The sequence below is a fragment of the Parasteatoda tepidariorum genome, chromosome 6, assembly GCF_982258835.1.
Source record: "Parasteatoda tepidariorum strain Cologne lab strain chromosome 6, Ptep-v5.0, whole genome shotgun sequence".
NCBI lineage: Eukaryota > Metazoa > Arthropoda > Arachnida > Araneae > Theridiidae > Parasteatoda > Parasteatoda tepidariorum.
In genome coordinates, this window is record NC_141760.1 from 54,431,699 (window position 1) to 54,575,877 (window position 144,179).

A 144,179-nucleotide genomic window follows, 5' to 3' on the forward strand; every position below is an offset into this window, starting at 1 on the left:
GGCTCAACATCTTTATCAATAACACTGTTAGAAATGTTTTGTTATTCGTCTCAAGCTATAAAGTCAAAAATCTGAAGGAATGTTTAGTAAGAAAAAAGAGTATGATTTTGCGTTTTAAATCGTTTATTAAATTATTTGCACCTGCAGTGATTAAATTGCATATCTTACATGTGCCTCTCAAAACACGGAAACTGCATCTTAGTACGTGTAATATTTTGTCCTACTAGTTTTTATTAATGAAATATATCTTTGCTGTTATAAACTGTCAATTAAAATGAACAATGATGTGTTAATAAACATTAAAAATATATGGATAAGCTATCTTATTAAATCTACAATACAGTAAGTAAAAATCCAATTTAATATATATAAAAAAATTATTTAATATCTATGTATCGGGAAATTAAGCTTGTTTTTCTCTTGTTTTAATCTAGCCATACAGCGTTATTGTAAGTTCCAAAAATTACAATCATATGTGATGCCTTCAACTAGCAAGCAACATTATTTATAACAGAAGATTTTCGATTGCAACAGCTAAGAATACAAAAGAGGATCAATTTCTTGATTTCAGAGTTGTAAGAAAATGTAGCTGCACCACAACTAATAGCTAATATTCTACAGAATTTCTTAACTTCTTATTTGAAATATTCTTGAGCAGCATGACAAATAAAAAATTTTGTTTTATTCCACTTACGAGTAGTGTCTTATTTTCCACCCCTATTCTTATTATCAGGGGTAATTGTGAGCCCAATTAAAAAATCCTGAAAATTTCCTGAGTAAAATCATTAATGACGCATTTCAAAAAATTAATATCTTTATAAATTTAAATCATTGATATTTTCACAACGTGAAAGTCAACATAAATTATATGCAGCATAATTTAAATTAATAATTATGTATTTAGTTTACTTTTATCTCTAATCACATTTATTATTCTACCAGAAAAAATATTTACAAATGAAAGAGATGCCAAGAATAAATTCTAGTTCTAATATTTTTAAATAAAATATACAAGAATTTTTATACATAAATGTGATCGATGATTTCTGTAAACTTCTGGACTGTGGATTTCCTGATCGCAAATAGCGAAACATCTGGAAACCCGGATTTTTTCCGGAGCACATTCATCTCTATATTATTTTCAATTTAAAAATAGAAAGAGAGAGGGGGGGGTTTACTTTAAATAGTTTGTAAAGAGAGGCTTGAACTAAGCAAAGTAAAATAAACATAAGAGAAATTATGCTATGTTTACAAATATTTCGAATAGTCGAAAATAGTATTTTTTATTATTAAATAAAATGCAACTTGCAATTTATTTAAATCAGTAATTTTGACATGAAACTCAGGTTATATATCTTAATGATTATAATTTAGCTCATCTCATTTGTAATCTTATATAACAATTATAAATTTAATTTTTAACAATCTACATTGAACTTTTAGTTATCTATTATCAACCAACAACCATAAATTCCAAGGTCAGGGCTTTATTGCTAACATCCGCTGTAGCACTTTCGTCATGGTGCAGGGATTAGGTTCGCAAGACCATATGATTAATGGATGGGAGGTATTCTTTGTGTGTTCATTGATAAGATTTGGTTTTGAAATAGTCAAATACTATATAAATATAATACACCATTTCTCACAATATATTTAATAATTCCTTTAAAATGTCCATTATAAATGGCAAAATTTCCTATAATTTAGATAGCTTTAGCAAATTTCTTTTTCTCCATAAATGCTTATAAAAAGTAATTCTTGCATTAAGCTTTCATTTTTATTTAAAAATTCTATCATAAATTTTTTATTTGAAACTTTCTTCATAACCACTTATCATCCCACTAAAAATTAAGCATGCCTAATAATATTGCGATCCAGTTGCAGACAATAGATTCAGACTAAAGGCATTTGATTTATATGTAAGCATAAGTAACTTGAAATGTTAATATTAGACAGTTATATGGGTGATTCTTTGGAAACATGACAATTGGAAGAAGAAAAATTTCAAATTTAAAATCTTCAAAATAATCATTTTTTTTTGTTCATTTATTTAGTTGCATTTATTAATATCTTACAGACCGCAGTGTAGTTTATTGAAATTTGTTTAAAGAAAAATATTTAATTGGTGTAAACAATTAAATCTTCAAATAGAGCAAAATTAGTTGCAAAAATTTAAAAAAAAAGAAAAAAAAAAAGCTTTTCTTAAAGTTTATAAATACAAAAATCAAATAAGAGCTAGGTCGTAGAGAGAATTTGTAATCTGACTTTCCTAACTTTTCAATAAATTCTGCATTCAAAATAATCATGTCTATAAATCGGAATTGTAAAAAAATTAGCCCAACTCCGATTATGATTTAGAGGAATGTTTATAATCATGAGGATAGAAATATTACTTTTATTAATCTTACTACAATCGTTTAAATTATTACTTATTACAAAATTAATTTATAATCTTTAAACGTTTTTGAGCCTATTTTTTTTTTTACTAAAATATTAAAAAGGCACACATAAAGCTATTGAGACTGAGGGACAATCTAGCTATTGATTTCCTGGAAACAGCAAAACGTTATGATTAAATGAAAATAAATAATATTAATTGCGAAAATATAAATCACCTTTGAGATAAAAAAAAAAAAGGGGGTGAGGGAACTTAAATGTTTCTGTTACTTTTATTATTCTTTGTAATTCATTCTATTTTCACTTTCAAGGCGATCTTTCAAAACTATTTCGTATTTTTACAAACTTTAATTCCTGATTTTGATTATTTTAAAATTAATATTGTCTATGGAGCTGTAATTATTTCTAAAAGCATAAATACATTACAAATAACAAAGTTAAACGAATATCTTTTAGATTGATAGGTTCATATCATTGACGCATAATTAAAAATATTTTTTTTTTGTAAAATTATTTACTTTTTAAATAATTACATCCTAATACACTTTTATAATTAAAAATGTATTTATAATTATGATTTCATGTCAATCCATGTTAACATTTCACCAATTTTTATAGCAAATAATACATATTTATAAATTATTTAATTAAATATTTAACAAATAAGGTATCCTTCAGCTCATAAAATTCCTAAGTCAAATTTATTAAGCTAAGTTCTAAAGGTAAAAATTAAATTTAATGTATCATGGTTAGTTTCCTTCAATATTTATTACAGAATCAGCTTGGGTTGACATTTATTTGTTATGCGTGACTGTGCATTAATATTTTTTACAAATGCATGTCTTGAATCTAAGATTAAATGAAAATTTCAATATATTATAGGTCGGTGATTGGCTTTCTGAAAAATTTGGAGTCGAAAATTTCAACTACCAACTCTAGAACTATGGTTCGAAAAATATGAAAAACTGTTTTAAAGATAAACTAAATATATAAAACGATTAATTGTAAAAAAATGTATTAAAAATTCCTACATGGGTTTTTTAAATTTATTTTTGGAGAAAGCATAAATTATTAATAGAATAAACTTTATATTGAGAAGAAAGAAGAGTTAAAATATCTAAAAAATATAATTGATAAAAAAATTGACTTTTTTATACTAAGAAATTTATTTGTAGTATACTCTATTAAGACGGTTAACTGTAATTAGCATTTTTTCCCATTTTTTTTAATTATTAAAATCTTTCGCACACTTATCTCTCACTTCCTTTATGTTAGTCAATAACTATTTTAAAGTTGCTTAAAGTTAAAAAATTAAAAAGTTGAAGAAAACGCATGAAATTTTATCTTACTTGCTGCAGGGTTCCCACGATCTGGAAAATTTTTCAAAGTGGTCGCAAATGTGAGATAAAACTAGATATTTTAAGCAGTTAAAAATATTTAATTTAAAGGAAATATATATTGGTGGAAAAAATAACTCAAGAATCGAATTTACGAGTGAAAGATAAATTTAAGCATTTTTCAGTAGTCTTGAAAAATTTTAGCTATCACTCATTCATTATTTCCAGTTTTTTTTATTTTTTTTAAGAGTTTCATTTAATATAAAATTTAATAATAATCATTTAATAGAAAATTCTTAGTTGTATGGTGGAAATAATAATAATAAAAATAAGGTTGAAAAAATATAAATAATAGAAGAAATAATAATAAAAGAAATAAGGCTTTTCATACCATCAAAATTTGACGTAAATCAGGCACTTATGCACCAGTAATAAAGTCGAACATTCGTTGATCATGAAATATCGATGCATTTCACTCAATGAGATAGATATGAATAACTCTGTATCAATTTGCCCTTTACAACACTATTCTTAATATGCTTGCAATAAATTTTACTTATAAAGTTTTTTTTTCTTCAAAAACCGTACTTTAAATTACTTTCAGATAGAAAAATTTAAATAAGAGAAGTTATTTAAAAAAATATAACACAATGAAAAACTTTTAAAAAAATACCATAAAGCTTCAAATTTAAACTACTGAGTTCCACACAAAATTTTCTCCACCCTCATCCAAAGAATTCGAAATTCCACATTTTTTATTAGATTTTACAGTAATTACAATTCATTTTATGTAACATAAATGCGAGTGAGTACAATGTGGAATATTTTTAACTAAAGAAAATTTTGCAGATACTAGACTTAATAGTTTTTTTTTTCTTTCTAGACTTAATAGTCTTTATAGACTTAAAAAATTTTTTTTTTCATATTTTTTCGTTTTAAAAATTTTCTTATTTGGTTTTTTCAGCAGTCAACTTATACACCTGACATACCAAAAATTACAAGAGCGCAATCAAAAATATAGCGGGTCGACTTACATAACTGGTATATACAATATACAGAATATTATATTTTTACAATTGGGTAAATTATGTTATAAATCTTCATTGTAGTCATTAAACTTATGGTTATAAAAATAACACTTGCTATGATTAATTTAAATCATAAATGTATAGTTTAATATCATAAGCACAGAAGTTTCGAAATAGGCTATCTTACAGAGCGTGTAGATACGTTGATCAAAAAATGACGTTAATCAAGTGTGACAAAATAAAGATTACAAGTGAAGCAGGATGTAATGAATGCTATTCGGGGGTAATTGTGAGCCCAAGTCAAAATTCCAAAAAATGTCGTGAGTTTAAAAAAGAAAACAAAAAAAGAAAAAGCGTAAATTGAAACAAATGTAAACAAGGTTTTTTTTCCTTTTTCTCAACATTTCTGAGTTTACTTTTATATTTAAAATTTTTATTTATATTTAAGAGTTATATTTAAAATTTTACACATACCTATACCATTTACACATACCTATGATGACCATGAGAAGTAATTAAAATTTACAAATATGTTTTTCTGGAGTTTATGATTGTAACAACTATTTACTGATAAAAAATGAATATTTATCATGAATATAAGCTTATAAAGTATCTCTCTGGCTCTCCCTTACAAACAAATGAAAAAAACTGTGTTTTTAAGTTCCACCTTTGAAAATTTGATTTCCGGAAACTTCTGTGATCAATGATTTTTTGAAACGTCTAGACCAGTGATTCTCAACCTTTCTTTTGTGGCCGCACAATTTTAACGATTTCGAAATTTGCCGGCACACAATAAAAAAAAATTAGTTTAAAAGTTGTTTACTTACCTATAATACACTGTGTTAAATAGTTAGTGATAATAATTTTGAATGTGAAATAAAATAATATGTACAACAAAAGCACGTTTATTAAGAGATAATTATTTCTTTCGACTAATTTTGTATTAGTTGGTAACAGTTATTTATTTTTTTGCTAGTTATTAATTGTTAACTTGTTTTCTATAGTTATTAACTGTTAGTTTTTCTACATTGCTATTTTTGTGTGATTTCTTGTTAACTAGTTTTTTTGCTAATTAATTGTTAGCATGTTTTTTTGTTAGTTATCCTTTGCTAATTCACTTTTATAACTATTAATTGCATAGCTTACTTTAATGATTAGCTTTTATTTCCGTTTGAAAATCATATTTAGTTTTCTTTCTTTTGTTAATTAATAATTTTAATGGTCATTAAATTTTCTACTTATTTCAAAATTTTTTGAAATTGCCATAGACAATTTAAATTTAAATGCTTCCTTCTTATTTTAACTTATTTTGAGATTTTCAGAGACAAGACAATCGATGACAAAGATTTTCACGCTGTTAAAACCCGGAAAAATTGTAAAAGTATATATATATAATATTATGTATATATATATATATATATAATATTATGTATATATATATATATATATATATATATATATATATATATATATATATATATATATATATATATATATATATATATATATATATATATATATATATATATATATATATATATATATATATATATATATATATATATATATATATATATATATATATATATATATATATATATATATATATATATATATATATATATATATATATATATATATATATGATATTATACATAATATACACTTTTCTTTAATTTAAACTTTACTCGTAATAAAATAAGCATTTTAATTTTTATTGTATCATTTCTAATATTTGGCGACACATTTTAAAAATTTGGCGGCACACAAAAGTGCCGCGGCACAGTGGTTGAGAATCACTGGTCTAGACCTTCGATCTCCGGAAACTTCCGGAGATCGAAGATCACTCTGTTAGCGAAAAATCCGGATTTTTTCCCGGAGCACAATCAGCCCTGACTATTTAAATATTTTTATCTAAGAAAATCAACTTCTGGAGTCGACTTGCTAAGAAAAGAATTATTTACTGATTTGATAATAATAAAAAACACGGTATTTTGATCTGTTCCGCAAATAACCAAACAATTTGTCGATTCGGGAAAATCTATTCAGCTTCAGTATTTTTCATTTTGGAAAAGCTATGAGTTTTGGAATTATTGGCTACACCTGAAGTTTAAGCACATCATAAATAAATGCTAATAATTAGGCGCTAATAATATGATAATAATTAAATGCTAATAATACGTAGCGGGTCCTAAAACTTGGCTGGGTCCAGTTATTCAAAGCTAAACAGAAAAAAAAAAAAATCTAGGTGTATATATGTATAAACTACAGACGTAACTTATGATGGACGATGGGAGCTACCTAAAGCATTTGCAGCTGTTAATGTTAAACCTTGTCATTTTCAACTACACCTAGAAGATAAGAGGATTCCTAAGTTAAGCCCAGCAACCTTATCAAGTCGACCAAATTCGATTTCGTGAAGAATTTTGTAGTTAAAACTAACGCGTATTCGTGGGAGAAGAGAAAAACCGTCCATTGTTAGCCTGACGGTAAGGGAACTCAACCGGAGAGAAATTGAACACATTGCATCGCTACCAATAGATAATTTTATTCCGTTATGCTTCAGTTTTATGTAAGCACGAATAATAAAATTTCCCGAAAAAAGTTTATTATGTCAGAAATTAATTTTTTTTAATAATATTTTATGGATGTGTCCTTCTTCTCAATCTTAATGTAACTTTCTGTATTATTGATTTCATTATTTGAATTCTTCAAAATAGAAAATTCGAAAGACTTCAATCTTCAAAGAAAGACAACCAGAAAATAAATAACTTATCAAATGCGAAAAACAAGAAGATTTTCACCGACATCAGAATTTTTCAATTGAAATTGTGGGATTGATGAGAAAAATTTAGAGGAATCGTATTTCACCACTCTTAATGACTTTTTATCATATTTCTTTTATATTACATGTATAAAAGTAACAATTTAAAATTTCTTAAACTAAGGAACCTTATTCGAAAGTGAATAATAAAAAAGAAATTTTTTTAATTTTATTTTTCAGTTTCAGTTAATATGTAATTAAGATGTGTTAACGTCCACTGCAGATTGGTAAGCAAATATATAAATCTTCAACGACGATTAAGTGCACTATTTCCATCCTTTTTGTTAAAAACCTTTAAGGTCGTAATCAGCTATATGGAATTAATAAATGAGAAGTCATAGAAGGGGAGAGGCGAATTCGTGAAAGCAGGACTTTAAAACTAATTTTTATGAACCTTATTGACCCTACCCAATATTTATTTCTGAGATCAATTTTTGAACTCAGAAATAAATATTAGGTTGGGTCAATTTTATTGAAGGCAAATGCATATAATTGATTTATTACATGGCAGTTCCTTCCTGGCACCCCCCCCCCCGAGGCTGGCTGAAGTATTAATAAAATATCAGAATCTAGATTTCTGAAAAACCATGAAAAAAAGATTAAATGATTGAACCCATTAACCCTTTTCTGTTGACACTAGATAAAACTTCTTTTTAATAATTAATTAATTCGAAACAGAAGTTAATACCGAGAAATTATTTGAGCAAAAAATATGTTGAAATGTTAATTATTAGGAGTTCAATAATTTTTAAACTATTTAGTGCCTCTGAAAATTAGTTCGTGGATATCAATGCATTAAATGTTTACATAAGGCGTTTTAAATTGTTACATGCGTAAAATTATTACATTTACAAAATCGGAGTTCCGTCGAAAAAAGTTGGATCATACAGGGTTTCATATTCGAAAAAAATTTGGGAATCGCTGTCGTAATACATACTTTTTTACTTGATTGAATGCTCTTATTCTAAAAAAATGTAATTTATTTTGAATTTTATTCACCCTAATTATTAATGGAAGTTACTATTACGAAATAATTTAAGTCATAAAAAATTTAGTTTATAAGGAATATTTTTTCAGTCATGAAAGCATAACTTCAGTATTGCAATGGTAATAAATTTCCTTTCCTCAAAGTCCCATTGAAGGCGGCGTGATAATTTCACGGTCCTTTCTGGAAGATGAACTTTGACCTTGATGAATTTTTTCCCCAGAGCAGCTGTGGGAGGAATGCCTTCTAAGAAAAAGATCATGTGATGCTTTGGCAAGTTTCCCGCCTAACACGCCAAAACTAACGTTTTGATTGGTTCGATAGAAAAGCGCGCACTTCTGTCTTTCAATATGGCTGAGTGGAAAGTTTTGCAAACTGTTTTTTTTGTAAGAGTTTTTATTTGAATTAATAATTTATTAAAATTGTCTAATTTGTAATAAATATAATTTTATTTCTTAATTTCAAACTCCTTTTTTTGTTAATTTAAGATTTGTTAATTAAGATTTGTTAATTTAAGATTATTAAAAAGTTACTGTTTATTTTCCCCCTTCTCTTTCGACTCGATGTTTATTCGTAAATGAAGTAAGTTTTTTTCCCTGTATTTTAAAAATTTTATAGTGTATAATTTAGACGTAATGCATCTTTATTTTTTACTAATTATTGTTTTTTTTTTAAAAAGTAAATATAAATTTAAAGTTAGTATGATTTTGCTTAAAATTTATGTTTAAAAAAAACACCATTTACTTTGCTTAATTTGTTTAAATAAGATCTAAATTGTATAGAGTATTATAATGTTTAAATACTGGAAGAAAAAGTATTATGTATTCAGTTTTAATATAATAATTGTTTTGTTTAGAAATCGATAACCATAAATTGAAGTTTAATTAGAAATTTCTCCGAGAAAGTTTAATTCAATTAGTTATTTAAAGAAAAAAATAGTTTTGTTTCATTGAAAACGTTACCTTAAAAGCATAGTATTTAATATGCAATAAATATAAAAATTATTACGTTTGCCAAACTTTCCATTTCGAATTAACAGTTAAAACTTAACAATTTTAAAATGGATTAGCCTACTTGAATAGAGTTTCCATAAGTAAGTGTTTATTTATGTTTATCTTTGATTTTCTACTTCGTTATCCTTGTTTCTTTAAAACCCAGATTTTTCACTCTTGAACTATGTTTACATTTTGCATGCGATTTTTTTTCTATCTTCTGTACCTGTTATTTCAATTTCCTCCCCGTTCCTGCTATCACGACGGTAACACCGTTCTTTTTTGGTCCTCTGCGCCTTTTCTTCCCCCTTTCCGTCGTGATGTCATGATCGGGTTTCTCTTTTTCCTCCTACCCCTTGGCGACCTATCCAAATAGGTCGCCAAAAAATTGGCGGCACTTGGCCTTGCCGTAGTTATGATAATCATCCCTACAGACTCAGTATTAAGCTATCACTGAAAAATTATATTTTAAACCTCTATTTCTCTTCTTGGAAAATAGATAGCGCCACCTCATATTTTAAGAAAGTGCTATATAATTTTTTTTGCCATTATTTGTTACGCAAATACAAATTATCTCTGTGTAATATATATGTAATAAAATAAACTGATTGTTTTTCATAATCACCACTAAACTTGATCATTGTGATAAATAAATAAATACTTATTAGATTAACTGGTTCAGCACTAGAGTAGGAATCGGCTATACGGTAATTGTTAGGAGATAACGTGTTCTATACATAGAGTTGAATATAGTAACTATTTCAACTCTATGGTTCTATAGCTTTACTATCCTTTTGACTAATTACCAAAAATCGAAATAACTTTTTTAATTTAGCAGCATAATTTGATTGGTAACATTTGGTTTTAGACTTCTACTTTCGATCGGAACTTTATTACTTTGCACAGCTATCAATTAGGGTAAGTATCCCGATAAATACAAAATAATTTTGCTCAAAAATTCTGTTTTAGTTTACTTTTGGTAAATATCGTCATTTTATATTGGTTTGATTAATTTATATCTGTGTGCATGACACGAGAATCTGAAAATTAAAATTTCAAATATTACGTTAGCACGCAAAGAGAAACGGAGTTTGTGATTTGTCTATTTTTGCTGAGTAGGGGGAGGTATAAGTAATGTTAGGATTACTTAGTGAGTAATCCTGCCATATAGTTCTATCATAACTTGTTTGCAGTTTTGGGACAAATATAAAATACAAGCAAATTATGGTAGGATAACTCAAGAAAATAGTCCTACTATAACTTGCTTTCATTTTCAAATTTGAAAACATTTTGTCAGCACTTGAAATTTTATAATTTATCAATTTTTTCTCTGTGAACTTTAAATTTTTAAATACCATTGCAGGTGATACAGAATTTGACAAGAAAAATTTCCTTCTCGGCATAGCGTATTATTAAGGTTCAGCTGAAATAAAATTATTTTCAATGGAAGAACGGAGTTTTTAAAAATTTCATTTTATCTACGTTACTAAAGTTGTGTATTCATATGAAAGGGGGTCCCAGAATAAACTCTTACTCTGAGCGAAAAACGGCTTAGTTTATTCCCTCGCTGTTTCTCATATAAAGTAAAATATTAGACATTTTTTTTTATGAATTTTGTGCACACATTTAATAGCTTCAGAGTTATTTAGATTCTTAAAAAAAGTTTAAAATAATGTAAATGTCTTGTTGTTGTTTTTAATTTACGTTACACTAGAGCTGCACAATGGGCTATTGGCGACGGTCTGGGAAATATCCCGGAGGATGATCCGAAGACATGCCATCACAATTTTGATCCTCTGCGGAGGGGAATGTAAATGTCTATTCAACAATTTCATGCAGACAGCTTAATTTTTGATGTGTCCAAAAAATAAAACATTTGCTTTTAAATTATTTAAAAAAAATTGTTGAATCAATACATATTTTAAAAAAAATTAAAATCCATTATATTAAAAAACAGGAGTTAGAGCATTTTTAATTTCTTAATTAATTTTTAATTTATGCTTTAAAATAGTAAATATTTAATTTTCATTCAAATAAATACCAAAATTCTTTCAGTTAAATTAAGTAAATATACTGCAAAACTAAACAAAGAGAAACTAAGTGTTTAGTATCCAATTTCAGTTCCTTACATGATTTATTGATGCCAGTAGGCCAAAAATTTGAAGATCTAATTTTTATTGAATAGTAAAATTTCAATTTTTAAAAATATTGTTTTATTTTAAACAAATAAGGTGCATGTATATGCATATATAATGCATAAATTTACATATTATAAAATATATATTCGATATTAAACATTATAATTGTGTATAATATGGAAGATGTATTTTATTTTTCATAAACAATAACTTCCATACATATCGTGATCTCCGCTATACTGCAACGTTCTATACCATTATTATCAATATTTTACGTTTCATGGAAGGAAACAATTTAACTTTTAAGGTTAGGATGGTACGAATGGAGAACTATTTAAACACAATTAATGTTTGAACTACTTTCCTATCTCAAAAAGCCTGTGTCTATCACTATAGTAATGATATATCCTGATATAGTTAATTAATGTTTCCACAGATGTCGCCACTGCACTAGGTGAAGTGAAATTCCATCTCTTGGTATGTAAGTAGTACATACATACGTAAGAAGTACCCACCCCAAGCATTAGGTGTTGACATCGTTTGTGGCGTCCTCTATGAAATAATTTATTAAATATAATGGCACTTTACAATTCTTTAATATTCCTCTATTGTCAAAATGGAGAAGACTATCCATTATTAATGAATGAAACAATCCATTATTAATCAACCGCTGGGACGGCTGCGAAATGGTCCCTGCGAAATTTTGTTTCTATTTAATTCATAACTAATTGTAATTTTTTTAAAAACTATAAAGATTAGCCTCTGCATATATTAACCGGTTATTTAAATTCAGTTTTGGAAATTTATTAATCACTCGAAGTAGAGTCAATGAATGAAAGTTTAACCAAAAGGATGAATTTCAAATTTGAGGTATTTTTGACGAGCGACACAAAATATTTTTTATTATGGAATTCAACAGCCTGTTGGCTTATGTATAATATTATAAGAATTTGTCAAACGCTTGTATAAATTTTTACCAATCCTAGAAAATAGACACATTTCCGCAAAAGCCCGTTGTGAACCAGGGCGATCATGGAGGTCAAGACTTTATAATTTCGGGACCAATTACGTGATTGTTAAAAAAAATCTTTGAATTTTTTTCAAAGAATTTCCTGGAACATACTACTTGTTTTGTGTTGTCCAAGAGTTACTGTTCAGGCTGTTACTGTTGGGTCTGTTACCAAAGATAATATTTTTAAAATTACTCAGTAGATGATGTCAGGACTTTTTAAATTTGCTTTCATGGTTCAGTACATGATTTACATGAAGCAAAATTGAGATTAAAAGAAAAAAAAGAAAACACTATTTTCCAAGTTTTTCGAATTTTCAAAATTCGCATATTTTTCTATTTTTAATTTTTTGTTATTTTTTATTTTATACTTTCCGGTCTATTACCTACTTATTAAAATTAATTAGTGCAGCGTAATTAACTACCTGACCAAGTATGTTTGTAACAATGTTTGAACTATGACGTTTTAAACCTAAAGAGTTTACAGGTGGTAGAAAAAAAAATCAATTATTCACAAATCAAAAATTCAGTTATATTATGATATCCTTTCTTATACAACCGAAAACAAGATGGTATCTCTTTTTTTTTTTTAAAGAAGGAACATCCAAAACACATCTGAAAAATATTTGTAAATAAACAGAAAAAAATATGTATCTTCTTATTAGAGTTAAAACCTAATGCCTGAGAAATAGTTTTACTAAATTTAATGATGTAACCTGAAAGGCCTATTTAAACTTTACATTCCATAGTTTTAAGAATCATATTACTTCAAACATTAAAATAAGCAAAAAGTATACATAAGCTTCATAATTTTATGTAATTTAATTTTGTAAATAAAGTTTTTTGACAAGTAATTTTATCAAAAAATTTTAAGTTTTAATAAAAATCATTATTAAGAAACTGAAAAACGTAAAGTAAAGAATGCTTACGATACAAAAAAAAAAAAAAAAGAAAAAGAAAAAAATTCTAAAAATTCCTTATATTAAAATAAACAATTTTAATATTTTTTCTTTTTTGATTCATAATCGGACGTAGAAAACCATTCTATAGAAAACTATCATCAAGAAAAAAACTACTTAAAAGTAAAATTTTTTATTTTATAAAAATTAACACTTACCTGCTTCATAAATCAGAAGAATTCCAAAATGATTTGTTCTTCGATTTTTGTTACCATTTTTTAGTGCTACGAAAATGCGTCTTTGCGATTTGCCAAAAATAGGACAAGATGCAATTTTATTTTTTCTGGAGAGAAATATTTTGCCCATTGTCCACCGAAATCCGATAAACTACTTTGATTTTAAATAAAGTGTTTCGTTTTATGATTTGTCACAAAAATTTTAGGTGTAGATTGGCGGCACTTAAAAACAGCCAAATCTGTAGCTGTTGTGGCGTTAATACATAAGTACCGAATTTTTAGTCATACTTTTCTGAATCATATTACTTGAAACATTAGTATATGCAAGAAGTATACATAAACATATAATGTTATACCATTTATGTTTTCAAAAAAAGTATTTTGACAAAAATTTTTATCAAAAAATTATAAACTATAAAACGGAAAATAAAGAATTCTTAGGATAAAAAACGATTTTAAGAATTCTTTACATTGAAATAAAAACTTTCATATAGTTTCTTTTCTTATATATAAGAAAAGACTTAATCAGACGTAAGAAACCATTCTGTAGAGAACTATCATCAAATAAGAAAAAAAAGTTTTACAAGCTAATTTTTTATTATAAAAATCATAACACTTACCTTCTTTATAAATCCGTAGAGTTCCAAATGAAACGTTCCTCGTTTGAAAGTTTTATTTTCAAATAATATGTGCATAGATTATCCCTTTATTACTTTTAGATAACATACCACACATCAAAATTTTATAATTGTAAGATCTCGATACCGTAAACCGGGGCGAGTCTACCCATCCAGGAGCGAGTCTACCCATTTTAGTTTTATTTAATTTTCACTATTTTAAATTGCAAATAAAAAAAATTTTACAGGCGGAGGACTTAGTTCAGACTCTAAGAAAGATGACGCTGTAGTAGTTGGATCCGTTTTTATTTATTTGGTGTCTTTTTAACCGACCTATTCAAACGTCTTTTGAGAGATTTGTATTGAAAATCAGCAAACTTTTAGTTGGTGCTCCGTAAGTATATTATTATTATTACTATTTTCACTTTGGTTAAGTGATAAACTTATCTAAGACTAAGATTACATTAATTTTATAAGAAAAAAAAACAAAAAGAATGTAAGTTTTGCTGTTGTAAACAAAAAGCCAGAATTCGCGGGGCGAGTCTACCCATTGGTATTTAGTTTTAATAAAGCATAATAATATAATTTAGAACTTTGTTTATATTAAAATTAAGTCATTTTAAATGAATTTGAGTATATTATTTTAATTCTGCATTGATAAATTTATCATTAATAAGAAAATTTAAAGGTTAAATATAAATGTAAATATAAAATATGATTATTTTACCTATTTTTTCAATTTTTATATTACAAAATTAACTTTTTTTATTTAATGCAAGTTAAATAAATTATTATTTATTATTACAGATGGTTCGAAATTATATTCGCAAAACAAATGGATTTAAATGTTACAAAAAAATGCCACCTGAATTTCGATTTTGTTAATAATCTTTAATTATTATTATTTATTAATTATTTAATTGTAAATTTATATTAATTTTAATTTATTTTTATCAACAATAATCAGAAAAAAATGTTATTTTATAATGTTAATGATTATAAAAACGAAACTGTGATCAAAATGTGATACTCGATCAAATACTCAATTTGTGTTATTTTATGAATAAAAAAATGGAATATATAATAAAGTTATGAATTATACTTCATAAATATCCTATATAGTAACTAAAATAACAATTTAATAGTAAAATTTGATTATTTACAATGTTAACATTCATTTTAGTAGAATGGGTAGACTCGCCCCATACGAGAGATTTGTCAGCAGTTCTATAAAAATATACAGTAACAGCGTAACTGTTAATATTTTCTAAAATCGATTTCACAGCTTTAAAGAGGGATAAATAGCGATTCCGAAACACCTGTTAAAAGCCTTTTTTCTTTAATATTTGCAAACGTTTGACCACTTGAAAGTTGGCAAACTGAAAAAATGGGTAGACTCGCCCCGGTTTACGGTATGAATTTGAATATGTAGCTTAAAAACAGAACAGCTGAATTCGAGTTGAAATTATCTATTCTTTCAAAACTAAGAAATACTTACCAAGAAAGCAATAAAAAATTTATTAATCATCAGCACAAATGACACTATTTCAAGTAATTTGGTTGATTCTTTATTGTTGTTTTCCGAATTATATAGATACAGAAATATATACTGTTCTGTAACAAAGAAGAATTCTATAACTATTGCAGTTCTTGACGTTTTGAATTCACATTTCTTTATTGGAATGACGAAAGCAATGTTGACTTCATTTTAATTTGTAATGAATTGAAGACAGAAAAAATTATTTTACCGTAATATACACATCTGTAACAGCAAGTGATCATGAAATTGTAAGTTATTTTGTTGGTAATAGAAGGGTAAAAATTAGTAAGAAATTGTTCTTCAAATGCTTGGCGTGTTCTGCTTCAATGTTTGGCATGTTCTGGTTAGTTTTTTCAAGTTCTTCAGCTGTTCCTTAGGGAAATTTTTATTTTTATTTGCTGCTAAGAAAATGGCGTCCGTCATGGCCGATGATTTTGATGGGACTAAATGAAAACGTGATAAATTAATGTCTGATATTTACAGGCTCCCGATAGAGGGCGTACTCGAGCGTTGCGATCGCGAATTATCTATGATCAAAATGTAAACAACAGAATATTTGTATAATTGGGTATAATATAGCCTACGTCACAGGTTGTGTTGTTCCTACTAAATTTAACCCATGAACGGCATTTTCTGCGAGCCTAACTTCAAGCCACAAATAAACAAACGAAGTGTTCGATCGTTTAAATAGCTGCTCGCCAGATTTTATTGCATTATAAAGAAAAGTTATTGAAACCAAATACAACTAAATAAACAACAACAACTAAAACAAATAACAACAACTACTAATAACAATAACTAAATAAACAACAACTAAATTCCATTCGTTTAGCATTGCGTCATATGTTGTTCCTACTAAATCGAAGTAGTTGTGTTTTTTTCATATTATACCCAATTGACAAAAATGTCAGAAATATTATGAAATTAATTATATGGCTGTGCTACCAAAAAAGTAACTGAATTTAAAATCTTTTTTTATTTTCATTCATTCTGCTTGCTTATTTGAAATAATGTTCTGCGATATCGATTCTGAGATTCGGCGAAAAACTTTTTTTTAATCAGGCTAGTTCTTGCAGAGACATAGCTTTTCTGGAAGATTTAAAAGCCTTCTAATGAAGCCATGGCTCATTGCTTACTTTTTCAAAAGCGGAAGTTCCACTGCAGACAATAATTTGATAGCATTAGGATTTTATGTTTCGATTCAAGCGAAAAGGCAAATAAGATTTTATTTATTTAATTTTGATTTGGTTTTTGTTTTTCTAAATCTGGCAACGTATAAATTCAATTGATAGATTGATTACTCTGTGAGTTTGTTTGCGACAAATTGAAAAATGTCCAACGACAATGGTAAAAAATAAGGAATTTTCTGTAATAAATAAATTTCTCTTACAATTACACAATAAATTTTTCGTAATTACACTAGGTTATTTATAAACTTTTTCTTTTACTCTTTGGAAATATATACAACGTGAACAAAATCGTAACTTAGAAAAATCACATTCGCTAAGTGTATTTTTGAAGTTGCTTAATCATTTGCATTTTTCTCTCTGAGGGGATGATAGTATAAAAAATGGAGATATTTCCGTATCTTGATCTGTCGCGCCAACTGCAATCGCCAAGGTGCCAAATAGATTTTAAACTTGTATTTAAAAAAAAAAAAAAAACATGTAGATGTTTGCTCGGGCGAGGTTAGGAGTTTTACTTTTTGAGTTGATCCCTTCTGGTGATGTTTTTTTTTTTAGTTTTTCGTGGGTCGATGCCCGGAAATTTCCAAGACTTGGCGATTATTCTACCACAGATCAGGATACAGAAATATTCCCTAAAAATTTAGAAAAAAAAAAAACTATCTTGATATATGATTAAAGTGAAATATTTTTAAACTATTGTTGCTAATTTGGGTAATATAAGTAAATTTTATGTGGACTTAACGGGGATATTTCCGTATCGTGATCTGTTGCGCCAACTACAACCGCCAAGGTGCCAAATAGATTTTAAACTTGTAATTTAAAAAAAAAAGAAACATGTAAATGTTTGCCGATGGTGCCTACGAGTTGGTCCCTTTCTGTGATGTTTTTTTTTTGTTAGTTTCTCGCGGCCACTGCCCGGAAGTTTCCAAGACTTAGCGATAATTCTACCACAGATCATGATACAGAAATCTCCCCGACTTATCAGTGCAAAAAGAATTTTGAATGTTTCCCCCGCTCCAAATTTGTCTTTAATTCTAGATTTAAGTAATTTCTCTTGTGTTATTTATTTTTGTTTTATTTTGCTTTTGTAAAATTTTATATTAAGGGTTTTTAATTTTGTACTCAAGCATTGCTCATTGCTTTCTCTCCCCTTGTCTGTAAAAATAAGCTAATCAGAAATCCCTCCCCCATTAGAAGCTAACATATTGTTTGAACCATGTCTTTTCTATAGTAATCACTGGAACAGAATCATTTGGTAACAATCACCTATTATTTTTTCATGTATTTTTTTTATATATATATATAAAATAAAAATCTTGGTCTTGATAAAAATCATTACAATCCTTCAATAATTCCTAATTTTAACATATTTTATGTGCTCAAACAATGACAAATAAGAGAAACTTTTTAAATATTAAAAAATTTAGACAAAAATGGTCAAAACTGATTGTGACTTTTCACATTGATTGCCATTTAGGGGAGAGTCGGGTAGCCCCACCCACTTAAAGAGTATTGCTTATATTTATGTATAATATTGAGTAATAATCAATATTTTAGTATGTTTCTATTGTTTTATCATCTAATTAGATAATGCAAAAAGAATAAACCAAAAAAAGAATAGTTAAACTTAAAAAAATAGAAATTTAAAAAAACATGTTTTTCAGCTCTTTTCAAAATGTGTCGGGTAGCCCCACCCAGTTACAAAAATTATGTTTTTTGGCTGTTTTTTTCAGGTGTAAATGAAAATGACCTATGTATTGACAATAGATAAATCTCATTTATCATTTTTATCACAAATACTTGAGTATATCACAAATATTTTATCATAAATACTTGAAACTTTGAAAATAATCTTTTTTTAGTATAACAATTAATGTCCGAAAAGACTTGAAAAAAATATTATCTACATATTAAATTGACAGTGGGCGGGGGAACCCGACACTCCCCTACAGGATAAGAATAGCCAGCATTGATTTGAAAAGGACAAAATTTGAGCAAATAACATTAAAAGACAAATCTTAAACAAATTAATAAATATTAAAAGACAAAGTTTGTTAACACTTGAAAAATTTCAATGCAAATAGCATTAAAATTTTTCTATAGCATTTTAATGCTATAGCAAATATGATAAAATGATCTGTTACTTATCTTAGGTTAGTTCCCATTTATTGAACTATTCTGAAGCTGCTGATATATCTTATGTACTTAACACTTATTATTTTTGTAGTCTTGTCTACAGTATTTGGAACAAAGTCTGAATGATAAATCTTTCAAAATCACTTCCTATAAATACAAACCAGTTTGACCCTTTCACGATTAGGTTGCTAAGCATAATATGTAAACTGGGCGATTCTGAAATCAGCATGTGACAGCTTTCAGACAGATTAAGTTTGGTCTCTTGTTTAATTAGAGGGTACTTTTATTTCTCTTGGAATTCTTTATTCTCTATTTATTTCTCTTCATAGATGACCAAAAACTGTAGGGGGTCCGTGTACTCGCAATGTACATCAAAAGTAAAGGATTAGCATATATACCACTACAATAATTGTGGTGAGTAAAATATTTGCATATAGTTATTTTATTTTGTATTTTAATAGCTAATGTTAAGCAAATAGCTGTTGGCATCAAGTTTATATAAATAGGTTCATTGAATAAATAAGAATGGGTGGTTGATATTCAATCACTACTTTGGGTGACCTGGCAGTGTTTTCACTACAGCGCGAGAACGCGAGAATCTCGCATATTTTTTTCTTTTCTCGCATTAAAAAATGATTACCGCGAGAAATTCGCGCATTCTATAAACCAATTTCAAAATTCGCGAATTTCTCGCATTTTGAAAAAAATTTCTCATTGCGCCATTTAGAATAAAATCCGTTTCACTTTTCTTCCTGGATCTTTCATTATTTTCAACATCTGCCCCATTATCTAGCTTCCCTGTTTACCAGTATTGTTCAGAACCAGTATTGTTCAGACTCAGAACACCATCCCTCCGAACTTCTTTCAGAACGCATTTCTCTGCAACCACGTGTTTACTGTAGGTAAGGTTTCTTCATGTAAGACGTTCAAATTTTTTGCGCATTAATGCAAGATGGACAAATACCTTGTAAAGGCAATATCTTCTACTCCGAAACGGACAAATGAAAATGAAACAAATGTGGGTAGAAACGATCAAAACGAAACAAATATGCATTTGAGTTACCTAATGAGAATAGCTGATGAAAAAGTAGATATAGAACATTTTCCATATGATGATGCAGCAAAAATATTCAATACTTTAAAGATTAGAAGATATTAAAAATGTATTATAATTGAAGTAATGATTTTTTTCATGTCTCTTTGTGTTTTTGTTTTTTAATTTTTAGAAATCTCACTTAACTTATTGAAATCTCTCCCTGTTTTTGAGAAAGGGTGAGAAATTCTGACTCATTTTTTTTCTGCTATGAAAACACTGCCTGGGGTAATTCCTGATCACTTCTGGGGTAATTACTGATCAACAGTTTTTATAGTTAAGGGGTAATTTAAAAATAATTATACAATGGTAATTAACAAATAAGATATCAAGATCAAACAAATAAACCAGAAAGATATCTTTAAGCAGCTAATAAAACGATTTATTTAAAATCAGGAATAAAGATTAACACTTTAAATTTTCCAAAAATCTTTGCATCATGCCATACATTTTAGGCAAACATCCAACTCATTCTCATGTTCTGCTGGAATATAAGAAAGAGTTCCCACATAACTTTTGCTGGATTTTTTAACTTCATTATGTGAGAGTGTAAAGTTAAGTAAAGTATGTCAGCAACTCTGGCAGCAACTCTCACCCTGAAATTTTCATTTTCAATCATTACAGGAAATTCACTCATTTTGCTTTCTAGAAGCTTAGTATCCTTTTTAGGCTTATAATTTCTCACCATATTTATATTAGGCTAATTTATAAACTTGAAAAACTTTTCTAGCAATGTACACACATAAAATTAAGATGGAAGCGAAGTAAGACAAACCAGAAATGGTGCAAATCGGAACACATTTGTCTTGCATACAGTTAAAAACAAATTTTGTAATTACAGTTCAAATATATTTTATAGTTGTTCCACTGAATAAATATGAACTGTTATTTAAGAAAAGACAATTAGCTATTTATTAGCTATTTTTTATACTATTTATAAGAAGAAATGACAATGATCAGGAATTACCCCAGTGATCAATAATTACCCAATCTGTAGAGGACAACATTTGATATAGTTTCCTATGATCAATCAGGGTTGGGTTTTTGCCGTCAAAAACTGGTTTTTGACATGACAGTGGTAAAAACCGTGTTTTTACTGGTAAAAACTGTCAAAAACCTACTGTTTTCTTTAATTTATGGCATATAGCGGACAATATATTATTTTCACTTAATTGCCTTTATAAATGAATGTTGTAAATGATTGCTATTGATTGTGCAACTATATACATGTATTCTTATCGAAGGATACAGAAATATTGTAACATACTTATTGAAAATAGTGATACTTAACTTTTATCATTATAGCTTGATTTGCAAAGGATTCAGAATTTTGCACTTCTTAATTGTTAGAAATAAACAAACAAACAAAAATACTTAGAACTATTAATAAATTCAAGAACTAAAAAAAGAATTTAAAATTTGGCATTTCTTAAATATTAGAAATAAGCTAAACAAAACTTGTAACTACTAACAAACTCTAAGTCAGGAATGACTTGACATTCTTCAGTTATGTAATATGCCAAACAAAATTATGCTTGGAAATGTTGAAAATTTTGTTCAGTATCCTAATATTTTACTTCAAATAGTATGATTTGATATAATCATCTTGGGAAAATGCAAAAATCTGTTCTTAAATACCTTTTAACAACTTTTTTTATAATTTTATTGCTTAAAAATGAATTAATTTTAAATCATAAGCAGTTCAACTCAAATTAAAATACAGTTTCATCAAAACTATGGGTTTTTGACATGACAGTAAAAACCGTCATGTGTCAAAAACTTGCCAACCCTGATAATGTTTACAGTAGATGTGAAACAATTAGACAAAAGCTTACACTATTTTTATATCAAAGAAAGTAACTCAAAATATTTATTATTAAGAGAAGAAATGTGCACATTTTGAAACCCATCTTTGAAATGGAAAATTCAGAAAGCAGTTTAAAATATACTTATTTTTATAGATTAAACAAAAAACTATTATTAAGTAAATGTAGTTATACTTTAGTAAGGTGTATAAGCATTCTTGTTCATTTATAAAAAAAATGTTTTTTTGAATAAAACTTAGGTGATCATTATTTACCCCAGAAACAGAATGATTGTGAATTACCCTGGGTCACCCTACTTATTCATTTACGCAGTTCTTCACTTGCTGGCTTGTTCATGTCATCTGCTTCGTGTATTGCATCCACCATCCACACACAAACAGTGGGTGCAAAACCGAAACATTCAGTTAGTCCCTTTAAAAGAAAAAAACATTGTTTGCAGCTAGTTGTATTCAAATTAGTGGATTTGATTATAAGGAGCATATACTGAAGAATTCTGAATGTTATTACAAAATTTTACTTTAAAATTGTATGTATCTACATACTAAAGTGTTTTGAAAGGCATAAACTTATTTTAACAGTCAATAAATAGCTATAGGTAAAACAGCATCATAAAATATAAAGACATTTAAATTTATACAAGAATAAATCAATGCTAATAAAAAAGTATAATGCTATTTATTTCCTTCTGAAGAAATCAGTAATTAAAAACTTGACAAATATTTAATAGATCATTTTTCTGCTTCCTGCTCTTTCATATTCTAAATGGTGTGCTAACGAAGTGTGTCAAAGAGAGGTAAAAAAAAAAACTTTTGCACTAAATAACACCTTACAAGAGTTAATTAATTTTTAAACTACCCACTTACACCAGTTTGGAACAGTAATTAGATAGGAAGATCCTATTAAAGTGGCCACTATTTATATCTTAAATTATCTCTCTCATCAACTGAATCTGATCTCTTCTTAACTGAGAAAGAATTTCAATTTAGCTGGAAACAGATTTCTTTAAAAAAAAAGAAAATTAATTTTTTTCCTCGGTATCCTACCTGGTAACCATAATAAAACAGGGAAAATTAGCATTTATTTTGTAAAAAAATAATTAAGTTTTACTTAATTTTATTCGTAAAAGCAAATTATTAAGTTATCCTCTGTGCGGTTGAGACTGTGATGTAATTTCAGTTCTATAAACAGGAACTTACCTCAATGTCGAAACAGGTTTTGTGCTATGTATCAATAGTATGTCTACTTTTTTTTGCTGTTATTCATGCTTTATTTCCATTGCTAGCTTTATATTTTGCTAAGAAAAGTGGGTTAAGAGAACCCATTAAAATTTTGAATGTCGGTGAGAGACTTAAATAAAGCACAAATAATGGCACAAAGACTAGTTTCAGTTCAATAAGCAAGAATTTACCTCATTGTTGAAATTTTGTGTTCTGTATTCCGTATGTCTGCTTTTTTTGTTATTTGTTTTTCATTTCTATTGTTTGCTTTATTTATTTTTTCATAAAAAAGAGTACGGTTAAGAGAATTAATTAAAGTTGTAAATAAAGGTAAACAACTTAAAGTAAAGGCTCAAAACTAAACTTACAGTAGTTGGGGTACACAAAATTCTGAGTTTCAACAATGAGGTAGTTTCTGTAATTTTGTGATATTATTTGTTTTTTGTTTATAATATTTAGCTTTAAGCACACCTTTGATGAATTCTTCGAACGTTACTTTCTTTTAACAATTAATAATAAAAAATAAATAAAATTTCTAACAATAAATAAATAATATTTTTTCCTATAAAGAAAGTATAGCCATATTGTTTTGCTGATTAGATTTTATTGTTCTTTCTACCCTCATTTCTAATTCATTAATAATATTTTTTTCTCTTCTAGAAACAGTTGTTTAGATTGGTTATCGACACAAACAGAAGATCAGTTTATGCGGATGTATAGATGTGCATCTTTGCAAGTGTTCTTTCTTTTCTTGTTTATTTTTAATAAATTGGTTAATTGCCAAAAATTAAATAGAATTTTTAAAAAGTATGTTTAAAAGAGATTTTTTTTACAAATTTAAGATTAATTTATTTTGTTATTTTATAAAATTATTTTAAGTATATTTTTATGAAAATTTTACAATTTTCTTCTAACATTAGTATTTCTTAATAAAATCATTCAATTTATTATTGTCATTTTAAGTTCTGTTTAATAATACTGTAACACGTACGTAAAACTACTGAAAATAGAACTCATAAATTTTAAAAAGACTCAATTAGATAAATTTTTTCTGATAAAGTAACAAGCTATAAATAACAATAAACAAAAATGACATAAAAATTATAAATAAAAATAAAAGTTTAAAATTGTGCTAATTGCTATATTCCTCGGCTTTAAATTACTATTTAAAATATTTCCAATGATAGTATTATACTGTGATATTATATTATAGTAAAATATAATTTTGTAGCATACTTTTTAAATCTTGAAGAATTTATTGAAAAATATTCCTAATTTTATCAACTTCTTATAATACAAAACACTTTCCCTCTTAACTTATTTTGAGCATGTTAAGAAAACTTAAACGGTTTTGTAGTTTTCTTGTAAATGCTGGAAACATAAACATCATATACTGTGGTATTTGGTTAACGTTTGACTTTCTTTAAAAAGCTGTACTGTGGTCATATACTGTGGTATTTGACCAAAAACTATCGGTGGTCTGTGTACTCGCACTGTACATCATAAGTAGAGTATTAGCATATATATCACTACGATAATTGTAGTGAGTAAGATATTTGCATACAGTTATTTTATTTCGTATTTTAATAACTAATGTTAAACTAATAGCTGTTGGCATCAAGTTTATGTTAATAGGTTCAAATAAGAATGGGTGGTTGATATTCATTCACTACTTACTTATTCACTTACACAATTCTTCACTTGCTGGCTTGTTCGTGTCATCTGCTTTATGTAATGCATCCACCATCCACGCACAAATAATGGGTGCAAAATCAAAACATTCAGTTAATCCCGTTAAAAGAAAAACCAATGTTTCCAGCTAATTGTATTCAAATATGTGGATTTGATTATAAGGAGAGTACACTGAAGAATTTTAAATGTTATTACAAAATTTTACTTTGAAATGGTATGTATTTACATACTAAAGCATTTTGAAAGACAAAAACTTATTTTAATAGTCAATAAATAGTTATAGGTAAAGCAACATCATAAAATATAAAGACATTTAAATTTATATAAAAATAAATCAATGCTGATAAGAAGTATAATGCTATTTATTTCATTTTGAAGAAATCAGTAAAACTACCCTCTTACACCAGTTTGGAGCAGAAATTAGATAGGAAGATCCTATTCAAGCAGCCACTACTTATACGTTAACTTATCTCTCTCATCAGCTGAATCTTAACTGAGAAAGAATTTCAATTTAGCTGGAGACATGTTTCGTTAAAAAAGAGAAAAGTTCATTTTTTCCCTCATTGTCCAATCTAGTAACCATAAATAATTGCTTAAACAGGAAAAATTAGCATTTATTTTGTAAAAAAATAATTAAGTTTTACTTAATTTTATTTGCAAAAGCAGATTATTCAATTATTTTATGTGCAGTTGAGACTGCAATGTAATTTCAGTGCTATAAACATGAACCTACCTCAACGTCGAAAGAGAATTCTGTGCTTTATACCAATAGTATGTCTACTTTTTTTCTTGATGTTATTTATACTGTATTTTCATTTCTAGTTTTGTTTTTTGATGAAAAAGAAAAAGTAGGGTTAAGAGAACCAATTAAAGTTGTGAATATCAGTTACAGACTTAAATGAAAGTCAAATAATGGCACAAAGACTAGTTTCAGTTCAATAGGCAAGAGTTTACTTCATTATTGCAATTTTGTGTTTTGTATCTAGTATGTCTGCGTTTTTGTTGTTATTTGTTCTTAATTTCTATTGTTTTCTTTATTTTCTCGTAAAAAAAGTAGGGTTAAGATAATCCATCCAATAAAGGTAAACAACTTAAATAAAGGTTCAGAAATAAAATAAACATACAAACATTTGGGGTACACAGAATTCTGAATTTCAACAATGAGGTAGTTTCTCTAATTTTGTAATATTATTTATGTTTTGTTTATAATATTTAGTCATAAGCACAACTTTAATGAATCTTTTGAACACTACTTTCTTTTATAAATTAATAATAAAATTTCTAATAATAATGAATAAATAATATTTTTCCCTATAAAGCAGACATAGCCATCAATTCTAATTCATTAATAATATTTTTTTTCTTTTAGAAACAGTTGTTTTAATTGGTTACCAAGACAAACAGAAGGTCAGTTTATATCGATGTATAGACTTGCATATTTGCAAGTGTCTTTCTTTTCTTATTTATTTTTAATAAATTGGATAATCACTGAAAATCAAATAAAATTTGTTATTTCCATGTTGATTTTTATGCATCTCTGTTCACCTACTAATAATAAAAATTTGTGTTAAATTTAAAAAATATATATATTTGAAAGTAATTTCAAAACACATTAAGATTAATTTATTTTGTTATTTTATAAAATTATTTTATGTATGTTTTTATGAAAATTTATGATTGTCTTCTTTCTAACATTAGTATTCTTCATTTTAAAATCATTCAATTTATTATTATCATTTTAAACTCTGTTTAATAACACTTACATAAAACTACTGAAAATAGAACTCATAAATTTTAAAAAGACCCAAGTAGATTAGTCTTTTCTGATCCCCGTCCCAAAATCATGGCGAAAAAGCAACATTGTCGCAGAATGTTGCCGAACGTAACTTAACGTTACCGAACTTCCTTTCGGAAGTAAAATAATATTTTAGTTTTCTTTTCTGTAGAAATTTTAGAAAAATTTTCTATTCTCATTTGAGAATAAAGAATAAGGAAGTAAAAAATATGGTTTTCTTTTCTGCAGACATTTTTGTTCTATTTTTTTATGCAGTTATTACTACTGTTTCACATAGCTTTTAAAATCCAATACTTTAAATACTATAATAAGTGAAAACAGGAATTTAGCTACCCCTTTTTGAAGAATACGATTCAGATGATTTTGCAGTCAATAATTTTTTTTTTTGGTAGTTACGGATTACACGGTTTTTTGCTACTGTTTTGGTTCTGCTATTGATTACATGTTTTTTATTTATTTATTATTTTTTTTAATGTTTTGACGATTTACAAAATGCAAAAAAAGGAAATAATTAGTGTGTTTTCCCCCTACAAAATGCAAGAATATCTCCCATTATATTAGAATAAAAAAATATTACATATTAAATTGAAAAATTATTTTATCTAACTGGAATAGATTTTTTTTTTGGATGATGCTTTTGTTACCTTAAATTAGTAACACGTGTATATTGGTTATTTTTAAAAGTAACTTCCAGAAAGATGTTAAAATTAGAGAGGTGTGTGACAGAAAGCCCGAAAATATTCTGCATCAGCATTTCTGAAAAGTAAGAAGTTTTTAATAACAATGAACAAAAATGACATAAAAATTATAAATCAAAATAAAAGTTTGAAATTGGGTTAATTACTATATTCCTCGGCTTTAAATTATTATTTCAAATATTTCCGATGATAGTTTAGTACTGTGATATATTATAGTAAAATATAATTTTGTAGCATACTTTTTGAATCTTGAAGAATTTATTGAAGAACATTCCTAATTTCATCAACTTCTTACAATCCAAAATACTTTCCCTCTTTATTTCTTTTGAGCATAGTAAAAAAACTTACCTGGTTTTGTAGTTTTCTTATAATACTAGAAACATTAAAACCATATACTCTCATTTTGAATTCAAATTATATATAATAATATAGTAAATAATATTTTAATAATATAGTAAATAATATTTTAATAATATTATAAATAATAAAGTAAATAATATTTTAAGAATAACTGAAAAGCTGTATAAAGTGATTATTTAAATTATTTATATTTTGGCTACATTTTATTGTTTTAAAACTGTCTACAAGTTGGTTTGCCATCTAAATTAAATTTTTATTAACAACCTGGAAAATTCTGTAAGTATTAAACATTTAATATTATTTACTGAAGCAAAATCAATTACTTTTATTATTTAAGAAAGATAAATTCGATCGATGAACCTGCAAAATTTAAGCAAGCAAGTACATTATATATATATTCTTGATTAGAAAATGTATAGTTTTGTTATTTTTCAACGAGACAAAATTTATGTAAACAATCTCAAAAATTTTCCAAACAAAAAATATCTATATTGTTTTTTTTAGAGAAAAATTTTAATAATCTGGAAAATATAGTAAACTATGAAATTCGCAACATTCTTTTGGAAAAGAATTGTTCTTTTAAAATAAAACAATGCAAAAATAGTAAAAATAAGAATTGCGATCACTTAATAATTCAATAAAAATACAATAAGAAAGTGAAGACAATAAAGTACTATTTAAACAATTTATTAAATATTGATATTGCAAATTATTAATTATACATTCATCAAAATTTAAGTTCAAATGTTTCGTAAACATTACCATTCAACGTAAACATTACTACATTTCGTATACAAATAAATTCATTCATCACTTAACATATCCAAATGTATACAGATATACATGTTGTAAAAATTAAAGTACTATATACATTATTAAAAAAAAGAAAAAAAACTTGAGCTGTGCAATATTCATCGCTCAAGAAAAAAAAGATGTCGTTACTAAAGAAGGATGTAATTAGTAAAAACATCTTTTTATTTCAAATTTGATAATTTATGATTATAAAGCATTATTTCTAAGTCTATTTTTAAAATTTTTACTGTCTTGTAAAATTAAATGATTGTATTAATAAAGTTACTACGAAGGAATAAAGTAAAAACTATAAATACAATTAAATCAATTTATGAAACATATTAATGAAACATGTACTAATTTATCACAGCAGTAAAAACTTTTTTAGAAATTATAATAACAATAATGTTATAACAGAAACTGTATCACAAAACAATGCTGAAGTGTTTCAGTAAAATATATAAAAACTACATCATTATAGAATAACTCGTACAAATATCAAAATATATACACTACATATAGATACATAATAAATGGAATATACATGAATTAAAAGAAAGGGAAAAAAACTCGGACAGTGAAATATACACTGCCCGAGAAAAATAAGATGTCATTACTAAAGAAGAATTTATTTAATTAAAACATCTTTTTATTTCAAATTTGTTAATTTATGATTATAAAGTGTTCTTTCAAAATAATGAACATGTTTAACATACATAAAATTTTTATGCAATATTAAGTCCCTCAAAATAATGGAGCTCTACATCAAAAGAACTTATGGGCGTAGATGATGGATCCTGTTGAGGTGGAACACTAGGACTACTGTTTGTTTGATCTATTTCTTGGTTTATGGTGGGACTTGGAGAAATAATGTGCTGATTTGGTGAAATTGAAGAAGGGGGTGTCAGCATTACACTGTTGTAAGTTTGAGAACTATAGCCCAAAGGCATGTTGTAAGAGCTTGAAACTGCAAGCATCTCTGATTTCGTTGCATAAGGCAGGTTAAGTCCAGAAGAAATCGATGGAGGTGTGTGGATGGGTCCTGCGGGCATATGTAAGTTATTCTGGTAGTGCTGATTGCTAGCACTAGACGACCCATTGGATTTTTCGTTGCGATTGTACAAATCAGAATTAATAATACCCTGGTTAACTGGCTGGGAATGCATCCGATGGTAAAGAGCTGCTGATCCAGGTACTTGACTGTGCTGAAAATTCAGCGCTGCTGGAGAAGAGGCAGGATAGCCGGTTGCAGCGTAAGGAAAATGCGTGGGATAAGATGCATTAACTAGAGTTGCACTATTATTATCTATGTGCACACCCACTTGAGGTGCCTTTAAACTTCTATGGTTAAAGGCTGGATAGTAAGGCACTCCATAAGGCATCACCGGTTCTAATGTCGTAGCTGCCGGTTTAGGTTCTTGTCGGGTACGATACTTGTAATCGGGATGCAATCGTAGGTGCTCTTGGCGTAAGCGTTTGGCTTCGTCGATGAATGGACCCTTTTCGTTTTCATCCATTTGTTTCCATTCCGCACCTAGTCTTTTGCTGATTTCGGAATTGTGCAGTTGAGGATTCTCACGAGCTATTCGTCTTCTCTGAACTCGCGACCAAATCATAAAAGCGTTCATCGGGCGACGAATCCTTTCTTGTTGCTTCTTTTTTACGGATGGAACTGGAACACTGTGATTATTAGCCTCATTCATATGATGCCCCATCATGTTGTTCATATGAGAAATCATTCCTCCATTTTGTACGATTTGCGGAGCTTGCATCATTTCAAAAAATAATAAAGTCTATAAAAAGTTCCTGAATAATCCACAAAACTATTACAGGAATGTGAAAAAAACTATCGCTGATCTTCGAAAACTAAAACTGCCGTGTTATATCCAAAAAATAACTAAAGAATACGTAAGCAAAAGAGAAATAAAGATTGAAGAAAAGCGTCCGTTCTGTGTGAAGTCGAAGTCACAACTAATAATAATTACACAAGTGACTTTTATCAAGCAGGGGGGGGGGGGAGTTTCTGCTGACCAATCATTAAAGGGGACAGAACATAGCCTTCTTTCACATACCCCTAGCAGCGAATAATTGAATGATAAAATTTTTAAAAAGAACGATACCTTATTTGCAGCATGTGACAGTTGCGGTTAGAAATAAGGTTTTCACAAAATTTAACAGTGCTTCTCTCTCTCCCTTTTTTTTTTTTTTTTCTTTCTTCAAAATTTTGTCAGATTAACCTAGAAAGAGTTAAAGTGCGGAAGCTTATTAGTTTATTTTTGATAAACTCCTCTCCTTATATAAAAAAAACCCATTTTCTCCGTTATTTATTATTATTAAACATAAGTGGCGGCGAAAAAACCGCCTATCTGACTAAGGTGAGAAAGCATAAAACTTCCTGTTTCGTCTATATATTTTTGAATAAAAATTTATATATTTAAATAAAAATTATGTTAGATTTATCTTAAAAACGCATTGTTTATATCTGGAGCGTTTCTGAAAATTTTTCTTTTCTAAAATTAAGATAAAAGAAAAAAAACAAAAACAATTTTATACAAAAAATTTTAGATGTTTCGGGAGAAAAAAACGTATTTTTTCTGAACTTTCAACGGCATTTTTGAATAAAAAATATGTTCCATTTACTTTCTAAATGCATCATTTAATTCTAGAGAGTTTTTCTTTTCTAAAGTTTAAAAAAAAGAAAGAAAAAAAAGCACGTAATCATTTTTTGCAAAGAATTTCAAAAATGTTTCGGTAAAATAAAAATAAATTTTTTTTTAAAAAAAATTAATTTTTTTATTTAAATTTTTTAATAAAAAATACATTTATTTACCTTCAAAGCGCATTATATAAATCTTGAGCAATTTTAAAAATTTTTCTTTTCTGAAAGGAAAAAAAAATTTTTTTTTTGCAAAGAATTTTACTTATTTTGAAGAGAAAAAAAACTTGAAATAAAAAAATTACAAATTTTTAACAAACTTTTTAAATGAAAAATATCTCCTTCAAAACACATTATTTAAATCTAGAGTGCTTCTGAAAATGTTTTTTTTTTTTTTTAAATTAAAAAAAGCATAAACACATTTTTCAAAAAATTTCAGTTATTTTATAAAAAATTAAAAACGTATTTTTTTAGAATTTTCGTCGAAATTCTTGATTAATATATGTGTTTCTTTTTTAAATGCATTATTTAAATCTGGAGTGTTTCTGAGAATTCTCTCTCTTTTTTTTTTTTTTTTAGTTAAAAAGCATAATCACTTTTTGCAAAGAATATCAGATTTTCCTTCATCTCTCATTTTCGCTCTTGACCTTGAACTCTTAAGGGAAAAAAAAAGCTGTGAAATTTTGTGCGCAATTATGAAATTGGTTTATCCGATGATGAACATTTGATTTAGCTTGGAGGAACAAATGAAAATTTGAGGTGACTAAAACATGCTCTTAACATGGAAGTTTGTAAGTTTTCATGTTTGTCAACATGTTTTTCCATCGAAAATGATAAATAAATCTAAGTTTTGAAATTGAAGCCCTTGTAACATTATTGTAGATTTCGAATTTCTTCAATCAAAATAAACAAACGAAAGAATTAATAAAAATATAAATATAGAAATTTACTATTTAAAGCTTATTGAAAAAATTTTTTATTGAAAAATTACTAAATACTAGAGGCTTATTTAAAAGAGACACAAATTTTTTTTTTCAAATTTGGAGATTTTTTTTTAAATTTCAGAAAAGAAAAATTCTCAAAAACACTCCAGAATTAAATAATACGTTTAGAAAGTAAATGGAACATATTTTTTATTCAAAACTGCTGTTAAAAGTTCTGAAAAAAATTTAGAAAAATACGTTTTTTTTTCTTTCTCTGAAACATCTAAAATTCTTCGTAAGAAAAAAAAATTTTTTTTTTCTCAGATGTGTACAGAAGATGAAGCTTGACTGTTGAAAATATTAAAGTAGTGTGGACTAAAATTCGATCCTATCCGGATAACAGTTTAGAATTTTTGAAAATATTATAGGACTCATAAAATCTAAATCAAAAATTAAAGAACAATTTTGAATGACCTTAGAAAAAGAAAAATCAAGATTATGATTAGAGTCCCAACAATGTTGGGCAATAGATGAGCGTTTAAATTCTTGTTTTTTGACATGTTTCTTGACACGGTACTTTAAGGCACGCTTAGTTTGGCCAATATATGAAAGGCCGCATTGGCAATTAATTTGGTATATACCCCAACTACTTTGACTGTCAACGGGCTGTTTGAGGTTAGAAAATTTTATCTTATTAATGGGACTGAAAAAATAAGTCGGTAAGTTGCTATTATCCTAAAGAAGTTTGATTTTAATATTTTTGCATTGAATATTGAACCGCAGCAGTACTCCCAGACAGAGAAAACATAAATTCCACCATGCGCAGTAGGTTGCTGTATTTCTAGATTACATGTTCATTTTAGACGTGAGGCGCTAGACTCTTGTAAGATAACAAAAATTGAGAATGTATCACGAACATTAACGGGAAAAATGGCCGTCCGCGCGGACGTCGGATTCGAGGAATTTGTTGACCACGGGTAATTTTTGACCGCCGAGGACGGGCGGTTTTTCGACCCCTGCAATTAACCAAAATTTTAACCAATTTCATTATAAATATACTTTTTATTTTATTGTTTTGAATTGATAATTAGAAATAAAAAAATATATGTGAAAATATTTTGTTGCTCATTTATGTTTTTAAGATATATAACTTCTACTCTACAAGTATCATCTAATTAAAAATTTTATTGAAAGAACCAAAAAGTAACATTGAATATTTAAAAAAAAAAAAACTATTTGTCTAAAAGTTAAATAGCCATTACTGAACAAGGAAAATTGTTTTTACATATTTTTGATATTTTTACAGTTATTTAATAAATAAAGAGTTAATAAATTTTCAAAACTCCGTTGTATAGTTGCATATAAGATTGTGTACCTGATAAAGCCCAAGTCGAATTTATTTCAAGAGATATAATAAGATGTATGTACACTACCCTACAATAGTGGAAGAAACACAGTTCTTGACATATTTTTAAATTTCTTAAGAAATATTTAGAGGACTATTTTGTAACTGTAGAGGTGTTTAGTTCAAATAATTTTTCAGACCTAGCAATAAGGTTTAAAGCTTTATAAGTTTTGAGGGACCGACAATAAATTACGAAAGAAAACGAGCAATTAACACTTTACCATATATGGCAACGTTACTTTTAAAAAGTAACGAGTAAAAGTACAAGTATTTTTAAAAAAATGTAGCGAGTAAAAAGTTCTTATTTTAAAAAGTACAAGTTCTAAACAAAAAAAGTAACGATTTAAAAGTGCATTTCTAGGAAATCGAAAATTCAAAGTAACCTAAAATTTTATTGAATAATATTCTTATGTTCTTTAATGTTTTTGTAAAATTGTTGTTATTTATTTAATTATTTTTAATTTTGAAAGTTATGGACATTAATTTATTTCTAAATTCGGAAGAATATTATAATATAATCGTATAATATAATTTTAAAATCAAATATAATTTTAATATCAAATTTTTTATGGATTTTCACGAAAAAGAAATTTTATCTATTGATTTTAATTTTTTTTTTATTTGTTTAAATTACCATTGATTTAAAATTGTATTACTCTATAGAAACGCGTTTTGAAAGCACAAACATAAACAAAGCAAACACAAGGATTCAGATAGCTTTGTGATCTTTGAGCTAGTAAAAAATAATTGAATGTGCAGTATAAGTTATATTATATTATAATAAAATTTGTAATTTTTTTATTTCAAGTTTTTTTTCTCTTCAAAATAAGTAAAATTCTTTGCAAAAAAAACATTTTTTTTTCCTTTTAGAAAAGAAAAATTTTTAAAATTGCTCAAGATTTATATAATGCGCTTTGAAGGTAAATAAATGTATTTTTTATTAAAAAATTTAAATAAAAAAATTATTTTTTTTTAAAAAAAAATTTATTTTTATTTTACCGAAACATTTTTGAAATTCTTTGCAAAAAATGATTACGTGCTTTAAATGATTACGTGCTTACGTAACATTTGAAGGACGAAAAAAAAAATCGCTAGAAATCATGAATAAGCGATTTAAGTTATATATTTTTTTTAATGCTACTCATACATGGGAAGTATTTAATTTTTTCTCCATAATTTTGTTGTGAATTGTATTCTGTAACTATTGAAAAATATGAATTTGTATATCTTGAAATCAATATATTTGTATATCAGTGCGCTACCAACCATGTCAGCGAAAAATAAACAAGCTACAATCCCCCTGTTAAGTGCTTACACAATACTTAAACACCCCATAATTAATATTCTAGTTGTTTTAGTTTTATTTACGTCGCACTAGAGCTGCACATTGGGCTAATGGCGACGGTCTGGGAAACATCCCATAGGATGATCCGAAGACATACCATTACAATTTTGATCCTCTGCGGAGAGGATGGCACCCCCGCTTCGGTAGCCCGACAACCTGCGCGCGAAGTCGAGCACTTTACGGTAGAACAGTTTAACGAGGACCAATACCGCACACCCTCGATCCTTTCGTAGACTGATCCAAGTGGCCACCCACCCGCACACTGACCGCAGCCAGTGATGCTTGACTTCGGTGTTCTACTGGGAACCGTGTCTTAACGATCAGTCCACTGCGGGGCATTAGTATTCTAACTAAGTACATTTAAATAGTTCTTTTTTCTTCCAAACAAATTATTTTTTTAATACTATTATTATTTCTCCTTAAACAAATAGCTGCGAATTAGGTTTAAAAAAGACTAAGACTACAGCAATTTAGGAGTTGTTGACATTTTAAAATCTAAACAATTGCAATAATTACTATTTTTAAAAAGAAGTGTAAGTCTGTAGAGAATTTTAATAAAAAAAAACTTAAAACCCAACAAATTTACAATTAATTCTATCTTCAATAGAATTAATTTACAATAAATTCCATTGGTCATGCACAATAAATATGTAAAAAAATATAATACATTTCGTAAAATTAATACAAATTCGTATATCATTGACACCATAGTTACATTAATACGTAATTTCGTAATATTGACTTCATTTTCAAACTCGTGATTTTTCTCAATTGTACTGAATGGTGTACGGCTATGTTTACTGCGTTGATAAACAGCAAATCCCTTGAACTATTTGCAATACATATTAATCACATTTATAATCACACCATATACTCCTGCAAAATGACTAAGTTCAGAAAAAAATTTAAAACTTTCCACTTTTGCCCCTCTCGGAATTTTGGCAGAAAAAAATAAAAAAAATTTTCTCACTACAGTTAATATCGCACAAAACGTTTAGACCAATAGAATGTAAGAAACTGTTGTAAAATATTGCTGTTAAAACTATCAGTTTCAATATGGCTCTAAATGTTATATTTCGTTCCTTCGTGATAAAGCTAATCATTGGAAAAATTAATGAAAGCACAAACGTTCTATGAAAATTATTCTATGGATGAAACAACTAAAGTAAATAAAATCAAATCCGCAAAAAAAAAAAAATTATACCAGAACCGGAAATAAAAAACTCCGTATAAAACTATACCGGAAATTTTAAAACCTGATGGATCCATACTGAAAATTTACTTTAAGCTTTCAAGCATGCTGGAAATCAGTATGAAATCGGACTGGCAATTTTAATACTTGTTTTCAAACACACTGGTGATTTCGATGCAAGTTTTCATACATAGAGGAAATTTTGAAACTAGTTACAAAACTTAAATCTAGAGTATAAACAAAATACTAGCCTAAGTGCATATTCTTCCGGCAATCGAACAGGTTTTGGTTTCTTCCATTTTGCTTTCCTGTTCACTAATTCGTTGACAAGTTTATATAATGGTTTTGTTTCTGTCTTAGCAAAATATTGATTTTCGATCCACTATATGTATCAATCCTTTCGATATGGAATGTGTGCTTACAATAATGAAATAATAAGAAAAATGTAAATAGAATAAGTGGAATAATTTAACACTTTTAATTATATTAGTTTATTACAAGATTTATTTAAGTTTTTTGGGGTATTATCATTGTCTTTATGTTAATATTCCATTAAAAAAATTAAATGTGAAAATAATTACACACTTTTAAAATTATTCGTGTTCACAGGTTTGATTCTGATACCATTACAAGTATTTACTTTGTTAGGATTTTTCTCAACTGATTACATTTTTAATAGTTTCTCTCTTTGGTAGGGGGTGCATCAATAAATTTATTAAGGGATTTAAAAAAAATTTTGAAATAAATATTTCTTTTTTTTTTTTTTTTTTTTTTAAATAGATGCACCTTTAAATATTTATTTTTTTCATAATTTTTAGTTTAAATTATCGAAAAAGCTTGGACGTTTAGCAATTGTTTTTTTTTTTTTTTTTTTTTTGAAAAAAAATTTTTTGTGCAATATAGCATGTTTATTTTTTTTTTCTTCCATAAACTATAAATTTTTCTCTAATTTTGATAATGGGTGAGAACTACTTTTTAAAATACACATGTAAAATAGTATATGATGGTGATTTAACAGTCGTTGTCAACAGTTTAACAGTCAAATTCAACTATTACATAACGGTACACATTTTGTTAAATATTTACGTTGTTAAATACGAGCCTTTTCAAAACTCTATGTACCTTTTTGTGCGAGGAAGCACCTTGCCCTTTTTTATTCCAAGGGAGAACTTTGTAGTAGGCCTAGTAATGGAGTATTTAACAAAAATTTTTAGTTTAAAAGAAACTAAATAAATGAAAAAAAAATTGAAGAAAAAAAATTTTTTCAGAGATGTAAGCAGTTTTATTAATATCTATGTAAACTTTTCATTTCTATTGTATATGTATTAGATGCCTAAATAATATCATATAAAACATATGTATTAGATGCCTAAATAATAATTTAGCTAATTGTTAATTAATTGAATTAAATAAAAAATAATTAGATTTGGGGATTTTTATTACCCTTGTAACTAGATCAATGACCTCCAGTAAACCTCAATAGACTGAAGGGAAGGCAGCAATTTATATGCTGCTGGATGCATATCAATTGCTGCCCTCAATTGTTGATTCATTGATTACCCTCTGCTGGAAAATATCGGGCAATCACTCACCCTGCGCTTTTTAGATGACGAGTGCTGGGTTGAATACTGCTGGCCAGTATTCACTTCAGTACAGTTGTAAGTGACTTAGAGCCGGCACTGACCAGTCGCTTTAGCAGCTGGTGTGCACCAGTTTTGTGGTGCTGGACCTACAGATTTGTTTTTGCTGGAATCCAATGCAATTTACAGTCAGCCACAAAAGTCTAAATACACCCGCTAATATTCGCAGATCAAGCACTTTACTCATATTTGTGAATATACAACTTTATTTTCGTTAACATCTTGGATAATAACTCGTATCTAACAAAAAAAATTATGAACAAATTCGTTAAAATATGACAAAAATTAACAACATATTAAATTATATAGTCCCAAAAGTCTACATACAGAGACAGAACAATGCAAACTTTCAGAATTAAATGCCAAAAAATGTAACATTTATACTTTGTAGGACCTCCCTTAGAAGTAACAACTGCCTGAATTCGGTTTGGCATCGACATAACCAGATTTTTTGTCGTCTCAGGTGTAATTTGAGACCAGGCAAGCTCTATTGCCTTCTTTAGGGTTTCCTTTGCTTGTTACCGATTGCTCCCAAACTCTCCTATCAACTTCTTCCCAGAGGTGCTCGATGAGATTAAAGTCTGGGGACTGTGGCGGCGAATGGAGCTGTTTAAGCGTTTTATAGAGTAGCCATGCCTTAACAATCTTAGCTGTATGTTTTGGGTCGTTGTCTTGCTGGAAGACAAAGTTGTTCCCAAGTCCCAATTTTCGCCTCCCCAGTCTCAATTTCCAACCGTCAGAAATGAGATTCTTGCTTGTAATCTCTCCGTATGAGAATATTGGATTTGATCCCTTTAGGAGATTTCCTTTTTTTTTGGATGATGTTAGAGTGTACATTCTATATCACTAATTATGCTTAATAAAATCTAAATTTCACTAAACAATTTGTATATTCTTTCCTGGAGATTGTTAATTGTTTAATCCATTCATTAATGGCCAAAAATGAAGAATCATGAAGTTATTTTCCATTATACGAATATTGGTGGCTACTGATGGCGAAAAACCTCCGCCATAGCGCCAGTAGGGGGTTAAGGGGGGGGGCAATTGCACCCCTGTCGGGCATGGTCAGCAACAAAATATTTTAAATTTATTATTTTTTTATCATTTTCTTAGTTGTAAAAAGATTGTTGATTGATTCAGAAAAACAATTAAACTGTTCGCATTCAATATCTTAAAATATATATTAATCAACATGACAGATTCTCATTGACTTTATGTACAGTGCATGAAATGGACATTTATGTACAGTGCATGAAATGGAAAAAGGGAACACCTTGATTACTTTTGATTTAATCATATTTTCACGCACATAGAGTCAATACTATATTTTAAGTTACGAAAATGAACAGAAAAGCTCATTCTGTTCTGGATAAACATACAAGTTTGTCTAGAGTTATAGATTTTTAATTTTCAAAATGCGGAAACAGCCGCAATCTGGAAGATATGGTCGGAAGTTATGGCAAAGAGGGAGTTGGAAAGTTTGGGTCCTTTAATTTCAACTTCACTCTTCAATTATAGCCCATTATCTCAAGAACTTTTTGAGTGTATTGAAAAAAATTTGCATAAAATTACAAAAAACATTTTATACTCAAATTTTTAAGCAAAAATAATTTTAAATAATTATTTGTTATTTTTTATTAGTTTATTAAATAATAGTAAAATATATTGAATTGTATGTTCTACATATTTTTATATCCGTTTAATTTCAAAATACAAACTTTCAGGGCAATCGATCAATTAGTTTCTGAGTTATCAAATTTTAAAAAAGTTAGTTTGCTTAAAATTTTATTTATCTTGAATTATTCAACCAATTTCATTCAAATTTTGTATTTCACAATTTAAAATTACCTTCCATAAAATTATATAAAAATTTGTATATCTTGCTATTTTATTTTATTTTATCCGTCGTTGAACAACCGCCCCAATTTTCGGGTTTACGACTACTAATGTTCAACTCCGTAGCCTTGTAATTTTGAACCAATCCAGAAGGCAAGGAAACTCCTGGATAAGTACCCCCAGAGGTATTGATTTGTTATGGGAACATGGAGGACTTTGCGACTCGACAGATTTAACGTGCATCAGTCGCCATTTACTTCACGGGGATTTCAAAAATCGGGATTCAGAATTTTTCCACTGCATATTATAAATATAAAAAATATTAAATATTTTATAACTATTTAAAACTATATTTTTTGCATGGCATTACCTTTGGAAAAACGAATTTTTGCAATTGTATGAAAGTTTTTTCGATTCAATCAAAAAGCAAAACGTTCTTGAGATATGACGAGATTGAGATATTATCATTGAGCTATTATTTCGAAGCTATTACTGTGCAATTACTATGAAATTAACAAAAGAGGACAAAATGAAGTTTTTTTACATCTGATATTAATATTGAAAGTGAGCATCATTTCACCTTATTTTCCTCTTTCAATCCTTAAAATTATCAAAGCATATAAATATGGATAATCACCAGCTAAATTGCTGATAATAGCAAAATAATTTTTCTTTTTTATACAGAAACTATATAAAAAATAAAAATTCTTTTACTATTATTAGCAATATTGACATATACTTCAAATGAATGTACAGTGCGCAAAAAAATAAATGAACCCACCGGAATAAATTTTAATCTTAAGTTCGGATCTTCATGTTCTAGGACTCATAAGAATGAGTCCTAGAAATGGTTCGAGAGGGTGACATCAAATATACTAATTAATTAGTCCGAACGATATTTTAAGTTCGGAAATTAGATATAAAAACGTTATCCGATTAAACATACCCTTTTTCGACGGATTCGGATTTCTGACCCCCAAAATAAAGTAGTTTCAATCTACAAATATTGTTTTAATAGTTTTTTCAGGAACGCGCTTGAAAGTTAGGACCCTTTAAAGCTAAGTTTAGTTTTTGCGTATTTCACTGTATCCCAATTTTTTTTTAAGCGAATTGAAAAAGTTTTGCATACAATTCCAATCAGATCAATCAATTGCTATTCGTTTTTCTAAAGATAATTTCATACAAAATGAAACTTTTAGTAAACATTTATTATTACTTTATTTAAGGGAAGTCGAGAAACTTAAGAAATGTAAGGTGTACAATTTTTTCATCATTTGCAATTTTAAATGTCAAAATACAAAATTTAAGCAAAATCGGTCAAATAAGTTCTGAGAAATAAAAAAAAAAAATCTTATTTTTCGAAATTTGTTTTTTTTTTAAGCGAATTGAAAAAGTTTTGCATACAATTCCAATCAGATCAATCAATTCCTATTCGTTTTTCTAAAGATAATTTCATGCGAAATGAAACTTTTAGTAAACATTTAACTTTATTATAAAACTTTATTTAAGTAATAATAAATGTTTACTAAACATTTCTAGTCATTTCACTGTCACTGTCGACATTTCACTGTCGAGAAATGTAAGGTGTAAAATTTTTTCATCATTTGCAATTTTAAATGTCAAAATACAAAATTTAAACAAAATCGGTCAAATAAGTTCTGAGAAATAAAAAAGAAATCTTATTTTTCGAAATTTGGTCCCCAACTTCTTAATTTTTAGTGTCCATTATTTGTGGCTTAAAATTCGTAACTATGAAAGCAAAAGCGAATTTAAATCGTAGAGGAAACAATGTTTCGCGTTGACATAAGGTAAACAATAATCAATTAACTGAGTGAAAGATTATTCGTTGCAGGCGTATGTCAAGATGTAAAAAGCTTTTGCAGGGCGAAACAGAAATATTGGTAGAAAGTGTGCTTTCCGCTTTCCAGAGAATCGATAACATAGCAGAGAAACAGCAGCCATGTGTGGGAATTTTTTTTAAAAATGTAAGTTAGTTAAGAGGGGACCCCACCCTGAGATGGTAAAATATTTCTTGAATTTTTTTTTTTTAAGTAATAGAGACAATGCAGAGACTCCTTGTTCTTTTCATGTTATTTAGCTACAATTTAAGTCTATTTTAAAAAAAATTTCTTTTACAAAATAATAAAAAATAAGTTGGTGGCAGCTCCATGTGTGGCTGGTCATCAAAAAGTAGCACCTCGCTGCCCTCATGGACTTAGAAGTCCTGAAACATAGGAAAACGATTTTGTTTAGATTTTCTGAAACATAAAGACATTATCTAAAAAGTAGCATAGCGGTTTTTTGATATTCGCAAAATTACCAACATGGCGGCAACTTAAAAAAAAAGTTAAGTTTTTAATTAAAAAAATATTCATTAAAATACTAATATAAAATCGAAATATAAAAATATCAAAAAAATTCTATGCTACTTTCTAAAGAATATATTTTTACATAATTTAAAATAAAGAACAGCTTATTTCGTTGTATAGATAATGAGAAAAACGTTAGGCCAGGTCAAAAAACAGCGTTTTGAGAAAAACGCTTTCAAAGTTTTGACTTATGTTCAATCTAGTAAATTATTAAATTAGTAATGACTAACCTTTATTCTCTGCAATTCCAGGTCCATATACCTTCTCCGTCAACAGAATGGATGAGACACAAAAAGAATGTCACCCCTCTTAATCCGGCAGAACGGACCTTTCTACCTGCTTAGCGACGACTCTCTATTTTCCGGTATACAGGGATGAGATTCTTCCGCGGATTCGCGGATTTCCGCTTTTTTTTCAGATTTTTCCATTTTTCCCGCTAATTTCCGCTGAAAATTTTTTGCCCAAGTTAAAATGTTTTATGAGGAATTTAATTTTCCGCGGAGGGAAATTGTTGAAGTCCCTTTTCCTCCCTCTGAAGTTTCTCTAAAAATCATTTCCTTGGGATAAAACTGGTTGACCTTTATACAGGGATGAGATTTTTTTTGGCTCTCGAATTTCAGCCTTTTTATCAAAAACTCCGATTCTCTAAAAGTTTCGTTTTTTTTAAATAAGTATCCCGTTTTTTTTAAATTCAGTCATTGAAGTAAAATAATTATATTTATTTACGATTTTCAAAGATAAACAGAAAATTCAATCTACGCCCTACCTGCTAACCCTTCCGCATTTTTACTTATTTTAGCTATTTTCTCCGATTTCACGCACAGAAAATAAGATTTTCCGTATTTTTTATCCGTCGGCTGGATAGCTCGTATTTTCGTAATTCAGATCTCGATTTTTATTCACGCGATTTTAATATCAATCATCGATTTTCGTATTTACCTGATTTAAAAGTTGCACATTGCGATTCTTATTTACGCTATTTAAATATCGTATATTATGATTCTTATTTACGACATTTAAAAATCCAATATCGTGTTTTGTATTTATGCATTTTTAAAATCTCGATTTTATTATCAAATCTCGATTTTCGTATTTACCTGATTTAAAAGTTGAACGTTGCGATTCTTATTCAGGTGATTTAAATATTGTACAGTGCGATTCTTACTTACGAGATTTAAAAAATCAATATCGCGATTTGTATTTACGAGCTTTTAAAGCCCTATGTAGCAATTCGTATTCACGTGAGCTTAAAATCCAATATCGTGATTCGTTTTTGTGGTTGTAATATCGCGCGATTTAAAAATTATGCATCGTGATCAAAAAATTAAAAAATCATGATTTGTATTTTCGCATTTTTTAAATTCGATGTAGAGTTTCATATTTACGTGATTTAAAAGTCTCATATCGGGATTTATATTCACATGGTTTACAAGTTTAAAAATCGCACTTTTTGTCAAATTTTTGTTTACATATATATATATTTTTTTTTTTTCTTTTTTTTTCTTTCTTTTTTTTTGTTTTTTGGATTTCCTCTTTTTTACTTTCTGACTACTCTCATCCCTGGGTATAACTTCCAAACGAAGTTAGGTACCGAGAAATCGTTTTAGACAAACATTAGGAAGGGTACAAAGATTCGAAAAATGCAATAAAATTTGTTTCGAATTTTTTGAAATTGAAAAATAATTACAAATTTAAGCTATATTGTTTGAATCTTATATTTTAAGCCGATGGACTTACTCTTTTTCTCAAATGGAGAAATTAGCATTTTGCCGGACATAGATGTTCACTTTAAAAGCATCTTTGAAAAGAAAAAGGAATCGCGAGGAGAAATTTTAAAAGTTCCTTTGTATTTATTTACAATATATATCAACATCGAGTCCCCTGATTAAAATAGCCTTTTTTTTGTCCGTAAAATTATACTATGTGACAATTAAAAAAGTTTCGAATTTTACAATTTTATGGGCATAACCATTTCGAAGTTCGTTCAAAACGGGGCATGATATCTTTAGATAGAATATGTGGATGCAAAAAATGTACTAAAACTTTATTTTCAAAACATTTAAGTGATTCAAAAGCCAATCGATGCATATAAAAATAACATTTTATATCAAAATGTTCTTAAAATGTGCATGAAATTAAAAATTTTTATTAACGAATAATTTTTGCATTATGAGACTAAGAAGCGTATAAAAGTTTTGTTTTTGTTACTGCTACAACTATTTTTCTTCATTACAGAAGTAATTTTTACGCTTACAATGTACGGTAAATTGCACCACACAGTACAAAATACATCGATAACAGAAAGAAGAAAAAATTAGATTTAAATTTACATTAATAGGAATCTGCAAATTATGGTATCAATATTAGTGATTTTAGATTCTTAGAAACACACTTGAAAAAAATGATGTGAGAAAAAAATGCAAAGCATAAAATTCGTTTTAATTTAAATATTTTGAATTAATTTGCTTGAGCCCCCCTGTCGGGGGAGACTTGACCCCTTGTCGGGCAGAGGTTGAGATTGCCTAAGGTTGAGATATTTCCTAAAAAGTTCCCGTTGTGCTTTCCACCACCTCAGCTTAAAATAATAAGCCTTTAAATAAATGCTTATATCTTCTTGAAATTATATTTCAATGCGTTTATAAAGAGATATACCAATAACTTGGTATATGGGTGATTCTCACGAAACATTACAATTCACTGTCCCTTGCACCAAGATCTAATACTATAATAATAAAGTAACTTTTTTTAAAAAAATAATAAATAGCATTGCTGATAGCATTTTAAAATGTCTTCGCACTAGCATTGACTGTTTTGTATAGTTAAAAAATTTAATTGAATATCAAAATATCATTTTCCTGGCGTGTCCCAAACAATGTTTCCAATAATAACTAGCTTCAAAACTTCCCATCAATTTTTCAATATCTAATTTTTTTAATCTCAACCGGTGTAAGCATCTCTAGAATACACGCAGAGGGTATTATTTACAAAAACTTCGTTTAAATTAATTTTTTCTGTCAATAATTTGTTTGTCCCAAGAAAATCTGTCATTATCCTGGCTACTTTTATTTAGTGGTTTATAACTGAAGTAGATAGAGCCAGCCAGTAATCAATATCTTATGTTAATAGATTGATTAGATACCCTCCTATATGAACATGTCTTGTTGCATGAATAAAGAACCAATTTTTCTGGGTCAAAATCTATTTCAAAAAATTTTTCAAGGTGAGTAGGTTTTTGTGTTGTCATTTTCCTGGCTTCTTGAAATCATTAATAACATAAACTACATAGATTTATCTGAGTAATTTTGAGAAATCTAGTTGTTTTTTGCAGAATATAAACGTCTTAGGCAAAAATATTAAATTAAAATAAAGTTATATGCTATAAAATGGCGAATTTGTCATTATCCAAGCTGTCATTTTCCTGGCTTATGAATGCCAGGACATTGAAGTGTTATCAGAATTTTTTTTAAACTGCTAATACTGTAAGGAGGGAAAGCAAATATTAACCTATTATCAAGTTTATGAATGATTGTAATATGCTTGGATGTAATCAAAGTTATTTATTTATTTAATGATTAATTATTATAAAAAATTTTATTCTGTACATATCAGCAATAAAAAATTTTTTGATTCTTTCTACCGTGGACAAAAAGAATTAATTTAAGCAACTTATGGTCCATCTAACATAAAGGCTTAAGTTAAGTTACTCACTATTGACTTAAAATGACTGTTTTTTGAACTTCTAAGCTATAATGTCATTTTACTGGTATACAAGATTTGGTGAATTTCTATTTTATTTTTTTTCTCGAACAAATATCAATAAACTACACTGCTGTATGTAAGATAGTATTAATTGTAACTAAAGAAGTATAAAAAAAAATTTTTTGATTATTTTGAAGACTTTAAATTTGAAGAAATTTTTGGTCCGAATTGTCATGTTTCGTGAGAATCACCCATATATAGCTTTAATTCTCACAAAAGGCGAAATTAGAAATTAATTTTAAATTCTTCATAAATATAATTGTGTTGACAGGAGCGTGTGTAGGACCGACCACGAGAAAGCATGTACGAACTTACTTCCTAGAATATAATTCAGAAAAAGAAAGAAAGAAAATAAGGCTGCATTTAAAAGACGGATACAATTAAAAACTATCACAAGAAATAGAAATTATACGTTTCAAATTTTTTTTTTTACAATATTTGAAGTGTCCATTTCTTGCTAGCTATATTTTTCACCAAAGAAAACCTTTTATTTATGCTGCATTTTTTTAATGAAATTTTTATTCAGATGCACAGTAGACGGATCATGGGTTAAAGTCCCTTTGCCGTCAGGCTAACCGTGGGGTATTTCGTAGTTTTTCCTCCCCAGGCAACACAAATGAGATTTAGTTCCATCAAAAAAGTCTTCCTCGAAGGCAAATTTCTTCCGATACTTGATCCAAGAGTTCCCTTGTCTACTGGGTTGAGTTCAAAATTACAAGACTATGGAGTTCATCATTGGTAGTCGTAAACTCAAACTTGGGCCAGATATTCAACGATGGTTATAAAATGAAATAACCCTACAAGACTCGTCTGGCAGGACTTATCATTATCAGTTGGCAGTTCGTGGTTATTTGGAGCTGAATATACTTATGGAACTGTTTAGCTGTTAATTTCTAGTATTATTGCTAAATTTCTCATAAATTTTTCACATTCTGATTTATTAACATTTTACTTAATTTATGAACATTTCAACAACAAGTTATGAAGCAAAATATCAAATGTTCAACTTCATTTAAGAATTTTGTAATGTGTTAACTTGGGAATTTAAAATCCCGGTGGATTTTATATTCATACGATCAACAACTTATAAATTTTATTAAAAATATTATTGAGTTATTTTATGTGCATAGTTTGCTTTCTTCACTACGGTAGACTATAATTTTCTTCTGTTTATTTTTTTTGCAGATATGTCCAGAAGATAAGGCTTGACAGTTAATCTTGACATTTAAAAAAATTAAAATTGTGTGAAATGAAATTCCATCAGATCCTGATACATTTGAATACAAAATACATAATTACAAGAAAAAAAATATTGCCATTGCGAATAATAATAACAAATTTAAATTTATTTCATTATAAATGTAGTTCACTTTTTAATGTTTTTAATTAATCTTTAAAAATAAAAATATGCGAAAGTATTTGGTCATTCCTTATATTTTTTTATGATATAATTTCTGCCCTTAAAGTATCATCAATTATGTACGAAATCCCGACACTACTTTTAAGTCCCAAATTAAAAATTCCATTGAAATAATTAGAAAATAATATTGAAAGTTTAAAAAAAAAATTGTCAAACTGTATAATAACTATAACTTTATAAAGAAAAAAAAATTTACGAATTTTTGATATTTTTTCAATGATTTGTAAATAAAGCGTTTAATAAATTTTATATACAGGTATGTTGTACAGGTACGTACTAGAAATATAGGAACGTGTAACCACAAGTGTTTTGGGCTGACACTGACCAAGGACACACCATATTGTCTCCAATTTCTACATAACCACCATAAGAATAATTTTTCATCGAAGTATGCACTTTTTTCAATGAGATATTTGCAAAAAATTTGTAACTTACTGTTTGAAGCATACTAGTTTAAAGCATACTAGTTTAGAATCTAGTTTAAAAATAGAACCATACAATAAAACCATACACAATAGAACAATTTATTCCAGTTTTTTTTTCTAGGAGTAAATTCTTATGTTTGATTGCAACTTTTAACAGAAATTACAATTTAAAAGCAAATTTTAAACTACATATTCAGATATATGCTTGTAGTAATTCTAGCATTTCTTTAAAAAGTTCTTCGAAGCAAAATTTTTTAGTCATTTAATCGTATATATTAATACTATTAGGAGATATTTTTCCACTTTAAATTAAGCAATTTAACTATGTTTCACATGCAAAAATTACACAATTAAACATTAAATATATAAATCTAAATATAATTTTCCTAACAAAAGTTTCGTAAATTTTAAAATCACTCATACGCTTAAGAATGAGCTTCAGTTAAAAAACAATATAATCCAAAATAATTTAACCTTAAAATAGAATAAAAAATTAAAATACGACGATAAATAAACAAAAGTAAAACTTAGATATTAAAGAAATACGGTTTTTTAAAATAAAAGTGTTGTTTTTTTTATCATTCCCTCTTTTTAAATGTAAATAAATACATCCATATAGTATCAATATTAAAGATGTTCATAAAATAAATATTTACAGTTTGATTATTAGTACAGAATCAGTTAGGAAGTTTATTCTAATTCTACAAAAGTTCAGAAAATATATTTTAAGGATGCATAATGTTACAAATTTCATAAATTTAAAAAAATAATACTTTTCTTTAAATATTCTAAAATTCTTTTATGTATAATTTAAGCACAATTTGATTTGTGTACTTTTAACATTAATATTTCCTAGTTTTTAATAGCAATACAGTTGTCCCCACTTAATTGCATATCAGATAATCGAATAACCGGCCTGTGTAGGGGTTAGGGAACTGCCCTTGCATCAGAAAGGTTCTGGGTTCAAATCTCGGTAAAGGCATGGATGATCTTTCCTTCTCTGTACTATCTGTCCTCACTGTGGGAGCAACGTTGGCCCACCTAATATGGTGTCCCTGAAAGAGAGGCCTACAAATCTGCCCTGTAAATGCCTGAATTGAGGGATGTTAACACAGGTGGGCATTGGAAAAAAAAATAATCGAATAACCTGTTTATATGAATAAAATTTAATGGAAATGAATTATTGTTAAGAAATCAATTTTAAATTTCATCGTTTAAAGAATTATTTATTGTTGGCAGTTCTCGCTTTAATTGCATTAAAAAAGTGGAGGGAAAAAAAAAAAAAAAAAAAATTTTAAGAAATGTTTCACCAACCGGAATGAATTTCACTTTTTCATTTAAAAAAATAATAAAACAAACTTTTCAATAGATATTTCCTGCCCAGTTGCAGATCCAAACAGGTCTGGAGGTATTTTAAACATTCATCAGTTCTTGTTAACAGTTATGTTACAATAATTATAATACAATAATATTGTTACAATAATTAAAGGAGTTTTTGCCCTTAGACACACTTCACTCACGCCATTCCGAAAATGTTCAGTTGAATGGCAAAACTGCGTCCAATTACGGATTTCTTTCGAAGAGATAAAATAGTGTTATTATATGTATTTGTTATACATTTTATTTACATGGATTAATATTTGTATAAATTTAAAAAGCATTTATGCTTTATTATATTGACACTAACAGTTCTACGTATAGCTGCTTATTGATCATTAAAATGAGTTTATTTCTTTAGAACATTATGCTATATATTGCATATTATTTCATGGAGATAGACAGGACATATATGTACTGCATTTGAAACAGGGTTAATATTTGTATAAATTTGAATCGCATGTATGTTTTATTACACTGACACTAATTCTAAGTATAATTGCTTATTGATCATTAAAATGAGTTTATTCCATAAGAACATTATGTTCTATACTGCATACGGTCTTATGGAGATGGACAGAACATACACTTCATTTAAAACGGGAAAGCCCTGCTATCATTGCACTTGATGGTAAAGGTATGGAAGAAGGCAAGGGAATCGATCAGGACAGGAAGGGAAAAGGTAGGTAAGGTGTTGTTATTCATTAAGATATTCCTTGATCATCTACTATCAGCATCTTCTACTATATTGGAAGATTTATACTGTAATAATTATGTAATAATGAAATATAATTTTGTAGCTATTGGAAAATTTATTGTAAATAAATTGAAAAATATTTCCTAATAAAAGCAATACTTGCATTGCAAAATACATCCCTTTAAAATCATGATTTCTTGGATGGAAAAAAATCACCTTACCTAGTTTTTAACATTCAAATACTGTGAACATAAACACCGTACACATTCATTTATAAATCCATTTCTATAATTTCAATTTTTCTTTGCTAAAATCGCAAAAGACGGATAACTAAGTCGGAGCTGAGGAATTATTAATTAGTTTACGTTTTACTTTGTGTGTTGTGATTAAAAGTGATATTTAAATTTATCTATCCTAGTTTTAGCTATTAATTTCTTTCTATGAATCTTGTACTGCATATGCCTTTACTGTTTGTTACCTATAGTAAATTTAAAAAACTGTTAACGAAAGTTTCGTAAATGAATAACGAATACCAGGAAACCAGACCATTCGTAGAATACCGTTTCCTGGTATTCTACGAATACCAGGAAACGGTGATTTTTTTTAAAACTTGGTAGAAAAAAAAATATAAAAATAAAATTTTTTAATTTTTTTTACTATATTGTAAAGTTAAATGATTGTACTTATAAAGTTACTATAAGGGAATAAAGTAAAAACTATTAAATACAATTAAATCAATTTATTAAACATATTAATGAAACATGTACAAATTGATCGCAGCGGTTAAAATTTATAAAAATGTGTGTAAAATTTTTTAAGAAATTAAAATAATGTTTTCACAAAAACTGTATCACAAAACAATGCTGAAGTGTTTCAGTAAAATATATACAAACTGCATCATTATAGAATAACTCGTACAGATATTAAAATATATACACTACATACAGATACATGATTAAATATGATATATGTGAATTAAAAGAAAGAAAAAAAAACTTGGGCAGTAAAATATTTCACTGCTGAAGAATTTTTATGGTATATGAAGCTCTTCGAAATAATGGAACTCTACATCAAAAGAACTTATGGGCATAGATGATGGATCCTGTTGAGGTGGAGCACTAGGACTACTGTTTTGTTTATCCATTTCTTGATTAATGCTGGGACCTGGAGAAATAATATTGTGCTCATTTGGTGAATTTGAAGAAGGAGGTGTCAGCATTGCACTATTGTAAGTTTGAGAACTATAGCCCAAAGGCTCGCTGTAAGAGCTTGAAATGGCAGACATATCTAAATTGTTTACATGAGGTAAATTAAGCGCAGAAGTAACAGATGGAACTAAATTATTCTGATGATGTTGATCACTTGGATTGTACGAATCGTGTTTAAGTATGCTCTGTTTAACTGACTGGGAATGCATCCGATGGTAAAGAGCCGCTGATCCAGGCACTTGATTGTGCTGAAATTCCACCGATGCTGGAGAAGAGGCAGGATAGCCATTTGCAGCATACGAAGGAAAATGCATGGGATGAGATGCATTAACTAGAGCTGCACGATTTTCAGTAGCATAAATTCAAATTTGAGGTGCCATGAAAGTTCTTTGGTTAAAGGCAGCGTAGTAAGGCACTCCATTAGGCATGGCCGGTTCTGCTATCGCTGCTGCCGGCTTAGGTTTTCGTCGGGGACGATACTTGTAATCCGGATGCAGTCGTATATGTTCTTGGCGCAAGTGTTCAGCTTCATTGATGAATGTACGCTTCTCGTTTTCATCCATTTGTTTCCATTCCGCACCTAGTCTTTTGCTGATTTCGGAATTGTGCAGTTGAGGATTCTCACGAGCTATCCGTCTTCTCTGAACTCGCGACCAAATCATAAAAGCGTTCATCGGGCGACGAATTCTTTCTATTTGCTTCTCTTTAACAGATAGGACTGTACCACTATGATCATTAGTCTCGTTGATTTGAAGGCCTTCCGTATTGTACAAATGAGGAAAATTCATTTCAAAATTCCTAATGTCTATTTTAAAGAGAAAAAACTAAAAAAAAATCTCTTTTTTTTTCCCCCAATGCAGTTGGGTTTTATTTTATTCTTGAAAACCGATATTCAGACCGTCTGCCGTCGGAGAAATAACAAATGCAACTAGTGTAAATTAGGGGGCGGGGATTCTGCTGACCAATCATAAAGAGGGATATACCCAGAACCTGTCTTACCTTCACACTTCTAAGAAAAGATTCCGGATTTGCTCGGAAAGTCTCCCGCCGACGAGAGGGTGGGGTTAGAAAACAGCTTATCAGAAACGTGATGGTAGTTAGTTCTCTCTTCTCTTTTTGTCCCTTCAAATCAATGTAGAAAGAGTTAAAAATGCTTTGGCATAATATTGACTTTTCATAAATCCCTTAGACAAAAGAGCCTATTTTCTTCATTACTTTTTAGTGCTTAATTATTTGTCGCTAATTAATTTTAAAGATTCTACTGCAGCGTACAAAAATTCTACTACATCATTTCGTTAAAATATTTGCATTAAATTAGTATTAAAATATATAAAATCCGCAAGAAACAAAACAAAGATGAAAGCCGTTATGACATTTATTTAAAGAGTGATATAATTAGTTGTTTATTTAAACAAAAAGTATTAAAGGAAAAGTTCTACTACAGCGAATCTTAGTGCGTTGCAAGTCGTTGGTTATTTATAGTATTATAGTGAAATATTTGAATTAATTTAGTATTAATATATTTGAAATTCCTAAGAAACATAAGATAACGAAACTAGGGTGAAATCCGATATAACATATTTATTAATCGGGTAATATAATTATTTTTTTGCTTAAACAAAAAGAAAAATTAAACAAATAGGAAAAGTTCTATTGCAGCCAATTTTATTGCGTTTCAAGTCATTGGTTATTTATAGTATTGTAGTAAAATATTTGGATTAAATTTCAATTAAATTACTTGACTTCCCCAATATACGTTTGATAATAGAACTAGGGAGAAAGTCGGCATAAAATATTTATTATTGGTAAGTTCTAATACCGCCGATTTTAGTACATTTCACGTCATTGGTTACTTATAGTATTGTAATAAAATATTTGGATTAAATTTACATTAAAGTATTTGAATTCCCAAATATACATTTGATTACGGAACTAGGGTGGAAATCTGTGTTGTATATTTATTAATCAGTTAATGTAGTATATTTATCTGTAGTATATTTATTAATATAATTAATTGTTTATTTAAACATCAAAAAGGATTAAAGGTGCCTCGCGTTTCGAGATATTTCTTTTAAAAGTTAATCACTTCAGATTTTAGCAAGAACATTAATATTTAATTATTAAATAATCTTTTTATCGTTATGCGTTTGATTTAGATTGTTTTAGTATTTTTACTTAACAATTACTTAAGTAAATGAATTGTTTTGGAACACTATTATTTTTATTTGAATTGAAAAAAATATATTATTGACGCAACAGTCTAGTGTTAGAGTTCACCAGAACATTTCTTTATGGAGTTATTTTTGTCGACAGACCTTTCCAGTTCACTACTCTTATTACCTTTTTAAGTCAGGTAGTTTTGCGCATTCTCAAACTCTTCTACAAATTGCTTTATTTTTTAATATTGTATGCGCTTGGCTAGTTTTATCTAAGCTGCAAATTTGCTCTCGAAATATCATTTTGTTTATAATTAACATCGATCCTTGTAAAGTTCCGTGTTTGTTGTTATTCCTCTTTGATTCCGACAACAAAACATCGTTTGAACATTTTTTGTTTTGTTTTTAGGAATCCATTTTTAAAGGAGTTTTCCCTCAAGAAATATTTAAACTTACTGCAGATAAATGCTTTTTATAATTTTAAGGTGATGCAGATGCAAAACAATTTATTTAAATTTCAAAATAGAATTTTATTTGTAAAGAATTCTGCAATAATATGTTATTGAAATGCATCATCAAGTTTAGAACTGAATCACAATTGACTACTTACTTGATTCAGAACTCTGTTGTTTTATACTTCTCTACGAGTATCGGTGGTTTAGATTAGACCAGCGGTTCCCAAATGGCGTTATATATATATGTATATATATAATTTTTTTTTTGAGTGCTCCTCACACTATTGTATTAATATATTTTGCTTTAGCTATATTGACACAATATCAGAAAGCACTCTTTTTTGCGAATATAATCGTGTGGGTTGATGAAAGATTATATCTTTTATTTTGCGGATTTTTAAAAAATTTTTATCCTTTTTTTTCCAGTTGTTTGTTATGTTTATTATTTTTCTCCCCCCCCCCTTTTTTTTTCATGTGTCTGTAATTTTCCTTTGTTTTATCTTCATTTTGAACTTATATATATATATATATATATATATATATATATATATATATATATATATATATATATTATTTTTAAAAAAAATTTTATTTTAATAATTTTCTTCTTCTTTTCATCAATCTTTATTATTTTTCATGATTTCTCTATATTTTTAACTTAACCTACCATACATTTCAACCATGCTTTTATTACTTTTTATTTATATTTGAGCGTTTAATTACTTTGTTTTTCATCCTCCAGAAATTTCTTTTTTATTGTATTACTTATTCCGTTTTCGATTAATTTAATATTTCTTTTTTCTACGTTGATTATAGAGTTAATTATCACTAGAGCCGCATGCTGCTATATTGCGCGAAGCGATTACAAATTTAATTAATGCAGAAGGATTAATTTAAAGTTTACGGAAAGGAGCTGTCCTCGCTTCAGGTTATTTAACAGACTCACTTTTCAGAAGCTCTATAATTGTTCAAAACATCAATAATTACACTTATTGTATAGCGATTTCTTCTTCTTCTAAAGCTCCACTGCCCTTTGTGGACCCTGGCTTGTTCCAAAATTTTATTCCTTGCAGTCCTCTGTTTTGACTTCTCCCTCCACCTACAGATCTAATCTTATACAAATAATACTTTTTCTGCAAATAATAATTTTTTAGAAAATAACTACTTTCTCTGTTTTGTAAACTTGAAATTGTTTTATTAACTTTGAGATAGGAAAAATCTACGCAAAGAATAAAAGATGTAAAAAGAAATGTAGGAAATTTTTTATTAAGTTAAGTAGATAGTTTTTAGCTGTTACGTGATTAAAAATAAAATAAATAAATAAAAAACAGGAAAATTTGAAGCTTATATTACATTTTTACAACTTTATTTTATGAAAAATTGAAATCAAAAGAGAGAGTGAGAAAGATAAACATTTCTCCCTTTTATTATTATTTTTTTTATTTAAATGTATTTGTTAATTGCGGTCAGAAAACATAGTACACGAAGCATATAATTGCCTCACACTAAATTCATGGACACTAATTTTGTAATATTCCGAGCACAAATTTACTTTAAGAATAATGACAAAGTATTATTTATATGTGCTATTTCTTAAAATTATTTAATTTTTAGAAAAATATGCCTCTTAACATCTCTCAATTTATCACGGGATTTTCATTTATTTTTTGTTACTTTTTTTTTCCAATTGGAAATGATAATACAGAGGGAAAAAAAACTATATTCACTCAACATATTCAATTAAAATAATGAATAGTAAATAACTGTTTGAAATTCTTAAGTAATATTAATAGTTAAATTATGCAAACAAAACAAAAAACTATGTGTGCACTATATTTCGGGATACAGTAATGTACGCGATATAATACGTGAAAATGTAAAAGAAAAGCAATATGACATTGAAACAGGAAACAACAATTCTTAGAATCTCTACTTGACCCCCCAAGACTTGCCGTGACTTTCGCAAGCCATCTATATCTTGTCTAAAATAAGAACTCCTACAGACATTCGTCTGGACCTTTGGCGGTAACTATGGTAACGAGGTATGACTATTATAAGTAGGGGTGCTGGGTCACAGTTTTGGAATGGTTTCGGCTCGGGTTGGCAAGAGAAAGTGAAACTTTTTCTTCAGTCTATTGTATTAGTCCTAGAGTGAAGCTACCCTCCCTAAAATGCGCCATTCTTGTTCCCACAGCACCAGGTGGTCTTAGACTTTGTGGCGGGAGGATTTCTTAGCTCAGACAGACTGTAATTGATGCTGGGTTGTTGGCGGAAGATCATAGCCTTTATATTCCTTCACCACCCCCATGTCATTTTCGACAAGTAATTCAGACAGTTTGAACTCCTGCTGTAGTAATTGAAACAGGAAATGATCAGGCGGGCATTTTAAGAGATCAACAGAATAATTCACGAGTTCAAACTGATAACGTTTAACTCTTGTGAGGTCCCACACCTCACGTTCGTGAGACCCAACAGGGGCAGGTAGTTTTCACATATTCTTCGATTTAGCTCGATGCAAAATAAAACTGTCAAAGAAATAAGGTAAATGTGAAAAATCCAAGGGCGGGCAAAGTGTATTATTCAAAAATTGGCATTTTACACTTTAGGACATTGATTCTGAACCACTGTGCCGCGGCACTTTTGTGTGCCGCCAAATATTAGAAGTAATACAATAAAAATTACAATGCTTTTTTTTATATTAGTAAAGTTTTAACTAAAGAAAAGTACTTTTATATATATATTATAATTTTTCCACCCTTTAACCGCGTGAACATCTTTGTCGGCGATTGTCTTGTCTCTGACAATCTTAAAATAAGAAGGAAGAGTTTAAATTGTTTTTGACAATTTTAAAAAATGTAGAAATAAGTAGAAAACTTCATGATTATTAAAATTATTAATTAACAAAAGAAAGAAAGCTAAAAATTAACTTTTAAGCGGAAATAAAAGCTATTCATTAAAGTAAGCTATGCAATTTATAGTTCTAAAAACAAATTAACGAAGGATAACTAACAAAAAATAAGCTAACAATTAATAATTAGCAAATAAAACTAGTTAGCAAGAAATCACAAAAAAATAATAATTATTGTAAAAAACTAACAGTTAATAACTATAGAAAACAAGCTAACATAAAATAACTAGCAAAAAAAACTATTTCTAACTAATAAAAAATGAGTCGAGGGAAATTATTAATCCCTTGATAAACGTGCTTTTGTAATACATATTATTTTATTTCACATTCAAAATTATTATCACAAACTATTTAACACAGTGTATTCTCGGTAAGTAAACAACTTTTAAACTTATTTTTCTCATTGTATGCTGTCAAATCTCGAAATCGTTAAAAGTGTGCCGCCGCAAAAAAAAGGTTGAGAATCACTGCTTTAGGACATAGTATGAACACGAAAATTACATTTTTTTTCTTTTGTTTTGATGTGTGTGTTGCTTCTGATAGACGCCGCTTACAAATGATATTATTCCTTTTGCCATCCTAAGTGGTCACATAAATTTATTGTATATAATATTATATTAAAAACTTTATATATTATTAAAAACTATTTTTTTTCTCACATTGAAAGTTGAAATTTTTTTTTAAAAAATAGAAAGGGAATTTTGGACTATATCATTTAACCTGTTTGTAATTATTTTTATATCTTTATCTAAATAAATAAAATATAGAGTTGAATCACATTACAACGCGTTAAAAAACTGAATCTAAATAAATTTAAAAAAAAAAGAATCCAGTCCTTTTTTTATTTCTATTATGCTGTAGAAATTAGTAATACAATGGTGACTACAGTTATTACTTTATTTTTAGTTTTATATTAAAACGTATGGTATCCATCCGCCATTTTTTTATATGGGATTTAAAAGAAGAATGTGAATTGTTATCATATATTACAGAAATTTATAAAATAGATTTAATAAGAAAGAAATGTAAAATGGGCTTTTACATTACTATTTATTTCGTTACAGATAAAATTAAACTAAATAAGTATAATTTTTTAAACTCGTGTTATTTTGAACACCAGTACCTACTTCCTCGGAATGAAAATACCCCTTTTATAAAAGTCTTTTTTTTTTTAATTAAATTTTAACAAAGCTTTTTTTTTTAAAAAAAAAAAGAGAGAAAGAGAAAGCTTGAAATATAAGTGTATTTTACGGAATCAATAAGGAAGATAGAAATTTGATTTTAAAAAAATGCAAAGAAACTAAATTTTTTATGGTACTAAAGTACCTGTTATACCACAATATCAGTAGCACTTATAACCACAAACAATTAAGCATCATTTGTGCCAATAATACGCCGCGCCATGCAATGTAATGTAATATCACCACAAAAACAATTCCTGCATTCATATGGCGCAAGGTGGTTTGATTCGATCAATAAAACTTGACTTTCCAATAAATTTGTGAACAACAAATCTTAGGTGGCGCGCCACCCTTGCACCTTGTCAGCAAAGGGAAAGATAAGGACTGATAGATTTATGAAAAATTGGAATGGAGGAAACCTTATTTTTCAATTTGTTTTTGTGGAATATGACATTTCTTCGTGGGGTATTTGGTTTCATAGAGGAACGGCAGAGGTTGTCTGCACCTCTTTCTCCACCGACCCTATGGGAGGTGGTCACTATGTAGGTAACGAATTATTTGGCAGATTACATATCATAGTTAGATGACCCGTGACTGTAGAGAGTGGGACAAGCCTTGAGGGGTCAAGTAGTGATTAGGTTGTTTTTAGTTTCACGTGCTCTGCTTTTCTCGTATACTTTTCCAAAGAAAAAAAAGAACATCTATATCGCAAATGGTCCTTTATTTATGGATTAACTCTGCTCAGAAGAATAAATAAGTTACGTACAGAAAATATTTTGAGTTTAATGACGAAAGAAAATATACGCTTTATATTTTTGACATTAAATCTATTTTGAAAGAAAAAGGCAAATAAAAAATAACATATTTCTTTTGGTATAGAGTGACATTTTAAACATTTATTTTTATAAATATTAAACTACGATCTTAATTTTCAAATTTAATATGGTAATAAAATTACGAATTATGATTGATTACGAAGATTATTATCTTTGTCTACATAAAAAAATATTTTTAAGAATAATATATATTAAAGAGAAGAATCCTTTTTGTCTTCAATTCTTCTTACTCTAAAGTTATATGTCATGTTTTAAATCCGAACTACTAACGTTTCTACTCTTAAAATATCTGTAATAGTTTTGTGACTATGCGATAGATATTTTTTTATTTATCACACATGGGCTGTAATGCAAATCCCAGTTTTCACAAAAATTAGCTCAGGCGTTATGAAAAAAAGATGAAAAAGTACTCTCGGTTTCCGTAAAATGTCATAAAAATACGACTTTTTCAAAATTGGATTTCTCAGGAACTATTTGACCGATTTCGCTCAAATTTTCTACTTTGCCACGTGAAACTTCCACTTTGCAATGTAAAAATTGCATACCTCACAATTCAAAATTTTTCCGACTATAATTAGATGAAATAATAAAAAGTATTGCATATTTACTAAAAGTTATATTTTGCATGAAACTATATTTAAATAAACGAATTTCATAACTGATTGCATTATTATTATATTTTTTTTAATTCGTTTAAAAAGTTTTGGAGCTATGGAGAAATAAGCAGAAAGTAAAATTAACATTAAGGGATCCAAATTTGGGATCACTCTCCTGACCAAACTATTGGGTCCATATGTTCCAGATTGCGGCGTATTTTTAGGGTCAGAAAATTGAATCCGTCGAAAAAAAAGTATGTTTTGTATTCAGAGAAAATACGTTTTTGTATCTGATTTCATAACTTAAAATATGCACTAACTAATTAGCATATTTGAGGTCATCCTTTCCAAACATTAACATTGAGTCCTAAAGCGTGAAAATCGAATCATTAGATCAAAAGTAATTGAAGGTGGTCCGCTCACTTGCTTACTTACTTATTTATTTATTTTTTGCGTACTGTACATGGAATATTCCTATGATCAAAATAGAACGAACCGCAATGGCTCAGGGTTCTCCTTCCAATGGGTTCGAATCCCAGCGAAAGCTAGTCGATACGAATTCCACATCCGGCTTGTGGAATTCGTATCTACCGTCAATGTTATGTGTCAATTTACATAAACTGAATACAACATCAATAAATATGATTTGGATAAAATGTTAATCCAACTCGTGAAAATTATTTACGAATAATACATTTCACTCGGATAGGCTGAAATAAATAAGATTAAAATTTATACAATGTACACAAGGATGAAGACAGGTGAGTACTGTATGATGTTGAACTTGGAGACCGGTTAATTTTATTTATTTATTTAAGTGTTGGTTCTATTACAGCTGATGTGATATTTCACTACTTTGGTAATAAGATTAATGCTTCTTATTTTAAGAAGTAGTCGTTCATCGGCATTTATGGAATTGTCCAGTGATACTTGACTTGCAGAAAACGTCTCACATGATTTAGGATTTTTATTTTTGTAGAATATTGGTCTTTCAAAAATTTATCTTTCAAGCAAACACGGCTATGAAGAAAGATATAAGCAAAGGTACTTAATTTGATGGTTAAAATGTGACAAATTTCGTTAACAATGATGTTAAAATGCAAGCAACACTTGTCATTTATCTTCAATAAAAACATAAACAAATCGCGAAAGAATACAAAGAAAATTAAGATTAGACTTAAAATTCTCAAAAAATTAGCATCAACTATATTTATGTTATAAAAATTCAAAATAAAGAATAATATTTTTAAAAACCTCGTTTTTGTAGTGGAGAATAATAATTTTAAAAAAAATTGAAAAACGTGGGGGCCATGAAATACATAACAGTAATGTTATAGTGTGTGTATGTGTGCTCTTGAGAATATGTGTATGGTATATCTGTAATTGTATCTGAATGTGGATGTGGAATATGTTTGTGTATATGCATATGTATATGTGGCTGTGCATGTGTATGAGTAAGAAAATGTGTATATATACTGTTATGTATTTCATGCACCCCACGTTTTTCGTTTTTCAATTTTTTTTTAAATTATTATTCTCCACTACAAAAAACGTGGTTTTTAAAAATATATTTTTTTATTTAGATTATTTTTCTTAGTCAAGAGTAGTCAAGACTACTACAAGACCACTACTAAAATAATAGAACTTTCATTTTAAATTAGGGATACAAAAATCTTTATAGAAAAACAATTCGCGATCGCAACGAACTATAGGGGGCGTTGTTGTATGAGACGCATACCTGCGATTTCTATATGAACCGTCATTCAGTTACTCTGGAGACGTCGTTAATGTAGCGTATAGCATTGCAACGTTCCTTCTTTAATGTGGCTTATTAAATTTAAAAAAGAAAAATGCTTGATATTCTTTCTTGTACAACCGAAAACAAAATGGTATCTCTTTTTATTAGAGAAGGAATATCCAAAACACATCGGAAAAATATTTGTACATTAACAGAAAAAAATATGTATATTCTTATAAGAGTTAAAACCTAATGCCCGAGAAATAGTATTACTAAATTTAATGATATAACATGAAAGGCCCATTTAAACTTTACATTCTATAGTTTTAAGAATCATATTACTTCAAAAATTAAAATGAACAAAAAGTATACATAAGCCTCATAATTTTATGAAATTTAATTTTGTAAACAAAGTTTTTTGACAACAATTTTTATCAAAAAATTTCAAGTTTCAATAAAAATCATTATTTAGAAACTAAGAAACGTACAATAAAGAATGCTGACGAAACAAAAACAAAAAAACAATTCTTTTTTGTCGCCATTTTTAGTGCTACGAAAATTCGTCTTTGGGATTTGCCAAAAACAAAACAAGATGCAATTTTATTTTTTCAGGAGGGAAATATTTTACCGAAAAAACGAAAATGTACCAATTCCCACAACATGAAACTTTATCTTGGTAAACGTACGTTTTGAAAATGTTATTTCATTTGGAATCTTATTTATCAGAGTTCATATGGCGATATGATTGTTTTGAATCTATGCTAAACTCTATATCGGCTCATTTTCCACCGAAATCCGATTGACTATTTTGATTTTAAATAAAGTGTTTTATTTTATGAATTGTCGCAAAAATTTTAAGTGTAGATTGGCGGCACTTAAAAACCGCCAAATGCGTTAATACGCAAGTACCGAATTTTTATTCCATACTTTTCTGAATCATATTACTTCAAACATTGGAATATACAAGAAGTATACATAAACACATAATGTTATACCATTTAATTTTTCAAAAAAAGTATTTTGAGAACAATTTTTATCAAAAAATTATAAACTAAAAAACGGAAAATAAAGAATTCTTAGGATAAAAAAAACGATTTTAAGAATTCTTTACATTGAAATAAAAACTTTCATATTGTTTCTTTTTTTATTATTCTTATAGTTCTTAATTAGACGTAAAAAACCATTCTGTAGAGAACCATCATCAAATGAAAAAAAAATATTTACAAGCAAATTTTTTATTGTAAAAATCATTGTACTTACCTGATTTATAATTCCCGGAGAATTCCAAAATGATAAGTTCCTTGTTTGAAAACTTTATTCTCAAATAATAGATACATAGTTTATCCCTTCATTACTTTTAGATAACATACTACACAGCAAAATTTTATAATTGATATGAATTTGAATATGTAGCTAAAAACAGAATAGCTGGATTCTAGTTGAACTTATTCTTTCAAAACTAAAAAAAACTTACCAAGAAAACGATTAAAATTAATTAAGAATCAGCACAAATGGCACTATTTCAAGTAACTTGGATAATTTTTTATTGTTGTTTTCCGAATTATATGGATACAGAAATATATACTATTCTATAACGAAGAAGAATACGCTATAACTATTACAATTCTGTATGTTCTGAATTCATATTTATTCACTGGAATGACGAAAGCAATGTTGACTTCACTTTAATTCGTAATGAATTGAAGACAGAAGAAATGCATTTTACCTTAATACACACATCTGTAACAGTATCCGAAATCGGAAGTCATCAGTTGCAAGTTTGTTGATAATAGAAATTAAAAATAATTGAGGAATTTTTCTTCAAATGTTTGGCGTGTTCTGTTCCTGAAAGATTTACTAATATTCTGGAGATTTTTTTCAAGTTCTTCGGCCTTTTCCTTAGGGAAATTTTGTTTCTTATTTGCTGCTAAAAATGGCGTCTGATTCTGTCAATGACTTTGATGGAACTAAATGAAAACGTGATAAATTAATGTCTGATATTTACAGGCTCCCGCTAGACGGCGTACTCGAGCGTTGCGATCGCGAATACCTTTACGACTTTCATTAGTTTTATGCTGATGACAACCAAAACAATCTGAAAATGAATGAGGAAAAACTGGATCCTACCACGTGATTTTTCAGCCAATAAAAATACTCCGACAATAAAAATCTTTTCACCTGACATGTAATACTAATTTGAAATGTCCCGCAGTGGACTGATCGTTAAGACACGGTTCCCAACAGATCACCGAAATCAAGCATCACTGGCTACTGTCAGTGTGCGGGTGGGTGACCACTTGGATCAGCCTGCGTAGGGACCGAGGGTGTGCGGTATGGGTCCTCGTTAAACTGTGCTACCGTAAAGTGCTCGACTTCGCGCGCAGGTCGTCGGGCTACCGAAGCGGGGGTGCCATCCCTTCCGCAGAGGATCAAAATTGTGATGGCATGTCTTCGGATCATCCTCCGGGATGTTTCCCAGACCGTCGCCAATAGCCCATTGTGCAGCTCTAGTGCGACGTAAAGTAGCAACAACAACAACAACAACTAATTTGAAATAACGAAATCGACAACAAAAGACAATCTCGAAAATATATTTTTTTTAATTTTAATTTTATTTTACTTTGTATGTCTTTTTTCTCTTCATTTTCATGCATTGTCATCCAATTCTGAACTATGTGCCAAATTTGAAGTTTGTAGCTAGTCGGGAAGTTAGTTTAAAATCGATTACAAAATTCCACCCGGACAGACATACACGAAGGCAAGTTTATATAAACGTGGTAAAATAAAATAGTTTAAATACATGGTCATTTTTTGTGGCAAACGAAAGTAAACTATATCGATATTCATTCCGTTGACACAAATATGGTTATTATTTTATTTGAATTTTATGAAAGAAAAGAAAATTCCCGATTGGATTAAAATTGTCGAGCTATTGTATGGCAGTTTAAAGCTTGGTGCTTGCTTCTACCTGATGATGCTTAAATATTTCAGATTTGTTGGAATAAATAATTACAGTTGAGTTCGATTTTAAAAATATTTTCAAATTGGATTTTAATGTAAGAGTGGTATATAAACAGACATACTGAAGTATGAGGATAGAAAACTACAAGAAAACAAGTTTGTAAGTAAGAAGTCACTTTTTGAAAAAAAAGTAAATTTGGTTTTAGGGCTATTCATTAAACGAAGACCTTTTTTTTTTAATAAGAAATTTGCCTTTTTTTAAAAATTATATAATTATAACGTTATGACGGAAAATAATTACTATAAAACTATTTTCTGTGAAATAAATCCTATGCGCTAAATTCTCATTTATTGCTGTAATTTTTGTACAAATTTTCAAATGTACATGGGAAGAAAAAGTAAGTTACAGCTGTTATCCAATAGTATTAATCATATTTTTTTGAAGGAAATAAAGATGCATATTATCAAATTTGAAGAATACAGCAGCGGGGAAAAAATTGCATTTGTTTAATAACAAAAAATTAGTAAACCTTGATTTTTTTTTTTTTTTTTTTTTTTGAATGAGTTTCAAATTTAATTATTTCAAAGATAGAAATACAACTAATGAAATTTAATACACCAAACACATCATATCAATAAATATTTTTATGCATATATTATTACGTTTTCATTTTTACTAGGACGTATGTTTTTCGCTATTTTTTTTTCTGTTATTGTCAAGGGTTCTAAAGACATCTATAAAACATAAATCGTTCAAGTTGAGGAAACCCTTCCTGTTGAGAAATTTTTAAGCTACGCTAGTTTCTTAACTTGAAGAAACGGTTTTTCACAAATTCGACTTTTTGAAAATGTACAATTATTCAATTTAAGATTAATCGTATGTTTTATTGATGGATTAAAGTTGCAAGTTCTTAAAATAAAATAAAAATGAAACATGTTATAAAAAAAATATTGTCCAACTAAATTATTTGTTTATTGATTTGGCCAACGGTGAACATGTGCCCCATTTTACATATTTTATCCAAAAATATTTTATTTACGAAACTTTTTATGTGTCTTTATGAATGTAATTTAAGCATATTTCAATGAATATAATACCACATTTTATAAAATTTGTATGCTTGTCCTAAAACCGGTTAATTTAACTATTATCTAACTTTAATATCTTCTAACAAACCATAATATTGCACAAATGTAATTTGAAAGCGTCCCATTTCTTGATCAATTTTAATTACAACTGCAATTTAAATTAAAACTCTTTTGACTTTTTTTTTCGGATAGCAATATTGTATTTATTATAAGTCCTGAGAGGCATATGGCTCATTGGTTTCTCCGGGCTCCCTCTATTCTGAACATTTCTCCCCTCATTAGAATTGTCAACAACTATGCTAATTAATTAGTGCTAATCAGATACAAAGACGACTTTTTTTTGACAAATTTGGATTTTAAACTATCAAAATAAGGGGGCTAACTAATCAATAAAAAAATTATCCAAATACGATCAGGAGAGAGGTTGAGTTTTATGTCCTCATTGGCTTTTTTAGATCATATCTATAAACTAATTAAGCTGCGAAAAATAATTCCTAGCACCCATGTTTGAAACTCTTTTTCTCAAAGATATATTTATGCCTAAAAAAAAGTTATTATTTATTATTTTTTGTTATATTATCTAATGATAGTAAAAAAGAATTATTCTCGTATATACGATTTTATATCATTTTACACAATGTAGTTTTTAATTACAAGATTTTGGACGAGATTGGTCGATTAATTCACTGAAATTGAAAATTTAAGAAATATATTTTTTGGGGGAATTTAAAAACTTAGTACAATTAGTTTTAAGGATTTGAGTAAAATTGATTTAATTGAGAGTGGCCTAAGCTTTAGACCCTTGTACTGACTAACTACTGAGACCATATTTTCCAGATTGAAGCTACTATCGATATCTTGATTGTTTAAAACCCGAATCCGTCATAAAAAAGGTAAGATTATTCAATGAACGTACGTCTCTGTGTCAGATTTCGTAACTTAATTAAAACGTTAGAGCTAATTACTTAGCATAATAATTTAAACCATTAAAAATGGATTTTAGCACATTAAAATCCGATCATTAAAACAAAAGCTATTGAAGGTGACTTTTTTTTTCTTATTATTTATTGCACAGCAAAGGAAACATAATGTCAGACTAGAGGTGCCAGAAATATAAATCCCTCTAAGTTATGTTAAATGAGAGAATAATTTAATGCAACAACATCCAAGCTGTGCTCTTTCAATTTAATGAGATTCACAAGGTTATCATATTTCAGTTATGAAGTTTCTATCCTTTTATAAGCCATAGATGTCGCCACCAATTTGTTTTTCAAATACTATGTATGTTTCGTCAAGATTTTTTCTGCGCTTTATTTCAATTATATTTATTTTTATATCTCCAATCACTAAATATATTTATGATATATATTCAGTTAAAAATTTAGGTTTTTATAAAAACGATAGTTGTCGCCAGCGTAATGCTTTGATACGAGCATTTTTTTTCCCGATTTCCTTTATTCACTTTCAATAACATTAACTTCAGAAAAAAAAAATCGTTATTTCTTAAATTATCTTCCAAAATTAACGTACTTTAAAATTTACTATTTTTTTCGTAATTAGATTGCAATGTGTAACTATGCAATCTTACGCACTCCGTATTAAGCTATCACTGAAAAATTATTATTGTATATAACATTTATTTATTGCCCATCTGTAATATTAGTGATTTACGTCAGATTTTGATCAGCTTCGTTGCCGTACGGAAAAAAGAAATTTTAACAAAACGTAAAATTTATATTTTCAACGTTTATTTCTTTTCTTGGAAAGTAGATAGCGCCATCACATATTTTAAGAAAGTACTGTATAATTTTTCTTTCATTATTTGTTACGCAAATACAAATTATCTCTGTGTAATATATCTCTAATAAAATAAACTGATTGTTATTCATAATCATAATCACATAATCACCACTAAGCTTGATCATTGTGATAAATAAATAAATACTTATTAGATTACCTGGTTCAGCACTAGAGTAGAAATTGGCTATGCGGTAATTGTTAGGAGATGACGTGTTATTTAGCTTTACTATCCTTTTGACTAATTACCAAGAACCGAAAAAAAAAATTTTTTTTAAATTTATCACCGTAATGTCATCGGTAACATTTGGTTTTAGACTTCTACTTTCGATTGGAACTTTATTACTTTGCACAGCTGTCAATTAGGTCTCGATAAATACAAAATAATTTTGCTCAAAAATTCTGTTTTAGTTTTTCCTCAAAATCCTGTTGTTATTAACAATCGAGTTCTGTTTAACCCTTAATTGTACAAAAGCATTTTTTAGTGACATCCAAATTAGCTTTCATCAATTTAAACTGTAGTTAGATTTAATTTTAAAAATTGAGAAATATTTAGTATTACTTCATCAAAATCCCAAACCGTATAACATTATTGCTTTAAAGTTTCGATAAAAAAATCTAAATTTATTTCTTAAAAATTATCAAGGGCTATTTCACCTAATTTAATAAAGCCATCCTTTTATTTTCCCGTTTTTTAAAAAAATGTATTGTAAAAGTGTAGTGATCAATCATCATCAAAAGTACATCAAGCACAAAAAATATCAAGAAAATGCTAATAAAATTTTTTACCTAAACCAAGATATTTAGCAAGCCTCTTAATAAATTGAAATACTAAGAATATATTTCTAATAATGCATATATTTGAAAATACATGATGCAAAACAGTTGAAATAATTATACTGATGGATTTTATTGTTCTTTTAAACATCTTTTGGTAAATATCGTCATTTTATATTGTCTTGATTAATTTATATCTGTGTGTGTGTGCAGCGAGAATCTGGAAATCGAAATTTCAACTAACTAGACAGCATGCAAATTTCCACAGAAGGGTCATTCAAATATTATGTTTGCACATAAAGAGAAAAAGATTTGCGATTTGCTTATTTTTGCTGAGTAGAGGGAAGCATAAGTAATGCTTACGTAAAACACTAAAATGCCGATATTAATATTATTATTATTTTTTTAACAAAAAAAAAATCACTGATTTATTTTGAAATATAAGTTAAAATTATTCAAAGAAAATGCTCGAAAATTTTCTTCCTAGAAATTCAAATTTTTGAAAAATTAATTTGAATATTAATTTTGTTTTAAAGTCAAATTTTTCATTTGAATTTAGTGCTAAAATTTTTAAAATCAGATTACAGTTAAAGTTGAAGAGCGTGAGTCGTTGCGACTTGGTTACGTAAGCATGGAAGGGATTTCATAATATTTGAACGCTCCTAAGCTCTGTATTTGATGGCACTGCAAATTTCAATCATTTTTTGAACACGATGAACAATTTTTTTCGTTATATTACGACGAATGGTAACTTATCTTTTGGAGTTCTCTTGTCTTCTGGATTGGGTTCAAAATTACAAGGCTATGGAGTTGATAATTGGTAGTCGTAAACTCAAAATTGGGTCGATTGTTCAACGACGGTTGTAAAATAAACCTTAACTCCGGTTGTATAGTAAACCATGCAGTTATAGTTCTACCATAACTTTTTTGGAGTTTTCAAATAAATATCAAAATGCAAGCAAATTATGGACACCGAGAGGAAGTATAGTTCTGCCATAACTTTCTGCAGTTTTCAAGCAAATATCAAAATGCAAGCAAATTATTATAGTAGGATAACGCAGGAGTACTCAGAGGGGAAATAGTTCTAGTATAACTTGCTTGCATTTTCAAATTTAAAAACATTTTTCCAGCATTTGAAATTTCCTGATTTACCAATTTTCTCTCTATAAACTTTAAATTTTTAAATGCCATTGCAGGACAAACAGAATTTGGCAAGAAACATTTCTTCCGAATAGCGTCTTACTAAGGTTTAGCTGAAATAGAATTATTTTCCATAGAATAAACGAAGTTTTGAAAAATTTTATTTTATCTATGTTATTGAAGCGGCGTATTTATATGAAAGGGTGAACCACAAAGAACTCTTCCTCTGAGTGAAAAACGGTTTAGTTTATTTCACGGCTTTTTCTCGTATAAAGTACATTCTCATGCATTTTTTTTTCTTTTTTTATTTATGAATGTTGCGCACATACTTAATACTTTGAGTTTATTTAGATTTTTATTAAAAGTTTAAAATAATACAAAGGTCTATTCAAAGATTTCATGTAGACTGCTTAATTTTTAATATTTACAAAAAAGAAGAGAAAAAAAACATTTGCTTTTCAAATTATCTAAAAAGAATTGTTGATAAAATCCTTTTTTTTTTAAATTAAAATTCATTATGTTAAAAAACAAGAGTTATCCCATTTTTAATTTCTTTAAAATAATAAATATTTAATTTTAAATTTCATTCAAATAAATACCAATATCGCTTTATTTTAATGAAGCAAAGATACTGCAAAACTGAACAAAGAGAAACTAAGTATTTACTATCTAATTTCAGTTCCTTACTTGATCTACTGATGCCACTATACCAAAAATTTAAAGACATAACTTTATTGAACATTAAAATTTCAATTTTTAAACATTTTGTTTGCATTGATTTTAAGCAAAATAAAGAGCATGTAAAAGAATTATATAGAAGATGTGTTTTTTTATTTCCCTAATTCTTATAAACAATAACTTCTATACATATTTTCATCTCCTTCAAACTGCAACGATCGATGCCATTACTTTCAATATTTTACATTTCATGGAGAAAAAAAATTAAGTTTAGGATGATATGAATGAAGAACTATTTAAACATCGATAAATCTGTAAACATCTTTCCTATCTCACAAAGCCTGTGTCTATCACTATAGTAAGTGATATACTCTTATTAATTAACTAATGTTTCCACAGATGTCGCCACTAAGTAAAATTCATTTCTTGGCTTACAAGTCTCTAGCTTAATCTATTTCTGACTACGAAATCAAGCATTAAGTATTGACATCATTAGTGGCACCCTCTATGAAATAATTTATTAAATATAATGACACTTTACCTAAGTCTTTAATATTCATCTACTGTCAAAATGAAGAAGACTATAATAACTATCAATTTATATCCATTACTGAGAAAGCTGAGCAAATGGTCACAGTAACATTTTAGTTTTTATTAAATTTATTGCTAAAGGCAATTTTTTTAAAAACTCTAAAAGATTAGCCTTTGCATATAAATATTTTTAACAGGTTATTAATATTCAGTTTTGGAAATCTATTAATCTCTAGAAAAAGAGTTAACGATTGAAAGATAAATCAAAAGGACAAGTTTCAAATTTGAAGCATTTTTGATCAGCGACACAAAATATTTTATTATGGAATTTAATAGCCAGTAGGCTTATGTATAACATTATAAGAATTTGTCAAACGCATGTATATACATTTTTAACAAGGAGCAATCCTAAAATATCAAAAGCATTTCTGCAACAGCCCGTTGTAGCACAGGGTGGTCATGGAGGTCAAGACTCCTTAATTTCGGGATCAATGACGTAATTGTTAAAAGATATCTTTGAATTTCTTTTAATTTCCTGGTACATACTAATTGTTTTGTGTTGTCCAAGAGAAGTGTCCGGGATGTTACTGTTGGATCTGTTTCTAACGATAATATTTTTAAAATTGCGCAGTAGATGATACCGAAACTTTTTAAATTTGCTTTCACTGTTCAGTAAGTGAGAATACTCGTTTTAAAAAACCAAAATTGGTATAAAAGATTACTTTTTAAGCTTAGCTGATTTTCAAAAGATGCGTATTCTTTTATACTTTCCGGTCTCTTACCTATTATTAAAATTAATTAGTGAAGCTTTATTGACTACTTGACAAATAAGTCTGTAACAATGCTTGAGCTATGACGTCTTAGACCTGAGGAGTTTACAAGTGGTAGTATAAAAAATCATTTATATAAAATTGTACTGTTGTTACCTGTACTTAATGGTGACCATATATGGCAGTACTTTTACTTTCGTTACTTGTACCGCCGGTACAAGTAAAAAGTACGTACTTTTACTTGTACTTCGTTACCTTTTAAATTTAGTACTTTTACTTGTACTTCGTTACCTTTTAAATTTAGTACTTTTACTTGTACTTTCGTTACTTTTTTAGGGATAAAGTACAAGTATTTGTAACGGAAATGTCGAATGAAATCGTTACTTTTTTCTAAAACTCGGTAAGCTTTCTAAAAAAAAAGAGATTAAAAAAAGAAAAAAAAAATCTTAGGTTTTTTTAATTTACAAAATTAATGTGACATATATATGCATTCGCAGCTAACTTCGTGTTTAAATACCTTTATCTTTTAAAATTGTCATGCCTGAAGGGAAAAAGACGGCTCTTTTGGAGAAGAGCTTCATAGTTACATTATTAAAACAACAGTTTGTAAACCTTAAACAAAGCTCTTTTAGATGGCATGCGCGAAAGGTTTCGCGATGTGAAATCGCAGGAAGATTTATTATATGCTGCAGGTCTGGTACCTTGAATCAAATTTAATTGGTTGGAAGAAAAAGCTAGGGAGGAGGCTACAAAAAAACTGGAAAGAATTGTCCAAGCTGAACACCCTGCTATAACTATAACGTAACAGAAAAAAACCCAGGGATTTTAAATTTTCTAAAGTTGAAAACATCATGCCAATCACCAGCGACAGAAGAATTTATGGCATACATGAGCTCAAATGTCGAAACCGAAAGCATATCAATTTCGAATCGATATCCAATCGTAAAAAAATTATATGTGAAATATAATACTGCAGTATCTTCTAGCGCTCCCGTGGAGCGCTTATTCAGCGTTGCTAAGCACGTTCTGAGAAATTCTCGCAGCAGACTCAGTGACACCACTTTCGAAATGCAATTAGTTTGCAAAATGAATAAAAATATTAATTAGCAAGTTATTTTCATTCATTTTCGAGTTTTATGCATTTATTTAATAAATTTTAAATAAAAAAATTTCGGATTTTGTTATTACGTTTTTCAATTTTCTGTTTGAACTCACTAATAATACATTTTTTACTAAATACACTTTTACCTAGTACATTTTTTATTAAAATTATGTTCATGCCCGACCTTGTTAAATAACGCCCAGTCAAATCTCTAAGAACTTCAGAACTATTTGTGCTATTGAAAACTATTATAATTACTATTTTAACTCTTGAAAACTCAAAGGTATTAATTTAGCCGCTGATACTAAAATTCGTTTACAAATTTTAATTAATCTGTTAGGCAGAAATGTTCGGAAAATGATTTTCTCGCATGACTTTAACATTAGCCATTGTTACAAAAAAAACTGTAGACTGTTCTGTTTCAACTTATACTGCACATTCAATTATTTTTTACTAGCTCAAAGATCACAAAGCTATCTGAAACCTTGTGTTTGCTTTGTTTATGTTTGTGCTTTCAAAACGCGTTTCTATAGAGTAATGCAATTTTAAATCAATGGTAATTTAAACAAATAAAAAAAAATTAAAATTAAAATCAATAGATAAAATTTCTTTTTCGTGAAAATCCATAAAAAATTTGATATTAAAATTATATTTGATTTTAAAATTATATTATACGATTATATTATAAAATTATATTATAATATTCTTCCGAATTTAGAAATAAATTAATGTCCATAACTTTCAAAATTAAAAATAATTAAATAAATAATAACAATTTTACAAAAACATTAAAGAACATAAGAATATTATTCAATAAAATTTTAGGTTACTTTGAATTTTCGATTTCCTAGAAATGCACTTTTAAATTGTTACTTTTTTTGTTTAGAACTTGTACTTTTACTTGTACTTTTTACTCCATTGGAGAACCGCTGTCCTAGATTATTGAAATTGTATTTAAATATGTATAAGATTTTTCAGTATTTTACATATTTTAAAAAGTTGGGAGCTATAAATCGATTTAAAGAAATTAATGTCATGACATAAATAAGTGTAATGGATAGGAATGTTTTTAGTGTTTTTAGAAGTTTTTTTTTTTATGATTTCAGCCATAGTTCAATTAATTTATAAATTTAATGGTAAATAATCTAATCTCGAGACGATCGGGCTAATTGTTTAAAAGTTAGGAGAATTTTAAGTACAATTTTATAGTTGTACTTTTTTAAATATCTGAAAAAAAAGGGGGACGTTGTTTCTTATGTATTTTTCAAGCTCATCGAATAAGATTAAAAACAAGTCAATTGAACGAACTGTTAAAAAGTTTAATGTTTCTGATTAATGCTGAAATGATTTAGTCGAAATTAGAGTAAAATAAGATAAATATTTTAGATATTATAAGCATTTTCTTCATGCGTAATTCAAAAATAGTACCTTTTAATGCAATAGAATTTTTTCAACTTTTGATATTAGCCCCATTGACCTGTGTTAGAGGTCTTATTCGGTTACTCTAGAAGAAATAGACAGAAAACGATATCTCTTGCGTCTGTGTAGCATTTTAATATGCATAAATAGGTATAAGTATAAATTTACACTTTTTGTACGGATAACCTTTATAACTTTTTAACTATTAGTCCGATTTTCTCCTGTTTAATCATATTCGATTAAGCTCAAAAATATATCTCGAACACAATGACTCATTTGTTTAGAAAATGACTGTAACAATGAACAATGTAAAAAGCGTATAGTGCCTAAAAAAATTACCTTGAATAACTTTTGATCCAATAATTGGATTATCACGTACTGGGATTCTATCTTAATGGTTCGAGGACCTAGCCTTAAATAGACTATGTTACGAAATTCAGCACAAAAATGTAGTTTTTCTGATTAAACCTATCTCTTTCCGGACAGATTTGGAATCTTGGCTTTCAAAGAGGTTGCCACAATCTGGAGAAAAAAAATAATCTCAATAGTTCGATTCGGAGAGCAATTACTTTTATGTTAACTACCAATTTTATGTTTTGCGTATTTAGCCATATTTTGAAAGGTAGGTAGATTCTTTATTTGCGTCGCACTAGAGCAATGGGCTATTAGCGGCGGTCTAGGAATGCCATCGGATGCCTAAGATGACCCAAGACATGCCATTACAATATTGATAATCTGCAGAGGGGATTCAACAGCTTTGGTGGCCCGACGACCTGAGTGCGAAGTCGAGCACTTTACTGTAGAGCAGTTTAACGAGGACCTATCCCTCCACAAGCTGATCAAAGTGTTTATCCACTTGTTGACTGACAGCAGCCAATGATGCTCGTTGTACTACTGTGAACAACGATTAGTTCACGGTTGAACACTTTTGAAAAACCAAAAAATTTTTTTACAGAATAATAAAATTCGTTTATTTAAAGATGTTTCGATACAAAAAAAATTTTTTTTTCAGTAATTACTTATTATTTTTATTACTTTATTTACTTATAGTCGGAAATTTTTTTTATTGAAGCTATAAAAAATTTTTATGTCATTTTAAAGGACGTAACTTTAAATTAGAAATTTGAACAAAATCGGTCGAACAGTACTCGAGAAACCAATGTTTTTTAACATACGACATTTAAAAATTGAGTAACTCAGAAATTATTCAACCGATTTCCTTCAAATTTTGTATTTTACTGTTTAAAATTACTTTCTTTAAATTGATGTAAAACTTTTCTTCCGCCGCTAAACGCCTTTTTTTTAAATTTTTAAATTTTTTTTTTTTTTACTTTCAACCTGTCTATAAGCAGTCATTTTTCGTTTTCTAGGTGATGAACACATTTTTATCAAAACTAAAACACATTCAATTTAAAGGTACCAATATCATATACTAAAACAGGCGCTATTGAATTAAAATTTAACTTAATTTTAAATCATTCTGTTTTTTATTGAATTAAAATTTTAACAAAATTATTTTATTTGGTTAATATTGTATCTAAAATTTTATTACATTTAGTTTTATTTATTTATTTATATATTTTTTTAATTTTTATTTATTTTCAAATTACAGTAATAACTCGTTAGTTGTTTTTTTTTTTTTTTTTTTTTTTTTTTTGGCAAAGAAATATTCTAGTAAAGTGTAAAACATTAATTCGTAAAATTGTTTTACTACTTTATATGCAATATTTTAATTGCATATGCTCTTTGTACACAATTTCGCACGAAGTTAACTATATAAGTAGACATTAACTATTTTCGGTTTAATTATTATAAAATGGTTAATAAACTAGAAACCGTTTTAAGATTTCTATCATAAATTATTACGTAATAAGGTAATACAATAGGATTACTTTATAATAAAGGACAGCTTTAGATTTTAGCTTTATGCTTTTAGTTTGGAATAATAATCAATACCTAAAGCGTAATAATAGCAGAAAATAATACTGAGAAAGGATGACAAATAGGAATGGTAGATAAATACTATTAAATAAGGGTAAGTTGTAATTAACTTCTTAAACAAGTTGGTGCGGTAACCATCGATCCATAGTTACATTGATCTACCATACTTACATACATACATCGATCCATCTTAATTACCATCCAATGCTACCAGCTAGCTGCAGCCGCAGATCGAACCCCAATTTTGTAGCAAATCTAAGCTTCTTCCCATAATTTTCACTCAAAATAGTGTTTCCAAGTTTTTCAGTACAATTTTTGTTGTATTTTTAAAAACATTCATTTACCGTTAGAATCATTGCAATTTGTTATTATTTTATAAAGCGCCGATTTTCACAACTTTATGAATAACTTTTATCACAACTTTTGGGATGTGCACACACCTGATTCTGTTCAAAATTTATCTTTCACGAAATTACATTTTTAAATAATAGTAATTAAAAAAAGGAATGAATGAAACTTATGTAAACAAAATATCCTTTAGATTCCAATGAATTTATTAACTATTATCTATGATCAAAATGTAAACAACAGAATATTTGTAAAATTGACAAAATTGTCAGAAACATTATGAAATTAATTATATGGCTGTGCTACCAAAAAAGTAACTGAATTTAAAATCTTTTTTTATTTTCATTCATTCTGCTTGCTTATTTGAAATATTGTTCTGCGATTCTGAGATTCGGCGAAAAACTTTTTTTTAATCGGGTTAGTTCTTGCAGAGACATAGCTTTTCTGGAAGATTTAAAAGCCTTTTAATGAAGCCTCTTTGCTTACTTTTTCAAAAGCGGAAGTTCCACTCATGGTTCCACTGCAGACACGCAGACAGTAATTTGATAGCATTAGGATTTTAAGTTTCGATTCAAGCGAAAAGCCAAATAAGATTTTATTTATTTAATTTTGATTTGGTTTTTGTTTTTCTAAATCTGGCAACGTATAGATTCAATTGATAGATTGATTACTCTGTGAGTTTGTTTATGACAAATTGAAAAATGTCCAACGACAATGGTAAAAAAATAAGGAATTTTCTGTAATAAATAAATTTCTCTTACAATTACACAATGAATTTCTCGTAATTACACTAGCTTATTTATAAACTTTTTCTTTTACTCTTTGGAAATGTATACAACGTGAGCAAAATCGTAACTTAGAAAAATCACATTCGCTAAGTGTATTTTTGAAGTTGCTTAATCATTTGCATTTTTCTCTCTGAGGGGATGATAGTATAAAAAATGGAGATATTTCCGTATCTTGATCTGTCGCGCCAACTGCAATCGCCAAGGTGCCAAATAGATTTTAAACTTGCATTTAAAAAAAAAAACATGTAGATTTTTGCTCCGGGGTGATTAGGAGTTTTACTTTTTGAGTTGGTCCCTTTCTGTGATGTTTTTTTTTTTTTAGTTTTTCGTGGGTCGATGCTCGGAAATTTCCAAGACTTGGCGATTATTCTACCACAGATCAGGATACAGAAATATTCCCTAAAAATTTAGAAAAAAAAACTATCTTGATATATGATTAAAGTGAAATATTATTAAGCTATTGTTGCTAATTTGGGTAATATAAGTAAATTTTATATGGACTTAACGGGGATATTTCCGTATCGTGATCTGTTGCGCCAACTACAATCGCCAAGGTGCCAAATAGATTTTAAACTTGTAATTTAAAAAAAAGAAATAAACATGTAAATGTTTGCCCGATGGTGCCTATGAGTTGGTCCCTTTCTGTGATGTTTTTTTTGTTGTTAGTTTCTTAGCGGCCACTGCCCGGAAGTTTCCAAGACTTAGCGATAATTCTACCACAGATCATGATACAGAAATCTCCTCGACTTATCAGTGCAAAAAGAATTTTTAATGTTTCCCCTGCTCCAAATTTGCCTTTAATTCTAGATTTAAGTAATTTCTCTTGTGTTATTTATTTTTGTTTCATTTTTTATTTTGCTTTTGTAAAATTTTAAATTAAGGGTTTTTAATTTTGTACTCAAGCATTGCTCATTGCTTTCTCTCCCCTTGTCTGTAAAAATAAGCTAATCAGAAATCCCTCCCCCATTAGAAGCTAACATATTGTTTGAACCATGTCTTTTCTATAGTAATCACTGGAACAGAATCATTTGGTAACAATCACCTTTTATTTTTTCATGTTTTTTTTTATGTATAAATTAAAAATCTTGGTCTTGATAAAAATCATTACAATCCTTCAATAATTCCTAATTTTAACATATTTTATCTGCTCAAACAATGACAAATAAGAGAAACTTTTTAAATATTAAAAAATTTAGACAAAAATGGTCAAAACTGCTTGTGACTTTTCACATTGATTGCCATTTAGGGGAGAGTCGGGTAGCCCCACCCACTTAAAGAGTATTGCTTATATTTCTGTATAATATTGAGTAATAATCAATATTTTTGTATGTTTCTATTGTTTTATCATCTAATTAAATAATGCAAAAAGAATAAACCAAAAAAAGAATAGTTTAACTTAAAAAAATAGAAATTTAAAAAAAAACATGTTTTTCAGCTCTTTTCAAAATATGTCAGGTAGCCCCACCCAGTTACAAAAATTTTTTGACTGTTTTTTGAGGTGTAAATGAAAATGGCCTATGTATTGACAATAGATAAATCTCATTTATCATTTTTATCACAAATACTTGAGTATATCACAAATATTTTATCATAAATACTTGAAACTTTGAAAATAATCTTTTTTTAATACAGTACAGAACCCGTTATCCGGAAATCAGAAAACCAAAAAACCGGAACGAAATTCAATACATTTTCCCGCCATTTTTTAAAAAAAAAATTTTTTTCCTCGTAAGATTTTAGGATTTTTCATTCTTTTTTGAAAGATATTCACCTTACCATCATTTTGGAAATAATCATTATTGTATTACTTCATCGTTTTTTCTTCTTTTTAAGATTATTTCCAAAACAAAAAATTTTTTTAGTTGGGTTTAACAATAAAAAAACGGCTTTTTGTAGCGATTCAGAAAACCGGAAAAATCAGTTATCCGGAATAGCGATGGTCCCGATCGTTCCGGATAATCGGTTCCCTACTGTATAACAATTAATGTCCGAAAAGACTTGAAAAAATATTCTCTACATATGAAATTGACAGTGGGCAGGGGAGCCCGACACTCCCCTACATGATAAGAATAGTCAGGGGCCCTACCATGAACTACCGGAAATGGAATGAAGATTCCCGGCTGGAAAGTGAAACTAGGAAAGTTTGGTTCCATGAATGTTCAATACCGTACCATGAACACTCCCTTGGAATCAGACATTTCACGATAACTCGCTCTCAGGGCGTGGCTAAAATTTAACCAATCACGCAATTTACTTTAGATTTTCTTTTTGAGTTTGGCAGCATTAGCATGAGTAGAACGAAACGAGCTTCTGCTATTTAAATAATATTTTTGACTACTTATTGTTTTCTTTTTATAATGTTTTTTGTTTTCATTAGACTAAAAAAACATGAACTGCGAATACTTTGAATTATTCTTTAATTTATTATACATATAGTTTTATTAATTAAAAACTGTCATATTTATCATGTATAATTCATAAAATAAAATCATTTTTTCATAATAAATATTTCTGATATATCCTTTAATACGTTTCATTATTTATTTTAAATATTTTTTAAAAAGTACAATTCTTAAAATAAATGATCATATTTTAATGAATTAAGATTCAAAATTTCGTGCCTGAGAACTGCATGTAGATAGATTACTAATTATACTAGTTTTTAAATCAAAACTAATTGCCAGAAAGAATTCAAATTTTATCAGACAAAAAAATTAACGTTTACCTTCATCTCTTTGAAATTAATTTAATTTCAGAAAAGTTCATTAGTTTTCAATTAAATTTGTAACAGTATGAATGACTAAAGTTACTACTTTGCTTATTACTTTGGTTTATTTGTTACATTATAAAAGTGACTGTTTTTACTGATAGTTAAATAAATATGTTCACAAGAAATTAATTTATAGAACTGCGTAAATTTTTTTTCGTGATTTGTAAAATCATTTTACGTATGAAATACTTAAAAATTATAGTTTAGGGAACTACTTCCACAGCTTTTATAGTATATATTTTAATGGAAGAATGAGAATAAAATTTTTTAAAATGAGTAAAAGAAAAAATAAATACAAATTTCATAAATAATTTTTGAAACGTTTTTATTCTTTTTTGTATTTCTTATTATAAATAAATTGTTTACTTTATAATACATCATGCCTGTAACAAATTCTTTTAAATGTGCTGCCATTGGTGTATAATATGAAGAACTATCGTTCGAAAGGAAGTTAAATATTGTTGAACTAAAAGTTCATTGAAAGAAAATTTAAAAAAGAAATGATTGGGACTTCAAAAAAAGGTATTGGCCAAGTAATATATCCCATAATAATAACAATTATCATATGAGATCATAATTATTTTTAGTTTGCCGTAATTTCTTAGTTAACTCTGAAAGTATCTTTTGGTTCACACATAGGGGAGAGGGGGGCACATTTCAACATGGGGCACCTTTCAACAACTAGAATTTCTGCCTTCTAATATTGCTTAATGATTCACCAATATGCCAGACAATAAGCTTTAACTATGCATAACTGTTGACATTTAGTTTTAAGCACTTTCTTTTTACCACTGTTGTGTTACTCTGTGGAACATGTTTTAACATTCCAAAAGTAAAAAGACAATTTTGATTTTAAAACTGTTTATCGACCAGTAATCTTTTAATAAAGTAAGTGATATTTATTCATCTGCTAGCTTATTTAATTCTGCTTCTAACTGTATCGTTTATTAGTAAAAAGTCTTTTTCTAAAGTGGTTGATAATACTTTAACCAAAATGTCTGTACCAGGGGCAGATTTCAACAGAGCTTAGGGGGCACATTTCAACAGTGTTAAAAGGTGTCCCAGGCTTATTATTTTTTTGTTAAGTAATCTTGCAGAAGTCATTAGTCAGCAAAAAGCCCATTAATTGCGGTTGTTATATTTTAAATACTCAACTTTTTCTGTAAGGCATTATTCTAAATATTTTGAAAAACATGTGAATGTGTTCAAGGAAGCATGTTTGTAAAAAAAATTTCAATTAAATGAAATGAAATTTTTTTAAAAGCTTAAAATCAAGATTCAGTTTGTTGCATTGTTGTTGAAAATAGAATTTATTTACAAAGAATTCATTAAAAGCATCAATAAAATAATTATTTTAAAATTTTGTAAAAATATTCAAGAAAATTTAATTTGGAATGAAAATAATTTAATTTTAAGAAAATTGAAAAGTTTAGGGTGTAACATTATATTTAATAAAATTCTCAATTCTGATATTTTACCTTCTTACAATTTATAAAAATGTTGCGAACATATAAAAAAAAAAAAAACTCTCTAAACCAGAAGTTAGTGAAGAAAACATTGAAAAAACAATGTAAGCAGTCAGAAATGGTGCATGTTTAACAGCAGCAGCAGACTTATTTGGAATAGACTTTTCAGCTTTATTTTATTAATTAAAAAAAAAAAGAAAGTCAAATAATTGTTTGGTTGGTGAAACCAAACAATGTACAACTACTAACACACAAAATGCTACAGTTCTAAATACACAAGCCAACAAGTTTTTGATGTCCAGCAAGAAACCCTGCTTTGTGAATACATAATTACATGTTCAATTCTCAATTATAGTCTAACTTACAGACAAGTTCGAAAACTTTCCTATGATAACGCAAAGTGTTTCAACTCCAAAATTCCTAGTAGCTGGGACAAAAATGAAACGTCTGGAATTGACTGGGTTAAAGGTTTTATGAAGTGTCACCCACAGCTTACTTTAAGAAAACTGGAAAACACCAGCTTTGCAAGAGCTATAGCTTTAAATAAAGAAAATGTTCAAGAATCTTTCAACAATTATGAGAGAGCTCTTAATTCTGGTCATTTTACAGTGGATCAAATATATAACTTGGATAAAACTGGAGTTTTAACATTTGTTCCAGCTCCGAATGTTGTTGCCAAGCTAGGAGCTGGTCTGGTGAGGCAGGTAGTTTCTGGAGAGCGAGGAAGCATGATAATCAATATTTTATTTTCCAGAATTAGTAGTATAGAAAGAAATGACATTAAAATGAAACTGCCTCAACCAAGTTTAAGCTACGTAACAGCTCGAGCTGTATTTTTCATGACATTCTCCGTAAACTTTGATTTTATTAAAGACCAAATAATGTAGAAAAAATCTAAATCAATCCAATATGTTCATTCCTTATTATTATTTTATGAGTAAAGTTAATTTTCCAAAATGTATGATTTTGTTACGTTCTCTTCAGTTGTTGAAATGTGCCCCACCACCCGTTGAAAACTGCCCCCCAGGAGGGGTAGATTTCAACAAAATACATGGTTCACTAAATATGTAAAATTAGGTATTTTGTCTTTGGTTTAGACCTTTGGAAAAAATTGAGAGGTTACCTCAAATATCAAATTAGTAAATAAAAATTAGAACTTAGATTTTGAAAGCAATAAAACTTCGAAAATAATTCTTAAGCAAAAACTGTTGAAAGGTGCCCCCCTCTCCCCTACTAATGAAACAAAACATTTCTCTTTTAATTATCGTCTTGAAAATGGCTCGGGCACGTTTATCTTTTAGAAATTTTGTTATCTTCTCTTATGAAATAGAAAAAAATTAAGACATTCATCAATGAAATATCGTATTTAGTCCTTAAAAATTCATTATTCCCTCCTTGGAACGACGATTCTAGGTGCCGGAGACTGGTTGGAATGAAACCGGTTCCAATTCCAGCCAAGAAACTCTTTCCAAGGTGTTCGTGGTGGGGAAAAATAATTCCCGTTGGAATGTGACGTCATTCCCAGATGGAATTTCATTCCATGGAGCTCATGGTAGGGTTCCAGCATTGATTTGAAAAGGACAAAATTTGAGCAAATAACATTAAAAGACAAATCTTAAACAAATTAATAAATATCAAAAGACAAAGTTTGTTAGCACTAGAAAAATTTCAATGCAAATAGCATTAAAATTTTTCTATAGCATTTTAATGCTATAGCAAATATGATAAAATGATCTGTTACTTATCTTAGGTTAGTTCCCATTTATTGAGCTATTCTGAAGCTGCTGATATATCTTATGTACTTAACACTTATTATTTTTTTAGTCTTGTCTACAGTATTTGGAACAAAGTGTGAATGATAAATCTTTCAAAATCACTTCCTATAAATACAAAGCAGGTTGACCCTTTCACGATTAGGTTGCTAAGCAAAAGATGTAAACTGGGCGATTCTGAAATCAGCATGTGACGGCTTTCAGACAGATTAAGTTTGGTCTCTTGTTTAATTAGAGGGTACTTTTATTTCTCTTGGAATTTTATATTCTCTATTTATTTCTCTTCATCGATGACCAAAAACTGTAGGGGTTCTGTGTACTCGCAATGTACATCAAAAGTAAAGGATTACCATATATACCACTACAATAATTGTAGTGAGTAAAATATTTACATATAGTTATTTTATTTTGTATTTTAATAGCTAATGTTAAGCAAATAGCTGTTGGCATCAAGTTTATATAAATAGGTTCATTGAATAAATAAGAATGGGTGGTTGATATTCAATCACTACATTGGGTGACCTGGGGTAATTCCTGATTACTTCTGGGGTAATTACTGATCAGCAGTTTTTATAGTTAAGGGGTCATTTAAAAATAATTATACAATGGTAATTAACAAATAAGACATCAAGATCAAACAAATAAACCAAAATGATATGTTTAAGCAGCTAATAAAACGATTAATTTGAAATCAGGAATAAAGATTAACACTTCAAATTTTCCAAAAATCTTTGCATCATGCCATACATTTTAGGCAAACATCCAACTCATTCTCATGTTTTGCTGGAATATAAGAAAGAGTTCCCACATAACTTTTGCTGGATTTTTTAACTTCATTATGTGAGAGTGTAAAGTTAAGTAAAGTATGTCAACAACTCTGGCAGCAACTCTCACCCTGAAATTTTCATTTTCAATCATTACAGGAAATTCACTCATTTTGCTTTCTAGAAGCTTAGTATCCTTTTTAGGCTTATAATTTCTCACCATATTTATATTAGGCTAATTTATAAACTTAAAAACTATTCTAGCAATGTACACACATAAAATTAAGATAGAAGCGAAGTAAGACAAACCAGAAATGGTGCAAATCGGAACACATTTGTCTTGCATACAGATAAAAACAAATTTTGTAATTACAGTTCAAATATGTTTTATAGTTGTTCCACTGAATAAATATGAACTGTTATTTAAGAAAAGGCAATTAGCTATTTATTAGCTATTTTTTATACTTTTTATAAGAAGAAATGACAATGATCAGGAATTACCCCAGTGATCAATAATTACCCCATCTGTAGAGGACAACATTTGATATAGTTTCCTATGATCAATTATCAGGATTGGGTTTTTGCCGTCAAAAACTGGTTTTTGACATGACAGTGGTAAAAACTGTGTTTTTACTGGTAAAAACTCAAAAACCTACTGTTTTCTTTAATTTATGGCATATAGCGGACAATATATTACTTTCACTTAATTGCCTTTATAAATGAATGTTGTAAATGATTGCTATTGATTGTGCAACTATATACATGTATTCTTATCGAAGGATACAGAAATATTGTAACATACTTATTGAAAATAGTGATACTTAACTTTTATCATTATAGCTTGATTTGCAAAGGATTCAAAATTTTGCACTTCTTAATTGTTAGAAATAAACAAACAAACAAAAATACTTAGAACTATTAATAAATTCCAGAACTAAAAAAAGAATTTAAAATTTGGCATTTCTTAAATATTAGAAATAAGCTAAACAAAACTTTCAAAAACTTGTAACTACTAACAAACTCTAAGTCAGGAATGACTTGACATTCTTCAGTTATGTAATATGCCAAACAAAATGATGCTTGGAAATGTTGAAAATTTTGTTCAGTATCCTAATATTTTACTTCAAATAGTATGATTTGATATAGTCATCTTGGGAAAATGCAAAAATCTGTTCTTAAATACCTTTTAACAACTTTTTTTATAATTTTATTGCACAAAAATGAATTAATTTTAAATCATAAGCAGTTCAACTCAAATTAAAATACAGTTTCATCAAAACTATGGGTTTTTGACATGACGGTAAAAACCATGGTATAAACCGGTAAAAACCGTCATGTGTCAAAAACTTGCCAACCCTGATAATGTTTACAGTAGATGTGAAACAATTAGACAAAAGCTTACACTATTTTTATATCAAAGAAAGTAACTCAAAATATTTATTATTAAGAGAAGAAATGTGCACATTTTGAAACCCATCTTTGAAATGGAAAATTCAGAAAGCAGTTTAAAATATACTTATTTTTATAGATTAAACAAAAAACTATTATTAAGTAAATGTAGTTATACTTTAGTAAGGTGTATAAGCATTCTTGTTCATTTATAAAAAAAGATGTTTTTTTGAATAAAACTTAGGTGATCATTATTTACCCCAGAAACAGAATGATTGTGAATTACCCTGGGTCACCCTACTTATTCATTTACGCAGTTCTTCACTTGCTGGCTTGTTCATGTCATCTGCTTCGTGTATTGCATCCACCATCCACACACAAACAGTGGGTGCAAAACCGAAACATTCAGTTAGTCCCTTTAAAAGAAAAAAACATTGTTCGCAGCTAGTTGTATTCAAATTAGTGGATTTGATTATAAGGAGCATATACTGAAGAATTCTGAATGTTATTACAAAATTTTACTTTAAAATGGTATGTATCTACATACTAAAGTGTTTTGAAAGGCATAAACTTATTTTAACAGTCAATAAATAGCTATAGGTAAAACAGCATCATAAAATATAAAGACATTTAAATTTATACAAGAATAAATCAATGCTAATAAAAAAAGTATAATGCTATTTATTTCCTTCTGAAGAAATCAGTAATTAAAAACTTGAAAAATATTTAATAGATCATTTTTCTGCTTCCTGCTCTTTCATATTCTAAATGGTGTGCTAACGAAGTGTGTCAAAGAGAGGTAAAAAAAAAAACTTTTGCACTAAATAACACCTTACAAGAGTTAATTAATTTTTAAACTACCCACTTACACCAGTTTGGAACAGTAATTAGATAGGAAGATCCTATTAAAGTGGCCACTATTTATATCTTAAATTATCTCTCTCATCAACTGAATCTGATCTCTTCTTAACTGAGAAAGAATTTCAATTTAGCTGGAAGCACATTTCTTTAAAAAAAAGAAAATTCATTTTTTTCCTCGATATCCTACCTGGTAACCATAATAAAACAGGAAAAATTAGCATTTATTTTGTAAAAAAATAATTAAGTTTTACTTAATTTTATTCGTAAAAGCAAATTATTAAGTTATCCTCTGTGCGGTTGAGACTGTGATGTAATTTCAGTTCTATAAACAGGAACCTACCTCAATGTCGAAACAGAGTTTTGTGCTATGTATCAATAGTATGTCTACTTTTTTATGCTGTTATTCATGCTTTATTTCCATTGCTAGTTTTATATTTTGCTAACCCATTTAAATTTTGAATATCGGTGAGAGACTAAAATAAAGCACAAATAATGGCACAAAGACTAGTTTCAGTTCAATAAGCAAGAATTTACCTCATTGTTGAAATTTTGTGCTCTGTATTCCGTATGTCTGCTTTTTTTGTTATTTGTTTTTCATTTCTATTGTTTGCTTTATTTATTTTTTCATAAAAAAGAGTACGGTTAAGAGAATTAATTAAAGTTGTAAATAAAGGTAAACAACTTAAAGTAAAGGCTCAAAACTAAACTTACAGTAGTTGGGGTACACAAAATTCTGAGTTTCAACAATGAAGTAGTTTCTGTAATTTTGTGATATTATTTGTTTTTTGTTTATAATATTTAGCCTTAAGCACACCTTTGATGAATTCTTCGAGCGTTACTTTCTTTTAACAATTAATAATAAAAAATAAATAAAATTTCTAATAATAAATAAATAATATTTTTTCCTATAAAGAAAGTATAGCCATGTTGTTTTGTTGATTAGATTTTATTGTTGTTTCTACCCTCATTTCTAATTCATTAATAATATTTTTTTCTCTTCTAGAAACAGTTGATTAGATTGGTTACCGACACAAACAGAAGATCAGTTTATGCGGATGTATAGATGTGCATCTTTGCAAGTGTTCTTTCTTTTCTTGTTTATTTTTAATAACTTGGTTAATTGCCAAAAATTAAATAGAATTTTTAAAAAATATGTTTAAAAGAAATTTTTTTTAAAAATTTAAGATTAATTTATTTTGTTATTTTATAAAATTATCTTATGTATGTTTTTATGAAAATGTTACAATTTTCTTCTAACATTAGTATTTCTTAATAAAATCATTCAATTTATTATTGTCATTTTAAGTTCTGTTTAATAATACTGTAACACGTACGTAAAACTACTGAAAATAGAACTCATAAATTTTAAAAAGACTCAATTAGATAAATTTTTTCTGATAAAGTAACAAGCTATAAATAACAATAAACAAAAATGACATAAAAATTATAAATAAAAATAAAAGTTTAAAATTGTGCTAATTGCTATATTCCTCGGCTTTAAATTACTATTTAAAATATTTCCAATGATAGTATTATACTGTGATATTATATTATAGTAAAATATAATTTTGTAGCATACTTTTTAAATCTTGAAGAATTTATTGAAAAATATTCCTAATTTTATCAACTTCTTATAATACAAAACACTTTCCCTCTTAACTTATTTTGAGCATGTTAAGAAAACTTAAACGGTTTTGTAGTTTTCTTGTAAATGCTGGAAACATAAACATCATATACTGTGGTATTTGGTTAACGTTTGACTTTCTTTAAAAAGATGTACTGTGGTCATATACTGTGGTATTTGACCAAAAACTATCGGTGGTCTCTGTACTCGCACTGTACATCATAAGTAGAGTATTAGCATATATATCACTAGGATAATTGTAGTGAGTAAGATATTTGCATACAGTTATTTTATTTCGTATTTTAATAACTAATGTTAAACTAATAGCTGTTGGCATCAAGTTTATGTTAATAGGTTCAAATAAGAATGGGTGGTTGATATTCATTCACTACTTACTTATTCACTTACACAATTCTTCACTTGCTGGCTTGTTCGTGTCATCTGCTTTATGTAATGCATCCACCATCCACGCACAAATAATGGGTGCAAAATCAAAACATTCAGTTAATCCCGTTAAAAGAAAAACCAATGTTTCCAGCTAATTGTATTCAAATATGTGGATTGGATTATAAGGAGAGTACACTGAAGAATTCTAAATGTTATTACAAAATTTTACTTTAAAATGGTATGTATTTACATACTAAAGCATTTTGAAGGACAAAAACTTATTTTAATAGTCAATAAATAGCTATAGGTAAAGCAACATCATAAAATATAAAGACATTTAAATTTATATAAAAATAAATCAATGCTGATAAGAAGTATAATACTATTTATTTCATTTTGAAGAAATCAGTAAAACTACCCTCTTACACCAGTTTGGAGCAGAAATTAGATAGGAAGATCCTATTCAAGCAGCCACTACTTATACGTTAACTTATCTCTCTCATCAGCTGAATCTTAACTGAGAAAGAATTTCAATTTAGCTGGAGACATGTTTCGTTAAAAAAGAGAAAAGTTCATTTTTTCCCTTGTGTCCAATCTAGTAACCATAAATAATTGCTTAAACAGGAAAAATTAGCATTTATTTTGTAAAAAAATAATTAAGTTTTACTTAATTTTATTTGCAAAAGCAGATTATTCAATTATTTTATGTGCAGTTGAGACTGCAATGTAATTTCAGTGCTATAAACATGAACCTACCTCAACATCGAAAGAGAATTCTGTGCTTTATACCAATAGTATGTCTACTTTTTTTCTTGATGTTATTTATACTGTATTTTCATTTCTAGTTTTGTTTTTTGATAAAAAAGAAAAAGTAGGGTTAAGAGAACCAATTTAAGTTGTGAATATCAGTTACAGACTTAAATGAAAGTCAAATAATGGCACAAAGACTAGTTTCAGTTCAATAGGCAAGAATTTACTTCATTATTGCAATTTTGTGTTTTGTATCTAGTATGTCTGCGTTTTTGTTGTTATTTGTTCTTAATTTCTATTGTTTTCTTTATTTTCTCGTAAAAAAAAGTAGGGTTAAGATAATCCATCCAATAAAGGTAAACAACTTAAATAAAGGCTCAGAAATAAAATAAACATACAAACATTTGGGGTACACAGAATTCTGAATTTCAACAATGAGGTAGTTTCTCTAATTTTGTAATATTATTTATGTTTTGTTTATAATATTTAGTCATAAGCACAACTTTGATGAATCTTTTGAACACTACTTTCTTTTATAAATTAATAATAAAATTTCTAATAATAATAAATAAATAATATTTTTCCCTATAAAGCAGACATAGCCATATTGTTTTGTAGATTAGATTTTATTGTTGTTTATTCCCTCAATTCTAATTCATTAATAATATTTTTTTTCTTTTAGAAACAGTTGTTTTGATTGGTTACCAAGACAAACAGAAGGTCAGTTTATATCGATGTATAGACCTGCATATTTGCAAGTGTCTTTCTTTTCTTATTTATTTTTAATAAATTGGATAATCACTGAAAATTAAATAAAATTTGTTATTTCCATGTTGATTTTTATGCATCTCTGTTAACCTACTAATATTAAAAATTTGTGTTAAATTTAAAAAATATATATATTTGAAAGTAATTTCAAAACACATTAAGATTAATTTATTTTGTTATTTTATAAAATTATTTTATGTATGTTTTTATGAAAATTTATGATTGTCTTCTTTCTAACATTAGTATTTCTTAATTTTAAAATCATTCAATTTATTATTATCATTTTAAGCTCTGTTTAATAACACTTACATAAAACTACTGAAAATAGAACTCATAAATTTTAAAAAGACCCAAGTAGATTAGTCTTTTCTGATCCCCGTCCGAAAACTCGTGGCAAAAAAGCAACATTGTCGCAGAATGTTGCCGAACGTAACTTAACGTTACCGAACTTCCTTTCGGAAGTAAAATAATATTTTAGTTTTCTTTTCTGTAGAAATTTTAGAAAAATTTTCTATTCTCATTTGAGAATAAAGAATAAGGAAGTAAAAAATATGGTTTTCTTTTCTGCAGACATTTTTGTTCTATTTTTTTATGCAGTTATTACTACTGTTTCACATAGCTTTTAAAATCCAATACTTTAAATACTATAATAAGTGAAAACAGAAATTTAGCTACCCCTTTTTGAAGAATACGATTCAGATGATTTTGCAGTCAATAATTTTTTTTTTGGTAGTTACGGATTACACGGTTTTTTGCTACTGTTTTGGTTCTGCTATTGATTACATGTTTTTTTTTTTATTTATTATTTTTTTTAATGTTTTGACGATTTACAAAATGCAAAAAAGGGAAATAATTAGTGTGTTTTCCCCCTACAAAATGCAAGAATATCTCCCATTATATTAGAATAAAAAAATATTAAATATTAAATTGAAAAATTATTTTATCTAACTGGAATAGATTTTTTTTTTTTTTGATGATGCTTTTGTTACCTTAAATTAGTAACACGTGTATATTGGTTATTTTTAAAAGTAACTTCCAGAAAGATGTTAAAATTAGAGAGGTGTGTGACAGAAAGCCCGAAAATATTCTGCATCAGCATTTCTGAAAAGTAAGAAGTTTTTAATAACAATGAACAAAAATGACATAAAAATTATAAATCAAAATAAAAGTTTGAAATTGGGTTAATTACTATATTCCTCGGCTTTAAATTATTATTTCAAATATTTCCGATGATAGTTTAGTACTCTGATGTATTATAGTAAAATATAATTTTGTAGCATACTTTTTGAATCTTGAAGAATTTATTGAAGAACATTCCTAATTTCATCAACTTCTTACAATACAAAATACTTTCCCTCTTTATTTATTTTGAGCATAGTAAAAAAACTTACCTGGTTTTGTAGTTTTCTTATAATACTAGAAACATTAAAACCATATACTCTCATTTTGAATTCAAATTATATATAATAATATAGTAAATAATATTTTAATAATATAGTAAATAATATTTTAATAATATAGTGAATAATATTTTAATAATATTATAAATAATATAGTAAATAATATTTTAAGAATAACTGAAAAGCTGTATAAAGTGATTATTTAAATTATTTATATTTTGGCTACATTTTATTGTTTTAAAACTGTCTACAAGTTGGTTTGCCATCTAAATTAAATTTTTATGAACAACCTGGAAAATTCTGTAAGTATTAAACATTTAATATTATTTACTGAAGCAAAATCAATTACTTTTATTATTTAAGAAAGATAAATTCGATCGATGAACCTGCAAAATTTAAGCAAGCAAGTACATTATATATATATTCTTGATTAGAAAATGTATAGTTTTGTTATTTTTCAAAGAGACAAAATTTATGTAAACAATCTCAAAAATTTTCCAAACAAAAAATATCTATATTTTTTTTTTTAGAGAAAAATTTTAATAATCTGGAAAATATAGTAAACTATGAAATTCGAAACATTCTTTTGGAAAAGAATTGTTCTTTTAAAATAAAACAATGCAAAAATAGTAAAAAATAAGAATTGCGATCACTTAATAATTCAATAAAAATACAATAAGAAAGTGAAGACAATAAAGTACTATTTAAACAATTTATTAAATATTGATATTGCAAATTATTAATTATACATTCATCAAAATTTAAGTTCAAATGTTTCGTAAACATTACCATTCAACGTAAACATTACTACATTTCGTATACAAATAAATTCATTCATCACTTAACATATCCAAATATATACAGATATACATGTTGTAAAAATTAAAGTACTATATACATTATTAAAAAAAAGAAAAAAAAACTTGAGCTGTGCAATATTCATCGCTCAAGAAAAAAAAAAAGAAAAAAAAGATGTTGTTACTAAAGAAGGATGTAATTAGTAAAAACATCTTTTTATTTCAAATTTGCTAATTTATGATTATAAAGCATTATTTCTAAGTCTATTTTTAAAATTTTTACTGTCTTGTAAAATTAAATGATTGTATTAATAAAGTTACTACGAAGGAATAAAGTAAAAACTATAAATACAATTAAATCAATTTATGAAACATATTAATGAAACATGTACTAATTTATCACAGCAGTAAAAACTTTTTTAGAAATTATAATAACAATAATGTTATAACAGAAACTGTATCACAAAACAATGCTGAAGTGTTTCAGTAAAATATATAAAAACTACATCATTATAGAATAACTCGTACAGATATCAAAATATATACACTACATATAGATACATAATAAATGGAATATACATGAATTAAAAGAAAGGGAAAAAAACTCGGACAGTGAAATATACACTGCCCGAGAAAAATAAGATGTCATTACTAAAGAAGAATTTATTTAATTAAAACATCTTTTTATTTCAAATTTGTTAATTTATGATTATAAAGTGTTCTTTCAAAATAATGAACATGTTTAACATACATAAAATTTTTATGCAATATTAAGTCCCTCAAAATAATGGAGCTCTACATCAAAAGAACTTATGGGCGTAGATGATGGATCCTGTTGAGGTGGAACACTAGGACTACTGTTTGTTTGATCTATTTCTTGGTTTATGGTGGGACTTGGAGAAATAATGTGCTGATTTGGTGAAATTGAAGAAGGGGGTGTCAGCATTACACTGTTGTAAGTTTGAGAACTATAGCCCAAAGGCATGTTGTAAGAGCTTGAAACTGCAAGCATCTCTGATTTCGTTGCATAAGGCAGGTTAAGTCCAGAAGAAATCGATGGAGGTGTGTGGATGGGTCCTGCGGGCATATGTAAGTTATTCTGGTAGTGCTGATTGCTAGCACTAGACGACCCATTGGATTTTTCGTTGCGATTGTACAAATCAGAATTAAAAATACCCTGGTTAACTGGCTGGGAATGCATCCGATGGTAAAGAGCTGCTGATCCAGGTACTTGACTGTGCTGAAAATTCAGCGCTGCTGGAGAAGAGGCAGGATAGCCGGTTGCAGCGTAAGGAAAATGCGTGGGATAAGATGCATTAACTAGAGTTGCACTATTATTATCTATGTGCACACCCACTTGAGGTGCCTTTAAACTTCTATGGTTAAAGGCTGGATAGTAAGGCACTCCATAAGGCATCACCGGTTCTAATGTCGTAGCTGCCGGTTTAGGTTCTTGTCGGGTACGATACTTGTAATCGGGATGCAATCGTAGGTGCTCTTGGCGTAAGCGTTTGGCTTCGTCGATGAATGGACCCTTTTCGTTTTCATCCATTTGTTTCCATTCCGCACCTAGTCTTTTGCTGATTTCGGAATTGTGCAGTTGAGGATTCTCACGAGCTATTCGTCTTCTCTGAACTCGCGACCAAATCATGAAAGCGTTCATCGGGCGACGAATCCTTTCTTGTTGCTTCTTTTTTACGGATGGAACTGGAACACTGTGATTATTAGCCTCATTCATATGATGCCCCATCATGTTGTTCATATGAGAAATCATTCCTCCATTTTGTACGATTTGCGGAGCTTGCATCATTTCAAAAAATAATAAAGTCTATAAAAAGTTCCTGAATAATCCACAAAACTGTTACAGGAATGTAAAAAAAACTATCGCTGATCTTCGAAAACTAAAACTGCCGTATTATATCCACAAAAAAAATAACTAAAGAATACGTAAGCAAAAGAGAAAAAAAGATTGAAGAAAAACGTCCGTTCTGTGTGAGGTCGAAGTCACAACTAATAATAATTACACAAGTGACTTTTATCAAGCAGGGGGGGGGAGGAGTTTCTGCTGACCAATCATTAAAGGGGACAGAACATAGCCTTCTTTCACATACCCCTAGCAGCGAATAATTGAATGATAAAATTTTTAAAAAGAACGATACCTTATTTGCAGCATGTGACAGTTGCGGTTAGAAATAAGGTTTTTACAAAATTTAACAGTGCTTCTCTCTCTCCCTTTTTTTTTTTTTTTTTTTTCAAAATTTTATCAGATTAACCTAGAAAGAGTTAAAGTGCGGAAGCGTATTAGTTTATTTTTGATAAACCCCTCTCCTTATATAAAAAAAACCCCATTTTCTCCGTTATTTATTAGTATTAAACATAAGTAGCGAAAAATCCGCCTATCTGACTAGGGTGAGAAAGCATAAAACTTCCTGTTTCGTCTATATATTTTTGAATAAAAATTTATATATATAAATAAAAATTATGTTAGATTTATCTTAAAAACGCATTGTTTATATCTGGAGCGTTTCTGAAAATTTTTCTTTTCTAAAATTAAGATAAAAGAAAAAAAACAAAAACAATTTTATACAAAAATTTTTAGATGTTTCGGGAGAAAAAAACGTATTTTTTCTGAACTTTCAACGGCATTTTTGAATAAAAAATATGTTTCATTTACTTTCTAAATGCATCATTTAATTCTAGAGAGTTTTTCTTTTCTAATGTTTTAAAAAAAAGAAAGAAAAAAAAACACGTAATCATTTTTTGCCAAGAATTTCAAAAATGTTTCGATAAAATAAAAATAAATTTTTTTTTTTAATTTTTTTTTTTATTTAAATTTTTTAATAAAAAATACATTTATTTACCTTCAAAGCGCATTATATAAACCTTGAGCAATTTTAAAAATTTTTTGCGAAGAATTTTACGTATTTTGAAGAGAAAAAACTTGAAATAATAAAAATTACAAATTTTTGACAAACTTTTTAAATGAAAAACATTTCCTTCAAAACACAATATTTAAATCTAGAGTGCTTTTAAAAATGTTTTTTTTTTTTTTTTTTTTTTTAAATTAAAAAAAGCATAAACACATTTTTCAAAAAATTTCAGTTATTTTATAAAAAATTAAAAACGTATTTTTTTAGAATTTTCGTCGAAATTCGTGATTAATAATGTGTTTCTTATTTAAATGCATTATTTAAATCTATTAAAAAATATTAAAATCAAACTTCTTTAGGATATTAGCAACTTGCCGACTTATTTTTTCAGACCTATTAATAAGATAAAATTTCTTAATCTCAAACAGCCCATTGACAGTCAAAGTAGCTGGGGTATATACCAAATTAATTGCCAATGCGGCCTTTCATATATTGGCCAAACTAAAGTACCGTGTCAAGGAACATGTCAAAAAACAAGAATTTAAACGCTCATCTATTGCCCAACATTGTTGGGACTCTAATCATAATTTTGATTTTTCTTCTTCTAAGGTCATTCAAAATTGTTTTTCAATTTTTGATTTAGATTTTTATGAGTCCTATAATATTTTCAAAAATTCCAAACTGTTGGTCAATGACCTATCCAGCATTCCTTATCTTTCTCCTGTTTGGAAATCTATGATTAAACCTAACTAACCCCCCTTTTTCGTTCCTTGCTTCCCATTCGTCGTCATTCATTCACTCTTCCTTCCTATTAGCCGTTGCTCTAACCCCCCCACCTGTGACGTCACCTTTCTCTATATTTACCCTGTTTTCTCTCATTTCTTTCTGTTGCACTGATGAAGGTTGCCTTTTGAGCATCCGAAACAGCTGTATGCATTTATAAATATTTTTTTGTGCTCTTAAACGTTGTTCACCTTAGTTTGTATTTTAGCGCAAAGGTCGCCCACTTGTGTATTTATTTATATAAATTGCACAATGAATTAGTAATTACTAGGATTACATTATACGGTAATAAAAGAAGTACTAGGTTACTAATAGTAAAACCTAGTATTTCGTTTATGCAATAATTTAAATAACAAAGGTCAAGTTATCTGGTATGTTAATTTATCCGAGGGTACTGCGTTTTTTAAATGAATCAAATATGACGTTTGCCAGTTCCACAATCAACCAGTGATTTACAGAAGTTTCTATACAGAAATCTGAAAGGGGTTTTCCATTTAGGTAGACGTTCATAATTGCGTTTAACGCTTCTTGGTTAAAACCAGTACGTAATGTGTTTTTTTTTTTTTTTTAAGTTCATTGCTGAAAAGCCTCTTTCAACCGCAGCAGTACTCCCAGACAGAGAAAACATCAATTCCACCATGCACAGTATGTTGCTGTATTTCTAGATTACATGTTCATTTTAGACGTGAGGCGCTAGACTCTTGTAAGATAACAAAAACTGAAAATGTATCACGAACATTAACGGGAAAAATGGCCGTCCGCGCGGACGTCGGATTCGAGAAATTTGTTGTCCACGGGGAATTTTTGACCGCCGAGGACGGGCGGTTTTTCGAGCCCTGCAATAAACCAAAATTTTAACCAATTTCATTATAAATGTACTTTTCATTTTATTGTTTTGAATTGATATTTAGAAATAAAAAGATATATGTGAAAATATTTTGTTGATCATTTATGTTTTTAAGGTAATATAACTTCTACTCTACAAGTATCATCTAATTAAAAATTTTATTGCAAGAACCAGAAAGTAAAATTGAATATTTAAAAAAAAAAAACTATTTGTCTAAAAGTTAAATAGCCATTACTGAACAAGGAAAAAATTTTTTTACATATTTTTAATATTTTTACAATTATTTAATAAATAAAGAGTTAATAAATTTTTAAAACTCCGTTGTATAGTTGCATATAAGATTGTATACCTGATAAAGCCCAAGTCGAATTTATTTCAAAAGATATAATAAGATGTACACTACCCTACAATAGTGGAAGAGACATTTTCAGTTCTTGACATATTTTTAAATTTCTTAAGAAATACTTAGAGGACTATTCTGTAACTGTAGAGGTGTTTAGTTCAAATATTTTTTCAGACCTAGCAATAAGGTTTAAAGCTTTATAAATTTTGAGGGACCGACAATAAATTACGAAAGAAAACGAGCTATTAACACCTTACACAAAAACTTCTATCGATTACTTTAATTATTAATTGCAATAAAATTACGTAAACCTAGCTTAAATATTCATGGATAAATGGAACTTTTTATAAAAAAGATAAAATTTTTTTATTTGCCTCGTTTTTTTTTTAGTGTAACTGTAGAAATATTCGATAAAATTCGAAATATTCGATTGGAGTCATTTTAAATTAATAACAAAAATGTCATTTTAAAATTTGAAGGAAGAAAAAAAATCGCTAGAAATCATGAATAAGCGATTTAAGTTATTATTATTTTTTTAATGCTACTCATACATGGGAAGTATTTAATTTTTTCTCCGTAATTTTGTTGTGAATTGTATTCTGCAACTATTGAAAAATTCGGATTTGTATATCTTGAAAATGTAAAAAATTTTTAGGTACAGAGTATCCGCGCACCTGGAAAGTCATGAATTTCAGTATTGAACAAAATTTTTCATGATTTTTACTATTTTTTTTAAAAAAATCATGGAAAGTCATGAATTTAGGTCTCTGAAAAATCTAATTTTTAAAATGGAATCCCCCCCCCCCCCAATTCATATTGTTCCAAATATCTGAATTCCTAACAAAATCACCACTCAGGTATATTTTATTAGAATATAAAATGATTTTATCAAGTTCTTTAAAAATTAAGGTGTTATTTCAGAAAATGAAAGAAGAAACATCATTTCTAGAGCGAATTATCTTTTAAACTCTTCTATGATTTAAGAATTTTTATTATTAATTTTTTTTTTTAATTTTATTAATTTAAAATTTTAGTTGAAGCAAACCAGTCATTGGCGAATTTTTTTTATTCCGAAGGAGAACAAAAAAATCAGGAGTATTTCTTTCCTTTCTGATGAACAAGAAAAGTATCTTTAGAATATAATTCTACAGAAGAAAAAAAAATTGCTTTTGTATTTTTTTCAGCTATTTTATTGTTTCAACTCATTTTTTACTCTGCTTTTTAAATTTGAAATCTATAAATATGAAGATGCAGAGTATAACAGTTTTGGTTATACCTATCATTTCAATTAATTTTATTATAATGCTTTTTTAAATTTATTGTTGAGAGAAAATAGTAACTTCGTTAAGTCATGAAAAATTCTTGGAACTAGTGGAAAATCATGAAAGTCATGAATTTGAAAATCTAAAATGTAGCAGTAATTTAAGTAGCATGTGTACTTTTTTGAAGAAAGCTCTAAATGTTAAGGGCTTTCCATCAATTTCATTTTGTACCATAAAACAAAATTTAATAATAAGTGATAATCATACAATGATTGTCCGGACAACAAACATCCTTTGCAAATTTACGTGCTATTGGCATTTTAAATTTTATATAAATTTTGATCTATCCATGATTTTATTTACGTTTATAAGTATATTCTTACCTTTGTATCATTTTACCTATTTCATAAAATTTTATTGGATTAGCAATTTCAACTGATTTTATTTCATTATCACATTTGATTGAAACATTTTGTCAATGCCTAGTGTATTTTATAAAAGTAAATGTAGTATGCACTTTATCTTTGACGTCTAAAATGTGTTGCTTGGCAGAGCATGTCCTTGTGTGGAACTTGTGCCATAAAAACCAACATTCAATCAATCAATCTATAATGCTTGCGTCTTTTTTTAATAAATCTTGTTAAATTAATTTTGCGGAAACTCCCTTACATTTCGCAGCTTTCTTTCGAAATTTTCAAAAACTACTTAGAAAGTTACTAGATACTCTTTAAATTTTCAAGATATTGGAAACGGACTTTTTTGCAAGCACATTATGAAAGGATATGAATATTTAAGCTAGGTTTAGGAAATTGTGTGTAGTTATTGCATGTAAACCGAAGTAATTGTTACAAGTTTATTGCTATGTTATTTAGCATAGGGTGTTCAAGAACACTCTTTTTCGTTCTTAATTTATTGACAGTTCTTCTAACCTTTGAGAGTTTTAAACTTAATTGATATGTATGAGAAATCGCGTGACCTAAACACCACTGAAGTAAAAAAATTAATGCTCTAAATATTTGATGAAAAAATGTCGAAAGCTGAAAGTGCTTCTTCCATTATTTTCCTGTAGTGTATATTTTACAAATATTGATATATGTTTTAAAGTAAAGGGAATTATCAAAATTTTGAAACTCTACTATTAATATTTGCTTACTATATTATCTTTTGTATCTTGACGGGGGAAGAAATATTTTTCTGTTGCATGAGAATTTTTTTTACAGATCTTAGATACTTTCGTATCATTATTTCGAATCTGAAATTAACTTTGCTCCTAAAACTACAGATGTTTTTTTATAAGATAACATTTTGCAACTCGACAGATTTGACGTTGACATCATTTACTGCACCGGTAGGCTGGAATCGAACCTACGAACTCTTGAATATGGGGCCCAGTGCCCTACCAACCAAGTCAGTAAAAAATAAGCAAGCTACAATCTCCTTGTTAAGTGCTTACACAATACTTAAACACCTCATAATTAGTATTCTAGTTGTTTAAGTTTTATTTACGTCCCACTAGAGCTGCAAATTGGGCTAATGGCGACGGTCTGGGAAACATCCCTGAAGATGATCCGAAGACATGCCATCACAATTTTGATCCTCTGCGGAGAGGATGGCACCCCCACTTCGGTAGCCCGACGACCTGCGCGCGAAGTCGAGCACTTTACGGTAGAACAGTTTAACGAGGACCAATACCGCACACCCTCGATCCCTTCGTAGACTGATCCAAGTGGCCACCCACCCGCACACTAACCGCAGCCAGTGATGCTGGACTTCGGTGTTCTACTGGGAACCGTGTCTTAACGATCAGTCCACTGCAGGGCATAAGTATTCTAACTAAGTATATTTAAATAGTTCTTTTTTCTTCCAAACAAATTATTTTTTTATTACTATTATTATTTCTCCTTAAACAAATAGCTACCAATTAGGTTTAAAAAAGACTAAGACTACCGCAATTTAGGAGTTGTTGACATTTTAAAATCTAAACAATTGCAACAATTACTATTTTAAAAAAGAAGTGTAAGTCTGTAGCGAATTTTATTAAAAAAAAACTTAAAACCCAATTACAATTAATTCTATCTTCAATAGAATTAATTTACAATAAATTCTATTGATCATGCACAATAAATATGTAAAAAAATATAATACATTTCGTAAAATTAATACAAATTCGTATATCATTGACACCATAGTTACATTAATACGTGATTTCGTAATATTGACTTCATTTTCGAACTCGTGATTTTTCTCAATTGTACAGAATGGTGTAAGGCTATGTTTACTGCGTTACAAACAGCAAATCCCTTGAACTATTTGCAATACATATTAATCACATTTATAATCACACCATATACTCCTGCAAAATGACTAAAGTTCAGAAAAAAATTTAAAACTTTCAACTTTTGCCCCTCTCGGAATTTTGGCAGAAAAAAATAAAAAAAATTTTCTCACTACAGTTAATATCGCACAAAACGTTTAGACCAATAGAATGTAAGAAATTGTTGTAAAATATTGCTGTTAAAACTATCAGTTTCAATATGGCTCTAAATGTTATATTTCGTTCCTTGCGTGATAAAGCTAATCATTGGAAAAATTAATGAAAGCACAAGCGTTCTATGAAAATTATTCTATGGATGAAACAACTAAAGTAAATAAAATAAAATCCGCAAAAAAAAATTATACCAGAACCAGAATAACCGTACCAGAAATTAAAAACTCCGTATAAAACCATACCGGAAATTCTAAAACCTGATGGCTCCATACTGAAAATTTGCTTTAAGCTTTCAAGCTTGCTGGAAACCAGTATGAAATCGGACTGGTAATTTTAATACTTGTTTTCAAGCACACTGGTGATTTCGATGCAAGTTTTCATACATAGAGGAAATTTTGAAACTAGTTACAAAACTTAAATCTGGAGTATAAACAAAATACTAACCTAAGTGCATATTCTTCCGATAATCGAACAGGTTTTGATTTCTTAAATTTTGCTTTCCTGTTCACTAATTCGTTGACAAGTTTATATATAACGGTTTTGTTGCTGTCTTAGCAAAATATTGATTTTCGATCCACTATATGTATCAATCCTTTCGATATGGAATGTGTGCATGAGAAATACAGTGCTTACAATAATGAAATAATAAGAAAAATGTAAATAGAATAAGTGGAATAATTTAACACTTTTAATTATAATAGTTTATTACAAGATTTAATTAAGTTTTTTGGGTATTATCATTGTCTTTGTGTTAATATTCCATTAAAAAAATTAAATGTGAAAATAATTACACACTTTTAAAATTATTCGTGTTAACAGGTTTGATTCTGATACCATTACAAATATTTACTTTGTTAGGATTTTTCTCAACTGATTACATTTTTAATAGTTTCTCTCTTTGGTAGGGAGTGTATCAATAGATTTATTAAGGGATTTAAAAAAAAAATTGAAATAAATATTTCTTTTTTTAAAAATAAATGCACCTTTAAATATTTATTTTTCTCATAATTTTTTGTTTGAATTATCGAAAAAGCTTGAACGTTTAACAATTGTTTTTTTTTTTTTTTTTTTTTTTTTTTTTTTTTTTTTTTTGAAAAAAAAATTTTGTGCACAATGATTTTCTTTGAGCATGTTTATTTTTTTTCCCCATAAATTATAAATTTTTCTCTAATTTTGATAATGGGTGAGAACTATTTTTTGAAATGCACATGTAAAATTGCATAAGATGGTGATTTAACAGTCGTTGTCAACAGTTTAACAGTTAAATTCAACTATTACATAACAGTACGCATTTTGTTAAATATTTACGTTGTTAAGTAAGAGCCCTTTCAAAACTCTATGTACCCTTTTGTGTGAGGAAGCATCTTGCTCTTTTTTATTCCAAGGGAGAACTTTGTAGTAGGCCTAGTAATGGAGTATTTAATAAAAATTTTTAGTTAAAAAGAAACTAAATAAAAAAAATTGAAGAAAAGAAATTTTTTCAGAGATGTAAGCAGTGTTATTAATATCTATGTAAACTTTTCATTTCTATTGTATATGTATTAGATGCCTAAATAATATCATATAAAACATATGTATTAGATGCCTAAATAATAATTTAGCTAATTGTTAATTAATTGAATTAAATAAAAAATAATTAGATTTGGGGATTTTGTTTACCCCTGTAACTAGATCAATGACCTCTGGTAAACCTCAATAGACTGAAGGGAAGGCAGCAATTTATTTGTTGCTGGATGCATATCAATTGCTGCCCTCAATTGTTGATTCATTGATTACCCTCTACTGGAAAATGTCGGGCAATCACTCACCCTGCGCTTTTTAGACTACGAATGCTAGACTGCTGGCCAGTATTGTTGGGTCGACAGGAGGGCAGCTATTCACTTTAGTACAGTTGTAAGTGACTTAGAGCCGGCACTGACCAGTCGCTTTAGCAGCTGGTGTGCACAAGTTTTGTGGTGCTGGACCTACAGATTTGTTTTTGCTGCAATCCAATGCAATTTACAGTCAGTCACCAAAGTCTACATACACCCGCTAATATTCGCAGATCTAGCACTTTACTCATATTTTTGAATATACAACTTTATTTTCGTTAACATCTTGGATAATAACTCGTATCTAACAAAAAAAATTATGAACAAATTCGTTAAAATATGACAAAAATTAACAACATATTAAATTATATAGTCACAAAAGTCTACATAAAGAGACAGAACAATACAAACTTTCAGAATTAAATGCCAAAAAATTTAACATTTATACTTTGTAGGACCTCCCTTAGAAGTAACAACTGCCTGAATTCGGTTTGGCATCGACATAACCAGATTTTTTGTCGTCTCAGGTGTAATTTGAGACCAGGCAAGCTCTATTGCCTTCTTTAGGGTTTCCTTGCTTGTTACCTACTCCTATCAACTTCCTCCCAGAGGTGCTCGATGAGATTAAAGTCTGGGGACTGTGGCGGCGAATGGAGCTGTTTAAGCGTTTTATAGAGTAGCCATGCCTTAACAATCTTAGCTGTATGTTTTGGGTCGTTGTCTTGCTGGAAGACAAAGTTGTTCCCAAGTCCCAATTTTCGCCTCCCCAATCTCAATTTCCAACCGTCAGAAATGAGATTCTTGCTTGTAATCTCTCCGTATGAGAATATTGGATTTGATCCCTTTAGGAGATTTCCTTTTTTTTTTGGATGATGTTAGAGTGTACATTCTATATCACTAATTATGCTTAATAAAATCTAAATTTCACTAAACAATTTGTATATTCTTTCCTGGAGATTGTTAATTGTTTAATCCATTCATTAATGGCCAAAAATGAACAATCATGAAGTTATTTTCCCCTATACGAATATTGGTGGCTACTGATGGAGAAAAACCTCCGCCAAAGCGCCAGTAGGGGGTTAAGGGGGGGGGGCAATTGCACCCCTGTCGGGCATGGTCAGCAACAAAATATTTTAAATTTATTATTTTTTTATCATTTTCTTAGTTGTAAAAAGATTGTTGATTGATTCAGAAAAACAATTAAACTGTTCGCATTCAATATCTTAAAATATATATTAATCAACATAACAGATTCTCATTGACTTTATGTACAGTGCATGAAACGGACATTTATGTACAGTGTATGAAATGGAAAAAGGGAACACCTTGATTACTTTTGATTTAATCATATTTTCACGCACAAAGAGTCAATACTATATTTTAAGTTACGAAAATGAACAGAAAAGCTCATTCTGTTCTGGATAAACATACAAGTTTGTCTAGAGTTTTAGATTTTTAATTTTCAAAATGCGGAAACAGCCGCAATCTGGAAGATATGGTCGGAAGTTATGGCAAAGAGGGAGTTGGAAAGTTTTGGTCCTTTAATTTTAGCTTTACTCTTCAATTATAGCCCATTATCTCAAGAACTTTTTGAGTGTATTGAAAAATTTTTGCATAAAATTACAAAAAACATTTTATACTCAAATTTTTAAGCAAAAATAATTTTAAATAATTATTTGTTATTTTTTATTAGTTTATTAAATAATAGTAAAGTATATTGAATTGTATGTTCTACATATTTTTACATCCTTTTAATTTCCAAATACAAACTTTCAGAGCAATCGATCAATTAGTTTCTGAGTTATCAAATTTTAAAAAAGTCAGTTTGCTTAAAATTTTATTTATCTTGAATTATTTAACCAATTTCATTCAAATTTTGTATTTCACGATTTAAAATTACCTTCCATAAAATTATATAAAAATTTGTATATCTTGCTATTTTATTTTATTTTATCCGTCGTTGAACAACCGCCCCAATTTTCGGGTTTACGACTACTAATGTTCAACTCCGTAGCCTTGTAATTTTGAACCAATCAAGAAGGCAAGGAAACTCCTGGATAAGTACCCCCAGAGGTATTGATTTGTTATGGGAACATGGAGGACTTTGCGACTCGACAGATTTAACGTGCATCAGTGGCCATTTACTACACGGGGATTTCAAAAATCGGGATTCAGAATTTTTCACTGCATATTATAAATATAAAAAATATTGAATATTTTATAACTATTTAAAACTATATTTTTTGCATGGCATTACCTTTGGAAAAACGAATTTTTGCAATTGTATGAAAGTTTTTTCGATTCAATCAAAAAGCAAAACGTTCTTGAGATATGACGAGATTGAGATATTATCATTGAGCTATTATTTCGAAGCTATTACTATGCAATTACTATGAAATTAACAAAAGAGGACAAAATGAAATTTTTTTGCATCTGATTTATTTACATCTGATATTAATATTGAAAGTGAGCATCATTTCACCTTATTTTCCTCTTTCAATCCTTAAAATTATCAAAGCATATAAATATGGATAATCACCAGCTAAATTGCTGATAATAGCAATATAATTTTTCTTTTTTATACAGAAACTATATAAAAAAGAAAAATTCTTTTACTATTATTAGCAATATTGACATTACTTCAAATGAATGTACAGTGCGCAAAAAAATAAATGGACCCACCGGAATAAATTTTAATCTTAAGTTCGGATCTTCATGTTCTAGGACTCATAAGAATGAGTCCTAGAAATGGTTCGAGAGGGTGACATCAAATATACTAATTAATTAGTCCGAACGATATTTTAAGTTCGGAAATTAAATATAAAAACGTTATCCGATTAAACACACTCTTTTTCGACGGATTCGGATTTCTGACCCCCAAAATAAAGTAGTTTCAATCTACAAATATTGTTTTAATGGTTTTTTCAGGAACGCGCTTGAAAGTTAGGACCCTTTAAAGCTAAGTTTAGTTTTTGCGTATTTCACTGTATCCCAATTTTTTTTAAGCGAAATGAAAAAGTTTTGCATACAATTCCAATCAGATCAATCAATTGCTATTAGTTTTTCTAAAGATAATTTCATACAAAATGAAACTTTTAGTAAACATTTATTATTACTTTATTTAAGGGAAGTCGAGAAACTTAAGAAATGTAAGGTGTACAATTTTTTCATCATTTGCAATTTTAAATGTCAAAATTTAAGCAAAATCGGTCAAATCAGTTCTGAAAAATAAAAATAAAAAATCTTATTTTTCTAAATTTGGTCCCCTAACTTCTTAATTTTTAGTGTCAATTATTTGTGGCTTAAAATTCGTAACTATGAAAGCAAAAGCGAATTTAAATCGTAGAGGAAACAATGTTTCGCGTTGACATAAGGTAAACAATAATCAATTAACTGAGTGAAAGATTATTCGTTGCAGACGTATGTCAATATGTAAAAAGCTTTTGCAGGGCGAAACAGAAATATTGGTAGAAAGTGTGCTTTCCGCTTTCCAGAGAATCGATAACATAGCAGAGAAACAGCAGCCATGTGTGGGAATTTTTTTTAAAAATGTAAGTTAGTTAAGAGGGGACCCCACCCTGAGATGGTAAAATATTTCTTGAATTTTTTTTTTTTTAAGTAATAGAGACAATGCTGAGACTCCTTGTTCTTTTCATGTTATTTAGCTACAATTTAAGTCTATTTTAAAAAAAATTTCTTTTACAAAATAATAAAAAATAAGTTGGTGGCAGCTCCATGTGTGGCTGGTCATCAAAAAGTAGCAACTCGCTGCCCTCATGGACTTAGAAGTCCTGAAACATAGGAAAACGATTTTGTTTACATTTTCTGAAACATAAAGACATTATCTAAAAAGTAGCACAGCGGTTTTTTGATATTCGCAAAATTACCAAAATGGCGGCAACTTAAAAAAAAAAGTTAAGTTTTTAATTAAAAAAATATTCATTAAAATACTAATATAAAATCGAAATATAAAAATATCAAAAAAATCCTATGCTACTTTCTAAAGAATATATTTTTACGTAATTTAAAATAAAGAACAGCTTATTTCGTTGTATAGATAATGAGAAAAACGTTAGGCCAGGTCAAAAAACAGCGTTTTGAGAAAAACGCTTTTAAAGTTTTGACTTATGTTCAATCTATTAAATTAGTAATGACTAACCTTTATTCTCTGCAATTCCAGGTCCATATACCTTCTCCGTCAACAGAATGGATGAGACACAAAAAGAATGTCACCCCTCTTAATCCGGCAGAACGGACCTTTCTACCTGCTTAGCGACGACTCTCTATTTTCCGGTATAACTTCCAAACGAAGTTAGGTACCGAGAAATCGTTTTAGACAAACATTAGGAAGGGTACAAAGATTCGAAAAATGCAATAAAATTTGTTTCGAATTTTTTGAAATTGAAAAATAATTACAAATTTAAGCTATATTGTTTGAATCTTATATTTTAAGCCGATGGACTTACTCTTTTTCTCAAATGGAGAAATTAGCATTTTGCCGGACATAGATGTTCACTTTAAAAGCATCTTTGAAAAGAAAAAGGAATCGCGAGGAGAAATTTTAAAGGTTCCTTTGTATTTATTTACAATATATATTAACATCGAGTCCCCTGATTAAAATAGCCTTTTTTTTGTCCGTAAAATTATACTATGTGACAATTAAAAAAGTTTCGAATTTTACAATTTTATGGGCATAACCATTTCGAAGTTCGTTCGTATCAAAATGTTCTTAAAATGTGCATGAAATTACAAATTTTTATTAACGAATAATTTTTGCATTATGAGACTAAGAAGCGTATAAAAGTTTTGTTTTTGTTACTGCTACAACTATTTTTCTTCATTACAGAAGTAATTTTTACGCTTACAATGTATGGTAAATTGCACCACACAGTACAAAATACATCGATAACAGAAAGAAGAAAAAATTAGATTTAAATTTACATTAATAGGAATCTGCAAATTATGGTATCAATATTAGTGATTTTAGATTCTTAGAAACACACTTGAAAAAAATGATGTGAGAAAAAAATGCAAAGCATAAAATTCGTTTTAATTTAAATATTTTGAATTAATTTGCTTGAGCCCCCCTGTCGGGGGAGACTTGACCCCTTGTCGGGCAGAGGTTGAGATTGCCTAAGGTTGAGATATTTCCTAAAAAGTTCCCGTTGTGCTTTCCACCACCTCAGCTTAAAATAATAAGCCTTTAAATAAATGCTTATATCTTCTTGAAATTATATTTCAATGCGTTTATAAAGAGATATACCAATAACTTGGTATATGGGTGATTCTCACGAAACATTACAATTCACTGTCCCTTGCACCAAGATCTAATACTATAATAATAAAGTAACTTTTTTTTAAAAATTAATAAATAGCATTGCTGATAGCATTTTAAAATGTCTTCGCACTAGCATTGACTGTTTTGTATATTTAAAAAATTTAATTGAATATCAAAATATCATTTTCCTGGCGTGTCCCAAACAATGTTTCCAATAATAACTAGCTTCAAAACTTCCCATCAATTTTTCAATATCTAATTTTTTTAATCTCAACCGGTGTAAGCATCTCTAGAATACACGCAGAGGGTATTATTTACAAAAACTTCGTTTAAATTAATTTTTTCTGTCAATAATTTGTTTGTCCCAAGAAAATCTGTCATTATCCTGGCTACTTTTATTTAGTGGTTTATAACTGAAGTAGATAGAGCCAGCCAGTAATCAATATCTTATGTTAATAGATTGATTAGATACCCTCCTATATGAACATGTCTTGTTGCATGAATAAAGAACCAATTTTTCTGGGTCAAAATCTATTTCAAAAAATTTTTCAAGGTGAGTAGGTTTTTGTGTTGTCATTTTCCTGGCTTCTTGAAATCATTAATAACATAAACTACGTAGATTTATCTGAGTAATTTTGAGAAATCTAGTTGTTTTTTGCAGAATATAAACGTCTTAGGCAAAAATATTAAATTAAAATAAAGTTATATGCTATAAAATGGCGAATTTGTCATTATCCTAGGTGTCATTTTCCTGGCTTATGAATGCCAGGACATTGAAGTGTTATCAGAAATTTTTTTAAACTGCTAATACTGTAAGGAGGGAAAGCAAATATTAACCTAATATCAAGTTTATGTATGATTGTAATATGCTTGGATGTAATCAAAGTTATTTATTTATTTAATGATTGATTATTATAAAAAATTTTATTCTGTACATATCAGCAACAAAAAATTTTTTGATTCTTTCTACCGTGGACAAAAAGAATTAATTTAAGCAACTTATGGTCCATCTAACATAAAGGCTTAAGTTAAGTTACTCACTATTAACTTAAAATGACTGTTTTTTGAACTTCTAAGCTAAAATGTCATTTTACTGGTATACAAGATTTGGTGAATTTCTATTTTATTTTTTTTCTCGAACAAATATCAATAAACTACACTGCTGTATGTAAGATAGTAATAATTGTAACTAAAGAAGTATACAAAAAATTTTTTTGATTATAGTGAGAATCACCCATATATAGCTTTAATTTTCACAAAAGGCGAAATTAGAAATTAATTTTAAATTCTTCATAAATATAATTGTGAAGACAGGAGCGTGTGTAGGACCGACCACGAGAAAGCATGTACGAACTTACTTCCTAGAATATAATTCAGAAAAAGAAAGAAAGAAAATAAGGCTGCATTTAAAAGACGGATACAATTAAAAACTATCACAAGAAATAGAAATTATACGTTTCAAATTTTTTTTTGACAATATTTGAAGTGTCCATTTCTTGCTAGCTATATTTTTCACCAAAGAAAACCTTTTATTTATGCTGCATTTTTTTAATGAAATTTTTATTCAGATGCAGAGTAGACGGATCATGGGTTAAAGTCCCTTTGCCGTCAGGCTAACCGCGGGGTATTTCGTAGTTTTTCCTCTCCAGGCAACGAAAATGAGATTTAGTTCCATCAAAAAACGAAGGCAAATTTCTTCCGAAACTTGATCCAAGAGTTCCCTTTTCTTCTGGGTTGAGTTCAAAATCACAAGACTATGGAGTTCATCATTGGTAGTCGTAAACTCAAACTTGGGCCAGATATTCAACGATGGTTATAAAATGAAATAACCCTACAAGACTCGTCTGGCAGGACTTATCATTATCAGTTGGCAGTTAATGGTTATTTGGAGCTGAATATACTTATGGAACTGTTTAGTTGTTAATTTTAAGTATTATTGCTAAATTTCTCATAAATTTTTCACATTCTGATTTATTAAAATTTACTTAATTTATGAACATTTCAACAACAAGTTATGAAACAAAATATTAAATATTCAACTTCATTTAAGAATTTTATAATGTGTTAACTTGGGAATTTAAAATCCCGGTGGATTTTATATTCATACGATCAACAACTTATAAATTGTATTAAAAATATTATTGAGTTATTTTATGTGCATGGTTTGCTTTCTTCACTACGGTAGTCTATAATTTTCTTATGTATGCTGTTTATTTTTTTTGCAGATATGTCCAAAAGATAAGGCTTGACAGTTAATCTTGACATTTAAAAAAATTAAAATTGTGTGAAATGAAATTCCATCAAATCCTGATACATTTGAATACAAAATACACAAAAATACATAATTACAAGAAAAAAAATATTGCCATTGCAAATAATAATAACAAATTTAAATTTATTTCATTATAAATGTAGTTCACTTTTTAATGTTTTTAATTAATCTTTAAAAAAAAAAATATGCGAAAGTATTTGGTCATTCCTTATCTTTTTTGATGGTATAATTTCTGCCCTTAAAGTATCATCAATTATGTACGAAATCCCGACACTACTTTTAAGTCCCAAATTAAAAATTCCATTGAAATAATTAGAAAATAATATTGAAAGTTAAAAAAAAAATTGTCAAACTGTATAATAACTATAATTTTATAAAGAAAAAAAAATTTTACGAATTTTTGATATTTTTTCAATGATTTGCAAATAAAGCGTTTAATAAATTTTATATACAGGTATGTTGTACAGGTACGTACTAGAAATATAGGAACGTGTAACCACAGGTGGTTTGGGCTGACGCTGACCAAGGACACACCACATTGTCTCCAATTTCTACATAACCACCATAAGAATCATTTTTCATCGAAGTATGCACTTTTTTCAGTGAGAAATTTGCAAAAAATTTGTAACTTACTGTTCGAAGCATACTAGTTTAAAAATGGACACAATTAGAATCTAGTTTAAAAATAGAACCATACAATAAAACCATACACAATAGAACAATTTATCCCGGTTTTTTTTTTTTTCTAGGAGTAAATTCTTATGTTTGATTGCAACTTATAACAAAAATTACAATTTAAAAGCAAATTTTAAACTACATATTCAGATATATGCTTGTAGTAATTCTAGCATTTCTTTAAAAAGTTCTTCGAAGCAAAATTTTTTAGTCATTTAATCGTATATATTAATACTATTAGGAGATATTTTTCCACTTTAAATTAAGCAATTTAACTATGTTTCACATGCAAAAATTACACAATTAAACATTAAATAATAAATCTAAATATAATTTTCCTAACAAAAGTTTCGTAAATTTTAAAATCACTCATACGCTTAAGAATGAGCTTCAGTTAAAAAACAATATAATCCAAAATAATTTAACTTCAAAATAGAATAAAAAATTAAAATACGACGATAAATAAACGAAAGTAAAACTTAGGTATTAAAGAAATACGGCTTTTTAAAATAAAAGTGTTGTTTTTTTTATCATTCCCTATTTTTAAATGTAAATAAATACATCCATATAGTATCAATATTAAAGATGTTCATAAAATAAATATTTACAGTTTGTTTATTAGTACAGAATCAGTTAGGAAGTTTATTCTAATTCTACAAAAGTTCAGAAAATATATTTTAAGGATGCATAATGTTACAAATTTCATAAATTTAAAAAAATAATACTTTTCTTTAAATATTCTAAAATTCTTTTATGTATAATTTAAGCACAATTTTATTTGGGTACTTTTAACATTAATATTTCCTAGTTTTTAATAGCAATACAGTTGTCCCCACTTAATTGCATATCAGATAATCGAATAACCGGCCTGTGTAGGGGTTAGGGAACTGCCCTTGCATCAGAAAGGTTCTGGGTTCAAATCTCGGGCAAGGCATGGATGATCTTTCCTTCTCTGTACTATCTGTCCTCACTGTGGGAGCAACGTTGGCCCACCTAATATGGTGCCCCTGAAAGAGAGGCCTACAAATCTGTCCTGTAAATGCCTGAATTGACGGATGTTAACACAGGTGGGCATTGGAGAGAAAAAAATAATAATCGAATAACCTGTTTATACGAATAAAATTTAATTGAAATGAATTATTGTTAAGAAATCAATTTTAAATTTCATCGTTTAAAGAATTATTTATTGTTGGCAGTTCTCGCTTTAATTGCATTAAAAAAGTGGAGGGAAAAAAAGAAAAAAAAAAACAAAAAAATTTTAAGAAATGTTTCACCAGCCGGAATGAATTTCACTTTTTCATTAAAAAAAATAATAAAACAAACTTTTCAATAGATATTTCCTGCCCAGTTGCAGATCCAAACAGGTCTGGAGGTATTTTAAACATTCATCAGTTCTTGTTAACAGTTATGTTTAATACAATAATATTGTTACAATAATTAAAGGAGTTTTTGCCCTTAGACACACTTCACTCACACGCCATTCCGAAAATGTTCAGTTGAATGGCAAAACTGCGTCCAATTACGGATTTCTTTCGAAGAGATTAAATAGTGCTGTAATATGTATTAGTCACACATTTTATTAACATGGATTAATATTTATATAAATTTAAAAGGCATTTATTATAGTGACACTAACAGTTCTACTTATAACTGTTTATTGATCATTAAAATGAGTTTATTTCTTTAGAACATTATGCTATATATTGCATATTATTTCATGGAGATAGACAGGACATATATGTACTGCATTTGAAACAGGGTTAATATTTGTATAAATTTAAATCGCATGTATGTTTTATTATACTGACTCTAAGTATAATTGCTTATTGATCATTAAAATGAGTTTATTCCATAAGAACATTATGTTCTATATTGCATACGGTCTTATGGAGATGAACAGAACATACACTTCATTTAAAACGGGAAAGCCCTGCTATCATTGCACTTATAGAAAAGGAAGAGAAAAGGTATGTAAGGTGTTAACCATTAAGATATTCCTTGATCATCTACTATCAGCATCTTCTACTGTATTGGAAGATTTATACTGTAATAATTATGTAATAGTGAAATATAATTTTGTAGCTATTGAAAAATTTATTGTAAATAAATTGAAAAATATTTCCTAATTTTAAAAGCTATTCTTGCATTGTAAAATACATCTATTTAAAATCATGATTTCTTGGATGGAAAAAAATCAACTTACCTAGTTTTTAACATTCAAATACTGTAAACATAAACACCGTACACATTCATTTATAAATCCATTTCTATAATTTCAATTTTTCTTTGCTAAAATCGCAAAAGACAGATAACTAAGTCGGAGCTGAGGAATTATTAATTAGTTTACGTTTTACTTTGTGTGTTGTGATTAAAAGTGATATTTAAATTTATCGATCCTAGTTTTAGCTGTTAATTTCTTTCTATGAATCTTGTACTGCATATGCACTTACTGTTTGTTACCTATAGTAAATTTAAAAAACTGTTAACGAAAGTTTCGTAAATGATACATTTTTCAAGTTCTAAGAAGGAAATGCTGCTATGAGAAACACTTGAATAACACTGAAAATTCTACGAATACCAGGAAACAGCGATTTTTTTTAAAACTTGGTAGAAAAAAAATATAAAAATAAAAATAATAAAATTTTAATTTTTTTTTTTTAATATATTGTAAAGTTAAATGATTGTACTTATAAAGTTACTATAAAGGAATAAAGTAAAAACTATTAAATCAATTTATTAAACATATTAATGAAACATGTACAAATTGATCGCAGCAGTAAAAACTTTTTTAGAAATTATAATAACAATAATGTTATAACAGAAACTGTATCACAAAACAATGCTGAAGTGTTTCAGTAAAATATATAAAAACTACATCATTATAGAATAACTCGTACAAATATCAAAATATATACACTACGTACAGATACATGATAAATATAATATATGTGAATTAAAAGAAAGAAAAAAAAACTTGGGCAGTAAAATATTTCACTGCTGAAGAATTTTTATGGTATATGAAGCTCTTCGAAATAATGGAGCTCTACATCAAAAGAGCTTATGGGCATAGATGATGGATCCTGTTGAGGTGGAGCACTAGGACTACTGTTTTGTTTATCCATTTCTTGATTAATGCTGGGACCTGGAGAAATAATATTGTGCTCATTTGGTGAATTTGAAGAAGGAGGTGTCAGCATTGCACTATTGTAAGTTTGAGAACTATAGCCCAAAGGCTCGCCGTAAGAGCTTGAAATGGCAGACATTTCTAAATTGTTTACATGAGGTAAATTAAGCGCAGAAGTAACTGATGGAACTAAATTATTCTGATGATGTTGATCACTTGGATTGTACGAATCGTGTTTAAATATGCTCTGTTTAACTGTCTGGGAATGCATCCGATGGTAAAGAGCCGCTGATCCAGGCACTTGATTGTGCTGGAATTCCACCGATGCTGGAGAAGAGGCAGGATAGCCATTTGCAGCATACGAAGGAAAATGCATGGGATGAGATGCATTAACTAGAGCTGCACGATTTTCAATAGCATAAATTCCAATTTGAGGTGCCATGAAAGTTCTTTGGTTAAAGGCAGCGTAGTAAGGCACTCCATTAGGTTCTGCTATCGCTGCTGCCGGCTTAGGTTTTCGTCGGGGACGATACTTGTAATCCGGATGCAGTCGTATATGTTCTTCGCGCAAGTGTTCAGCTTCAGTGATGAATGTACGCTTCTCGTTTTCATCCATTTGTTTCCATTCCGCACCTAGTCTTTTGCTGATTTCGGAATTGTGCAGTTGAGGATTCTCACGAGCTATCCGTCTTCTCTGAACTCGCGACCAAATTATAAAAGCGTTCATCGGGCGACGAATCCTTTCTTGTTGCTTCTCTTTAACAGATAGAACTGTACCACTATGATTATTAGTCTCGTTGATTTGAAGGCCTTCCGTATTGTACAAATGAGGAAAATTCATTTCAAAATTCCTAATGTCCATTTTAAAGAGAAAAAACTAAAAAAAAAATCTCTTTTTTTCCCCCAATGCAGTTGGGTTTTATTTTATTCTTGAAAACCGATATTCAGACTGTCTGCCGTCGGAGAAATAACAAATGCAACAAGTGTAAATTAGGGGGCGGGGATTCTGCTGACCAATCATAAAGAGGGATATACCCAGAACCTGTCTTACCTTCACACACCTAAGAAAAGATTCCGGATTTGCTGGGAAAGTCTCCCGCCGACGAGAGGGTGGGGTTAGAAAACAGCTTATCAGAAACGTGATGGTAGTTAGTTCTCTCTTCTCTTTTTGTCCCTTCAAATCAATCTAGAAAGAGTTAAGAATGCTTTGGCATAATATTGACTTTTCATAAATCCCTTAGACAAAAGAGCCTATTTTCTTCATTACTTTTTAGTGCTTAATTATTTGTCGCTAATTAATTTTAAAGATTCTACTGCAGCGTACAAAAATTCTACTACATCATTTCGTTAAAATATTTGGATTAAATTAGTATTAAAATATATAAAATCCGCAAGAAACAAAACAAAGATGAAAGCCGTTATGACATTTATTTAAAGAGTGATATAATTAGTTGTTTATTTAAACAAAAAGTATTAAAGGAAAAGTTCTACTACAGCGAATCTTAGTGCGTTGCAAGTCGTTGGTTATTTATAGTATTATAGTGAAATATTTGAATTAATTTAGTATTAATATATTTGAAATTCCTAAGAAACATAAGATAACGAAACTAGGGTGAAAGCCGATATAACATATTTATTAATCGGGTAATATAATTAGTTTTTTGCTTAAACAAAAAGAAAAATTAAACAAATAGGAAAAGTTCTATTGCAGCCAATTTTATTGCGTTTCAAGTCATTGGTTATTTATAGTATTGTAGTAAAATATTTGGATTAAATTTCTATTAAATTACTTGACTTCCCCAATATACGTTTGATAACAGAGCTAGGGAGAAAGTCGGCATAAAATATTTATTATTGGTAAGTTCTAATACCGCCGATTTTAGTACATTTCACGTCATTGGTTACTTATAGTATTGTAATAAAATATTTGGATTAAATTTACATTAAAGTATTTGAATTCTCAAATATACATTTGATTACGGAACTAGGGTGGAAATCTGTGTTGTATATTTATTAATCAGTTAATGTAGTATATTTATCTGTAGTATATTTATTAATATAATTAATTGTTTATTTAAACATCAAAAAGGATTAAAGGTGCCTCGCGTTTCGAGATATTTCTTTTAAAAGTTAATCACTTCAGATTTTAGCAAGAACATTAATATTTAATTATTAAATAATCTTTTTATCGTTATGCGTTTGATTTAGATTGTTTTAGTATTTTTACTTAACAATTACTTAAGTAAATGAATTGTTTTGGAACACTATTATTTTTATTTGAATTGAAAAAAATATATTATTGACGCAACAGTCTAGTGTTAGAGTTCACCAGAACATTTCTTTATGGAGTTATTTTTGTCGACAGACCTTTCCAGTTCACTACTCTTATTACCTTTTTAAGTCAGGTAGTTTTGCGCATTCTCAAACTGTTCTACAAATTGCTTTATTTTTTAATATTGTATGCGCTTGGCTAGTTTTATCTAAGCTGCAAATTTGCTCTCGAAATATCATTTCGTTTATAATTAACATCGATCCTTGTGAAGTTCCGTGTTTGTTGTTCTTCTGTTGTTATTCCTCTTTGATTCCGACAACAAAACATCGTTTGAACATTTTTTGTTTTGTTTTTAGGAATCCATTTTTAAAGGAGTTTTCCCTCAAGAAATATTTAAACTTACTGCAGATAAATGCTTTTTAAAATTTGAAGGTGATGCAGATGCAAAACAATTTATTTAAATTTCAAAATAGAACTTTATTTGTAAAGAATTCTGCAATAATATGTTATTGAAATGCATCATCAGGTTTAGAACTGAATCACAATTGACTACTTACTTGATTCAGAACTCTGTTGTTTTATACTTCTCTACGAGTATCGGTGGATCGAGTATCGTTTAGATTAGACCAGCGGTTCCCAAATGGCGTTATATATATATGTATATATATAAATTTTTTTTTAGTGCTCCTCACACTATTGTATTAATATATTTTGCTTTGGCTATATTGACACAATATCAGAAAGCACTCTTTTTTGCGAATATAATCGTGTGGGTTGATGAAAGATTATATCTTTTATTTTCCGGATTTTTTAAAAATTTTTATCCTTTTTGTTTTGTTTATTATTTTTCTTCCCCCCTTTTTTTCATGTGTCTGTAATTTTCCTTTGTTTTATCTTCATTTTGAACTTATATATACATGTATATATATATATAAAACTAACTAACTCAGTGGCGCGACAGCCCATTAAGAGGGCCAAGGCCGACTGTGCCCATCTCAGTTTTCTTGACCTTGGGCTCTGGGGTGCAGGAGCATATGTTCCGGTCAGGTGGTCAGCCGAACGCGGAACCCCCAGTGTTAGTTCCCAAGCATGCTTGGTACTCATTTTATCGACCCACTGAAGGGATGAAAGGCTGAGTCGGCCTTGCCCGGCCCAAGGATCGAACCAAGGACCTGTGGCACGACAGCGCGAAGCGCTACCGCTCAGCCACCGGGCGTCATATATATATATAACGAACAAAAAACAAGGGGCGCGCTCAAATGATCAGAAAGTCGGGTCCACAATCGTGGTTGCCGGGAGAAAAGTGTTGCACCAAGCAGACTCCTCAATTCTGCTTTTAACATGTAAAGTCTATGGCGGGCTTGTCATACTTTGAATCGATTTTTCTTGTTCAAGAATCAGAGTGATCAATTAAAAAAAAAAATACTAATAATTTTTTCAATCTTTCCTATCCACGAAAATGTAGGTTAATTTTTTTAATCTTTGTTACTTTTTGTAATATTGCCTTTGAAACACAAGTCACTTTCTACCTTTGACTAAGGGAGGAAGGCAACTTCCACCCCCAAGTTCACTAATCTTCTCGGTGGGAGGTCTTGCTCCCCTTTGAAAATCTTATTCTCTCTCAGTCCTTCTGAAGAACTGATATGGGGAACGCTTTAAAAACCGATAGCTTTCTTTTTAGTTATAAGCTTGAAATTTATTATGAAAATTATATTGGCTGATAATTCGTTCATTCTATAGACATTTTATTTATTTAGTAGTAATAATTTTCTTGTTTTTATTCATTTTGAGAATGGAATTTATTTTTTAAATACATGATTCCCCTTTTTTTAAACTTTGTTTCTTGTTTTTTAGAGATGTTTCAGAATTAAAAAAATTAGCTGCTGAATAAAGTGAGATTAATTAAAATCGAATAAATGACGTAAAGATCTTCCAATATACTATAAAGCATCACAAAACTGCAGTTTTCCTTTTTTTTAAAAAAAATATATCGTACACTCATTTGTAGGTTTAAAAAAACATTTACATTAAAAAAATTTAAAAGGTTCCAATTTTTTCATTCCGTAAATAGTTTTAATTACTCCAATAGCTGGGATAGTATGTTTTTTCACGGTAAGGAAAAAAAATAGCTAGTACACAAGACCACGCATCATCCAAACATGAACAAGCACTTAACCCTGTTTTTAGGGCTTTAATGTAAATACACAAGAACACTAAAGTATTATGAAAGTTTCATTTTAATCAGCAAATGAAGAAAAATATGAAAATACACGCATGTATTGTAAAATTCTTTTAAAAAAAAAAGGAAGAAAAAGAACATTAGTGGTCATAATTAATATTCACGAGAGAAAAATACAAACGGTATCAAAATATAATGAATCGATGCTTTGGAACGCAACACTGAAAATATTGAAACCAGTTTGATTGCCAGATGAAATAGAAAGAATGAGAAATGTGATTATTATAAACACCACGAAATTTCATCACGATAAATTAAAAAATAAAAATAAGCTGTAATACTTAGAGTTAAGCTACTCTTTGTTACTTCAGACAGTCAAACTGGTTTTGATGTTTTCAGACCTGATTCCTTAGTTGATTCCCTGATCTGTAGTTCCTAATTGATACACTTTTTAAAACTTTTTTTCGCAATATTCTAAAAATATATATTAAGAGTAGTAATTATGCAATATCTTATGTATTTAATAACGAGAAATTTTTCGAATTCATATTAAAAGTGTATAATGTAATTTTTATTCATAACTTTTTGCTAGAACAAAGTATGTAATCAATGTGTTATTTTAATTTCTCTTCCCTGACCCTCTTTTGCCATTCATGGAGAAGAGTTTTAGTAGAAATTTCTATACTGCAAACTTTAATTAGTGTAATTATAGTTAATTAAAATATAAGAAAACTAACCGTCATTAGCATTACATAAAGAGGAAAAACACGAAAACCTCCCAGGGTTAGCCAGCATGCCATCTATATCTCCTAGATAACCATAATTTTCTGTATTTTTGTATTTGATAAAATTTTGTAAAGTAAACTTGTCTCAATCTGTTGTTATGTTGAAAGTTTTAATTAAAACCAATAAATGCCTTTTCTTTCAAAAATTTCGTTATCGTACTTTTTATAAATTAATTTCGATTATTTTGATAAATCTTAATATTAATTACAGTGAGCAGTCTCACAAATCTATGTACTAAAATGTAAAATAACATAGAATTGTTTTATTTTGTTGTTTTTAATGATCCATCGAAATGATCTATTAGAAAAATAAATTTAAACTGTCACTTCAGCTTATTAGTCGAAAATGTTATAATTTATTTTTACGACAGAAATAATGGTATTTTTTTATGAATCCTCAAAACTGAAATGAAAGAGTTACATCAATTTTCTTATAATATTACTTCTACGTTTAGAAAATTATAAAGCTTATCAAAGATAGTTTTTAAGGAATTTCTTAGAAATAAGTTATACTTTTGTAAGTTATTTATTTGTCCTTTTATTTACGACATTTACAAATAAAATGCGTTCAATACCCACTTTTACCATTATTCTTTATTATTAGGGTCATAATAATTTCATTAAAAATGAAGTTCCTTTATTATATAAAGTAATCACAAGATATTACTTGATAAAAATTATTTGATAAAATATAAATACCTTTTAACAAGCAAAAGCTGATAAATAAAATATATTCACTTTTTAATAAGTTATATTTTCCTTTATTCCTTTAAAATAAACTTCATATAAAACTGCGCTCTCAAAATATACAGTTTAATAAATTTATACTAAATAACTGCTTTAGATCAATAAGGAATTTCTTTTGTATTATTGTTAAATAATATCTCTGGCGATAAGTTTTTAAAGTAACTATAACTGAGAAGAAATAATATAAGTAAAAATGATGAATATGAGTTTGTGGGTGAAGTTTTAAATGTATCCGAGCTAAATTATTTGAATAAGTTAAGTGATATAATCGGAAACTAGATCTGTCTTAATATGATTTAAAATTTTGTGATAATTAAATCGAATAATTTTCAATTTTGATGTTTCAATTTGTTTGTGACAAATAACACCCGGTGTTTATTTTTTAAGATCGAATCATAATTCCAGTTCGGAGTTATTTATACAAAAATAATTGTAGTTAGCAAAAGTAATAATTAAAATGAAGTGAGTTTTTACTGAAGGTTAATTTAGTTCATTCAAATTGCGAAATTCAAATATTTAAGTCTAAATCAAATTTACATAGTAAGCAACCATATTTGCTTAAACAATGGATTAAATGTTAACATAGTTTTTTAAAGTGGTAGAATTTAATTAGTTTCAAAACGGTGTAACAATCTTTAAAAAAATTTAATTAAAATTAAAAAAAGATTGTGAAAAATATTTGTATTTGAATTGTAATTGAAAGAAGAAAATTAAATACGTAATAAAAAAATAAAATCTTGAACTCAAGGTTTTACTTTAACATAAAAAGTTTTAAAAATTAGCAAATCAATTTTAAAAAAATTAACAAACTTTATTTGATCTATAAAGAAAATATAAATTTATTTTTAATGTAGTTACTTTATATGAATTACTTTCATATGACTACATAGTAAAATTTTATTAATTTAAATACTCTGGTAATTATTAGTTCTCTAAGTAATCAAATCAAAATAATAAACAATTCAAGATATAATTAGAAAAAGTGCATGTTAAATAAAATGATAAAACTATTTTGAAAATAAATAAAGTCGTTTTAGAGTTAAAAAAAATATTTTTTAAGTTTTTCTTAGAAAGAGAAAAAGCATAATATAAGATGAAGAGTGAGTTTCTTCTGATATCTTTTGAAAGCTAGTTGACCCCCGCAGGTTGCAATCCCCCTTCTGTGACAGTGATTAGTTTCGGCTTATTTAACACACGCACCCCCACAAAAAATGTAGGGGAGACAGTGGAACGGGTTTTGGAGGTGCAATATATTTCGTCCCTTTTCGAACCTATCCTTACTGAAGGTTAGAATTGAAATGAAAAGGCCTCCTTAGGTATTCTTTGGCCAATATATATTATTTTTAAAAAAAATTTTATTTTAATAATTTTTTTCTTCTCTTTTCATCAATCTTTATTATTTTTCATGATTTTTCTATATTTTTAACCTAACCTACCATACATTTCAACCATGCTTTTATTACTTTTTATTTATATTTGAGCGTTTAATTACTTTGTTTTTCATCCTCCAGAAATTTCTTTTTTATTGTATTACTTATTCCGTTTTCGATTAATTTAATATTTCTTTTTTCTACGTTGATTATAGAGTTAATTATCACTAGAGCAGTATGCTGTTATATTGCGCGAAGCGATTACAAATTTAATTAATGCAGAAGGATTAATTTAAAGTTTACGGAAAGGAGCTGTCCTCGCTTCAGGTTATTTAACAGACTCATTTTTCAGAAGCTCTATAATTGTTCAAAACATCAATAATTACACTTATTGTATAGCGATTTCTTCTTCTTCTAAAGCTCCACTGCCCTTTGTGGACCGTGGCTTGTTCCAAAATTTTATTCCTTGCAGTCCTCTGTTTTGACTTCTCCCTCCACCTACAGATCTAATCTTATACAAATAATACTTTTTCTGCAAATAATAATTTTTTAGAAAATAACTACTCTCTCTGTTTTGTAAACTTGAAATTTTTTTATTAACTTTACGAAAGTTTCAATTTGAGGAAGGAAAAATCCACGCAAAGAATAAAGATGTAAAAAGAAATGTAGGAAATTTTTTATTAAGTTAAGTAGATAGTTTTTAGCTGTTACGTGATTAAAAATAAAATAAATAAATAAAAAACAGGAAAATTTGAAGCTTATATTACATTTTTACAACTTTATTTTATGAAAAATTGAAATCAAAAGAGAGAGTGAGAAAGATAAACATTTCTCCCTTTTATTATTATTTTTTTTTATTTAAATGTATTTGTTAATTGCGGTCAGAAAACATAGTACACGAAGCATATAATTGCCTCACACTAAATTCATGGACACTAATTTTGTAATATTCCGAGCACAAATTTACTTTTAGAATAATGACAAAGTATTATTTATATGTGCTATTTCTTAAAATTATTTAATTTTTAGAAAAATATGCCTCTTAACATCTCTCAATTTATCACGGGATTTTCATTTATTTTTTGTTACTTTTTTTTTCAATTGGAAATGATAATACAGAGGGAAAAAAAAAACTATATTCACTCAACATATTCAATTAAAATAATGAATAGTAAATAACTGTTTGAAATTCTTAAGTAATATTAATAGTTAAATTATGCAAACAAACAAAAAAACTATGTGTACACTATATTTCGGGATACAGTAATGTACGCGATATAATACGTGAAAATGTAAAAGAAAAGCAATATGACATTGAAACAGGAAACAACAATTCTTAAAATCTCTACTTGACCCCCTAAAACTTGCCGTGACTTTCGCAAGCCATCTATATCTTGTCTAAAATAAGAACTCCTACAGACATTCGTTTGGACCTTTGGCGGTAACTATGGTAACGAGGTATGACTATTATAAGAAGGGGTGCTGGGTCACAGTTTTAGAATGGTTTCGGCTCGGGTTGGCAAGAGAAAGTGAAACTTTTTCTTCAGTCTATTGTGTTAGTCCTAGAGTGAAGCTACCCTCCCTAAAATGCGCCATTCTTGTTCCCATAGCACCGGGTGGTCTTAGACTTTGTGGCGGGAGGATTTCTTAGCTCAGACAGACTGTAATTGATGCTGGGTTGTTGGCGGAAGATCATAGCCTTTATGTTCCTTCACCACCCCCATGTCATTTTCGACAAGTAATTCAGACAGTTGGAACTCCTGCTGTAGTAATTGAAACAGGAAATGATCAGGCGGGCATTTTAAGAGATCAACAGAATAATTCACGAGTTCAAACTGATAACGTTTAACTCTTGTGAGGTCCCACACCACACGTTCGTGAGACCCAACAGGGGCAGGTAGTTTTCACATATTCTTCGATTTAGCTCAATGCAAAATAAAACTGTCAAAGAAATAAGGTAAATGTGAAAAATCCAAGGGCGGGCAAAGTGTATTATTCAAAAATTGGCATTTTACACTTTAGAACATTGATTCTGAACCACTGTGCCGCGGCACTTTTGTGTGCCGCCAAATATTAGAAGTAATACAATAAAAATTACAATGCTTTTTTTTATATTAGTAAAGTTTTAACTAAAGAAAAGTACTTTTATATATATATTATAATTTTTCCACCCTTTAACCGCGTGAACATCTTTGTCGGCGATTGTCTTGTCTCTGACAATCTTAAAATAAGAAGGAAGAGTTTAAATTGTTTTTGACAATTTTAAAAAATGTAGAAATTAGTAGAAACTTCATGATTATTAAAATTATTAATTAACAAAAGAAAGCAAGCTAAAAATTAACTTTTAAGCGGAAATAAAAGCTATTTATTAAAGTAAGCTATGTAATTTATAGTTCTAAAAACAAATTAACGAAGGATAACTAAAAAAAAATAAGCTAACAATTAATAATTAACAATAAAACTAGTTAGCAAGAAATCACAACAAAAAAAATAATTAATGTAAAAAACTAACAGTTAATAACTATAGAAAACAAGCTAACAATTAATAACTAGCAAAAAAAACTATTTCTAACTAATAAAAAATGAGTCGAGGGAAATTATTAATCCCTTAATAAACGTGCTTTTGTAATACATATTATTTTATTTCACATTCAAAATTATTATCACAAACTATTTAACCCAGTGTATTATAGGTAAGTAAACAACTTTTAAACTTATTTTTCTCATTGTATGCTGTCAAATCTCGAAATCGTTAAAAGTGTGCCGCCGCAAAAAAAGGTTGAGAATCACTGCTTTAGGACATAGTATGAACACGAAAATTACATTTTTTTCTTTTGTTTTGATGTGTGTGTTGCTTCTGATAGACGCCGCTTACAAATGATATTATTCCTTTTGCCATCATAAGTGGTCACATGAATTTATTGTATATAATATTATATTAAAAACTTTATATATTATTAAAAACTATTTTTTTTCTCACATTGAAAGTTGAAATTTTTTTTAAAAAAATAGAAAGGGAATTTCGGACTATATCATTTAACCTGTTTGTAATCATTTTTATAACTTTATCTAAATAAATTAAATATAGAGTTGAATCACATTACAACGCGTTAAAAAACTGCATCTAAATAAATTTTAAAAAAAAGAATCCAGTCCTTTTTTTATTTCTATTATGCTGTAGAAATTAGTAATACAATGATAAGTACAGTTATTACTTTATTTTTAGTTTTATATTAAAATGCATGGTATCCTTCCTCCATTTTTTTTTATGGAATTTAAAAGAAGAATGTGAATTGTTATCATATATTACAAAAATTTATAAAATAGATTTAATAAGAAAGAAATGTAAAATGGGCTTTTACATTACTATTTATTTCGTTACAGATAAAATTAAACTAAATAAGTATAATTTTTTAAACTCGTGTTATTTTGAACACCAGTACCTACTTCCTCGGAATGAAAATACCCCTTTTATAAAAGTCTTTTTTTTTTAATTAAATTTTAACAAAGTTTTTTTTTTTTTTTTTTTTTAAAGGGAGAAAGAGAAAGCTTGAAATATAAGTGTATTTTACGGAATCAATAAGGAAGATAGAAATTTGATTTTAAAAAAATGCAAAGAAAGTAAATTTTTTATGGTACTAAAGTACCTGTTATACCACAATATCAGTAGCACTTATAACCACAAACAATTAAGTTACATTTGTGCCAATAATACGCGGCGCCACGCAATGTAATGTAATATCACCACAAAAACAATTCCTGCATTCATATGGCGCAAGGTGGTTTGATTCGATCAATAAAACTTGACTTTCCAATAAATTTGTAAACATCAAATCGGTGGTGGTCGCGCCTCCCTTGCACCTTGTCAGCAAAGGGAAAGATAAGGACTGATAGATTTATGAAAAACTAAATGTAGAAAACCTTATCTTTCAATTTGTTCTTGTGGAATATGACATTTCTTTGCGGGGTATATGGTTTCATTGAAGAACGGCAGAGGTTGTCTGCACCTCTTTCTCCACCGACCCTACGGGAGGTGGTCAGTATGTGGGTAACAAATTATTTGGCAGATCGCATAGGGTCGACCTGAACTGCGCAAAATTTTCAACCCCCTTCAATCAGTGACATCAATTATCGAACTCTCCTCCTCACCAAAATTCGTCACGGGAGGGGAAAGAAAGTAGGAAGTACATTTCAAAAGAAATAGTTTAAAAGGGTAGCTACAAAATTGGCTGTTTTTCGCCAAAAGATATTCTTTCTCAATATTATCTCGTTCCTTTCTTTTTTTTTTAAATTCTTCCGATTGTTAACATAAGCAGGAAATTGATAGACACTTATTTTCATAATTTATAATCAAAGATTTTTTTTCTAAGCACATATAATAAATAAATAAATATTATATTGAGAAATGTTAAATAAATATGTTTAAATGGGCAGAATTGGACGGATTTATATTAAGATCCTTTTTTATGTGGGAATAGCTGATAAGTTTTGGTTTCATTCGTTTAATTAGAAGACATATTAAAAATGTGAACGTCTAAACATTATTTTTCAATTTTGAGGATTTCCCCAAAGTGGGAATCAAATACTGTTTCCACCTATTTACTCTAAAATAAGTTTACGGTGAAAGTATTTTTAACAGTTTTTCATTGTAAAGCATATATCTATACATCTATACATAATAATAAACGCGGCTGTGTGTGTGTGTGTCTGTAATCACAATATATCGCCCCAGAAGCCTCGCCCGGGCACGAAACTCGGCCCATAATTGTGTTTTGACATAATGAAGAAGTATTTTTTTTCTTTTTCAAAAATTTTGATTAGTTATTTAGTTATCAGTCATTTTGTAAGTCTATGCTTTTCGTCTGCTTTTTCGTCTTCAAAGAGCCATATTCAAAAAACTATTAAAAAATGCATATACTTTTCCCCACTCTTATAAATGTATGCTAATGCGAACTTCACAATCAAATATTAATTTTCGACAACTTAAACCAATAATATACGAAGGAATTAATAATTTAATTGTAAAGTTCGCATTAGTTTTCATTTATTAAAGTGGAGAAAAGTTTAACTTTTGTATTAAAAATGTGGCAACATATTCGATACGTAAATAGAACGCTTCGCTTTGATATATTTGTCGCTGTTCATAATTGTTATAATAAGTTTTTCTTCTTCTTTCCACGCTCTATTTTTTTTTCCTTAAGCGAAGACGATAATTTTTATAGCGATATTGTAGTACTTTGTACAACTAAAAATTCTTTTCACAACACTTTAAAAATATTTACTTTATTTTCTTTATATATACAGAGAACAGTCGGCAAAGAATTCGATTAGGTTGAAAAACATTTCGCTAAAAAGGAACGAATTCCAAAAGAAAAAATAAACAACTTAAAGAATAAAAATGCTGATGCCAGCCAATTTTTTGAAAGTTAACTTAGAAATAACAAACCAAACGATGTTAAATAACAAACCAAACGATGTTAACAAAATGACGTAGAAAGCGCAACTAGATCAAAATTATACAAGCACAACTAGATCAAATTATAATACCTGAGTGCTTGACGTAACAGATATAGAAATAGAATTTGATACCATAAAAAATTATATAGAAATAGAAATTGATACCATAAAAAATTTATTCGTTTTCGTGTTCTTTTCATGTATTTAGCATTTTAGTTTTTTTTTCTTAAGCGTTGTAGCTATGTAATTTCAAACATCCTCAAGAGCTATAACACATCTGCAGCAGAACTGGATATGAAGACAAAATTGCTGGACAGGAACACTTTAATTGTCCACTAATCTTTAAAATCTTCTAATCTTTGTCCACTATGTTTTAAAAAACTTTATTTGTGAAAACCTTCAGCGTGGCGGACAGCTGGCCGCCTTAGGCGGCTAGTTGTATATAAATGTGTAATTTTTAATGGCCAAATACTGAGATTGAAATAATTAAAATGGTATCTTTGCCACATGCGATATTACCATTTTATTTAAATTGAAAAAATATTAAAAATAAGAAAAAACTGTTATTAATTTTTATTTATTTATTTTATTTGTATATTTATTATTATTTTTTTTTATAAGATTTAATCCTCGAATGCGTGAATTTTATTAAACAATGCTGAGAATTTTTGGTTTATAATAATTTGTTCTAAAAGCGAGATAAAACATATTAAAATAGTACCAAAATTGTTAAAAAAAAGTTCCAAATTTATCGTACTTGTCATGTTTGTGTGCGGTTTTGAAACTTAAATTATCATCTTCACTGTGATATAGATATAGAATATCTTCCGTTATGTTAGGAATATTGCATCTTAGTTCAGAATTTTTCGATTTTAGGATCAAAAGTTATTCAGAATAAAATTTTCTGTACATCTTTTTATTTTATAGACTTATTTCTGGGCTAAGATAATGGAATTTTTAAATGAAAAAAATTAAAAGACATTAAAGAATAATAGCCATAATGCCATTAACAAGTCAGTTCTACTCCTCCTAGAAAAATACCTCAGAGGTGATTTAAAAATCCATTCTCTTTACGAAAATTGAAAATTATCACTATCCAAACCTAACACAATCATTGACTAACATTGATCAATTACATTAAGTTTTGTTTTAATGGATACGTTGGATTACAATGATTCTTAGTAGCTTTTATTAGCTAACATTGAATGGAATTGAGACATTTAATTCAAAAAAACGAACGTTTAACGAAATTTAATTCAAAAAAAGTTTTTGGTATTTATTTATAACGCTTTCTTTCTTCTATTTTAAATTGTTAAGAATCAAATGAAATGTTTAATACAAAAATTAAACTAAAAATTTTTATTATATATATATATATATATATATATATATATATATATATATATATATATATATATATATATATATATATATATATATATATATATATATATATATATATATATATATATATATATATATATATATATATATATATATATATATATATATATATATATATATATATATATATATATATATATATATATATATATATATATATATATATATATATATATATATATATATATATATAAATGAAAAAGCAAAACAAAATGAAAAAATTACTTTTGATTGATAGAAATATGCTTTAATATTAATGTGCGCACACAAGTAAAATGTATTTTAAAACAATTAACTAGATTAATAAAGAAGAAAATAAAATTATTTTCAATCACAATTTTAAGTGATATTAAATAAAAATTGTATTTAATAACAGTTGATGAAAATTCTCATTCTGAAAACTAATGAGTATAGTACTTTGATAATTTTGAAAATGAATACTAAATAATATCCAAATAACATTTATTAAGGAAAAAAAAGAGAGATAATAAGACATAACAAAAATATATAGAAAATAAATACAGACATGTAAAATCGAAAATATTTATACGAGAATAATAATACTAGTAAAATGTAAAAACAAACATATTGGCATATTTGTATTCCTGCGTATTTTGACAAAGTTGTTTTTTTTATATAACTATTCTTACTTTTTGGAGAAAAAAAAACGAATAAATAATATTTTAAAAAATATAAAAAATTACAAAATACAGAATGGTATTAAAAAATTGTGAAAACTTTATCTTCTTCAAAAAATTAAAATAATTAATATTTACTTAAAAAATATCGTTTTAGTTTTCAAGGCAAATGCTTCGATTCAAGTAGAATCAATAGAACCTTAGTTTCTTACTTTAATGTATTTTTACTATTTTTGTTCAATTTTTTTTTAACTTTAATTTATTTTAACTATTTTTGTTCAAATTTTTCTTTCAATTGCTTTTGTTTTATATGACACTACATTTCAAAAGTCAAAATATCCTATTTTTCCGTTTTTAAACTCGGCAATTTTTTCGTTAATAAATAGTTCTTTTTTTGTTATTTTTCGAAGTTCACTAGACTCGGCAGTGTTTATTCTAATGTAGGTATCACTTTGTATTAAATTAAGGTTTTTGACAAAAAGAAAGATGTTAGGGTTTGTTGCTCCAAAAAATAAACTAAACCTGCTGTGAAAACTCTCACAAGAATTAGTGGTTCGCCACAGATCAGAAGAGTCAGCAGCCCACATGGAAGGAGGATACGGCGTGTTATCATCTAATTCGATGTAGTTTTTTGCTAAGTAATTGTGTTTGGGGTCCCGCATTTGTTGGTTCAAAAAACAAAGAAAAATGTAAAAATTTAAAATTTAAAAAAAAAAAAAAAAAAAAACACCAAAAGGAACCATTAGGAAATATTACCTTGTTAATAATTATATGGATTTAACTGCTGGTAGAATTCAGGATGATGCATCAAAATTTAATTTAATTAAACATTGAAAGAAATGTTAGTATTTGAAGGATATTAGATTTATTTTTTAAAAATTTAATAAATGCATAAGGATTAATTTAAAGTTTACGGATAGGAACTGTCCTCACTTCATTCTATTTGACAGACTCACTCTTCAGCAGCTCTAAAATTTTTCTAAATATCGATAAGTACACTTATTGTATAGGGATTTCTTCTCTTTCTATATCTCTACAGCCCTTTGCGAACCCTAGCTTGTTTCACAATTCTGTTCCACGCAGGCCCCTGTTTTCATTTCTCTCTCCAACTACAGATCTAATATTGTACAAATAATATTTTTTCGACAAATTATATTTTATAATATAAGTACTTTCTAACTTTTGCAATTTTTTTTATTTCGAAAATGTTAGATCACATCGAATCAGTCTTTAAATTTACATAGCTAATGTTATGCTTTTTACGAGAACTTTACTAACCAGTTCTTCTTTTCCAGTGCCTTTTTAGTGCATTTCTCCTTCCTCTCTTGTGACTCTTTTATGTTAGTTTTCTGATTCATTTGTGTTAATCAGTATTCAAATTTGACAAGACTGTGCAACAAACAAGACTTCTTCGATTAATCGATTTTCACTGTCACACGTTACTTTTATAAAACACGGGTGCATAGCCATGAGTTAAAAAGGTAGAAACTGTTTTCAAAATTAGCAGCGTATCGAATTAAGAAAACTTGAAAGTTTTTTTAGTGACTTTACAAAAGTTTCATTTTGAGATAGCAAAAATCCATGCAAAGAATAAAAGATGTGAAGAGAAATATAGGAAATATTTGATTATTTCCTATATTTCTCTTCCACGCAGGCCCCTGTTTTCATTTCTCTCTCCACCCTACAGATCTAATATTGTACAAATAATATTTTTTCGACAAATTATATTTTAAAATATAAGTACTTTCTAACTTGCTCATGTTACATTTACTTTGTAAATAGCTTGGCCAAAGAATACCTAAAGAGGCCTTTTCATTTCAATTCTAACCTTCAGTAAGGATAGGTTCGAAAAGGGACGAAATATATTGCACCTCCAAAACCCGTTCTACTGTCTCCCCTACATTTTTTGTGGGGGTGCGTGTGTGTAACCCGAAACTAATCGACTAACCACTGTCGCAGAAGGGGGATTGCAACCTGCGGGGGTCAACTAGCTTTCAAAAGATATCAGAAGAAACTCACTCTTCATCTTATATTATGCTTTTTCTCTTTCTAAGAAAAACTTAAAAAATATTTTTTTTAACTCTAAAACGACTTTATTTATTTTCAAAATAGTTTTATCATTTTATTTAACATGCACTTTTTCTAATTATATCTTGAATTGTTTATTATTTTGATTTGATTACTTAGAGAACTAATAATTACCAGAGTATTTAAATTAATAAAATTTTACTATGTAGTCATATGAAAGTAATTCATATAAAGTAACTACATTAAAAATAAATTTATATTTTCTTTATAGATCAAATAAAGTTTGTTAATTTTTTTAAAATTGATTTGCTAATTTTTAAAACTTTTTATGTTAAAGTAAAACCTTGAGTTCAAGATTTTATTTTTTTATTACGTATTTAATTTTCTTCTTTCATATACAATTCAAATACAAATATTTTTCACAATCTTTTTTTAATTTTAATTATTTTTTTTAAAGATTGTTACACCGCTGTGAAACTAATTAAATTCTACCACTTTAAAAAACTATGTTAACATTTAATCCATTGTTTAAGCAAATATGGTTGCTTACTATGTAAATTTGATTTAGACTTAAATATTTGAATTTCGCAATTTGAAAAAATTAAATTAACCTTCACTAAAAACTCACTTCATTTTAATTATTACCTTTGCTAACTACAATTATTATTGTATAAATAACTCCGAACTGGAATTATGATTCGATCTTAAAAAATAAACACCGGGGTTATTTGTCACAAACAAATTGAAACATCAAAATTGAAAATTATTCGATTTAATTATCACAAAATTTTAAATCATATTAAGACAGATCTAGTTTCCGATTATATCACTTAACTTATTCAAATAATTTAGCTCGGATACATTTAAAACTTCACCCACAAACTCATATTCATCATTTTTACTTACATTATTTCTTCTCAGTTATAGTTACTTTAAAAACTTATCGCCAGAGATATTATTTAACAATAATACAAAAGAAATTCCTTATTGATCTAAAGCAGATATTTAGTATAAATTTATTAAACTGCATATTTTGAGAGCGCAGTTTTATATGAAGTTTATTTTAAAGGAATAAAGAAAAATATAACTTATTAAAAAGTGAATATATTTTATTTATCAGCTTTTGCTTGTTAAAAGGTATTTATATTTTATCAAATAATTTTTATCAAGTAATATCTTGTGATTACTTTATAAAATAAAGGAACTTCATTTTTAATTAAATTATTATAACCCTAATAACAAAGAATAATGGTAAAAGGGGGTAATGAACGCATTTTATTTGTAAATGTCGTAAATAAAAGGACAAATAAATAACTTACAAAAGTATAACTTATTTCTAAGAAATTCCTTAAAAACTATCTTTGATAAGCTTTATAATTTTCTAAACGTAGAAGTAATATTATAAGAAAATTGATGTAACTCTTTCATTTCAGTTATGAGGATTCATTAAAAAATACCATTATTTCTGTCGTAAAAATAAATTATAACATTTTCGACTAATAAGCTGAAGTGACAGTTTAAATTTATTTTTCTAATAGATCATTTCTATGGATCATTAAAAACAACAAAATAAAACAATTCTATGTTATTTTGCATTTTAGTACATAGATTTGTGAGACTGCTCACTGTAATTAATATAAAGATTTATCAAAATAATCGAAATTAATTTATAAAAAGTACGATAACGAAATTTTTGAAAGAAAAGGCATTTATTGGTTTTGATGAAAACTTACAACATAACAACAGATTGAGACAAGTTTACTTTACAAAATTTTATCAAATACAAAAATACAGAAAATTATGGTTATCTAGGAGATATATTCATATAGATGGCATGCTGGCTAACCCTGGGAGGTTTTCGTGTTTTTCCTCTTTATGTAATGCTAATGACGGTTAGTTTTCTTATATTTTAATTAACTATAATTACACTAATTAAAGTTTGCAGTATAGAAATTTCTACTAAAACTCTTCTCCATGAATGGCAAAAGAGGGTCAGGGAAGAGAAATTAAAATAACACATTGATTACATACTTTGTTCTAGCAAAAAGTTATGAATAAAAATTACATTATACACTTTTAATATGAATTCAAAAAATTTCTCGTTATTAAATACATAAGATATTGCATAATTACTACTCTTAATATATATTTTTAGAATATTGCGAAAAAAAGTTTTAAAAAGTGTATTAATTAGGAACTACAGATCAGGGAATCAACTAAGGAATCAGGTCTGAAAACATCAAAACCAGTTTGACTGTCTGAAGTAACAAAGAGTAGCTTAACTCTAAGTATTACAGCTTATTTTTATTTTTTAATTTATCGTGATGAAATTTCATGGTGTTTATAATAATCACATTTCTCATTCTTTCTATTTCATCTGGCAATCAAACTGGTTTCAATATTTTCAGTGTTGCGTTCCTAAGCATCGATTCATTATATTTTGATATCGTTTGTATTTTTCTCTCGTGAATATTAATTATGACCACTAATGTTCTTTTACTTCCTTTTTTTTAAAAAGAATTTTACAATACATGCGTGTATTTTCATATTTTTCTTCATTTGCTGATTAAAATGAAACTTTCATAATACTTTAGTGTTCTTGTGTATTTACATTAAAGCACTAAAAACAGGGTTAAGTGCTTGTTCATGTTTGGATGATGCGTGGTCTTGTGTACTAGCTATTTTTTTTCCTTACCGTGAAAAAACATACTATCCCAGCTATTGGAGTAATTAAAACTATTTACGGAATGAAAAAATTGGAACCTTTTAAATTTTTTTAATGTAAATGTTTTTTTAAACCTACAAATGAGTGTACGATATATTTTTAAAAAAAAAAGGAAAACTGCAGTTTTGTGATGCTTTATAGTATATTGGAAGATCTTTACGTCATTTATTCGATTTTAATTAATCTCACTTTATTCAGCAGCTAATTTTTTTAATTCTGAAACATCTCTAAAAAACAAGAAACAAAGTTTAAAAAAAGGGGAATCATGTATTTAAAAAATAAATTCCATTCTCAAAATAAATAAAAACAAGAAAATTATTACTACTAAATAAATAAAATGTATATAGAATGAACGAATTATCAGTAAATATAATTTTCATAATAAATTACAAGCTTTTATAACTAAAAAGAAAGCTATCGGTTTTTAAAGCGTTCCCCATATCAGTTCTTCAGGAGGACAGAGAGAGAAAAAGATTTTCAAAAGGGAGCAAGACCTCCCACCGAGAAGATTAGTGAACTTGGGGGTGGAAGTTGCCTTCCTCCCTTACTCAAAGGTAGAAAGTGACTTGTGTTTCAAAGGCAATATTACAAAAAGTAACAAAGATTAAAAAAATTAACCTACATTTTCGTGGATAGGAAAGATTGAAAAAATTATTAGTATTTTTTTTTTAATTGATCACTTTGATTCTTGAACAAGAAAAATCGATTCAAAGTATGACAAGCCCGCCATAGACTTTACATGTTAAAAGCAGAATTGAGGAGTCTGCTTGGTGCAACACTTTTCTCCCGGCAACCACGATTGTGGACCCGACTTTCTGATCACTTGAGCGCGCCCCTTGTTTTTTGTTCGCCAAGGTAAATAGCTTCTCACTGTTTTAGCGGTTACATGATTTAAAAAAAAAAGTACCAAGAAAATTTCAGGTTTATAATCTGCATTTTTGCTCCATTTTGCTACTTTATTTTGTAGAAAATTGAAAACAAAGGAGAGAGAGAAACTTTTCTCCCTCTTATTATTTTTTCTTTATGTGCATTTGTGAATTTTGGCCACAAAACATATTATTGCCTCACACTAAACTCATGGACACGAACTTTTCAATAGTCAGAGTACAAATTTACTTTGAGAATAATGACTAAATATTTAAATATGCTATTTCCTTAAAGTTATTATTATTAATATTATTTATTTATTTATTATTGTTTTAATTTTTTTTAAAATTTGTATAATATTTTTAAATTGTATATTACAATTCATATTAAAATCTAATTTTTGACTACGTAAAAAGTTAACAAAAACGTTTGTTTCATTCCAATACAGTTTCTACCATTTCAAAACTAAATGGTAGAAAACATATAATTTATATTTGGATATAAAATATACATTTTGCGCATTCATTTAATTCTTCATTTATTAGTTCGTTCATTTATTAGTTCTAAAGAATTAAAGTTTAGCTTTCCCAAAAGCGAATTTAATAATATTTTGTAATCACAAAATCAATTCTTGCATATTATTTAAAGTTAGAAGTAATACCTATCTGAGCTCATGTTTCCAAAGTGAATCGTCAGTTGAATTCATCAAAATTTTAAAGCAAACATCACATCATTACTTCGTACAGTTTTGTATTTTAGTATTAAAAGCCTTTTTTTATTTTTGTGCTTTTTATTTCTCAAAATTTTGCTTATTTTACTTAATCCTTTTTTTTCTAAAAGAACTTGTAATAATTTTCTTCTTTTTTTTCTTTAACATATCTTTAAGTTAAACGATGTTTATTTAAAAAACAGGACTATTACATCATCTATTCTTCCTTTCATTTTACACTTAAGCTTATCTGTTGTATTTTAAATTAAATTCAACTAAAATTCACAGTTAAAATTTTTACACTTTTTCGTTACATTTTGGTAGGTACTTATTGAGACATTTTCTTCTTTAAAAATGGTTTCAGTCAGAATTGCTGTGGACTATTAATACATTCATGATTCATCATATTCATTATTTAAATAAATAATAATAACATTCTGGGAATAATAAAATGTAAAATTAAGTGAAATATTTTTTATTTAATATCGCTTTAAACTAATATTTATTTTTTAAAACTTGTTTCTTTTAAATTTAATACAGTATGACTTACACAAAAATATTTTGCATAATTTATTGGATAAAAATATTGAAAGTGATTTTATGAAAGTAAAGGCTTTATTTTGGCGTACTTACGCCCCTAAGTAAACTGAACTTCGCCAGTAAGTAAGGTTACAACAAGTATTCAAAATCCCCCCTGCCCTCCACTTCCCTGAAGTATTGTCCAGATGTGTAAGCGTGGAGGAGGTCAAAGGTCATTATTCATATCATACTTTCCCCCTTTAGCGCAATTTAGGCTCTTTCGATTGCATATCATAGTTAGATGATCCGTGACAGTAGCTTAGAGGAGTAATTTAGGTAGAGAGAACCAGTCTCCCATCCCTCGTTGCAAAGAACATCGTCACGTGATTCCTGGACGATTTTCCCTCCAGTAAACCCTCTCCCCATTCTTTTCCTATGGAGATGAATTGATGAGCTGTGTTTTTAACTATAAAATTTAAAAAAAATGGTGGTATACTGCTGTGCATTTGGATGCAACGAAAAATTCATTAAAGGAGGACCTTTTACATTTCACAAGAAAGATTTTTATTCTTTTACATTCAATTATAAACATTTATTTTCTATTTATATGTTAGCACGTCAAGTTATGGAATGAATTTAATTGGTTTTTAACTAGCAAAATAGCAACTATTTTTTTATATTTTTATTTAAATTAATAGATTATAATGTAGTTAACATTGATAGGCATTTTAATTACAATTAAATTTCATATTGACACAAATATTCTGATATTTTTACTCCTTTTCTGATAATGCGCGTGCATCGGATTTGGCGCATTTCTTTCACGCCAATGTTTGCAAACAGATCGCTTTAATTTTCGCTCTGTAACTTTTATTGATGCATTAAAATAATTTTTTGTAATAATTTCAGGCGAATTTAATTATATATTTAATACATTTCATACAAAAAAAAATTTTGGATCAAAACTAAAATTATCTTTTAGAAATTCCGTTATTAAATAAAATTTATAAGCCGAAGAATATATTTCTTATTATTTTATTACATAGGAAAAATTGTTTGGATATTCATATTTACTTAGGAAGCTTTATATTTATTATTGTACATTTATTATTGAAGAAAATATTAACTAGGTTATTATAGGTTCTATTATTAATAATAGGTCCTATTATTAAATAATTGTTATAGGATTATAAAAGGTGTGGCTATTTATTATTATCATTATATGTATTTAATTTTGATTTCGAGAAATAAAAAGGGAATCATTCTTTTTTTAAATATCAATTAATTTTTTTAATATAAAATTACAAGTAGCTGTCGAGAGCTATCAATGTTTCAAACAACTGGTAGACAGTATGTTCTTATATGGAATTTCGCAATACTTTTTTTTAAAAATAAGATAAAGGGACAAATAACAAGACAAAAATTTGGTATTTTAATTTAAATACTTTCATCATGTTATGTTAACTCACTAAAATTTTAATTGTATGCATTGGTTGAAATAAATTATTATCTCTGATAACACTGATAACATATTTTATAATTCATGTCAGAATGTAATATAAAAAAGACATGATGTATTTTTAAAAAATTAAATGTATTTCCTAACTTTGCAAATTACATTTTATTTCTTTTTCCTTATTAAAATTTACAGATTATAAAGTAATGACTTAGAAAATATTTTGCATATCAAGCCAGAATGTTGTATCAAATGGATAAGATGATTTTCTTTAAACAAAGATTGACAATGAAAATATATTTCTTAGTTCAAGCCGTAATGTAATAAAAAACAGAATGATAATGTATTTTTTTAACTATTTAAAATAAAATATTGATATCCAATTATTTTCTTGCTGTTCTTTAAATTCTATTGAAGGAACTAGTTATTTTTTTTATTTAACTCTTATGACGCTTTGACAAAAATAATTAATACCTATAATCATTTGCAATTAGTTCTTTATATTTTAAATGCTTTCAAATGTATGTTCGATTCAAAAAATCATTATTTTTATTTCATTGTCTGGCAAAGTCATAGTTAAATAATATGTTATTAGCTTTTTATGACTAAGAAATTAAAAGTAAATAATTAAATGTAGCACACATACTGTAATGTATTTTTATTTGAAAGCTTATCTTTTACAATCACGAATAAAATTGGGAAAGCATTCAAAATAAAATAAAAGAGAGAAAAAATCTTTAGTACTCTTGAAAATATTCCTTAACGATGCGACCGCCAGCTATGAATTTTTCGCCAAAATGGAAACCCCCATCTTGGAACAAGTTTTCAGAGCCCAAACAATAGACTAGCTCTCTCTACCCTAATATCTCCTCTAAGGACAGTAGAGAGTGGGTCAAGTAGAGATTAGGTTGTTTTCAGTTTCATATGCATTGCTTTTCTCGTATACTTTTCCGAAGAAAAAAAGAACATCTATATCTCAAATGGTCCTTAATTTATGAATTAGCTCTGTTCAGAAGAATAAATAAGTTACGTACAGAAAATACTATGAGTTTAATTACGAAAGAAAATATACTGTTTATATTTCTGACATTAAATCTGTATTTTGAAAAAAAAAGAGTAAATGAAAAAATAACATATTTCTTTTGGTACATTTTAAACATTTATTTTTATAAATATTAAACTATACAATCTTAATTTTCAAATTTAATATGGTAATAAAATTACGATTGATTACGAAGATTATTATCTTTGTCTACATTAAAAAATATTTTTAAGAATAATCTATATAAAAGAGAAGAATCCTTTTTGTCTTCAATTATTCTTACTCTAAAGTTATATGTCATGTTTTAAATCCGAACTACTAACGTTTCTACTTTTGAAATATCTGCAATAGTTTTATGACTATGCTATTGATAATTTTGTATTTATCACACATGGGCTGTAATGCAAATTTCAGTTCTCACAAAAATTAGCTCAGGCGTTATGAAAAAAAGATGAAAAAGTACTCGCGGTTTGCGTAAAATGTCATAAAAATACGACTTTTTCAAAATTGGATCTTTCAAGAACTATTTGACCGATTTCGCTCAAATTTTCTACTTTGCCACGTGAAACTTTCACTTTGTCATGTAAAATTTGCATACCTCACAATTCAGAATTTTTCCGACTATAATTAAATGAAATAATAAAAAATATTACATATTTACATAGTTATATTTTGCATGAAACTATATTTAAATAAACGAATTTCACAATTGAGTGCATTTTGTTTTAATTCGCTTAAAGAGTTTTGGAGGTATGGAGAAATAAGCAGAAAGTAAAATTAACATTAAGGGATCGAAACTTGGGACTGCTCTCCTGACCAAACTAATGGGTCCATATGTTCTAGATTGCGGCGTATTTTTAGGGTCAGAAAATTTAAACCGTCGGAAAAAAAAGTATGTTTTATATTTAGAAAAAGTACGTTTTTTGTGTCTGTTTTCATAACTTAAAATATGCACTAACTAATTAGCATATTTGAGGTCATCCTTTCCAACCATTAACATTGAGTCCTAGAGAGTGAAAATCAAATCATGAGATCAAAAGTAATTTAAGGTGGTCCGTTTACTTACTTACTTATTTTTTTTTTTTTTTTTTTTTTGCGTACTGTACATTAAATATTCCTATGATCAAAATAGAACGAACCGCAATGGCTCAGGGAATAGAGCGTTCTCCTTCCAATGGGTTCGAATCCCAGCTATGGCTAGTCGATACGAATTCCACATCCAGCTTGTACAGACCACAGAGCTGAAGTGAAATATCCTCAGTGGTAGATGGATCATGGGTTAGAGTCCCCTTGTCGCCAGGATATCCGTGGGAGGGTCTTGTGGTCATCCTCTCCATGTCACTCAAGTGCGGGTTAGTTCTATCAAAAAATCCTCCACGAAGGCAAATTTCTCTCAATAATGTGCAGATTAAACCTTGGGAATATTGTAATTTTTAGCAAAATTAAGTATCAAAATATCAAAAGTATCAAATTAAGTATCAAAATACATAGCCATTTTTTGTGGGAAGCGAAAGTCAACGACATCGATATTCATCCCGTTGACTATGGCTATTATTTTACTATGAATTTTATGAAAGAAAAGAAACTTCCCGATTGGATTAAAATTGTCGAGCTATTATATGGCAGTTTAAAGCTTCGTGCTTGCTTCTGCAATACAAATAATGTACCTGATGATACTTTAATATTTCAGATTTGTTGGAATAAATAATTAGAGTTGAGTTCGATTTTAAAAACATTTTTAAATTGGATTTTAATGTAAGAGTGGTATATAAACAGACAAACTGAAGTATGGAGATGGAAAACTACAAGAAAACAAGTTTGTAAGTAAGCAGTAACTTTTTGAAGGGAAAAAAAATAGTAAAATTGGTTTTAGGGCTATTCATTAAGCGAAATATTTTTTTTTTTTAATAAGAAATTTGCCTTTTTTTAAAAATTATATAATTATCGCGTTATGACGGAAAATAATTACTGTAAAACTATTTTAGGTGAACGCTAAATTCTAATTTATTGCTGTAATTTTTTTACAATTCTCAATTGTACAGCTTTGAACAATTGAGAAGAAGAAAAAGTAAGTTACAGCTGTTATCGAATAGTATTAATGATATTTTTTAAAAGGAAATGAAGATGCATATTATCAAATTTGTAGAATAGTAACACAGCAGTGGGGAAAAAATTGCATTAGTTTAATAATGAAAAAGTGTCGCAAACCTTGATTTTTTTAATTTTTTTTTTTTCGAATGAGTTTTAAATTTAATTATTTTAAAGATGGAAATGCAACTAAAGAAATTTAATACACTAAGCACATCATATCAATAAATATTTTTCTACGCATATATTATTACGTTTTCATTTTCATTAGGAAGTATGTTTTTCGCTATTTTTTTTTCCTGCTGATTGTCAAGGGTTCTAAAGACATCTATAAAACATAAATCTTTCAAGTTGAGTTAACCCTTCCTGTTGAGAAATTTTTAATCTACGCTAGTTTCTTAACCTGAAACGGTTATTCACAAATTTGACTTTTTGAAAATGTCCAATTATTCAATTTACGATTAATCGTATGTTTTTATGATGGATTAAAGTTGCCAGGTTCTGAAAATAAAATTAAAATGAAACATGTTATAAAAAAAATATTGTCCAACTAAATGATTTGTTTATTGATTTGGCCAACGGTGAACATGTGCCCCATTTTACATATTTTGTCCAAAAATATTTTATTTACGAAACTTTTTATGTGTCTTTATGAATGTAATTTAAGCATATTTCAATGAAAATAATACCACATTTTATAAAATTTGTATGCTTGTCCTAAAAACGGTTAATTTAACTATTATCTAACTTTAATATCTTCTAACAAACCATAATATCGCACAAATGTAATTTGAAAGCGTCCCATTTTTTGATCAATTTCAATTACAACTGCAATTTAAATTAAAACTCTTTTGACTTTTTTTTCGGATAGCAATATTGTATTTATTATAAGTCCTGAGAGGCATATGGCTCATTGGTTTCTACAATTAATTAGTGCTAATCAGATGCTAATTAATTAGTGCTAATCAGATAAAAAGACGACTTTTTTTGACAAATTTGGATTTTAAACTATCAAAATATGAGGGTAACTAATCAATAAAAAAATTATCCAAATACGATCAGGAGAGAGGTTGAGTTTTATGTCCTCATTGGCTTTTTTAGATCATATCTATAAACTAATTAAGCTGCGAAAAATAATTCCTAGCACCCATGTATGAAACTCTTTTTCTCAAAGATAGTTTTATGCTTAAAAAATTTTTTTTATTTATTATTTTTTGTTATATTATCTAATAATAGTAAAAAAGAATTATTCTCGCATATACGATTTTATATCATTTTACTCAATGTAGTTTTTAATTACAAGATTTTGGACGAGATTGGTCGATTAATTGACTGAAATTGAAAATTTAAGAAATATATTTTTCGGGGGTATTTAAAAACTTAGTACAATTAGTTTTAAGGATTTGAGTAAAATTGATTTAATTGAGAGTGGCCTAAGCTTCAGGCCCTTTTACTAACTAACTACTGAGACCATATTTTCCAGATTGAAGCTACTCTCTATATCTTGATTGTTTAAAACCCGAATCCGTCATTAAAAAAGGTATGATTATTCGATGAACGTGCGTCTCTGTGTCAGATTTCATAACTTAATTATAACGTTAGAACTAATTACTTAGCATAAAAGTTAATAATTTAAACTATTGAAATCGGCATTAAAATCCAATCATTAAAACAAAAGCTATTGAAGGTGACTTTATTTTTTCTTATTTATTGTACAGAAAAGGAAACATAATACCAGGCTAGAGGTGCCGGAAATATAAATCCCTCTAAGTTATGTTAAATGAGAGAATAATTTATTTCGATACCATGGTTACAACATCCAAGTTGTGCTCTTTCATTTAATGTGATTAACATATTCTCCTTTTATAAGCAATAGATGGCGCCACCAAATCTTTTTCAAATTTGTAGTTTTTGTCAGGATTTTTTCTGCGCTTTGTTTCAATTTTTTTTTTTACCTCCAATCACTAAATATATATTCAGTTAAAAATTTAGGTTTTTATAAAAACGACAGTTGTCGCTAGCGTAACGTTTTGATGCGACCATTTTTCTACCCTATTTCTTTTATTCACTTTCAATAAGATTAACTTCAGGAGGGAAAAAAAAATCGCTATTTCCTAATTATCTTCCAAAATTAACATACTCGATAATTTACTATTTTTTTCGTAATTAGATTGTAATATTTAACTATGCAATCTTACATACTCAGTATTAAGCTATCACTGAAAAATTATTATTGTCTATAACATTTATTTATTGCCCATTTGTTACATCAGTGATTTACACCATATTTTGATCAGTTTCGTTACCGTACAGAAAAAAGAAATTAAACAAAACATAAAATTTATATTTTTAACGTTTATTATCTTCTTGGAAAATAGATAGCGCCACCACATATTTTAAGAATTACTATATATTTTTTTTAAATTATAGGTTACGCAAATACGAATTATCTCTGTGTAATAAGTCTCCAATAAAATAAACTGATCGTTATTCGTAATCACCACTAATCTTGATCATTGTGATAAATAAATAAATACTTCTTAGATTAACTGGTTCTGCACAAGAGCCGGAATTCGCAAAACGGTAATTGTTAGGAGAGCTTTACTATGTTTACGTGTTGTTTAGCTTTACTATCCTTTTGACTAATTACCAAGAATCGAAAAAAAAACATTTTTTTTAAATTTATCACCATAATTTGATCGGTAACATTTGGTTTTAGACTTCTACCTACGATCGGAACTTTATTACTTTGCACAGGTGTCAATTAGGGTAAGTATCCCGATAAATACAAAATGATTTTGTTCAAAAATTCGTTTCTAGTTTTTCCTCAAAATCCTATTGTTATTAACAATCGAGTTCTGTTTAACCCTTAATTGCATAAAAGCCTTTTTTAAGCGACATCCAAATTAGTTTTCATTAATTTAAACTGTAATTAGATTTAATTTTAAAAATTTAGAAATATTTAGTGTTACTTCATCAAAATCCCAAATCGTATAACATTATTGCTTTAAAGTTTTGATGAAAAATCTAAATTTAGTTTCCAAAAATTATCAAGGGCTATTTCACCTGATTTAATAAAGCCATCCCTTTATTTTCCACTTTTTTTTGAAAAAAAAAAAAAAAAAAAAGAATTGTGCAATCGTATAATGCAATAGCATCAAAAGTATATCAAGCACGAAAAGTATCAAGAAAATACAAATCAAAACTTTTAACTAAGCCAAGATATTTAGCAAACCTCTTAATAAATTGAAATACTAAGAATATGTTTCTAATACTACATACATTTAAAAATACATGATGCAAAATAATTGAAATAATTATAGTGATTGATTTTATTGTTCTTTTGAACATTTTTTGGTAAATTTTATATTGTTTTGATTAATTTATATCTGTGTGTGTGTGGAGAGAGAATCTGGAAATCGAAATCTCAACTAGCTAAACAGCATGCAAATTTCTACAGAAGGGTCATTCAAATATTATGTTTGCACATAAAGAGAAAAGGATTTGCGATTTGCTTATTTTTGCTGAGTAGGGGGAAGCATAAGTAATGCTTACGTAAAACACTAAAATTCCGATATTATTATAATATTTTTTTTTAACAAAAAAAATTTAGAAAAAAAAATCACTGATTTATTTCGAAATATAAGTTAAAATTATTCAAAGAAAATGTTCGAAAAGTTTCTTCTTAGAATCTTAAATTTTTTAAAAAATTAACTGGTATATTAATTTTGTTTTAAAGTCATATTTTTCATTTGAATTTAGTCCTAAAATTTTTGAAATCAGATTACAGTTAAAGTTGAAGAGCGTGAGTCGTTGTGAATTGGTTACGCAAGTATGAGAGGGATTTCATAATATTTGAACGCTCCTAAGCTCTGTATTTGATGGCACTGCAAATTTCAATCATTTTTTGAACACGATGAACAATTTTTTTCGTTATATTACGACGAATGGTAACTTATCTCTTGGAGTTCTCTTGTCTTCTGGATTGGGTTCAAAATTATAAGGCTATGGAGTTGAAAATTGGTAGTCGTAAACTCAAAATTGCGTCGATTGTTCAACGACGGTTGTAAAATAAACCTAGAGTAAACCATACAGTTATAGTTCTACCATAACTTTGTTGGAGTTTTCAAATAAATATCAAAAAGCAAACAAATTATGGATACTGAGAGGAAGTATAGTTCTGCCATAACTTTTTGCAGTTTTCAAACAAATATCAAAATGCAAGCAAATTATGGTACGATAACGCAGGAGTACTCAGAGGGGAAATAGTTCTAGTATAACTTGCTTGCATTTTCAAATTTAAAAACATTTTTCCAGCATTTGAAATTTCATGATTTACCAATTGTTTCTCTGTAAATTTTAAATTTTTAAATGCCATTGCAGGACAAACAGAATTTGAGAAGAAACATTTCTTCCTAATAGCGTCTTACTAAGGTTTAGCTGAAATAGAATTATTTTCCATAGAAAAACGGAGTTTTGTAAAATTTTATTTTACCTATGTTATTGAAGTGGCGTATTCATATGAAAGGGTGAACCAGAAAGAACTCTTCCTCTGAGCGAAAAATGGTTTAGTTTATTCCATAGCTATTTCTCGTATAAAGTACATTCTCATTCATTTTTTTATGAATGTTGTGCACATATTTAATACTTTGAGTTTATTTAGATTTTAAATAATCGTTTAAAATAATGCTAATGCCTATTCAACGATTTCATGTATACAGCTCAATTTTTAATATTTACAAGAAAGAAAGAATAAAAAACATTTGTTTTTTAAATTATCTAAAAAGATTTGTTGATTAGATACATATTTTTTAAAAATTAAAATTCATTATGTTAAGAAACGGGAGTTAACGCTTTTTTAATTTCTTTAAAATAATAAATATTTAATTTGAAATTTCATATAAATAAATACCAAAATATTTTTATTTTAATGAAGTAAATATACTGCGAAACTAAACAAAGAGGAACTAAGTATTTACTATCCAATTTCAGTTCCTTACATGATCTATTAATGCCACTAGGCCAAAAATTTAAAGTTACTTCACTGAATAGTAAAATTTCAATATTTAAAAATTTTGTTTGCATTGGTTTTAAACAAAATAAAGAGCATGTAAAAGAATTATATAGAAGA

The 144,179-nt window shown here is 28.0% G+C and overlaps 5 protein-coding genes and 1 long non-coding RNA gene across 19 annotated transcripts; 1 reads left to right on the forward strand and 5 right to left on the reverse strand.

Annotated features, from left to right (window-relative positions):
- The first annotated feature begins 17,263 nt into the window (after positions 1-17,263).
- On the forward strand, positions 17,264-111,776 carry LOC147808039 (uncharacterized). 14 transcript variants are annotated; one of them, XR_015434669.1, is made up of 6 exons: positions 17,264-17,349; positions 19,655-19,739; positions 24,122-24,268; positions 26,523-26,560; positions 42,416-42,528; positions 47,109-47,341. It is a non-coding gene; the product is annotated as an uncharacterized LOC147808039 (long non-coding RNA). The 14 variants fall into 14 exon arrangements; XR_015434677.1 differs by having other exon boundaries at positions 24,122-24,199; XR_015434674.1 differs by having other exon boundaries at positions 17,265-17,349; positions 24,122-24,193.
- Positions 29,342-31,100, reverse strand: LOC147808040 (transcription factor sox-2-like). The gene has a single exon (XM_087165883.1). The coding sequence runs from the start codon at positions 30,571-30,573 to the stop codon at positions 29,524-29,526; it is 1,050 nt and encodes a 349-aa protein (XP_087022009.1). The 5' UTR covers positions 30,574-31,100; the 3' UTR covers positions 29,342-29,523.
- On the reverse strand, positions 50,873-51,364 carry LOC147808041 (uncharacterized). The gene has a single exon (XM_087165884.1). It carries the CDS (start codon positions 51,362-51,364, stop codon positions 50,873-50,875), a length of 492 nt encoding a protein of 163 aa, XP_087022010.1.
- Positions 51,413-51,838, reverse strand: LOC147808042 (transcription factor sox-3-like). The gene has a single exon (XM_087165885.1). The coding sequence runs from the start codon at positions 51,836-51,838 to the stop codon at positions 51,413-51,415; it is 426 nt and encodes a 141-aa protein (XP_087022011.1).
- On the reverse strand, positions 90,911-93,115 carry LOC147808043 (transcription factor sox-2-like). Its single transcript, XM_087165882.1, has one exon. The coding sequence runs from the start codon at positions 92,817-92,819 to the stop codon at positions 91,770-91,772; it is 1,050 nt and encodes a 349-aa protein (XP_087022008.1). The 5' UTR covers positions 92,820-93,115; the 3' UTR covers positions 90,911-91,769.
- A 723-nt stretch (positions 111,777-112,499) lies between the features above and the next one.
- On the reverse strand, positions 112,500-113,992 carry LOC147808044 (uncharacterized). Its single transcript, XM_087165878.1, has one exon. It carries the CDS (start codon positions 113,622-113,624, stop codon positions 112,647-112,649), a length of 978 nt encoding a protein of 325 aa, XP_087022004.1. The 5' UTR covers positions 113,625-113,992; the 3' UTR covers positions 112,500-112,646.
- Positions 113,993-144,179: the final 30,187 nt, after the last annotated feature.

What these genes read in the sequence shown, in the direction of transcription:
- LOC147808042 (XM_087165885.1), bottom strand. Translation starts at nt 51,838, where the DNA reads ATGAATTTTCCTCATTTGTACAATACGGAAGGCCTTCAAATCAACGAG.
- LOC147808041 (XM_087165884.1), bottom strand. Translation starts at nt 51,364, where the DNA reads ATGCATTTTCCTTCGTATGCTGCAAATGGCTATCCTGCCTCTTCTCCA.
- LOC147808043 (XM_087165882.1), bottom strand. Translation starts at nt 92,819, where the DNA reads ATGATGCAAGCTCCGCAAATCGTACAAAATGGAGGAATGATTTCTCAT.
- LOC147808040 (XM_087165883.1), bottom strand. Translation starts at nt 30,573, where the DNA reads ATGATGCAAGCTCCGCAAATCGTACAAAATGGAGGAATGATTTCTCAT.
- LOC147808044 (XM_087165878.1), bottom strand. Translation starts at nt 113,624, where the DNA reads ATGGACATTAGGAATTTTGAAATGAATTTTCCTCATTTGTACAATACG.